The sequence below is a fragment of the Staurois parvus genome, unplaced genomic scaffold, assembly GCF_062004578.1.
Source record: "Staurois parvus isolate SC_StPar_1 unplaced genomic scaffold, SC_StPar_1.0 ptg000070l, whole genome shotgun sequence".
Lineage (NCBI taxonomy): Eukaryota > Metazoa > Chordata > Amphibia > Anura > Ranidae > Staurois > Staurois parvus.
Window position 1 is genome coordinate 848,722 of NW_028317866.1, and position 144,179 is coordinate 992,900.

At 41.1% G+C, this 144,179-nt stretch overlaps 1 protein-coding gene and 1 pseudogene across 1 annotated transcript; one reads left to right on the forward strand and one right to left on the reverse strand.

Moving 5' to 3' along the window:
• Nucleotides 1-4,912: 4,912 nt before the first annotated feature.
• LOC149469440 (uncharacterized) lies at nt 4,913-96,267 on the reverse strand. Its single transcript, XM_089669182.1, has 11 exons — nt 96,134-96,267; nt 47,013-47,141; nt 45,389-45,475; nt 38,658-39,176; nt 36,053-36,163; nt 33,837-34,028; nt 20,723-20,815; nt 19,103-19,150; nt 13,214-13,376; nt 7,485-7,608; nt 4,913-5,191 (listed from the first exon to the last, which is right to left on the reverse strand). The coding sequence occupies exons 2-11, from the start codon at nt 47,031-47,033 to the stop codon at nt 5,056-5,058; spliced, it is 1,494 nt and encodes a 497-aa protein (XP_089525308.1). The 5' UTR covers nt 47,034-47,141; nt 96,134-96,267; the 3' UTR covers nt 4,913-5,055.
• Nucleotides 95,488-95,604, forward strand: LOC149469441 (U2 spliceosomal RNA; annotated as a pseudogene).
• Nucleotides 96,268-144,179: the final 47,912 nt, after the last annotated feature.

The window sequence follows — 144,179 nt, forward strand, 5'->3', positions numbered from 1 at the left end:
GGAGGTGGAGACAAGGAGGTGCTGTGGCTACATGGAGAAGCACAGGATGTGGTGGAGGGGTTCTGTCCTCCTCTCTGCTTCTGACAGGTGAGACAAGGGGGGGGGCATACACGAGGTGGGTACCACAGCTGTGAAGGCCACATGAAATGGCCTGGTGGACCTTGTGTTTGACACGTTCTAGGGAATACCACCTAAACCAAAAACTAGCATGAAAGAAAAAAACCCAAGAAAGTAATAATAAGAGCTGATCTCTTAGAACGTATACCTCCTTAACCACTTGCTAACTGCACTATACTGTAGCCCAATGATGGCTACAGCATGCTTGTCCAGTTCCCCCAGTGGCGCGCATCCAGCGATCTCCATGATTTCTGTGTCCTATGGACACAGCTGATCACGTAATGAGGTAAAATGCCAATCATAACAGCCTTTTATCACGTGATCAGCTGTGTCCAATGACACAGCAAATCACCAAGTAAATACAGTTGCTGGTTATTGGCTGAACTTTCCAAAAGCTGTAATAGTGTGAGGAAAGTACTGCTGATAACTGGCAACTGTCACAGAGCAGATCAGCACTGATGATCAGTGCCCTGATGAACAGTGTCCAGCAGTGCCACCCACCAGTACCCAGCAGTACATCCCATCAGTGCTACCCAGCAGTGCCGCCTATCAGTGCCCATCATTGCTGCATATCAGTGCAGCATCATCAGTGCCTCCTCAGTAACCACCAGTGCCTCCTCATCAGTGCCACCTATCAGTGCCTCATCAATGCACATTAGTGAAGGAGAAAATTTCTTATTAATACCCCAATATGCAAAAAATGTATTAACATACACATAAATTGTGAACAATTAAATACCAATATTAAATAATAATATCAAAATTGTGAACAGTTATCAAAAATTCCAATAATCAAATGAGTCACTAGTGTCCAAAAATAAAGTAATTCCAATCTCTGATTCCAATGTGAAAATCTCCAGTTCTTTAATAGCGAGTCCTCCTATTGGCTCCCAAAGGAAATAAGAACCTCAGAAAAAGAAAACTCATATAGTGCATTACCTTTTATGTTGTAAAGCACTGCGTAAACTGTTGGTGCTATGTAAATCCTGTATAATAATAATAATAATAACTGTTTTTCCTTCTAGTTAATTTCACAAGAAATTACAAACACACTGCATTTTTTGGCAAGATCCGAAGGTATTTCTGTACTTGTTAAAAGTGTTCTATAAAAAGACAACTAATGCAACCACCACAATTAAGACTTGTTAAGCTGCAATATTTAAAATTTTTGTTTTTGGGTATAGATACAGTTTAAATAAAAAAGGTAGGGTGGGTGCATACCATCCCCGTCAACATTGTATTCATTTTTGTAAGGAACTGACATAAGCAGCCCTGTCAAAATGTGTCCTTACAATATATCTGGTATATTTAAATACTTCTTAAGTACATGATGTAAGTAGGTTCATTTTAGCTTTCTTTCTTGTTAATGAAAATGTGGTCATCCATTAGCTTCTATATATGTACAGTATATAATGTTTATAATGCTTATTGTAAAACTATTCAAGTATGTTTGCTTTACTTTCAATCATTGTCATACTTACATGCATCAATATTGTCTGACTGATTAACCAACATAGGAGCTTCACACTAATAAAACATGATAAGGCAGCATCATATAAAACTATTTAAACTAATTAGAAATGAAGGTACTTTCCATTGAAAATTTAAATTTACTTGGGACAGCAGCAAACCATATTAGGGGATGTTGAGGCCTGGTTATAAAAAAAACAGTGTTGTTAAGGGCTCATGTACACGGGGAGTTTGGAAAACGCTTCTGAACAATGGAAACAGACTGCTGGAAAACGTAGGTTAAAAAACGTCCATTTAGCCACATTTGCATACCGTGTTTATGTGTGTTTGAGTTTAGAAGCGTTTTTTAAAAGATAACCTCAGGAGACCTTCCCAAATGCTCAGAATGCACTGAAACATAGAGAGAGCAGTATGTGTTGAGATGACCTGTCTTTTCTGGTTGTATTCACTATGGATCCCATCATGAGCATAATGCGGCACGTTCTGCCATTTTTTCCTTCACACGAAAACTGGAACTGACTGCGCTGGTGTGCTAGGTCCATTTGAATACATGGAAAATGCTTTGCATGCATTTCTGATTATGAAAAAAAAGGATCTGGACATAGAACAGTTAAAAAACGCTTCTAAACGCAAATGCTTCTAAATACGGTTAACCGCGTTTACGCTCACTTAGAAGCATTTGGCATTTGAAACGTCGGTAAAATATACTTCTGAACGCAAGTTTGGTGCGTTCAAAAAAATGAAAGTAAACTCAACTGCCTATAAATTATTGTAAACAACGATGTGTACATGGACACATAGGAAAACATTAGGGAGAGTTCAGGGGCTGCTGAAAAAAACGCTGAACAGTTCCTGAACGTCAGTTTATCAGCTGCAGTGTACATGAGCCCTAATAGGTACAATATTGTCTTGCAGTGTTAGTTGAAAGGGTACCTTCCTAAACACTCATGCCTATTGGTTATAAATCTCTGAATTTTTAGGAAAATGTACAAATTTTACGGTGAAGGGTTCACCAAAAACTGATATTTTAGTGTTGGTAAATGATGAAGAGTTCTTATACCTCTCAGAGACTGACTGGGACAGTGAGCTATATGTGCTTGGAATCCTGGATCTGCACACCTTTTCTTGGCTGTTATAAGGGGTCCTCTCTTTGTAAGCAGGATTTTGCTACTTATTTTACAGTATGGAGAATGCAGAACATTAGAGGCTGGGACCATGGAAAGGTGGGTGGGAATACAACATTTTCAAGTAGGCAGGAACACAGTTGAGAATTATGACAGTGAGCTTTTGCTGTTTGAGTGTCCAAGACAGATACGAAGTTAGAGGTGTACAACAATATAACAAAATCGAGTTTGGGTAGACTCTATCTTTAAGCTTTGCTTAAAACATTATTTGGTTTAAAGCCTAAGTTTACTTAGGCACAGGGGATATTACTTACCTTCAATGTGCTGTGTCCCTTGGACTGCTGTGTCCTTGTTTAACAGAAATCTTCCTCCTCCAATGCCACCCACCTCCACCACTGTAATCTAGTGTGGCAAGGGTTAATTGAACTGAGGGAGCTTTGATGGGCACTCATCAAAAGTTCCTGTATTTGCTGCCCTTTCTGTCCACCTCCTCAGTTCATAGATGCTGGTGATACAGCCATGAATGGAACACAATCTATGAGTGGAAATGAGGGACCTTTCAGTCATCCACCCTTCTTCCATTCATAGAAGCTGTGGTACTGGTTCCTGTGAATAAAGAAGCTGAGTGGAAAGGGTGGACATAGTTGGGCATGCTTGATGAGTGCCTGTCAGAGCTCCTCCAGTTCTATTAACCCACATCACACCAGAAAATGTAAAGTGGCAAGGGTGGGGGCAGCAGGGGAGGACGATTTCTGATAAAACAAGACACAGCAGCACATGGAACATTTCACATTGAGTGCCAGTTCACATATATGTCGATTGAATGAACTGAATTCAATCTGTATGACAAATGAAATAACATTGCTTCCTATGGTGTCTGTTCACATATGTCTGGTGCACTGGTGGTGCGGATTCAGTGCGGATTGAAAAAGAGTCCTATCCGATTTCTGAGCAGTGAGGTCCGGATCAGGTGCGGATTACACACTATTGCTTTCTATGGGAACTGTTTCTAAACCACACGTCATCAGTTGTGAACAGGGTAACCTCCTGACCTGAACCTGATCTAAACCTGTCCTGAACCTGATCTAAACCTGCCCTGAACCGCTGAACAATTACTGTACCAATTAGCTGTGAAACCTGAGCTTCAGTCCGCTCTGCACATGTGTGAATCAGCTCTGAGGGAAAGTATTATCCCTTTTACTAATTTTTTATTACTTTCTTTTTAGTTAAACTTAGGTTTGAAAAAGGTAAAAACAATTCCTTTTAAAAGTGGAAAAATTGAGATTGTTGCATTGATCGGACCAGAAATATATAATTTTAAAGCCTGAAGTTGCTAAATTTGTTGATGTAAATGATTAACAACAAAGTCACTGAGACTATCTTTACCATACGATTGTAAACTTGGCTGAGGTCTAAATTTATCCAGCCAGAAACTACATGAAAATATTTTTTTATGTATCAGTGGGAATGGATCACTACATGTATATGATGCCTGAAAACCATTTTGTCAATTGCCATATACTGTATTAGATCTGTATGCAATAAAAATAAGTCCAAGCAGTTTAGATTATTTGAATTATAGGTGGACACTAACGGGTTGAATTTCCTACTGGCGTTTCATTATGGTATTGGGAGATGTTAAAGTATAAGTAAATGCAAAACCTTTTCTTAGTTTTGAATAGAGCAGAGAGGGATTAGAATACCTGTCAGTTTTTACTGTTGTCTGTGCCCCGTTAAGGAGATTCACCCTCTCTAATTGTCCTGTATACTGTCATCATTGAAAGTAAAAGAAAATCCCAAATTTTGAGTTGTCCCCATAACAGTAATAGAGGGTAAATCTGCCAATAGGGTCACTAGTTCTGGTGACCTGGGGGTCCCCAAAGAATTCCCTTAATTTTCAAGGATTTCCTCTCACTTCCTGTTTGGCTATGGAAAAGGAAGTGAAGGGAAATCTCAGCAATGGGACACAGATGGCTAAAACAAATATGACAGGGTTTATAACCCTCCCTATCCAAAATGAAAAGAAAAAAAGTTTTGCCTATAGTTCTGCTCAAGGACATCTTACACGTATCTGCCATTATGAGGGCTCCACAAAATTTTTCTAACAAAATTCAGTTGATATAAGAATAGGAAACTTGAAAATACTGTTCACAATAGTGCAAAATGTAGCATTACAATCAAATCTAATGTAAATGTCAGAGTTCCTGGAAAACACAAAACAATGTCCATTTAATTTGATTAACAAGTATACATCTTGACTTTGAACCTGGTGTCAGAAATGCAGCATGGGGCCATTGTATGTCATCGTACATATGTGTAGTTCTCTAGCTAAATACCAAGTTGTCTATAAATTTGGATTAGATGCCAAGGCTCCACATTTCCTAAGGGCTCTTCTGACGTGTGGGATGGCTTCATCCACAAACCATCTTCTCTCATACATAATCACCATGACATCAAGCAGCAGGTTCCTCTCTCGCTTCCTGCAGGAATGAAATCAGGATATCAGCTGTAAGGAACTAGGACCCTTTCACTGACAAGGATAGGAATAAAACAAAGCAATATTTGATGATATTTTCCAGCCTGCCTTCTCTAAGTTCTGACTTTCAAGGACCACATTTTATAATTTTGCTGTATTATGCAAGTTCTTCGTTAGGCTTTGGTGTCTGTAGGGGTCTTATGAAAAGTCACAGATACAACCTTCTAAAAAGAGGAATGGGGTAACTTTTGATCCCCCTTCCCCTCTGGGGCCATTACAGCCTGGAGGTGCTTCAGATTCTGACATTGAATGGAGCAAGAATTTCAGTCAATGTCCCATGGTGGTCATTATATGTTCCCTGTTCAGATGTGTAATCACAGCTTCTGGCAAAGGAATTCTTCCAGCACAGACTCCCTTTACATGTCATATGACCAAATACCAAGGGCCACAAAGAATGCTGATACAGTAAGATGTGAATGTTTTGTCACAATAAACTATATCTTTAGGAAGCTTTCACCATGCCCAACAATCAGTTTGGCATCATAGCACACTTTATTAGACATGTGCAATTCGTTTAGTTACAAATCGAAATTTGGACAAACGTTTTCATTATTCGGATATATTCCGAATTTCGAACACGATGGTAATGAATTTCAACAAATTCGAAATAAATTATAAACTAAATAACAAATTAATTTGTATTGATTCATTAATTAATTTGCAACTTCAGAGGGTTTTGTAAGTTCAATAAAATGTGTAATTCTCTCTATTGTTATGATTGGCTCAAGCCAAAGTCCCAAAACATCAAAGTTGCAAGCAAGTCTCATCAAAGTAATAATTGACTTAACCACTTCCTCTCCGGCCCATGTACATAAACGGCCTCCGCATTCACTGCCTGTGTGCGCTCCCTGGTAGTGTGCAGCACTGCAATCCGGTGCCCACTGTGTCCGGAGAACACCGATCGCTGTACGGGACCTCTGGGTGAGGTTCTGATCATGTGATCACATGGATAGTAGTAAGCAAGATGTCACTTCTGACATCATTGCTTACTACTTGTGAAATCTGTGAATGATCACAGAGGTCACATGGTACAAGGCTATTCACAACAGCCTTGTACCATGTGACAAGCTGTGACCAATCACAGCTCTCATAGTATTTCTCAATTTTTCATTTATATAGCAAAAAAATAAAGACCCCAGTGGTGAATAAAGTTTTACCTGTCTCAAAAAATGCTAAAAAATTCATATGGGTATAGTGTTGCATGACCGTGCAATTGTCATTCAAAGTGTGATAGCACTGAAAGCTGAAAATTGGCCTGGACGGGAAGGGTGTGAAAGTGTCCGGACTTGAAGTGGTTAATGACTGAATGCAAAACGATACAATTTTTTTCTCTACACTTTATGTACTGTACATTCTTTAGCATACAGAAATCTATCCCTACCATGAAAGGACACCCTTCCTACCCTTTATACTCATCATCTTCACACCTTTATCACATCTCAAAAGAAAAAAAGTACATATATTAGTTAGCTCAGGCAGATAGGGAAAAGTGAACTGCTGTATTGGTGCTAATACTCTGATATTTGAATTCTATCATTTAAATTGCTGATCTGTTTTTCACTATTTTTCATAATGAAGCAAGTTTTCACCACTGAATAAAACTGTGTTTTTTTACGCACATTCTTTAAAAGCCAAAAAGTGCAGTAACTTTGAACCTCAAACCCCACTTCTGATTTCTCCCTAAATCTATACAGTATCTTTCAATTTGAAAATTGTAGAATTGATAAAAACTATAATAAATACACAGAAAAAGTTTCTACACTTTGTAGCATTTTGTATTGAGATATGTTCAATGACTACAAGCCCTGGTTCACATGAGTGTGATTTGGCATTTGATTTGACAGTTCCAAATCGCATGACAAGTAGCAACCCATTGCTGGCAATGGAACCATTTAAATTTGCACGACTCATGTTGCAGCGACTTTGAAAAAGGTTCCTGCACTACTTTTTTCCAATTTCATTGTGACTTGCATACACTTCTGTTAAATGAAATGAAATCAGAGGTACAAATCACACTGATCTGTGGCTTTGAAATCGTACCGAAGTAGCGTGATTTCAAAGCTGCACTGGTGTGAACCAGGGCTAAATGTCTTGTAATATTGACTAGTAGAAATACTGCATCATTATGCAAACTGATGACAGATTTGTAATTAGCATTTAGAATTATTTGTGAGAATCTATTCCTTGAATATAGCGAACCAGCATGTGGTACAGATGAAAAAAAAAATAATTCTTACATTTGCCTGTGGATCTCTCTCTTTGAGGTATCTTCCTCCATATGTGTCATAGCACTTTTATGGGATGACAAACTTAAATTCTGAAATGTTCGACCACAGCTACAAATCTCCTGGAATTTATAATCTGAAAGAGATCAATTCACAGATTAATAAATGTTTTCACAAAGTGAATGTGATGCAATATGAGGGGCTATCAAAGGGTTAACTGTGTGCTGGGAGTGTTATACTAGGGGGCGGGAGGTGTGTTCTTCACTGTAAGCACACTGATTGGGATGGCTGTACTGTGCACACAGGGAGGAAGATTTTTTGTAAACAAAACAATCTTCCTCCCTGTCAGCAATGCTCAGTAATCACCGGGCGCCGGTGGGAGTGTGTTTTGGCAGGGATGAGGGAGTGCTTAGGTAGTGAAGGGGTTCCTTAGCGCAACTGCCTCCATATTTACTGGTGCACCATACCTGGGACCAGAACTGCGGCACTGACCCTTTATGTATCTAGCCTGTATGTTAAAGCGGACAATATGAGATAGGATCCTCAGAAGTACAGAACCTCAGCTAGTCTATGTGTAAAGCTAATGTAGAGTCCTAAGCAGGGGCGGACTGACCATTCGGACACTCGGGCACTGCCCGAGGGCCCGGGGTCAGTTGGGGACCCCATGACATGCCCTTGGTACCTTTCATTGGCTTTTTTGGGAGTGATTTGAGTGTGGGTGAGGACACAGGGGCCCCACTGAGTTGTTAGTCCACAGGGGCCCCACTAAGTATGTCAAAAGAAGAGAGGTGACATCAAAGCTGGGCTGGAGTGTGAGATACATGCTCTGCGGTATCCCCGCGAAAGTAAGTAAGCCTGAGTACACCATGTACGTAAGCCTGAGTACACCATGTAAGTAAGCCTGAGTACACCATGTAAGTAAGCCTGAGTACACCATGTACGTAAGCCTGAGTACACCATGTAAGTAAGCCTGAGTACACCATGTAAGTAAGCCTGAGTACAGTTAGTCAAGTGTAACCTTGCTATAAAGTGGATGAGACAGAAAGAGATAATTGTGCCACAAAGTTGTGCTTGCTTCTAATTTGGAGTGCCGCCTTAATACAGATTTCTCATGACCACGGCCTCTGCATGCATGGTTGGGCATTAGCAAGTGAAGTTTACAGAGCTCCCCTTTAGGGTGTTTTGGCCCCACCCCATCACTGTTCGGCTTAGAATTTTCCATCTGGCTCCTCTGACAAAACTGACTTTTGTGGAGCCCGGTGAGTCCAACAGGTCCACCCAGAGAACTCATTTTGATTTGTCTCTGGCCAGGTTTTAGACTTTTAGTTCAAATTTATCTCATCAAAGGGCCCACAAATACACAGAAAAACCATTGCACAGACTTGGCTAAAGCAGCCTGATTTGCATCTAAATGTGTCACTAATGATCTTGATAAATATCCTCTATGTGCACATAATCACACATGCATGTGCCTTCACATCAAATTTCAAAGTCAAATTTCAAAAGTTAAACTGAAAAGGCATTTTGCAGCATTGCCAGGGACTACCAATATACCAAGGAAATATTTCATTTGTAAATGAGGCCCAGAGGCTGCCTAATATTACTTGTGATTAAAGAGACTGTTTATTTGAAATGTAAAATCCTGAACTATTAAGGTGCATTCTCACATGACTAATGTGACAACCATTACCTTGCACTTCTTTAATTAAAAACACATTTGAAAGGCTTAGAAAGGCATTAGTTTGACAAATAGTTATTTATAGAAAGTGTAGATCCCAGCGCATAAGCTTTGTTCAGCTAATGGAGCTTACATGACCTTTCATTGTATTTGGTAGGGGAAAAGATCACAAGAAAGGAAAACTAATTTGCTAAGGCATTTCAGTAGTTGGATACGCATGACTGACTGCAATGTTTCCAGCACAAATATGCTAAAATATTGTAAAAAAAAAAACGATCGATCTAGTTTGGAAGACACACTGGACTTTCTATAAGTAAAACGATTTGAAAAAATAGGTCTGTCATCTACAGTATAGCAACAAAAATTATCTTTGAATCTAGTATTTGTACTTTGAACACAAGACATATAGTCAGATTCATATCCAGTCAGTGGTAATAGTATAATAAAAATTTTTCCCTTTGGAAGAAGTCACAGGAAGTGACGAAACTCGTCAGAGTTATGCTCGTCAGCTATCAAGCTACAAGGAAGGAGTCCACACATAGATACGAGGGCTTGGTGATACTGCTAGCTTATTCTTAAAGGGGATATCACACTATTTTACAGTAATCTGCTTCTTAAAGTGGTGCACTACTGTTTATTAGTGCACTTGCTTTGTGAGTGTATCTTATATTGGTCTAATAAATGTTTATGCTGTTTTTAAATGGTAAAACACTATGTGCAGTTTTTGTTTTATCTTGAGTTGATTGTGGTGGAGAGAAAATCTGGGCGATCTGATGTTATGATTGGACCTACAAAAAGCTACTGAAGGAAGGACAAGGAAAATCTCATTTAACCAGTTAGACCCTGTGACGGACCGCTTGTCACTCCGATTGGGTGATTCCGTCAGAGAACTGCTTCCTCACCGCTGGGACACAAGGAACAAGGTATTATAGTTAGGTATCACACCCAAGACTGGGAGATACTAGCGTAGATTCAAAAACTGGAGCTCTTTATTAAACAGAAATGCAGCTTTTTATACACTTCAGAAATGGGGGCATTCCCCACATGAACAATAAAAACAAATAGTACACATTGGGGTAAACATCTCACACTGATTAGGTAAGAGCTTGATCACATTATCCTAAACAATGCAAACAGTAAACAGTACAGTCAACAGCGAACAGTGATCTACTTAACAGTAAGCTAATCAACAACGAATCACACAGACAAGCCAGGGAGCCCACCCCAGACAGCCCAGCACCTCCAATCCTGAATACATAAAGTACATTACATGTGCTATCTTTCAGATGATTGCTTTCACTTATATAATCCCATCATAAAACAAAACTCATACAATATTCCAACAGTCTGAAAAAGTGGAATTCATCTATCTTCACAGATTTCCTAAGTGGAGGAGCTGGTCAAACCCAGTCTGCAGGAGGACCCTATATATTCTCTGACCATTAACATGTATACAATTAACATTACACCTTTCCATCCAAACCAGGAGGTCAGCTGTTCTGTCTTTACTCAAATAATTATATATATATACACACACACAACTTTTGAATATTGCCGTATTTAATTCTATATTTTTAATAATTTCTTGCAACATCAATGTAGTGGTGGTACCATCTTTCTTTGTTATGTTTTATTACTGTGGTTATAGGATATACTGTATATGAGTTATAGGACTGATTTAAACACAGGTTGGTCATTTTTATCATATTATTACCACTGACTGGATATGATTTCAGCTTTTCACAAAATATGAATTATTACTGTAGCGCAGCACTTGGTTTTTCATTTTTGTTTGCGGGTTTGTTGGTGGGGTCACATTCAGTGCATTGCAGCAACATTAAAATACAGTAAGGTTACTAAATAATTTGATTGATCTTTCCCACTGGGTCACCTTATACCTTCTGGCCTGAGATGCTGGCTCAGAGGTACCTATACATAGTCATGTAAATCCCGGTGCCTGTGCAGTTCTTGGCTATGTTCACAAGTGCTCTACACAGATCAACCCCTTCTGTTGCCTATTACCTTGTGAGTAGGGATGAGCTTGGCATGTTTGGATCCTAGTCAGAATGCACCTTAGCAAGCCTGCCAGGATACTGTCACTGTAACGGGCCCATCATAAGTGGCCAAGGCATTCCCCGCCACCCAGCACTTCTATATACACCTCTTGTATACATGTGGCTGCATGTGAGCAGGGCCTGGTGCCTGAGTCACGGGGACCCCAGAGTGAGTTCTCACCAGTGTCCAAAGTGGCAGGCAGAGGCTGTGTTCATGTGAAATCAGTGTTAAGGCAGCACTTTAGATTAAAAACGAGACTCCTCCGAGAGCACACATGTTGACTCTTTGTAATCCGTGGGCAAATTTCTACATTGTTGACACATATGCACTATGGACACACTTCTGTTGGACTTCACCTCTCCCCTTGTGTGCAGCATTTCTGAGCCAGTACCGCAGAGTCTGTACTGGTTTCCACCAACCCTGCAGTCCCATCACCTCACTGCAAGTGACTATGATACGTATGTTGCTGTTGCATACAGGAGTCACACTTCTCTCAATCCCATGCTTGGTCTTCTGCCAGGGCCTCACTACATCTTTTGTGACTCCCAAGTTAGGTCCCTAGGTGCTCCGTGCTGCGAGGAGGGTCTAAGTATTTGGAGAACCAGTCACTAGTAAAGGAACCAAGCACCACACTCCTTCACTACCAGAGTCTCTGTCATCCTTGCCACATCATCCGCTTCCTGGGTGGTTGGCTGATTAAGCACCTAACACAAGTACAGTAGTCATTAGCTATGGCAATATAGCCTCCTTAGGCAGCTTCTCTGCTCGTTAGACCTCTCTGCTGTATCTTCTCTAACTTCTCTTGTCCCCTGGAATAAGCCCTGTTCTTTTGATAAGCCAAACATGCACCCCTTTAATAACTTCAGACCAGGCAGTTGAACTGAACAATAAAGTTCTTTAACTAAAGTAGTTAGAAGTAACACAGAAGCAATTTTCCTAAACATCTCACACACACATTCCTGAAAAGTTCTTCAAGTGCTTGTTGCCACTATGATTGTGCCCTGTTGCAGTACCTCGTGAGGTAGGCATTCCTTATTTAGGTAGTACAGTCCCTTAAAGACCTTTGCAAGGTAAGAACCCATTATTTGCAGTAGGTCCACAATTTGGTAGTAATAACCCACAACTGGCTGTAAATCCATAACTGGCAGCATAAGTCCCTATAGATCCATACCCCTTGGAACCCTGACTGGGCTCCCACAAGGGTTGGTAATCAGAGTGGCAGCTTACATCTTAGCAGTTCAGTCCCCAGAGAGATCCTGACCTAGCTTCAGTTTCCTTATATGTTTTGCCTAGCAGAAAGCCCCAGAAAAGATGGCCAATAGTCAATCCTTACCTACCAAACACAGCAAAAAATAAATGTAACCACAAAAGGACTGAAGATAACCAACTCAGAAATACATCAGTAAGCACCTGCTTACATAGGGGATGAGGAATGCCCTGGCTGTAGATGGTGATTCCTGGCTGGCTTGCTTTGGGGGGTTCAGACTAGGATCTGAACATACCCAAGCTCATAAGTTGCTACAAGTTACAATGTTGAAGTCTTGTCACAGAGGGACAGGACACCGAGGTAACACTTCCTTCTACTTATCTCAGACATCATATCAGCCTAGGCAAAGTCAAAGTAAGGCGTTTCTGAAAAAATGATACTGTTGCTTGATATTGTGACATATTTGTGGAGACATGTAAAATTACTGAAAAGTCCACATAAAAGTGGATCTTTGATAACATTTATGCCTGCATGAATAAAGTTCTGACATATCACAATAAAAAAAAATCACTTCAGTTTATTAAAAGCAGTCTTTGAGTTCAAGGGTAATTTTGCCAAATTGCAGAAGTGATGATGTCACCTCCACCCACCTTTCACCAATCAAGAAACAACAAGCCGGGAGTGAGTTTATGGCTATGTATTATTTGAGCAACAGACAATCTTATGTCTCCTTAGTAATGCACTCATTGCTACACAATGGTTCTGATGGAGAAAATATAACAACCTTTTCATATCAATCACCTGTTACAGCTGCACAGCCATTTTCTTGAGCGGCTCTATGAGAAATGAGCAGAACCTCTGCGCCAGCTGGGTAAACCTGGGAACTAAAACTAGAAGATGTCTTGTCCAGTTCCTGCTGAAGAGTCCTGATTGTGTCTGACAAAGACATGTTCTCCACTTTCATCTGCAACACAGTTCAAGAGCTATAGTTCAGTATTGCATAAGGATTTCTTAAACTAAGACTTCTGCTTAGTAGCATGACATGAGAACGACAAGCCCTTAAAGTGTGTGATAGCCTAAATATTTATTTTTTTCTATATGTGTGTTCACATATGTATACTGTATAAATCATAGTCACTGTCATTTTCATGTACTTTCCCCATCTGAAGCACCTGGCTGATCCTGCTAGTCACTCTTCTTCCTTGTCCTAAACTGACCACGCAAAGCACAGAAGCTGATCTGTGTTGGTGTGGTCAGTTTTCATCCTTGGGCTGACCATTCAAAGGTACAGGACACCATGCAGACAGACAGCATGTCTGTACTGGGTAGTTTGTTCAGCCACCACACCCCCCTAAGCAACCACAACCAGCCTTTGTCACACACCCCCTCCGAATGACAGCCCCTGAACACCCCCCCCCAAATGACAGCCCCTGAACACACCCCCTGATCACGTGCAGTCTGCATCTTACCTCAGGCTGAACACACTATGGAATACAGGCACACTGTATACCCTCACCTCTTATTCTAACGGTAAAATTAGGGATATTCTTAAAAAACAAACACACGCTTTCAAGTTCAGTAAAATTATACTATAACATTAATGTTAAAGTACAGGTGTACCTCGGTTTACGAACGCCTCGGTTAATGTAATTTTTGGTTTACAAATGAAAATCCATTGAAAATAATTCCTCAGTTTACAAATTTTTTGCGCAATACAAAGTGTATGTTGGTGCCGATTTTTAAATGCAATTGCTTGCTTTTTTTTCTTCACTATAGCTCACAGAATTAGCTGTCACTTTCCCCAGAGCTAAAGGATACTTTGTTTCTTTTATCTCGGGAAACAAACTAAAAGGAAACATTGCTTCTTTTAACTCCGGGAAATAAACTAAAAGGAAACTTTCTTTCTTTTAGCTGGGGGGAAAGTGACAGCTGATTCTCTGAGCTATAGTGAAGAATAAAAAAAGCCGGTAATTACATTAAAAAACCGGCACTGACCTATAACGACAGCGCCTTTTTTAATTACTTTTTTCTGACCTCCGGAACGGATTAATTTGTTTTCAATGCATTCCTATGGGAAACCGCGTTTCGGTTTATGAATTTTTCGCAATACGAAACGTCCCGGAGAACGCATTAAATTTGTAAACCGAGGTACACCTGTATAACTAAAGGCAAACCTTTTTTAGTTTTGGATAGCATGGAGAGGGATTAGAACACCCACCAGGTATTTATTACTGTCTGCACCCCCATTAGGGAGATTCCCCCTCTCAATTTCTTATGTTTACCATTATCATCGAAAGAGGAAGCAAAAGAAAATCCCAAATTTTGGATTGTTCCTGAAACAGTAATAGAGGAGAAATCTTCCAATGGGGACATGAGTTCTGGTGACCCTTTTGAGAACCAGGGATTCCCTCAGTTTGAAGGGTTTTCTGGGACAGACAGGGTATGGAATACCCATCCCTTAGGGCTCGTTTACATGTGTGTCAATTAAATGTGTTTATGCAGCATTTATTTGGCATTTCTAAAGCCTCATAACTGCCCATCAACACCTGCCATGAATATCTCAATGGTACCACACAGTGCTTTTCGCCATCATGAGACATCAACACTTGTCTCCTGTGTCCATTAATTTCAATGGTGATGCTCTATAACTGCATCTTTATAACGCCTAGAGCATTTATGGTGTGTAAGTGAAGCATTTATGAAATGTTCACTGGGCTTTGGGGAGAGACGGTGGAGACTCCGGTATCCCAGATTGCAATGGGAAATAATAGAAAACTAGGACAGAGCAGCTCCAGTCATTTGGTGGTTCTACAGAACCGCTGCCTGATAATTCCATTTGTGTCTGTGTGCAGGGGAAAGCATCAAGCCAGCCAGCAATCCTGGCAGTGCCAGGTAGGAGCAGATTCATTGGGCATTATTGCCAGTGGCAAAGCTTTTTGTGTCAGCAAAAGACATCAGCAAGTGTTGGTCATGGAAGAGATGGTGTCAGCAAATGTCATGAAAACTGACATTACTATATACTCCCTTTTTGGCAGACTCAGTCACCGGTCACCACATCTGTCCTGGTATCCATCATTCCGCTGGTCCGGGTTGTCTTTGCCGGCCATTCCTCATGATGTTATTTATTTATTTAAGTCTTTTAAAGCCAAATGTCTCAGCAATGAAAATACAAGTTATGTACATGTGACTATTCATGTTTCTTGTTCTCATCTATTTAGAATACTAGTATCAAGCTCCTGAAGAAGCGATCCTCTTCTTGAAACATGTAGAGCTTATTATTGATTGACCTTCAGGGAGCTGACTGGGTGTAGAAAGTCTATGACAAAAGTCCCCTCTCCCATTGGGGGTTGTATCTTCTTAGGTAAATGTACCTCCCACTGGACCTGATTGTCTGTTAATGCTTAAAGTGTTACTAAACCCACAACAGTAAAATCAGTCTGTATATGCAGTAAAGCATGTTTGTTATCCTCACTGTGGAACCTAAGGGGCTAATCCTCTGCATTGTCTAAAAAGGCTGTTTGGTCCTGTCTTCTCTGATCCTCCCCTTCTTCTAATGTCCCCCTCTTATCTTCTGATAAGATATATCATTTGAAGTCACTCTGCACATGCTCAGTTTGGTGTGTATTGCTAGAGAGGTTTTTTTTTTTTTCTTGGGAGAGTGGATGTGATCAGCACAGGGCCAATCAGCGCTGTCCAGACAGAGGTCAGGGATTCTGTATCCTCCTAGAGCAAAATGAAAACTCCTCCTACAAGCTTTAACTGCTTCCCGTACACCCTAAAGCAGAAATTCTGCTACAGGGTGGCAGGGGTGTGCAAAATCACGTATATATACCTGATTTTGCATTTCCAGGTAGGGGGAGCGCTCCCTACCTGCACTGCCATTTAAGGCCGCAGCTGTCAATCACTGGGTCCTGGCCAGTGATTACTCGCCAGTGCCCGGTTATCGCCGAGGATCTCCGACAAGGAAGGAAAACTTTTTGTAAACAAAACAGTTCTCTTTCCTGTCAGCTCTTGCACACTGCTTTGCATGGCTGTGAAGCACAAATACGCAGCACATAGTAAAACTGGCACACAGTTAACCCTTTGATCACCCCTCATGTTAACCCCTTGCTACCTAGTGCCGTTAATACAGTGTCAGTGTTTTTTTATTTTGCACTGATCACTGTATTGGTGTTACTGGGGATGTCAGTGGCACCAAGACAGTTCCCCCCCACTGTCAGAATGCCCACCACAGTCCAGCTATGAGTCGCTGATCACCGCCATTACTAGTAAAAATAAAAAACTATTTTAAAAAGCCCAGTATATACACCGCCATTTGTAATCGCCATAACTTTCACATAAACCAATTACTTTACACGTATTGGGATTTGTTTTAGCAAAATACATTTTGGCCTAAATATATGATGAAATTTGATTTTTAAATTTTTTTACTGGACATGTTTAATAGCAAAAAGTCAAAAATATTGTTCTTTTTCCTCAAAATTGTCAGTCTTTTTTTTTGTAGCGTCAAAAATAAAAAACACACAGGCGATCAAATACCACTGAATGAAAGCTCAATTCGTTGGAAAAAAAGGACGTAAATTTCATTTGGGTGCAGCGCGCAATTGTCAGTTAAAGTAACACAGCGCCGTAACGCAAGAAATGGCCTGGTCAGGAAGGGGTTTAAATCCTCTGGAGGGCAAGTGGTTATCCAGGGCTCTGCAGAACACTGATAGAAGTCACAAGACTTCTCTAACTGCTGATGAGAAAAGGTAATTAGCAGTTTATATTTACTAAAATAATTGCATTTCCATGTTGTGTGTACTGTGGGAGACCAGATATAGTGAATGCAGGGTCCTGGGTTTAGTAACACTTTAAGCATTTTATATGTTCTCAGCATTTTACGTTTTTCTGTATAACAATAAAATATGTTTTGTATTTTATCCTCTGTGCATGGTGCCTAAAAAGTCCAAGTGATCTTATTGTTGTATAGGGGTACTAGCAAATTAAGACGTGGCACAGGTGTACCTATAACCACACCCTTAGTGACCGCCCTATGTTGGTGTGTCTATCTACATAGTAGCATCCAGAATGATACAACCCAAGTGTCCCGAGCTACTGTGATGCATACAAAAAAAAAATATCTGGCAACAAGTCACCAAGCAGGCTTTATCAATAGACTGGGAAAAACTGTCCTTCAGGGAGCATGAGAGCAATAGTATAGGCTACTGGTCTTCATTTTATATAATTATTGTAATATATCCTACATCAATATATAAAATTAGATCATTTCCTGCTAGAGATGTGCATAATGGAAAAATTTGGTTTGTTTTGGATTCGTTTGTTAAGTTAATAATTTCATTTCCTCATATTCGTTGTTAGAATCATTCATTTTCGGAATTTGTTTGGATTTGTTTCGTATATTGTTTATTTTCAGATTGATTAGAATTTGAAAAAACAGCAATATTCTTCTGTTTTATTCTATTATATTTGCATTTCAGAAGACGGCTATATTTTTTCTATTTTTTTCGATCTATTCAAATTTAAAATTTCAGAAGATGGCTATCTTCTATCATATTCTATTCTATTCAAATTTCGGAAGACTGCTATATTCTGTTTTATTCTATTCTATTTTATTTCATTTTAAATTGGAATTTCGAAATAGGAATTTTGGAAGATGGCTGTATTCCTTCTATTCTATTTGAAATTCCAATTTCAAAAGATGGCTATATTCATTCTATTCTATTTTTTTATTTTCTGTTATATTCTATTCTTCTATTCTCTATTCTTTTCTATCATATTCTTTTATATTCTAATCCTTTATTTTCTATTCTATTCTGTTTTGTTTTGTTCTATTGTATTCCTTTCTGTCCTTTTATTTTCCATTCTATACTATTCTAGTCTGTTCTGTTCTAGTCTATTCTAGTCAATTCTTTCCATTCTATTCTATTTGATTAGATTTTATCCTTTTCTATTATATTCTGTTTTATTCTATTTCATTTTATTATATTCTTTTATTTTCTATTCTATTCTATATAGCAGCCTAAGTAGGAGTCATCATCTTATTTAACTTTTATACCTTACTTATTGCAATATGTTTCCATTTCGAATTCAAATTAATTTTCAAAATTGGTTTTCATTTTAAAATTCAGATAACTTCTTTTGGTTTCGTTATAATTTATTTTGGATTCATTGAAATGTGTTACTATTGTGGTTTTTAAATTCAGATACATTTGAATCTCCGAATAATGAACATTTTCTCAGAATTTCAATTTGTAACAAAACAAATTGCATGTGTCTACTTTCCTCTACATCACCTTCCCTTTAAGGACTTTCCACTAGGAAAGCAGCACTTCCATGGGCATTAATTGAGAATTCTTAAAGCGTTTTCAACACTTCGACGATGAAAACACGTCATAACCTCATCATAAATGCCTTAGGTGCGTTAATGAGCATTGCTTTGTTCTTTATAATCAACACACATGTGAACGAGCCCTTACTCTATACATAGTTAAAAATTAGTTTTACTTTAACTCAAATATTTAGAATTTATAGGAGAACATTTTTTATTGAAAATTGGCACACATATTTTATTATATATATATCAGTCATCTTTTCAGTTTCAACATTTCAAGATTTCTCCCAATGTGTGCAAACCTTTGAGCACAACTGTACCTGGAAAGAACACATAACAGCTACCACATACTGTACCTTCTCAGTGTAAGCTCTGAGTTTTTCGGTCTCCTGTGAACAGCATTCCTGCAGAAAAACACAAAGTATAACTAGATTATGATGGGACACCTGGGACCTCTGTGGCAGAGGCGAAAGGAACCAATGCACCACCCTGGCCCATAGTTGAAAGATTCATGTATGACACAAGTTTAAACTGGTTTTAAAGCCTCAATACTTACTTGAGCCCCAACGCGATCCAGCGCTGTGCATGAGAGCTGTAGCTCTCCAGGCTTTGTCCCTCCTCACTGGGCAGATTGATACCAGCAGGAGCCATTGGCTCCCTCTCCTGTCAATGAACTCCAGTGATGAGTGAGTATGGGGCAGGACCAAGTCTCGCTTGTCTGTGTCAATGGATGCAGCAGTGGGACTCTGGAGCGAGCCAGCACGAAGGGCTCCATGGGAATTGGTTTCCTATTTGGGCAACCAGCAAGAGGGGAGGAGCCAGGCAAGCCGGTGGGGGAGGGGGCAAAAAGAGGAGGATCAGGGCTGCTCTATGTAATTCTATTGCGCAGAGCAGGTAAGTATAGACATGTTTGTTATTTTATTTTATATGTTTCCTTTACAACCACTTTAAAGATCCTTAAAGTGGTAATAAAGCCAAAAACAAAAGTGTATTGTATTACAGCTTATCAATGCTTCATTGTGGTGGCTGCATTAGTTTTCTTTTGACTCTTTTTTCCTTTATTTTCACCTGGTGATCCTACCAGTAACTCTATTATTTTTTCTCCCTTCCTTTAACAGACCAGGGTGTCCATAAAAAGTGACAGAGGGTTGAGAAAATTTACCATTACAGGGGTACTTACAATGTTCAGCTTTTATTAATTTATCTAAAACCTTCATCCAAAAAGGAAAAACTGTTGCAACTGCTTAAAAAGTGCTAGCTGGTGTTCAGCTTTAATTTGTTGGTCAAGTCCATCTAAATCTGCTACTGCATCTAACATTAATTACTGGCCAGATCACCAGGTAAAAATATGGAAAAACCCTAAAAAACTAATGTAACTCACAATTTAAGGACTGGTAAGCTGTAATATATACAATTTGTGTTTTGGGGTTTAAAGTGACTCTAAATGCTCAAGGTTTTCACCTTCATGCATTGTATGCATAAGGGTAAAAAAAACCTTCCATGTGCAGCATTCCCCCCAGCCCCCCCCCCCATACTCTCCTAAGCCCCCTCTCGATCCAGTGATGTGCACTGGAGTCTCGGCTATCCCGGAACTCACTCTCCTCATTGGCTGAGACAGAAGCGGGAGCCATTGCCTCCCACTGCTGTCAATCACAGCCATTCAGCCAATGAGAAGAGAGTGGGGACGGGGCTGAGCCATGGCTCTGTGTGTGAATGGACACATGGAGCCGCAGGTGTCCCCATAGCAAGCTGCTTGCTGTGGGGGCACCCAACAGGAGAGAGGAGCCAGGAGCGCTGCCAGGGAACCCGAGAAAAAGAGGATCCGAGCTGCTTTGTGCAAATCCACTACACAGCAGGTAAGTATAGACATTGTTGTTATTTAAGAAAAAAGCCTTTAGAATCACTTTAGGCTTTAAAACCTAAACAAAATATTATTAAGAATACATAAAATAATCCTGGGATTTTCTCTTACACACCTTTTCCTTGGCCAGCTCAGCTACAGCAACACGTTTTTGCTTCAACTTCTCCAGTTCAGCATTTTTATTATCTAGCTGTGATAGGACCTCTGCCTGTGAGGAAATAACAGTAAAAGGTTTATTATGCTGTAGGAATACAGATGTGTGTCAAATCCTAAAATAAATGTGCTAGGACCCTAGATTTCTGGAACACTTTGGGGGCATTTAGGGGCGGAATATGTAGGGACTTGTATAATGGCTTCTTTTTATCTTGATATTTTCACTTTTTACCTACAAAGGCTCATGTACACGGGGCGTTTAGAAAACTCTTCTGAACGATGGAAACTGATTGCTGGAAAACGTAGGTTAAAAACCGTCAGTTTAGCCGTGTTTATGCACATTTGCATTTAGAAGTGTTTTTGAAAGATAACCCCAGGAGACCTTCCCAAATGCCCGGAATGCACTGAAAAACAGTAAAAAATTAACTATTTCAGACATTTTGAGAGGAGTAGAGAGAGTAGAAGCACAGAGAGCCGTATGTGTTGAGATGACCTGTCTTTTCTAGTTGTATTCACTATGGATCCCATCATGAGCATAATGCGGCGCGTTCTACAATTTTTTCCTTAACGCGAAATCTGGAACTGACTGCGCTGGTGTGCTAGGTCCATTTGAATACATGGAAAACGCTTTCTGAAGATGAAATAAGGCTCTGGACAACATCTGGATATGGAACAGTTAAAAAACGCTTCTAAAAGCAAACCCTTATAAACGCGGTTAACCGTGTTTACACGCATTTACAAACATTTGGCGCTTGAAACGCCGGTAAAATCTACTCCTGAGTGACTGTAAACTCAACTGCCTGTAAATGACTGTAAATGACTGTGTGTACATGGACACATAAGAAACATTAGGGAGAGTTCAGGGGCTGCTGAATATAACGCTGATCAACTCCTGGACATCGGTTTAGCAGCTGCAGTGTACATGAGCCATAAAGGTATGTCAGATTTATTATCCAACTCTGTTTTGGAGAGTGTAGGGAAGTTTAAGACCCTTGACCAAGTTGCTGTTGCTGTCTGTGTCCCCGTTAGGGAATTTCACCCATCTACAAGTCCTGGTGACCATTGTCACTATGACAGAAGGTAAGGGAAATCCTAAATCTCAGCGTTATCATGAAAGTAAGAGGTGAGGGGAAATCTTCCAATGGTGACAAATGTTCTGGTTTAGAATAGGAATTACCTTTACTTTGGGAAGGTTCCCCCTTACCTTTCATTGTGACTACAAAACATGAAGAAAAGGGCAATCTCTCCAGCAGGACACTGGCTGGAAAAATAACCTGATGGGGGTTTTAACTCTCCCCTGCTCAATCAAAAAAGTGCTATATATAGACTTCAAAGTTGAACTCCAGGAATTTAGACACTGTTCTGGCTTACAAAGCATGCTGCTTTGCTGATCCCTTCTCTCCACTGTCCATGTATATAAATGAGATGAGTCCATGAGGTGGCATACACCTCATGGACTTAACCCATAGTAAACCAGCACATTTTAAAACATGTGAGTTCTGCTTTACATTTTTCGTTCTCATTAGCACAACAAAATGCTTTTAGGCTATATTTTGATGTTACTTTTTTAAAATTCTGCATTGTGTATATTTTATATATATTACATCTACTGTGGGTTTAGTCAAATATTCTTACTTCCTCAATAGTAAAAATGTCTCCTTTTATCATCTGTTGAAGCATTTCAAACAGAATTTCTGAATCTAGAAAAGTAATCCTATAGTGATAAAAGAAATTGCTTTCTGATGTGTATTTTTTTGAAGAGAAAGTAAAGATAATACATGTGCCTTGACAGAGATAAGACAAATATACAACCTTGATACCACAATATAAGGTCATCTTGCTAATCCTCGTCTCCATCTACATAACCAATGTTGGGAAGTTACAGTACATTGTCTGTAGATAAAACAGCTCTCAAAGAAGATCATACAGCACAAATTCTTTTTAAGTAACACTAAAAATGGTTTGAATAAAAAAAGAGCTGAACAAATTTAAAGAAAAATATGTAATAACTTAAGGAATTGATCAGAACTAAAACTATTTGACCATGTCCACCATATGACAAAATAAGGCAGTAAAAAGCACTGTACCAAGCCCTAATCATTTTGGATGGTTGATTTATAAGGCATGGGATACACAGAAAAAAGTGTGCAGATGGCCATTGGGTTTCTCCCTACCACAGCCACCACCCCTAAAGACCAATATATTGCATTTTCTGTTTTGAGATTTAGGTATCTTTTAAGCATGGGCTGTGTTTTAGCCCTATAGTACAGCTACCTACATTTTGTTGACAGGTATCTTAAAATTATTTTTCTAGCCCTTGCCTACAGGGGTTTTTTACTTGTTTCAAAGAATCTAAATCCAACAATGTGAGTTTCTTTTTTTTTTTCAATTCTTCTACACATAATCAGACCTTTAAAAAGGAACATACAGCAACTAGATCAAGAGAAAACAAATTGTTTTATCACCCTTTTATTGGTTGCATATCTATTATTACTGGTGTAGCCAGGGGCTTGGCTAACAAACAAAGCAACTATGAGGACACTGTTTTGCAGCTGCTCTATACTTCTACTGGACTTTTATGTCGCTTCGGTCAACGTTGTCCAGTCAGCAAAGGAGGCCAGCCGGTGTGAAGAACTTATAATATATGTGAATTTTACGGTATCCCTTAAATAATTCAATACAATAAGGCTATAAATAGCATAAAGATACACTTTCCCCCCCAAAAGTGTAAAAAAAACCTGTGAATATAAATATGCGAATGCCAATATTCCCAAACGTATATATCACACAAATGTATTAAAAAAAAAAAAGTCCAAAAATAGATAAGAAATAAGATTAAAATAAATATAATATAAAAAGTCACTCTGTGCCAACTTCAATCCTCAATCTTCATATTCAGCCTTTCAATGGCTCACAAAGAAACCTCAACATAAAAAGAAAAATCACATAGTGCATTATCTTAAATAAAACATAAATGAAACAGATGTGATAAACACAAACAACCATGCGTGATCACAAATAGTGAAAAAAGTGAAAGTGTCAAAACAATGCCAGTGAATCAATGGAGTGAAAAATATACATCCAAAAACAGCATGTAAAACATTGTGTCCACATCTATGGTGTAAGGACTAAATACCCTTACCAAAAATATGTAAATATTATGCCTTTACACCTCCCAGCGAGGGTATTATCACAAATTCCGCTTCAACCAAAGGATCATCACAGCCTCATGGATCAGATCAAGATGTCATCCAGATATAGCAGCTTTCAAGTATAATCATCAATCTCCACCAATCCACCGATGCCCACCATATATAGAATAAATCATAATGTAAACAATTTAAATACTTTATTGAATATGCTTACATCATGATTCCTCTTTAAAATAGCCTTTATCAGAATATCCAAACCTCTCAGAGTTCCCTGGTTCCTCCACATGTGATAATACCCTCGCCGGGAGGTGTAAAGGCATATTATTTACATATTTTTGGTAAGAGTATTCACTCCTTACACCATAGATGTTGACACAGTGTTTTACATGCTGTTTTTGGATGTATATTTTTCATTCCATTGATTCACTGGCACTGTTTTGACACTTTCACTTTTTTCACTATTTGTGATCACGCATGGTTGTTTGGGTTTATCACATCTGTTTCATTTATATTTAATTTAAGATAATGCACTATGTGATTTTTCTTTTTATGTTGAGGTTTCTTTGTGAGCCATTGAAAGGCTGAATATGAAGATTGAGGATTGAAGTTGGCACAGAGTGACTTTTTATATGATATTTATTTTAATCTTATTTCTTATCTATTTTTGGACTTTTTTTTTTTTTAATACATTTGTGTGATATATACTTTTGGGAATATTTGTATTAGCATATTTATATTCACGGTGTGAAGAACTTGAGAGGTTTCAATACAGGACGTACTGAACTATGGGAGATGTAGTTTGGAAGAAGGACCTCACTATTGGAATGAGTAGGGTGGTGGACTGCATTCCCTAGGGAGAAAGTTTTCAAATGAAGGGACAGTGAACAGTTTCCTGGTTGTGCAGTGGGGAATCACTCTTTTGTGGTGAGCGGACTGGAGGGTGCACATCTATGCTACACTGTATGCGCTAGCTAGCCACAACCTGAGGCCAGAGACTGTGAAATGGACAGCTTGGAGCTGGAATCACCAAGAAGAGAATCTGGCCTGAATGCAGGGTCTGAGAAATTACTAGAAACAAATTCTCCTGCGCTCTAGGACCCAGGCGGGTGGCGGATGGATGGAACCAGAACTGGAAAACTCGACCACCAGTGCATATAGAGTTGTGCAGCTCCAAACAAGGCTGGGGAAGCCCGACCAATACTGCAAAGCAAAACAAAAACGAGAAGAGCACCAACCTTACGCATTACTTCAGTAACCAAAATGTATTAGATACAAAATGATACTCACAAACAGCGAATAAAATCAGGCATGTGAGTCCTCAGAGGGGCTTGAAAGATAAGGAGCCAGCGTGAGTCCCATCATGGGGGTAGACACTCAGTACAGCTAACGTGTTTCGAAGGGCATCCCTGCTTGAGCTCTGATGAAGAAGGGAAGTGGGAGCGGGTACCTGTTAAATTCAGGTACTCACTCCCCCCGCTCGCCAAAGGTGCCAATCCTTACTGGGGAGTGGGGGACAAAGCATTAACCACTTGCCTACAGGGCACTTATACCCCCTTCCTGCCCAGGCCAATTTATAGCTTTCAGCTCTATCACACTTTGAATAACAATTGCGCGGTCATGCAACATTGTACCCATATGAAATTTTTACCATTTTTTTTAGACAGATAGAGCTTTATTTTGGTGATATTTAATCACCTCTGGGTTTTTTATTTTTTCTTAAACAAACCAAAAACCACTGAAAATTTTGAAAAAAAAAGGTTTTTCTTAGGTTTTTGTTATAAAATTTTGTAAATAAGTGATTTTTCTCCTTCACTGATGTGCGCTAATGAGGCTGCACTGATGGGCACTGATAGGTGGCACTGATGGGCACTGATGAGGAGGCACTGGTAGGTGTCACTGATGGGCATTGACAGGCATCACTGATGGGCACTGAAAGGCAGCATTCATATATGGCACTGGTAGGTGACACTGATAGGTGGCACTGATAGACGGCACTGACTGTCACTGATAGGCTGCACTGGCTGGCACTGTTAGGTGGCACTGACTGGCACTGTTAGGCGGCACTGATAAGCAGCACTGACGGGCACTGATAGGCGACACTGATAGGCGGCACTGACTGGCACTGATAGGTGGCACTGATTGGCAGCACTGATAGGTGGCACTGACTGGCATTGATAGGTGGCACTGATTGGCACTGATGGGTGATACTGAAAGGCAGCTCAGATGGGCACTGATATGTGGCATTGATGTGCACTGGTAGGCACTGATATGTGGCATTGATGTGGCACTGATGCGCACTGGCAGGTGGCATGGGTGAGCACTGACAGCTGGCACTGATGGACACTGACAGGTGGCACTGCTGGGGCTACACAAATCATCAGGGCACACTGATCATCAGTGCCCTGATGATCAGTGCACATGTCCCCTCTGAGGGATGCCGATTACCGGCTCTCCTCTCCTCTCCTCTCCTCTCGAGCTGTCAGTGTGACAGCTCATGGGGAGAGAAATGCAGATAACCAACATTTCTCTATTTATATGTGATCAGCTGTGATTGGACACAGCTGATCACATGACCGAGCCGACATCTTCGGCTCTTTTCATTGATCGGTGATCCGCTGTGTCCCAGGGACACAGCGCACCACCGATCACCGCGCTGAGCGCCTCCGGGGGCGCGCACACGTGGTTAGAATGGGACGTCATATGACGTCCTCCCAGAACGAGAGAACCACCTTGCGCCCGTCATTGTACTATATGGTGGGCAGGAGGTGGTTAAAGTGGAACTTCCCCTTTTGGGTGGAACTCCACTTTAAGCAGTTTGGTGTTTATTTCTTGATGCTGTATCATAGCTGTGTGCCAGGTACTGGTATTTTTTCTTATCTAGGTATTTGCAGCAATGCCTTTTACTCAACAAGGTGTGTCAGAGGGGATGAGGCTGTTCACAGAGTCATGGCAGAACAGCAGAAAACCCAATGATACCAAGCGACTCCTCCAGGGTTAAGCACTACATGGGTAATGATATTTCCTGACGGCTCCAGGGCAGCATAGCTGGGTGGGGTCCAGCCCACCCCCTGCCTGATCAGGATGTAACTCAATACATTTTTGGCCCACCTCAGCCTAGGTGTTCTTTTTTCTTCCTCCTGCAATCAGGACAGGTGGCATCTCCCCTCCTAGCTGGGCTAGTGGCTGGCTGTCCATCCAGAATCGCTCTCAAGGTTGGACACAGTCCCTGTACTCCTTTGCTAACAGCAGTTTGACCAGGGAGTCCCGCTGCTGGTCCTCAGGGCAGCATCAGGCCGTGGTAAAGTACTGCCGACTATGGGGTGTTACACCAGTGGGGGTTCCTTGGCAGCTGCTGGCTGATGGATAAAATCCTTCCATAGCGGATGCTGGGGATGATGGCAGTGGATAGAGCTGTGGACACTGTTAAGGGGAGTGGCACTGGCCTCCCCGCTTCTTACCAGCTCCACTAGGTCAGTGTGTGTGGGCCAGCGTGGAGCGCACAGTGCGGCTCGCACTGAGCACGTGCAGGACCACTCGGCCAATCAGGAGAAGGGAAGCGAGGTCAAGCTTAAGGGAGCCAAAATTTAAAGATGCTTCTGGCTGAAGCATCTGTCTCCTACAGTTGCAAGAAAAAGTATGTGAACCCCTTGGGATTACGTGGAGTTTTGCATGAATTGGGAAATGAGCTCTGAATGTCATCTAAGTCACAACAATAGAAGAACACAGTCTGCTGAACATAATACTACACAAACATTAGATGTTGCCATGGTTTAATTGCACATAACATGTAAACATTCACAGTGCAGGGAGGAAAAAGTATGTGAGGCCCTAGCTTAATGACTTCTCCCAGAGCTAATTGGAGCCAGGAGTGAGCCAACCTTGACTCCAATCAGTGTGATGATATTGGATGTGTTGCTGACAGCTGTCCTGCCCTTCAAAAACACACACCTGTTTTAGGTTTACTGGTTTCAAGAAGCACTGTCTGATGTGAACCATGCCTCGCAGAAAAGAGATCTCAGAAGACCTACGATCAAGAATTGTTGACTTGCATGAAGCTGGAAAGGGTTACAAAAGTATCTCCAAAAGCCTTGATGTTCATGTGTCCACGGTAAGACAGACTGTCTACAAATGGAGAAAGTTTAGCACTGTTGCTACTCTTCCTCGGCGTGGTTGTCCTATAAAAATGACTGCAAGAGCACAGCGCAGAATACTGCATGAGGTAAAGAAGAATCCCAGAGTGTCAGCTAAAGACTTACAGAAATCTCTGGCACATGCTAACATTTTTGTTGACACATCTACAATAAGGAAAACATTAAACAAGAATGGAGTACATAGGAGGACACCACGGAGGAAGCCATTGCTGTCCAATAAGAATATTGCAGCATGTTTAAAGTTTGCAAAAGAGCACCTGGATGTTCCTCAGCACTACTGGCAAAATATACTGTGGACAGATGAAACCAAGATTGAGTTGTTTGGGAAGAACACACAACACTATGTGTGGAGAAAAAAAGGCACAGCACACCAACATCAAAACCTCATCCCCACTGTAAAACATGGCGGAGGGAGCATCATGGTTTGTGGCTGCTTTGCTGCCTCAGGGCCTGGACGGATTGTTGTCATTAATGGGAAAATGAATTCCAGAGTTTATTAAGACATTTTGCAGGAAAACGTACGACCATCTGTCCGCCAACTGAAGCTCCGCAGAGGATGGGTGATGCAACAGGACAATGACCCAAAGCATACAAGTAATTCAACAAAACAATGGCTGCAACAGCACAGAATACGCCTTCTGGAGTGTCCCATTCAGAGTCCTGACCTCAACCCGATTGAAATGCTGTGGCATGACCTTAAGAGAGCGATTCACACCAGACATCCCAAGAATATTGCTACACTGAAACAGTTTTGTGAAGAGGAGTGGTCCAAAATTACTCCAGATTGTTGTGCAGGTCTGATCTGCAACTACAGGAAACGTTTGGTTGAGGTTATTGCTGCCAAAGGAGGGTCAACCAGTTATTAAGTCCAAAGGCTCACATACTTTTTCCTCCCTGCACTGTGAATGTTTACATGTTATGTGCAATTAAACCATGGCAACATCTAATGTTTGTGTAGTATTATGTTCAGCAGACTGTGTTCTTCTATTGTTGTGACTTAGATGACGTTCAGAGCACATTTTATGCCCAATTCATGCAAAACTCCACGTAATCCAAAGGGGTTCACATACTTTTTCTTGCAACTGTATGTGACTGTGTGCTCCTGCAGCCTGCCTGTGCTTGCTATTCCCTCTCTCTCCTCCAGGTATGCATTGCACCTGCAAGGCTGTACCATTGTGGTTCTATCTGCTCAATTGCTCTGCCTCATGCTCTTGGTTTTGTTTTTTTACAGCAGTGATAACATGCCTACCCCCTCTAAAGACCAGCATTCTCAGACAAGGTAGGGGAGACGTTGCCAAATGTGCATATTCTTTTAGTTGTTTTTCAAGTCAATGACTAATTTTCTCTTGTTTTTCTGTGCTGCCCCAGCTCCTCGGGTCTTGGTCATGGTCCTTCCTGGCGATCAGAAAGAAGAAGCTCAGAAAGGAGTAGGAGATGGTCATCTGCAAGGGAGGACCGACAGTCCCAGAGAAGGACAGAGGCCTTGCGTTCCCATTCAGCCTCTAGAAGTCAGTGCTCTTGTAAAGATGAGAAACAAAATGGAGTCAGATCATCATATCATTCTTATATTGAGAGTTCCTCTTGTACTGTTTTTCTGCACTTGTTTTTCTGTTCTTGAATTGTTTTAGTATTTTATAACCTTTGTAACGTTTATAACCATCACGATACGGCAGAGATTCACATCATGGCCAACCCAGACCAGGAGGATGCTGAGTATGCCCTAGAAGAGGCATGCTAGGCAAGAAGGCTTGTGAAACTTGCTTCAAAGAAGCAACCAAACACCAAGAACCCGATAAGGTGGAGATGGTATCGCTAATGAAGCAGGCATTTGAGGAGACGCTAAAGGCGTCTGCATCGCAGTCGCAGCCTTCAGCTGCCACAGTTCCATCCACCTCGTGCTCCTTGTCTCCGCAGATGCTGCCAGCTGGCCAGGTGATTCCAGAGTCCCAGGAACCTTCAGCCTCAGATGCTGTTTCCTCGGAGGAGGATGTGGACCGTTATGACAGTTTTCATTTTGCTTTGGTCCAGCCTTTTGTGAATTAGATTAGGCAGGCTCTGCTTTGGGAAAATGCCAGGGAAGAACCGCAGAAGTAAAGGACGTTTTTCACGAACATGACAAAAAGAGGGGGTGAATTTCCTATTCATGGAAGAAATTCAGGACATAATTACTGATGAGTGGAACCAAGCGGATAAGAGAATCACTTTTAAGAATCGGTTTGCAAAGCTATACCCCTTCAAGTCAGAGTATTAAGAGTTTGGAGGAGCCTCTAGTGGTGGACTCAGCACTTATGCGCCTCGCTAGACACATAACCCTTCTGCTAGATAACACAGTGACATTCAGGGACGTGTTGGATAGAAGAGTGGATGTGGATCTGAAAAAGATTTACACACTTGCTGGTGGGGCGTGTAGACCTTCTATGGCTTTGGCGGCTATTTCGAAGGCCATGGAGTCCTGGGTTCAGAAATCAGAAGTGGCAGTGGGAAGCGGCCTGAACAAAGCCGGGGTCCTGGCCTCCTTTGCCAATTTGAAGCTAACAGCTTCTTTTATGGCAGAGGCATCCATTGACCTAATTAAGATGTTGGCCAGGATCATGCTTAATGCAGTAACAGCCAGAAGAACCCTATGGCTGAGGCCCTGGGTGACAACCCAGCCTCCAAACAAGGATGGTGTAAGATACCATTTGAAGGGCAGTCGCTGTTTGGAAATAAATTAGACACTGCCATCACAAAAGCCGCAGGGGGGAAGTCAGGGTTTATTCCCCAGGATCAGAGGCTGCTTTGCAGAAGAGGTGCAGCATACAGAAATTTGCCAAGGACAAGAGGTAGAGATACTAAGTCTTACAGGCCAGGGAAAGAATTTTGTTGTCAATGGACTAACACGGCTGCGAACCGCAAGTCGAAGAGATCAACTTCGTCTGTAGGACAGGAGTCCCAGAAGTCTTTTTGACTATCTGCCGACTCACACTTGTTGTGTAGGAGCCAGATTATACAAGTTCCGTCAGGTGAGGGCACAAGAGGTAAAGGAGCCTTGGGTAACGTCCACCTTCCAGTTCGCCCATGCTTGGAAGTTCTTGAGGCATCCTCGCAGAATCTTTGTCCTGACAAAATTATCTTAGCAAGGTAAAAGCAGGATGTTTTATGGGAATACATAGAAATCCTCTTCAAACAGGAAGTGATAGTTGCAGTACCCCAGCAAATACGCTTTTCTGGAATCTACTCGCCTCTATTTCTAGTGCAGGAAAAGTTGGGAATGTGGATATTCAAAATAGAATCTCTCCAGACAATTCGGAAAATCATTCAGCCAGGGGATTGGCTTCTATCAGAGGACCTCAGGGACGTGTATTTCCATGTACCGGTAGCCCCAGTCTGCCAGAAATTTCTACGGCAGCTCCACTTCCAGTTTGTATGCCTACCCTTTGGGCTGACCACATCACCCAGAGTATTCACGAAGATTCTTCTGGCCCTAGTGGCATACCTGAGGTCATATGCAGTGTGAAAATATCACTACTTGGACAACATTTTGCTAGTGGGTACTCTGAAGGCTCACATTTCTGCCCTCTTGGCTTTTGCAGGTACCCTATAGGCATCAGACTCTTTAGTGGTTCAGTTTTTTAAGGCAGCTATCCGCCAAAGACCACCCAAGTCTCTGATTTTCCCGAAATGGGACTTGCAGCTAGTGTTGGACTTCCTCTCATCAGACACCTTCAGTCATCCTGTCTCACTATGGCATCTTACTCTGAAAACAGTGTTTCTCTAGGTGATAACATCAGCCAGAAGAGCCTCTGAACTAGCAGCCTTAGGGTTTAAAGAACCCTTTCTTTCATTCTTTCTGGATAGGGTCCTGCTTAGACCAATGCTAGGATTCGTACCCAAAGTTGCCTCCAGGTTTCACATAATGCAAGATATTACACTCTCGACGCTCCTTTTGGAATATTCCCAGGACCCAAGTCCATTGGATGTTGGGCACTCATTGAGAGACTATGTGTATGCTACTTCCTAGCTCAGGAAATCAGATCATCTTTTCATAATCCCTAACGGTGCACGGAAAGGCTCAAGAGCTTCTAGTAGAGTAATTGCTATATGGCTGGTCAAGACCTTCTCTTTAGCTTACAGAACAAGAGGGTTGCCTGTGTCTGAGGGGGTCACAGCGCATTCCACTAGAGGGGTCTCAACCTTATGGGCTGAAGTGGGCCGAGTTTCCCCAGAAACAATCTGCAAAGTGGCTACATGGTCTCCTGTTAATACCTTCATTATTGTATAGAACCTGCGACTTTGATTCCTGCTGATTTTTGGGGTGTCTTGGCCTCTGCTTCCAGTCAAAACTAAATTGGTTTTGCATTACCCTCCCGTGTGTGGCTAGTTAAATCCCAGCTGTGCTGACATGGAGCTGTCAGGAAAACAGAAAATTGAATTCAAACACTTACCATAATTTTCCTTTCCCGACGAGCTCCATGGCAGCACAAATCCCACCCAGTTTAGTAGTGTGAGTTATGGAATGCCTAGGCTGAGGTGGGTCAAAAATGTATTGAGTTATGTCCTGATCAGACAGGGGGTGGGTGGGGCCTCACCCAGCTGAGCTGCAATGGAGCTTGTCAGGAAAGGAAAATTACAGTAAGTATTTGAATTAAATTTTCCGTTTTCTCTGCACACAACAAACCACGACTGGAGAAAAAAAAACAGTATTGGAGAACTGGTCTATAGTAAGCAACCAGAGTCATTCTTTAATTTCCACATAGAGGAAATGTGATTGTATTACTATTGGAGGTTCACCCATGTCCACATTTTTCTCTTCTCTGCAGCCAGTCTAGCCTAAAATGACCAATAATGTACATCAATAAGCTGACATTAGATAGGCAGCAAAAGTTAATACAAGTCAAGTTCTATAAAGCTATTAACAAAGTATTACAATTTGCTGTCTATCTAATGACAGCTTATTGATTAGCTTATTAGCTTATTTTTTTTCAGTTTTTCTCTCATTCTTCCTTTTTTTTCCTTTCATTGATGGAAAATTGATAGTAAATCCTACATAATTGTACAATGGTTTAATTGAAGGACAAGATTGTATGTTGTCATTATTTATTTCCTGGTGGTTATACCCCACCCATGTAAATATCAGTAAGTGTCATTTTTACTGTCACAGTGCCACATTTTCAATACATTTTTTTTAAGCAACAAGTCAAGATCTATAAAGCTATGTAGATTTTAAGCATATAACTATGATTTTATTTTCTTATGTCACCATTTATTTAAAGTGGTAGTAAAGTCGTTTTATTCACTTTTACCTACAGGTAAGCATATAATAAGGCTTACCTGTTGGTACTCCTTATCTCCTAAATGTGCACTGTGTGGGAAATATTTACTTGTAGAGGAGCACTGGCGCATGCGCTATGAAGGAATGGCATGCCCGTGTGTGCCGTAAAAAGTAGCTCATCACAGCTCGGCTATTTATTCAAGCTGCCGGAGCCCACGAACCCAGAAGAAGGACCGGGTGAAACTGGAAGACCTGTCAGCGGTGACAGCGCACTACTGGAGGGCTTCGTTTTAGGGTAAGTTTCACATAATGTGCTAGTATGCAATGCATAGTAGCACATTATGCCATTGTCTTTGCAGGGTTTGTTTTGTTTTTTGTTTTTTAAACAAGGTTGCGGTTTACTACTGCTTTAAAATGACTTCTGTTTTAGCACTATTTAAGTCACATGCAATGTAGTGAGCAGTACTCCAGAATATAAAATCGACAGTAGCCCTTTTAGTTTTAGTTTTTTGTGATTTTTACCTTTTCTTTCTCCAAACAGGAGACCTTCAGTTTTTCACGCTCTTTCACCCTCTCAAGCTGTGATTTCAAGTCTTCCATGTCAGAGAACAATTTGCTTTGCTTACTTTTGAACAACTGCTCCTGGTCTCTTTCGCCATGGCGTATTGCACTGAGCTGACAATTTAGTTCTTCAATTTCTACCAACAAGCAATCCTATTGCAGGAAACATGAATAGGGAAGACAAACACATATAGATTAAAGTTGTGTAATAAGAAACTCCAAGGAAACTATTTTATAAGTGTAAAACAGCACTAAGCCCAATACATTCCAAAATGTATAAATAAATGCAAGAAAATTTTGCTTTAATAACTAGGTGTAATACCAAGTACAAATGTGAATGCATGAAAAGCAGCGCTAATCTTGCCCAAAAAATGTAAGTGAACTGTGATGCACTTTAGCTAATTTGTTAAAGTGCATCACAGTGTCCATTCCACCATTTATCCATACGTGTAATTCAATAGATAATCCAATGAAAAGTTCATAAATGTGTTCCTTTAAAATTCTCCACTTCACAATTGTGACAAATTCCACCACATCAATCATGAACACTGCTCTGGACAGCCCTAAAATCACCAAAATGGATGGACCTTTGTTAAACAAGAATACGGTATAGTATCTTGTTTCCTTTCACTTTTCCTGTCACTTACCTTTTTGAGGCAAGATTAGCACTGCTTTTCAAGGATTCTTACCAAGGAAACAGTATCTAAGATATTCTAAAAATAATCACTTTAATGCATACTGTTAAAAAGAAAAGTTTAATTTTAGGTCACTCCTTTAAATAACTGCAAGTCATTTAGAAAATTGTTTGCAGTCCGAAATTGGAATCCTAACAACTGCAGTGGCTGTTCCGAAACATGCACAGCGGTTCTTCAGTGTGGAAGCTGGTTCTGTTTTTTATAGCATAAAGACCACCATTATGAGCAGATTATCACTTGGACAACGAATGACTGTCCTGCAGTTTCGTGACCCATGCTGCAGGGCCATTGAGCTTCAGTATTTCGAACCTGTGCGGCAAACTTCCCACCCTTATATCTACACTTACTTAACACAAATTTTGACAGATAGTGAAGTACCTGTCAAATAATCCATAGTTTTGGAGTAAAATGGTTCTGGGTAAGCTCGGAGTGCAGGGAAACCTTTCCATGTAACTCCTTCATGTGATTATTTTAGTGCTTCATGTGGTGTATTTAAGTCGTAAATATGTACATACTGTGCTGTTATTCCAGCATCTATGCTAGCAGAAAAGGAAGGAGGAGCTTATTGGAGAGGGCTTATTTTGGGTAGGTATGGGCTACAACTTGCAGTGGAAAAAGGGTGAAGGCATATTTGGCGCATTGTGACACAAGCATGCTCTTCATAGCTTTAAATAGCACCATACAGAAGGTACACACAGCACATGGGATACTATTAATATTATACAGTATTTATATAGCACCAGAAAGGTTTGCTCAGCGCTGTACATTATAGTGGGGGACAGAACATGAGACAATACAGTAACAAAACAATACATTAGGGGTTCGAGGGCCCTGCTCTTTCGAGCTTACAATCTAGGAGGCAGTTTACTTGCAGTCTAGTGCACTTTGCAAGTACATCACAACACCTCGTGGTGACAAAGTTTGACATCTCTGGAAAATGCATTTGAAAAAACAAATGTAAAATGCAGTCTTATAATGCATGTGGTTGTACAATAGACAAAAAATATGTATGAAATTCAGTATATACAGAGGAAAGTACAAGAGTCACTTAACAGTCCCAGCAGCACTTACACACTTTTCCTTAGACCCCAACCACTGATTTCAAAAAGCAAAGTAAAACATGCAGTACTTCCGGATATATGTGAGCATGTGAATCATTCCTCATTTCCCATTTACAGTGCTAGGTGCCTTCTAATTGGCACAGTGCTGTCAGTGCTGGGATCAGGAAAGCAGCCCTCTGTAAGCTTTGCTAAGCCAGTTTGGAGTTCACATGGGGCTTTATTTTCCTGGCCATGGCAGATTAACAGAGAATCTGGGAGTGAGGAAATGTGAGCACTGTATAATTTGATGGGAAGAGGGAAGCTTCCCATCAAAGGTCTGTCAAAATGGTACATCACAATTCAGTTCTATAATTGTATGCATTACAGATGTATACTTTAATAAATAAGGTAAAAAATGTAATTCAATTTGCAAGCTACTCACAATTTGACCCTGCTTATGTTTATTACTCTTTTCCAGTTTTCTGTATTCTTCCCAGTCATGATTCTTATTTTTATTTTTAAAACAATCCAGGAAGAGACGGTCTTCACTTGTCTATAGCAGAAAGAACAAAGCCAAGCAATGAATAAAAACATACAGATGTCTATACCTTACTTTCCTTACTAACCTAATACTGGTAGCTTGATGAGTACTGAGTAAATATATAATATAGTATATGTATATACTACACACATACATATACACGTTACCATAATGCACCCATTGACCAATGCCTAGGGTGGGAGTCACCAAACTTTCTAAACAAAAGACCAGTTTACTGTTCTTCAGATTTTAGGGGTGTGGACTATGGCCAGTGGGAGTGGAAAATGCCTCAGTATTAGTGGGAGTAAACAATGTCTCAGGCATGGTGGTCAGTGGGAGTAAAATAAATACAAAGTACCTGTGGTCAATAGGAGGAAGACTGGTGCCCAACTAACGGTTTACTGGGAGGAATATTATTATTATTATACAGGATTTATATAGCGCCAACAGTTTGCTAGGCGCTTTACAATATAACGGGAGACAATACAGCAACAACACAGTTCAATACAAGAGGATTAGGAGGGCCCTGCTCCTTGGAGCTTTCAATAGTGCTCTATCATTAGTGGCTGTGGAAGAAATGATGTCAGTGGGAGGAATAGTGCCCCATCGTTGATATCAGTGGGAGGAATAGTGTTCTGACACTGCTGTTAGTGGGAGGAATAGTGTCTTATCTATGATGTCTAATGGGAGGAATTAAATCCTCTTGGTGAAAATAATGTCCCATTGTTAGTGTCAGTAGAAGGAATTGTGCCCCACCATTGATATCAGTGGAAGGAATGGTGCCTTATTTTTGTCGTCATTGGGAGGATTAGTGCCTTTAGGGACCCCGTAAAGGCAATCAAAGGGCCACATCTGGCCCTCAGGCTGCAGTTTGGAGAGCCCTGGCCTAAGGCATCAGTGTGAGAGGATAACATTTACAATTTTGGTCTACTGTTTTTGCCTCATCTGTTATTTTCTTAGTACTTGTGGGTAAATCCAGTAGCAAAACTAAAGAACAAGGGTAGGTTAAAGCCTGTTGGGAAGAGTCACAAAATTCCATTCTTGTAACATGCAAACATCTACTGTACCTCTGGGTGTTGGCCATTAATCAGTTCATTGGTAGCTCCTAATATACAGCAGGCAGCGTGCTACATCCAGTATAGCGCAATTACTGCTTTTAGATTGAACATGAGTAATAATATAACAGCTGCCACAAGAGAGTAAATCCAGTACAAAAGTGTACTATTGTTCACATAAAGCAGAATAATCTTAAAATCTGTTCATTTGTGGCTAGTTTAAACACAAGTCCTGTCAGAACAGCATTTAGATTGTTATGAATTTTGCAGTCATCCCTGCCGTGCTCAATATTTTATCATTTTAGCAGCCAGTACCACAGGTTGAATTTCAGGCATTACACATTTCACATTTCAACAATAACTCTTTTTTCCTGGATTTGTAGGAGTTTCCTCCCGTAGTCCTGGGAGGGCTCACCCAGACCCAGATGTGTGACTATTGTGTGGACTTTGTATAATACTTTGAGGAAGGCAAGCTGTAGAAGCATATGTGTGTATATTATACAATTTTTTACATTTTCCTTGAACTTTTTAATGTGAAATTCGTACAGTTTATATAAAAATGGTTTTATATCAAAGCACCTTCCTATAAGGTTTGGTTTATGTCTACAGAATTTTTAATAGTGGTCAACAGTGTTTGAGGTTAATGGGAAATACCTCTAGGAAGGTTTTAAGTCAAATTAATTGTAGAAAATCTGTGTGTATGTGAAGTAAACAAAGATTCAGTAGTGAACCATTAAGAGTTGTAACGGCTGGAGTTGATGTCAACCCTCTTCTGTGAAGTTTCCAATCTACAAAAGCTGCTGTCAGACCATTGTATAACCTTTGGGATTGTGGTGTCACTAGTTACAGCTCTTCCTTGTTTGCCTTCTCTCTATCTGTAAGCAGATGTATTGCCTTTAAGAGCTTCTGGTCATCTTTGCCAGCTCTCTGAAAATAACCTTTTTTTTAATGCTGCCTTCTTGAGGCTGTAGAAAAATATCATTCTTTCTTCAGCATAAAACTGATAGAAGTTAAGGTTTGTAGTTCTACATTAAAAAAAAAGCCAAGGAAGTCCATATTAAAGCAACAGAGTAGTTGTATGCTGGAACACTAACAGTTACGTAATATAAAATATAAAAAGTAAAATACTTTTTTTTTATTTTACTGGAAGTCTAGCGCTGGACATTGGGTTATAAGCTAACATATATTTTAAAAGATCAAATGATGCTGAAAACAGCTGTAAACAACAGAGGACAGCATAGTTAGCTGGAGAATTCATGCATGTATTGTCAATGTTGATGCTAACCCATACCACAGCAAAAGTTCACTGAAGATTTTGCTATGGAGCCCCATGATCTGTAGTTACAGCTCAGGTTTTCAAGATCACAGTTAAAAAAATAAAATGACAAGAAATTTTTTTTTTTTAAAGTCTATTTAAAAGAAACAGCAAGTTTGATATAAATTCCACTCACCTCTCCGTGGGCTTCCTCAGTTTTCTTACTGGTATCTCCTTGCTTTTTAAGTTCAGCCTCTAATTCATTAATCCTCAACTGTAAAGCCTCCTTTTCTCTCTTGGATTGTAAAAGAATCTTGTCATATTCGTATTTCATTCTCTTTTCATTCTTGCATGACTGACATTCTGCAGTCTTGATTATTTCAGGAGACAAGCGGTCGGAGGTTGTCTTGGGAGAAGAAACCTCCAGCCAAGTTTGCTTCTCCTGTCTGGAGTCTTTTGGTCCTTCAAATAAAAATGTAGGTGTGCTTGCCAAATTACTAATGCTGCATCCAAAATCTCTGGAATATTTGGATTTGTCAGGGAATGCCTTAGTAGGTTTGGGGGTTGATGCTTTTTCCACTTGAGGCAAATTGATTTTTTCCCCTCGAGCCTCTTTGGAAAGATCAGAATTTGATGCATAATCCTTGAGTTTTTTATCCAATGGTTTTGAGTTGGAGATAAGACTGAGGTGAATAGGAGGGAAAGATGTCTGTAGCTGTAAGATAAATTAATATTTATAAACTTAGCATATACAGTGCCTTGAAAAAGTATTCATACCCCTTGATGTTTTCCACATTTCGTCATGTTACAATCAAAAACGTAAATGTTTATTGGGATTTTATGTGATAGACCAGCACAAAGTGGCACATAATTGTGAATAGTGATAGGCTGAACACCCCCCTGTTCAGTTCGCAGTCGAACATTCGAACCTACTGAAAATTTGACGCAAATTTTGAACAGGGACACTTTACTGAGAGGTATCTTACCGCATCTGAGTATGTAGTAAGATAACACTCAGTTACTAAAATTCAGTATGAGTTATATTATTAGGTCATGCAGTATTTTAGTAGTGAAACATTCATTCATGTTTCAGCTGTCAGCGGGGTTCCCCACTGACAGCTGAATGTCAAAAGAATTGTTGGCATTGCCCAACAATTACATTTTTTTTTAAAAAAACGGCATAGAGTCCCAACTCCTTTCTATACCAAGCACTTCGGGTCTGATATGGATTTTAAGGGGAGCCCCCCACGCCAAAATGTTTTTAAAAACAGCGTGGGGGTCTCCCCCAAAATTTATACCAGACTCTTATCCGACCATGCAGCCCAGTATGTCAGGAAAGGGGAGGGACGAGCGAGCGCCCCCCCCCTTCTTCTGAACCATACCAGGCCATATACCCTCAACATGGGGGGGTGCTTAGGGGCAGGGGGGCTTCCCCCCCAAAGCACCTTGTTCCCATGTTGATGGGGACAAAGGCCTCTTCCCCACAACCCTGGCCGATAATTGTGGGGGTCTGCAGGCAGGGGACTTATCGGAATCTGGAATCTCCCTTTAACAAGGGGGCTCCCAGATCCTGCCCAATCCCCCCCCCCCATGTGAATGAGTATATGGTACCACTACCCATTTGCCAAAAAAAAAAAAGTGTAGTGTAAAAAAAAGACAGTTGACAGTCCTTTATTAAAAATAAAAATTAAAAAAATGTCCTCCACAGTAGGCCTAATGTCAATTGTGATGCCCGCCTCCACCACCAACCTGAAAAAATAAAAATCTGCTCCACCCTCAATGCTGGCTCCCACTGTCTGACAGCTGCACCGTGCTGACAGTTCTTAAATAGAGTATTGACATCACAAGGAGGCGAGATCACCCCTTGTGATGTCATCGTGCCCTGTGATTGGACACAGCATTGCACCTGACCTGCGGTCAGGTGCAATGCTTTGGTCAATCACAATGTACTGTCAGGGTGCAGTGCATTGTGGGGCATGGCGGGCGAATAGCCCGCTGAATGCCCGTACCATTCGTGTGTTCAACGAACACATGAACGGCCCATGTTCGAGTCGAAATTACATTTGACTCAAACATGCAGCCTATCACTAATTACAGCTGCAAGTCTTTTTGGGGATGTCTCTACCAGCTTTGCACATTTAGAGAATGACATTTTGCCCATTCTTCTTTGCAAAATAGCTCATACTCTGTCAGATTAGATGGAGAGCATCTGTGAACAGCAATTTTCAAGTCTTGCCACAGATTCTCAGTTGGATTTTGGTCTGGACTTTAACTAGGCCATTCCTACACATGAATATTCTTTGATCTAAACCATTCCATTGTAGCTCTTGGTGTATGTTTAGGGTCATTGTCCTACTGGAAGGTGAACCAGTCTCAAGTCTTTTGCATACTCTAACAGGTTTTCTTCTAAGATTGCCCTGTATTTGGCTCCATTCATCTTCCCATCAACTCTGACCAGCTTCCCTGTCCTTGCTGAAGAGAAGTATCCCCACAACATGATGCTACCACCAACATGTTTCACGGTGGGGATAGTGTGTTTAGGGTGATATGCAGTGTTAGTCTTCCTCCAAGCATAACGTTTTGCTTTTAGGCCAAAAAATAAAATTTTGGTCTCATCTGACCAAAGCACCTTCTTCCACATGTTTGCTGTGTCCCCCACATGGCTTCTCGCAAACTGCAAACGGGACTTCTTATGGCTTTCTTTCAACAATGGCTTTCTTCTTGCCACTCCTCCATAAAGGTGAGATTTATGCAGTGCATGACTAATAGTTGTCCTGTGGACAGAGTCTCCCACCTGAGCTGTGGATCTCTACAGCTCCTCCAAAGTTACCATGAGCCTCTTGTCTGCTTCTCTGATTAATGCTGTCCTTGCCCGGCCTGTCAGTTTAGGTGGACGGCCATGTCTTGGTAGGTTTGCAGTTGTGCCACACTCTTTCAATTTTCAGATGGTGGAATGAACAGTGCTCCGTGAGATGTTCAAAACTTTGGATTTTTTTTATAACCTAACCCTGCTTTAAACTTTTCCACAACTTTATCCCTGACCTGCCTGGTGTGTTCCTTGGCCTTCATGATGCTGTTTGTTCCCTAATGTTCTCTAATAAACCTCTGAGGGCTTCACAGAACATTATTTATTTATTATCAGTATTTATACTGAGATTAAATTACACACAGTTGGATTTTATTTACTAATTAGGTGACTTCTGAAGGCAGTTAGTTCCACTAGATTTTAGTTAGAGGTATCAGAGTAAAGGGGGCTGAATACAAATTCATGCCACACTTTTCAGATATTTGTAAAAAGGTTTGAAAACCATTTATAATTTTCCTTAGACTTCACAATTATGTGCCACTTTGTGTTGGTCTATCACATAAGACCCCAATAAAATACATTTAAATTTTTGGTTGTAACATGACAAAATGTGGAAAATTTCAAGAGGTATGAATAATTTTTTAAGGCACTGTAATGTATATGTATACTTTTTCTTACAGTGAAGTCAAACAACAAAAATATTAAAACAATAGTGAAAAATACAATGATATGAGAGAGAAGAGAAAATAATAAATGTTACACTGTACAGCTCCAAAGTCAACAAAAATGTGGAGCCTTGAGTGTGGTACCTTAACCTCATACAAATTATAGCAGATTATTTGTATTCAACTTGGCATTTTTGTACTGGTATTTATGTGTGCAGGATTTCAGGATCTGGATCACCTGCTAGTGGCACTGTGGTTCCCAGAGCTGAAAAGAGTGCTTCCAGGTGACCACCCGCGAGTGTCTCTCAGCAGCCAGCAGATTCCATGATTGGGATCCCCCTGACGCTGGCTGCTGGAAAGGTATGTAACCCCTCCCTTGATTTGCATCAGTGCTTTAGTGTTTTGCCCTGTTAGCCATATACCTGCTCACTGATTATCTGATCACTACCTTATCCTGTATCTTGCATCTAGTACCCTGTATTCTGTTACCCCATCTCTACTCCCATTGTTTCCAGTCCCAGTCCTGGTCATGTCCTGTTTATGTAAGTTTTCCTCTATTTTTTTATACTGTATTATTATCAGGTTGTTGGTTTGGTTTTGCTTCACTGTCATGTTTATTTTTCACTTTATTTTTTGCTTACGGTTTGTTGGTCTTGGATAGGTGTTTAATTTTAAGGTTTGTGTTCACTAAAAGTTTTTCTAAGAAGCAGGATGGAAAATTGTTCACAAACAAATTAATTTTTAACAGTGTATGTTGTTTTTATGTGATAAAGTTCATTCATTCCAAATCAAATGTTAACAACAATCAAAATTTTGAAGTACTTTCGAAAAACATTCATCAATGTACTGACAATTTTTGTACAAATTTTCGTTCAAAAATCTACAAGTGCATACCCAGTTTTAGGCATTAATTTATGGATAAGGATAGCTCAGTCTTAGAGTCAAGGGTTTTCATTTATTTGTTAAGGTTAAAGTAATGTTTCAAGGTTATTACATTTTGAGGTATGTTTTAGCTGTAAGCTAAATGGAAACAATTTTGGTTTTGGCTCAATTTAATTTTACATTATTTATGTCTTGAACTGATGTTTATATCTTTGGGTTTTTTTATCTGTCTCTGTCTTAAGTATTTAGTCTTTTTTACTAAAGTCTTTGTTTTATACATAATCTCAAAAAAAGAGAAGCAGAATCTGATTGCTTTCAGAATCTCCACCTAATTTAAACTGCTGGTTCAACAGACGGGAGGAGGGAAATTCATATGACTGATTAATTTGTGTGTGTAAACTTCATCTTAAATGATTGAGTTTAGAAGAAACAAAAGATCATTATGCAATATTTCATATTCAATATAAAAAATAGCAGACTACCACAACTACGTTAATACACTAACTTGAACACTGACTCACCTATATCAATTACACTAGGTTGGTGTTCTCAGAACCTATAGACAGTTATAAATATGACCAGGGAGTTCAACATCAAAAGAGGTTCCAAAAGAGAACTACTGCGGTATTTGTACAAAAAGAGCATATGCTTTATTGATTACAGATAGAATAAAATCTATTTATATATTAGCAAAAAACTTCCACCATTTCCCATTAAAACACAAGTGACAAAGTTGTCAAATGCAAAAAAACATAGCCTTGGCTCTCATGCACACAACACCATGCACTCTAATGCAGTCAGCAATAACAGTATAATTGGATAATTAGCTAGGTAGAGACCAGCAGTAACTTATGTTGGATAGAAGAGTACGCTAGGAGTGATAATCAGTGGTACGTCCTCAAGCAAGATAATAGTTGTAAGCACTCCAAGTATTCCATCCACTGGATGGATGGCTGTACTCACACATAAACATGTATTCATAACATAAACATGGATCTCAGTACCATAAATGGCTGGTAACACTCAAATCCATCCATATACTTCACATAAAGTGCAAATTTGCCAGACTGCCCCTATAATGTTGTCAGGTAAATAAGGGATTGGTTTGCCTTTAAGCTCCACTGGGAACCTCAGAAGCACAGCCAGCCATTGAAATCAATTATCAGCAGTAGTTGGGAAAGGCAGCAGTAAATGGCAAAGCATCAGCCAGAAAGAGCAATGACAGTGTATCAGAAATAAGTAGCAGGAGTCAGCAAGCACTCTCCCAATCTCTACTAGGCACCCACAATAGTGTAGATAATTCCACTGAGTAAAGTCTAACCCTCCAAAAGTGGTTCCGTTTAGGTCTCTCAATGTGAATCACCACAGTCCTGAGAGTGTACCTCTACAGCTCACCACTCCTGTCAGTCCTCATACTGCATAGCCTGCTGTAACTCCCATGGATGCTGTTCCGACATCAAGGCCGCCTAAATGCTTGTTGGTCATGCTACCAGGCTGTAGTAGTCTTCATGGAGTGGCATGATAGTGAACTGCCAAGCATGGCCTGGAGCGAGGGGCAGGATGACATAAGGAGGTCAACGCGTTTCACTCACACGGTTATGTGAGCTTCTTCAGGACATGCTCTTTCTGGTTGACACTTTGCCATTTACTGCTGTCTTTCCCATCTACTGCTGAACATTGATTTTAATGACTGGCTGTGCTTGTGAGGTTACCAGCATATGTAAAACCGGTTCACTTAAAGAAGAACTCCAGGATGGGCAAAAACATCACCCACTAGTACACCCCTACACAAAACACTAAACAGTTAATACAATTTTGAAAATCCTAACCATTTAGAAGAAAAGTCTTATTGAATTTCCATGACCTCATCTCTGTAATTCAAATAATAACAGCATCTACTCTGCCAAGGAGGAGGTGTAATAGCAGGGAGTACATCATATCCTATCCTCTCTCTCTGCAGTAAAAGGAAACTACATTTCCCATCAACCACAGGGAATTGCAGTGAATGCGGGCAGTACACTAGGCCTGTACATATTGAATGTGTTTGAGTGTATCGGTCTGCCCACCACTGCAAGTGGGGCTGAATTACATCACTGCTTCCTGGAGGAAGAACGTCAAAAGGGATGTGCCAAGACCAGTGGCTGGGGGAATAGGAGGCATAGCCGCCACCCTCCTTACAAACAGGAAACCAAAGAGAATTAATGTTTTGATTTAAAAATGAATATGCTATAGATGAGATATTCCGTGAAGGTAGAAAAACAGCAAAAATGAACATGTAAAGAAGTTTTTGCCTGGAGTTCTGCTTTAAAGACATAACCTAAGCCTAACATTAAACTTACTGCCTCATAGAAGACTGAATATTTGAAAATTAAAATATTTCCATATGCAACAAAGAGTACCTTTGACCCTTCAGAACTCAGAAGCATGACTTACTAATATTGCCGTTTTTGATCACCTTAAACCTGGTGGTAAATAGATGAGTGATTACAATTTATATAAATACACAGTATCTTTATATGAACCACACTGTAATTTCATGAAAACTATTTTATAATTCATAAAAAATAAGTTTACCTTAATTTTCCTTGTAGTTATATTTTCATCAGAAGACTCACTCCCTTTTCGCCTGTGATTCTTCTGGGAGGAGAACCCACCTGCTCTCTTAAAAGAAAACATTACATACTGTAGCTAGAATACATAACCAATAACATTTGTTCAATAAAGACTAGGCAACTATTTAGCTATGCCTTTGAAAATAATGATGCAGAATGAAATCTCTGTGTGAATGAAAGTGAACTTGAGCTTTGCCTATAACCAGTCCCAATAACAGCGTATACTTACCTTCTACTACTAATTCTTACTTATCAACATTTTTCTCCCAGAGCAAGGAGAAAAACCTGTGTACGCTCCAATACAATCCAAGTCAGTGCTTACACGGAGTAAAGACTCCCTCCCCATGTGTTTCTGCCTGAGAACCATTTGAAAAGCACCAGGGCTGTCATGTGAGATTAAGAAGAGTAAGTAATATGCTCACCTAAATCCAGAAGTACTTTTCACTCCTGACAGCGAAAAAAAGTAACAGAGGTGCCAAGAAAGGTGAGTTTAAACTGGTGCATGGGCCAACATTACAGCAAACCTATTGCTTTGCCGTGCATGGGTGAAGCACATGTTCTCTTTAAGTGCACCTACCAGATTGGTCCTGTTATATTTGATCCCAAGTTTTGATCCCTTAAGTGTACAAGTAACCAGGCACAAGGTATTTCAGTCTAGGGGTATCAAATCTCACTCAATCTTCAGACAGTAGCCAGGCATGGATTGTTCTTTTGTTGTTGCTTCATTTGTTTTAGTAGAACTGGAATAGGGATTGGGAAAAGCTTTGGGATGGCTGGAACTAGGCAACTTGCTGAAGACACTATCATGAAATAAAAGAACAATACAACGCAGAGTTTTCCTCCTTGAAAGGGTCGCACAGCTTTCAGAACAGGGGGGGATTCCTCTACAGTGCAGCCCTGGCACCTGGGTCTGGAACGGTCCCTTTATCCAGAAAGGGTATACAAGCAACAGTCACTGTCTCAGGATTCTCTGTGGCCTACTCACTGTGATCTGTGTCACAAGGTATCCCAAAAAGATCCACTGCAGGCTCTGCTTCGAGATTCCTGCAACTTCAAAAAGGATGACTCTTCTGTTCCTAGGTGAGCTAGAGACATCTGGGGGTTCTTTAGGTCTCTCCTAAGCCTAGGAAGGTTTGAAAGCATTTATAGGCTTGGTCACCCTCCTACTAGTGAAGGAACCTGCTACTCTCTGATCTTACCCTTATATACCACTCTCAGTCCTCTAGTGGTCACTTGTCTTGACCAGGAATTGGCTGAGTGTGTATACAGAGCCAGCTCAGACTCTGTCCTCTCCCTCACTATGTTTCCAGAAGATTCTGGAAAGACAGGGGTAGACAGGTAAGTCTGCAGCTGCAGAACTCAATGTAAGCAAAACACAATTATGTCTCTACTTCAAACAGCCGAGCCAAAAAAATGAACTTTGCCTCACTTTTAGCACCTAATCAAGGAGGGTGCTACAAGATCATTAAAACATACTCTTAGCACACAGATGTAAATTAATCCTCATGAATATACATATTTAAGCAACACTCGTTCTAAATTCCCACCCATGAAAAATGTATATGTTTTCAGATATCATATAGTACCTGTTCAGTAATGTCTTGCATCAAGCTTGCTGTCTTCCTGTTGTCAGTTATAATCTGTGATGTCCAATACACGTCATCTGATTAAAAGCCATACTTCTTCAATTCACACTCAGATTTGCAATGTTTGCCCTAGAGAAGACGCATAATTTTTAGGGTGATCCATAACTTTCCACAGTTGTATTTTATAAATAATGTACCCCTGTTGAGTAACATTGTATAGCCAAGACAGAGCAAACCATTCAGATTCCTTCTGAAACCCTATCTTCTAAAATGGCCAAGTGCACAGATTAAATACCATCAGACACCTGCTCACATCTTCAATGTATGTTCAGAGAACCCAAGTATCTCCAACACCCATTGGCTCTCTTATAAAAATATAGATCACTGCTTCCCTAGTCAATCCCTTCCTCTGCTCCTTCCTATTGGCCACTGCTGGACAAAAAATTGTAGTTTCAAGAAAACATTATTATAAACTAACTAGTTGTATATACATATTTTGTTGACATCACATGAACTATGTTTTGGACTAGCATTCCTAGAATATAAAGACCACCAGACTCTGTTATAGTCATAATACAGTACACTGTATATTTGTATATGTAGCACTACCCTCGTGAGGGCCACTGTCTTGTAGGTATCCCTAAATTTCCCTTTGCACAGCCAAGCAACAGGTATTTTTCACACAGACTTGCATCCAAAGACAGTGACCAGTCCATGAACTTGATTTTATTGTTTTATTAGGGGAATGCAACTTGGATAGGGAAATAGGGATTATTGGATACCCAATTTGACCTGAAACAATGGAAGGGGACATTTATTTCCTACCATATGTACAAGGCAGAATCTTAACTGTTCTTTTCCTGAAAGCTGTCAGTCATTGCGGATCAGTAGCAGCTGCTCCTTATGGGCGAGGAACTAGCAGTCCTTCAAAAATCACTTTACTTCTTGTAGCTACATGCAGAGATGTCTTCCTTCCCCCTACAGAGCTGCTCCCAGCTCCCCAGCCTGCAGGAACTACCAGCCCTCCTGACTTCTCGGGATCTCCTGGATCAAGGATAAATAATTTAGCTCAATGCTGTTCTTGGAAAGCTTGCTACATGTGGCAGTCTTTCCCCTTGTAGATCCCAAAGTTTGCTTCTGTACTCACACTGTCTTCTCTGCTCCCTGCTGCTCTAGGCCTGATCCCATCCCCGTCTCTCCACAGAATGTATCCTCCTGAGCCAGCCCGAGCCAGCCGAAGCCCAGCCTAGAAGCTGCCCCCCCCCAGACCTAGGGGACCCCTCCCAGACCCTGACAGTCTCCTCAGCACTGCATCTTCCACCGGACTCCCCTGTCAGCCCAACTCCCCCAAATTTATAGACCAGTCCACTACTCTAGCAGGGCTTTCAAACTTGGGATTGGCCGGACTCCCCATGAATACACAGATTAGGCCTCTACCCCTTACTTCTAACCAACTACCGGAAGGTTCTATGGTCCTCTAGAGTCAGGAGGAGGCGGTAGAGCCACAATTTGTTAAGTTCTCCAGCTGACCTGCAATAACCCAACCTTAATCACATGACTCACACAACTACCATGAGTCATACACAATGATTTTACCTGTAATACTCTACACTATTCTAGTAGAACACTAGAGGGTGCTACATATATATAACTATATTTTGTTAAAATATTTAGCTCTAGAGAAAAACTAGCACTAGCCCTTCTGTCAATTGCAGGGAGTTCCAAATAACCACTCCAGGCCTATGTGAACCTTTTCTAACAGTACCTATACATTAATTCTATCTTGTCTCAAAAATATAGCTCTAAAACACTGGAGATTCTTTTCTGAGTCCCCTATTTTTGGAGTTTATAACACAGAGATGAGCTTGTCTAATATATGCTTTACAGTGGATGTCAATGTTAAGAGGATTTTTCAGGAGTATGCATGCAAATGAACAGAAAACCTTTTGTATTCCCAACATAAATGGCATATTCATCAATTAGCAATCATTTGTTTTTGCAACACTAACAATGGAGGTTACCACAGTATACTATTTTCCTCTACCCCAATGATCACATATTCCTTAAATGTGTAACTGGGAATACAAAACATGCCAGCCAACATCTGTCCTAAGACATCTGTCCTAAGACCTAAGACTGCTAGTAGCATTTCTGAATTGATGATGCTCAATAAGTGTCAGTGGACAAGTGCAGGATTGCTATAGCAATACACTGTACATAGATAGTGTATGTGTAGACATCATGCAGCTAGATTTTCCATCCAGTTCAAATGAAATCCATTCAGATCAAAGGAAATGTAATCACGCACAACTTTTATATAGGATGAATTACTGTAGGTCTACTACTTCTACACTATGTATCATATTTTTTCTCTTATAACCTTGTATTTCTTTTGTATCCCTTTTAGCCTTTAATATCCCAAACTGTTTTAGAACAAGCCTTATATTTTGGTGCACAAATATACATTTACAGTATTGCATATGGCATCTTACATACTGCAGGAATAAATCACAATTTCTTTGCAGGATATATTCTTTCACACTGCTTTACAGCATAGCCAGAAAATACACAGAAAAAGAGCATCAGTTTATGGTGCAATTAATTAATTAATTAATTAATTAATTAATTAAATAAATAATACAAAATTCTGCAGCACTCTGCCCTGCTGTTAATTACAGGAGGCATACTTAAAAAGACTCCATTGCCAACTTGAAAAAGGCAGAAAAATATTTTAAATGCTTATTTGTAGCATTTTGTTTAATCACAAGGTCAAGTACAGGAAAGCACTATAAAGATAACAGTTCAGGTAGTAAAAACCCTGTAAAGTAGGGGTACAGAGTATATTATCACTTTAGGAGATTGCACACTCAAAATTAGCCTATACCCATATAGACCGATAATGTACTGTGATCTAGTCCATGCAGAATTGAAGAAAATTGTATAGTGTACTTCTTGATAGGCCTCCAGTCTTCTTAGTTTAATCTTGTTTTATTCAAGTTTCTATAAACGAAAGTTACAGATACAAAGCATAGAAGAAGTATAAAGATAGTATGATTCAAATTTTCCAGCAGTAATAGATTATACAAATTAAAAGTTTTATATAGACACTTTGTTGAGATTCAAGAAGACAAAAGGCACCAGTAGTTGAACATTACTATCTCAGGTCATCCAGGAGGTAACCAGGGGAGGTAATGACCCAACTAGATTAGTCAGACGACACTCTCCTTGTGAAGCATAATGGTAGGTAATATTGTTCAACTGTGTCTGCTAAAAGAGAGAAGATAATTGAACAGATAAGACTAGTGTCCAATGTTAGGTAAGATGGTAACAGAGAAGGATGCGATTGAGAAGGAAAGTGGAGAAGAAAGAGGAAAATAATTGGGGGTATGAAGGGGGGAGGAGGGAGTGTAATTACTTCATCATGGCTAATTGGATATTGGAGAGATACATTCCCTGATCCAATCCTGTAATGCCGATGAGTAACGGAACATAGACCATGATGTTCAAATGTTGAACTGTTCTTCCCTGTCATTTTCTCACGATAGCAGACATTCTAGGTCTCTGATGGAGTCAAGTTTGGTTGCCCATTTCACAAGGGGAGGTGTGGTATTTGTTTTCCAGTACGAGGGTATGACTGACCAGGCCACTGCTAGAATATGTCTAAGAACATCTTTTTTTGTGGACTTGAGGTGTGTCGGAATCATGGACAGGAGTGCTACCATAAGTAAAGTGGAATTTGTGTCGTCTAAGCTTACAGTAGAGATTAAAGATTCGCGACCATAATGTCCGAATGGGGGGGGGGTGCAATCCCACCATATATGAAGCATGGTACCTTTGGAGCTGTGGCTCTGCTAGCAAGTTTCTGAGACTGTACAGTCAAATTGGTGGAGAACAGAAGGGCCTCTGTACCACCTAGTTATGAGTTTGAACCCTTTTTCCTGCGTTTTGGTTGCTAGTGATAATTTTTGGGTCAAAATAAAGCACTTTTTCCAGTCTGAGGGGTTAATGGCAATCTAAAGTTCTTTTTCCCAACTTGGCCTCCAGTCTTTTTAATTAAGAGATTGTGAAATACAATACAGCACACCTGGGAGAAAATAAAAGGAAAGGTAAAAAAATGTCAGATGATGTTCAGGGGGAATAGGGATTTGTTAAAGATAGGGAGGAAGGGAAGCAAAAAAGGGAGGGATGGGGGAAGGTAGTTTTCACCGCCATCCTCTAGTCATTTTGCCCACACAGCCCCAAGGTTACAGTCCTAGTTATTACTAGCCACAACCAGGGGTGGACTGACAACTCATGGGGCCCCCGGGCAATAGGGGATCATGGGGCCCCTGTGTCCTTGCCCAAACTCAAAAAAGCCTATGAAAAAGAAACCAGGGGCATCTCATGGGGCCCCCTACTGACCCTGGGCCCTCGGGCAGTGCCCGAGTTTCCAAATGGTCAGTCCGCCCCTGGCCACAACTAGTTGGAGTGCAGTTATTAGTTTTAGGTGTGCAAGTTGTCCATCAAAGGTCTTCAACTTCAGGCCAGATGAGATATGTACAGTGTCTAAACTCTAATCAGTAATACCAAGTATTTCATAGTATAAGTAAGTAATGTAATTTCTCTTCTCTGAAGTGAAGGGATGTGTCAGATGTTCCATAAGCATGGTATCATTGATTTTCTGGAATAATAATGAATCATAATGAAGCAGATGGTGATGAAGCTTGTTTCCAGAGTAGAGGAATGCATGCTTTGGTCACATTTAGGAGGTGTATCAATAGTCAAAGTTTTGTAGAGCTTTACAGGCATTGGTTATAAGACCTCATCCAAATGGACAGCTGCCAGAAAGAGCCTGTGATTCTTGTGGATGGAGGAGCTACTACCTTGCACACTCTGTGTTTGTACAACCACAACCAACTGTGGGCAGCATTTAGCCACATATGAACACAACAGCCTTTTTGCCTTAATTTGCCCATCTGAATAAGACCTTGGTGTAGTAGGAAAGATAATGGGTCTCTATCCAGGTACACATCTATGAGGTTTTTTTTTTAATGAACTCATGTCCCAGAACTCATGCATGGCATTGATGGTTTTCTCAAACTGGTTTCCTGCTTGCAACACCAACACAAAGCGGAGGTTATAGGCTAACATTTTTGAACCACCCTGTGATTAGGTTGCGTATATCCCCCTGCTTGATATTTATTGGAAATGTAAGATTTGTGGGAAAGTAGAAATAACGTGTCTTTCTGCTCTAGGCTTTACCAAGATCCCATGGGATGTCCCATTGGGATAGATAACCAGGTTCTGGCTGTTCAGGGTGAGAAGAAACAGAATTATATATGTAAGATAGAGCATGGCAAAGAGGATTTGTGTCCACGCAGATCTGTTCAAACTGAGTAAGACCTCTAAAGAAACACAAGGCTTGGTAGAGGGATAAAAGAACAAATCTTATTCGAAGTATTCTCCAGTCATCTAAAGACAGCTGCAAATGTCTGTTTAAGGCTAGAACTGTCTAGAAAATGGCTCTGAAGCAGCCCTTTAATTGAGAGTTAAATAAGTTTGGGGTTTCCGAGAATCAAGAATATGGGTTGGGGGGGAGGAGGGATATAGCTATGTGTATTAATATAGTTGTAGCTTAGTACAAATGAGGGAATGTTGCCTCAAAACCTCTGGGATTTCTTTGTGCAACCATAAAAATCCCCGATATAGGGAATGGGGATTGATCCTGTTCCAAGTGAATCCATCTACTGGAGTCTCTATTAAAGCACCAGTTAATAATTCTGTTTGAGTGCCACAAAATAAAGCTGAGGGTCCGGAAAACCCACACCCCACTGAGTTTAGGACAGAAAAGAAAATGTTTGAGTCTTGGCTTTCTCCCACCTGAAATAAAATCCAAGATCATTTTCATGCATTTTTGGAACCCAGATGATAAACATATAGGGTTTGTTGTAAATACAAATAAAAATAAAAAAACTGTTGCCACCAAGCCATGTGACTGTTCATCCCATCTGGTCAGGTCTTGTTTTATAATCTATAGTAACAGTGGGAAATTAAAGTCATTTACATGGGCAAAGTTCCTAATAATGTTAACAAGATTTATTTGGCCCATCAAAAAAGAAATAGTTAAATGGCTAAAACCATTTTTGTAAACCTATATAATGATTTCTGTTCCAGACTTTTTCATACATCTGCAGGTATTATTCAGCAAGCACTACAGCTCATGAAACTTAATATCTTGTTAGGCTGATAAGTTGGACCATTGATAGTTATCACACCCTGTAAAGCACACACTTCTTTTTGAGGTTGACAAAACTACATACAAACCACATCTCCTTACTCTCTGGAAAAGAAGTACTTTTCTTGTCACTTTCTGGAGTTCAAGCCGCACAAGCTCAGTCTGACAGGATGGGAGATGTTTAAACCATATGTTTGTTATCAGCCACATTCACAAACCCACAATTCTTGGTTTACCTATTTCATTCCTGGAATATTGTAAATAGATAGGCCTTACCATATGTTTCAGGGTGCAGAACACAGATGCTCTGTTTCAATTGCTGTGTAAGGGACTTTTCATCATGTTTGCACATTTTCGTCTGTACGTGCATCATTTATATTACTAATTTGGTAGATATATCAGCCTGTAAAAATGTTGTGCAAGAGCCTCTCAGCATAGGGTTATATAGCATTTTATTCTCAATTCCATTAACTCTTAATGCTGGTCATACCCATAGATGTGGCAGCACACTGGTGGGCTTTAACACCATGCTGTCACATAAACAGTATGTGTAAAGATGGCATTGCTGTTTTATGTTGGGAGCATGTAAAAAGGAGTTACATCCTTTTTGAGAATGGGTGCAGCAAAACCTAGGTAATTGTGAAAAGAGAGTGGTATAGAGGGATAATCAAAAATAGAAGGAGATGTAGAGGTGTAATGACAGGGAGCACATCTCGTTGGAAAAATCCTCGTAACAGGACTCAAACCCTATGCACACTGCTGTAGCAATGGCTGGGATATGAGCAATTACCCTTCTCCAAACCCCTAGACACTCATCATTGGGAGCAAAATGCACATGAACTGTCAGCCTAAAAATCTTGTCTGGATAATTACCCTTTGCAGGGAATGCACATAGATCCTGAAGCAGCATATACTCACCTTCCTTCGCTCCTATACTTTTGCTGCCTGGAAGTAAGGGACATTCTTGGTACTTACAGGTATGGGGAGCACCCACACCATAATATGTGGGTAGAGAGAGAGAAAAAGGTAAGGCCTCCTGCTAAAGTGTTTCAAAGGGAGGGGAGCAGTGGTTTATCTAAAGATAAAGTTCTGCTTTGAAATGAGTGTCAAGCCCCAAAAATGTTTTCTTAGTTTTGGACTGAGTGGGGAAGGTTTAGGACACGTGGAGATTTTACTGGGAACCATTAAAGGGATTTCCCCTTACTTCCTGTCCTGCTGACTATATTTTACCAGACAGGAAATAAGAGAAAATCTTTAACAGCAACACAGGCAGAAATAAAAATTATTTTCTTTAGTAGAGTAGGGGTAAGCTAAGACCTTGTCATATTTTTTTCTCTCTGTGTTCTGTTGCAGATTTTCCATCACTTTGTCACAGGGGTTAGGGGTCAAGCTTGGAGTCCAGTAGCTTTAGCAGGAGAGAGGTCCATACTGACCAGCAGGGTATGTACAAGAGCAGGTCACCCAAGCGGATGACATGGACTCGCCAGGGGTCTAAGCACAAACTGGTCATCACAAGAGCTCCTGATGGTGGGGATGAGTTTCGCAGTCCTCAGGATTGCCCTACCAGGAGGTGAGCAAGTCAGGGTCCAGTAACAGATGTAGCAGGTAAAGATTAAGCAGAAGCATAGTCAATAAATAAGCCAAAAGTCGGTAACAAGTGGTAGGGATCAAATGGAAGCGTAGTTGAGGAAAAAGCCAAAGGTCGGTAACAAATGGTAGCAAAGATATGGACAGCTGCATGTATGCAAGGAGCAAGATATTGGCTGGAGAGAGCACAATAATCTGGCAAACACGAAGTGCAGAGACATAGCTTAAATCAGGAAATTCATAGGAGGAACAAAGAGTTCAAGGTTCACCAGAAACAAGATACAAGGCAAGATTGACTGAGGAATCAGACAGGGAGCTGTCCAGCATCTCAAGTCCCAGGTTCAGATCCGGACCATGACACACTTCCTGTCTGATGAAAACTTTATTGGAAGAACATGAAGTGTGAGAAAATCTCTTGGAATACAGAAACAGAGAAATGAGATGGGGGTTCTAAACCTTCCCCACTCTATCCAAAAGTGTTTTTGGTTTGGTGTAGTGAAGAATGACCCTCTAAGTAGTGTTGCAGACTAACATTTCAACCTTAGGGTCTGGTGTATGGTGGGGTGAAAAATAAGTTGGAGTCTTTTTACCTTTTATTGCTGAACTCAATTCTAGGAGAGAAGGTTTAGAGTGCAGGATACCCAAAAAATAGCACAAACATAGGATAGGTATTCTAAAGTAGTAGAAGTAGTAATGAGACCCTTTACAAGAAAGCAGCCTCTTGTTTATTGCTTGCCCAGGACAGGAGCCAGAAAGATCTATGACCCTGTAAGAGCAGTCACAGCCTTTCTTGAATAGTAGTGGATATTTCTCTAATAAATCTGCCTCTTGATCCTTCTACCCAGCTCCTCTGCAACCAGGGGCAGACTGACAACTCATGGGGCCCCCGGGCAATAGGGGATCATGGGGCCCCAGTGTCCTTGCCCAAACTCAAAAAAGCCTATGAAAAAAGGTACCAGGGGCATCTCATGGGGCCCCCTACTGACCCCAGGCCCTCGGGCAGTGCCCGAGTTTCCAAATGGTCAGTCCGCCCCTGTCTGCAACACTCTTCAGCAAGAAAACCATTTTTCACCCCAACTACCTCAAGATATCCACTCCAGCAGGGAGCCTAACTCCTTAGGCCACTGGGACATGTCCCTGGCTGAGGCAAGGCCCAAGTGGAGGGACACTCTAAGGATACATCCGCTCCAGACAAAAGCCCAAGAGGTAAAGAGGACACTCTGGAAAAGTGAGCCATATATTTATCATCTCCAAAACCAAACTTCTGAACAAGAATCTCAAGAATTGGTTGGGTCAAATACATATTCATAACTCAGTGTTTACCCTTCCTAATCAAAATATTGAAATAAAATGCATCGTTAAATGCTGATACAGAAACCATTGTGTTAAATTGAGTACGGCAGCGCATAGCCATTTACTTGCAAGGGCAGCTGTAGCTGGCACTTGTAGCATGCCCAGGACTTTACGCTAGTGGAATTTTCAGCTTCTAGAAGTCCATGTGCATGAGTCCTTAAAAATCATTTAAAATGTATTGTGGACTATTGTGTTGTGTATAACTTTAAAGTGGTGAAGCTTAAAGGATGTTTAGTGACTTGGTTTACATATTAGGTAAATAGTTCATGGCCTTTCTTTTATAAAAGAAAAAGTAAATAAGGAGTAACACAACCTTGGTCAAGAATACAGTTCCTCTGTACAAGTTTTTTAGGGTTCCTGTGTTCTAGTTAACCTCAGCAACATCTCACAGACAATATTGTAACCACCGAGTGGCACACTTCCTACATACATTTTTATTTTCTCTTTCAGAATAAAGTCTGCCTTATGCTTCCAGTTATAGTTACAATAAGGCTATAACAGTTACATCACACATAGCACAATCATAGCAGCTAGAAAAGTCACAGAACATAAAACATTTGCATCTCCATTCTGACAATGTGTCTCCATTCTGACTGTGAAAGAGAAACTATACACACGTTTTGGGTCATTTTTTTTTTTACTTTATAGGCTATAAACTTTTATTGATAAAAAATATTTATTTTACATATAAGCATGTACAGTAAACTAGGTTCACCTTTGACATAGGGTTCACGTAGCAATATGGGCTTTCTAAAGAAAAGAAACAGCAGAAGCTGTTCCCTTTCAGATGTTCTCTGCCTGATTAAATCTTTAGATGTAGCAATTTCAACAGGGAAGTGGGATGGATCACTGGTAATTTATCCTATGTGTAGAATTCAGCTTTAACTGTTGAGCTCTGCAACAACTCCCCAGCAGGACTTAAAATATTTTTTCAATTCATACAGCATACCTCAGATGTGTTTAAAGAACAGGGCTCAGAGCTGACTGCAAACATTTCTGAACAAGGTCAGTTAGTCTGTCTCGATAGAAAGGGTCAGAACAGAAAATCTCCACTTTTTAACAATGTAATAAATCCAGATTCTAATCTTGAGCCTGTTGTTAGGACAGACAGAAAAGCAGATAGACTAGCAGGAGCACCAGGGACTTCACACAAAGGAAGCAATACAAAGCGAACAGGATAACTTTTCAAGTATATGATACAGCAGGCACACATCGAGAATATGAAATGTTGGGTCTGCATATTCTTTAAGGAAAATACATTGTACTGCCTCTATTTAATAGAAAGTTATGGCGAAAAGTGGATAAAGGCCTATAATATCATCTAGGGCTACAAATAGAACAATTTAAAAAGAACAATTTTGTTTTGGACATCAGGGCTAAAATTGGGCAAAGATAAGTGGATTTAGGAATCATCCTTGCAGAGGATTGCAGGTTCAAATCTCAGCTGTTTTGCTAGTTTTGCTCAGAGTAGAGAAGGGTTTGAACGTAATAATTTTTTTCTATCATTCCTCAGGAGAATGGGAATCATTGAGATAAGGAGACATAGGTAGTGATAAATACCTCAGAGGTTGTAAACATTTTCTTCATAACTAGAAAATAGTGTATTTATTGCTTTCTGTGTCTTCAATGGAGAGATTTCCTTTCACTTCCTTTCTTTTTTTATTGAGACAAGACATCTATAATTTGCATTTTACATTTTCTTGATATAGAACAGTAGAGAACTTGGAGTTTGTGGCCTGGGAAGCAAACTCAATAAACTGGCTGTGAAGGGCGCGGCATCAGACCCCTGACCTTCTCACCAAACTCGTGACCGAAAGACTAGCCAATCTAACACCGCGATGTCCCGGGCGTAATAATGCCACGCCCAGCTGCACCCTGCACACCGATTTTCCAGCTAGTTGGACCACAATTGACGTACCTGCAGCCTGGGAGCATTTGCTACTGCGTCAGGTTAATTCCGCAATTAAGCCTTCACACTGCCACCACCTCCTTTTTGTACAGAGAAACAGGAAACTCAGCAATACGCTAGGATGATTGGTTACTCGTCGGTATACCGCTATCTCCACAGACAGGTTATACAGAGGGTCAAACACTCATAGTAGCGCTCTTCAGCGGCAGGGATTCGTAAGTCACATTAAAGGGCTATAGAAACAGTTCAACACTTTCAGAAAGTAAGTTTTATTACTAAAAGGTTAAAAGGGTGCAGTAGAAATATTTACAGAAAAAAGATGTAGCCAATATATATATATAAACATACAGAGCACAACAGCACAGCAAACAGATAACAGAAAGAAGTTTAAAAGGTTAAAGTACTTGCCAATCAGCCTTGGGTTAAGCAGTTTCAAGTCTTATGAGCTCCAGGATGATTTGCTTTCTTGTCTCTACTGCTAGTTTCGTTGGGACATGGCAGGAGATTCTGCTTTCTCTCGGTTTGCTAGATGTTAAAACGCAGACAGTCCTCACTTCTCTGTCTACGCACAAAGCAGAACAGCTTCTTTTTCTACACAAAATCAACTGGTATCTTCCTACCATGGACAAGCCAATACCTTATTTGGCAAGAGGATTGCATAGACAGCCCCTTAGCAAGGTACGCAGAACGCATTCCTGAGGGAGGGGAGAAATCGGAGGAGGGAGACTGATTTGTTTTGGGGAGAGATACCAAAATGTAGATGTTTGGAGCAGAATGGATGATCGCACCCATCTCTGTGTGCATGATTGTGACACTGGCCCTTTCATATAACAACAGTTTCCTTTAAGCTAAGGAAAGTTAGTGGTGTCTATGGGAAAAGGTAGGTGTTGCTTTACAAACATGGTTTATTTAACACATCTTTTTGATACATTTCTTTAAATTTAAATATCTTAACATAAAGTATGTCTAAATTGAGGACAGGTAGCAAAAGAACTGTCAGCATATTTAGTACATTACTAGGGATCACGAACGTGGAAAGCAGTCATCGGGGAAAGGCAGGAAGTGAGGGTAAATCTATCTAACAGAGACCCAGAAAGCAGTAAAAACCCAAAATGAGTTCTAATCTCTCCTTCTCTATTCAAACATTTTTGACTTGACATACACTATAAACTGTTGAACATGTTAATGTCCATTCTCCATTTGTTCAGACTGAAAGACGGAAATAGCATTCATTCATACTGGCAGTTCTGTATTTGATGTCCAAGTCACAAGTAGGATAGGACAGCCAAGCATATCAAAATCACAAATTCGTATTATCTATTGTGGTTTTACAGATATGCAGGGCTTTGCGTGTGGGTTTAGCAGCTGGAAATAAGAGACGGGAACAATTCACAGGTTTGTATTTTTACAGATTTATCAAAACTCAAGTCAGGAGACAGACATGGCAGTCTGACTGAGATCAAGGTTTGGAATGTTGAGCTGATTCAGCAGCAATAGCTTTGAATTTGTTAAACCAATCTAAAAGAACATTAAATTAATTAGTGTTTATTTCAAATACGATATTATCTAATTGAATGTACCATGAATGTTTTATATAATAAAGAAGACAAGTATCAAAAGTCATAAAAGCTTTTAATCTATCTTAATTAGTTGAGTATATTGTAATCTATCCTAATAATACTTTATAGAATAGAATTGTTTGGTCTCTAAGAAGCGGAAATTCCTGCTCCATTACAATCTTTACCAGTGGTGGTCAACTTTCTTGTTTTAGGGGCCGCAAGTGGGGCCTTTGAAATGACCAAAGGCCAGCAAATAATATTCAGTGTAATGCTACATAAAGCTGTCTGATTCTGCAGGCATGCGCCAGGGGATGGGTAAAGAGTACAAGCTTGTTACAAGAGATGGTCAGAGATTGCAGACATGCTGTAGATGATTATAGACTGGACACATGTTTGGAAGCCAAGGATATGCTTCAGGAAACAGACTGTTGGAACATTACACAAGACCACTAAAAATCACTTCTGTTGTAGGGCAATAAGGAAACACAGACTACTGCCTGGAAAGGCCTGACGGCTGCACTAAAAGTGTCAAAAGGCCTCAGGTTGGGCAGCAGGGATCTACACGCTAGAGGCAATTTTTACCCTCCTCCATTACCTACAGGTGTTTGCATACCCTACTTAAATATTAATATATATAATAATTCCACCTTCTGCTGAATTAGGTAGGCTGTCTTGAGAGAAAGAAATGTTGCTCTCAATTTAGTGGAGAAGGCATGTGCCCAAGAGCCCTCTAAATGTGTATATTGTTTGTTTCTCCATGCCATTATACCTGCCATGCCTGTTGACAGCATTAATCCAGTAAGAGTATCAATGGAAATTCCATCTCAATTGTTTGTTCTCCACATCTATACACAATTAGTTAGAAAATTAACTTCACTGAGCAATGTTCACAGCATTATGAACATTTAAAGTGTATGTAAAACCAAAATGTTTTGGTTTTAGTTTTGGATAGGGTAGGGGATTGATGTCAGTTTTTTTACTTCAGTTCCTGCTCCAAAGACACAATTGGAGGTAGAAGGAAATATCTAAAAAGCAAGGGGTAATCCCCTCTTAGACAGTATTCAATGGAATAAATGTTATCGTTGGTAGATTTTCTACCACCTCCTGTTCCCTTGACAACTCTAAAAGTTGGGATTACCCACCACTTTCTGTAGCAGGGACAATAGCCACCATGGACAGAGTGTGTTAATCTCCCCAGTGGAAACATGGATCACAATAAAAATCCAAAGGTTTTAACAATTCTGGACTCTATCCAAAACCAGAGAAAAAAGTTGGCTTTACAAACTCTTACACTTGTTCCTGGTAGTGGCTCAAGGGTGCCCACATGGGTGGATAACTGCTCTCTTAGTACAGGAATACCAATCTTTACCATATTTAGTCTTTAAAGTATATGTAAACAACTGTTGAATGGTATTGCCATGAGCTGGATACTAGGTAGAGAGGAAAACACAAGGATCAGAAGTGCATATAAAGTTTCAAGTTATACTGCAGAACTATAACTAAATGCTCCTGTATGACAGTCTAAACTGGTATCAGATCCAGTTACTATATCATACATGGGCCTCATAAAATAACCAAAAAATTACTTTGCCTTCTACGTTGATCCAAATATGTTGCTGGCAAGGCTAAGCATGGCCAGGTGCTTATTGACAAACAGTGACAATGCAGAAAGCCCCTACAACATTTTCATCTCACTGTAGTAAAAACAGGCATAGCCTACATGAGAGTGGCAACTCTGCTTGGAATTCAAGAGCATCTCATCATTGCTGCCACATCATCACACAAAGCTGTATTAGGTGGAGTTTAGGTGACAAGCTCAACAGGTATTTGTGGGGCTTTGCTGGGGAGCTAAGAGAAAACTGTAGGTGCAAATACACTTATTATTCAGTGTGGCAGCACATTTTTTTTAAAGGCCATGGTTCCACTGCACATGGAGTAACATTAATTCCATTTGGTTGCACCACACATAGCTGAATTTAGCAGCTATGTAAAGGCTAGAAAAGCAGATAACCACATTAAAGATCACTTGTAATGGGTAAGCCATTATGGTGAACAACCAAGGATAATGCTTTTTGAGGTTACAACACTCAATAAAACATGAAGTTCCTAAGGGGAGAATATCTTCAAATGATATGTGTTTTCACAAAAGAGCAGTTAAAAGTTCTCAATAGGCTTGGCTTTTCCAACCAGCATGCTGAACCTTCATTTGATTTAGCCACCAGTTGTTTAGCCACTTGGGAGGTCCATGCAATAAGTACTCATAGTATGGCTTCTTTCACATGCAGTCCTCACCGAATGCAGCTGCTGGCACTTCAGCCCTCATATACACACTGCAAAAACTTGTTTGCAGGATCAATACTGCCCTACTTGAGTCACCCCATGTCTAATGTCCCGGATCTCAGCAGCTAAAGACATTTTCAGCCACAAAAGAAAGTCTGAAGGTGGTGCGGGCCACTAGGGAGCAATCTGGAAACAGGTAAGTATGCCTTTCATTTATATAAGGTATAAGTGAAGGGGAGGTTCAGAAACAAACAACTTTCTGCTGACTGAATACAACCCCTCAACATATTTGGAGAAGTTACTACACCTACAAATCTTCGGCACTACAAGAAACCAAGTACAAACTTCATATTGACAGTCAAAGGTTCTACTATTCTTTCCAAGAAAGCTATGGAAGTTGTGATGAACACTTTTATTTGTTAACAGTGATCTTTAGAATTTTTATTAACAACAGATTGTTAACTCTCCTGTTCTATATTTATTTTAATACTGTAGCAATGCCTAATGGGTAGAAAGGCGTGAGCTACAGTCTGCTGGATCAGCTTGGAGACCACAGACATACTCTCTGTAGATGAGTGAAAAATTGCATACCCACACATTGCAGAACATGCACTTTTATAACAGATTGTTGACAGCACTCATTTCCTTCACATAGTCAAACGGCGGTGTTTGATTTGGAATTCTACTTCGTGTATCTCAAATATAACAACGTTGGAAATATTAAGCTGAAACAAAAAGAAAGACAAGTATTTTTCAATAGTTTTTTTTTCATTCTATGGTCTGATTTCCATCTCTATTCCTTAAAAAATGTATTACACTAACAGTTTCAACCAAAGTGAGCATAGTCAGCATATACATGTTTTTATTTTTCTGTGAGAAGAGGCTACTAACCTAAAAATAGGGGCAAGAGTCAGAGCCTATTTGCCATCTAAATATGAAATGTCTAAATGTGGTAACTTCATTACATTATTGATGAGGTGTTAAGGTAGAACTATAAATGCTTTTGAAATAGAGGTAAGTTCAATTCAAAAACTAAGCATTGAAATGCACATAGGGGACACAGTATACCTGCTTAACACCTCAATTTTTCTATTCCAGCGAAAAAAGGGTCATCTAGGAAATCTATTTTGCTTTCCATTTTTTAAAGAGGGAAGGTAGCTAGTGGACCCTAGTCAGTTTCAAACATGCCTTGAAAGTTTGAAACTAATTGGTGAATAGTGACAGTGGAAGCTGCACAAAACAGAGTTTAGGAAGTAGACCCATTTACAAACCAATTGAACAGTCTGCAGTGGATTACATAGGACTCTACATGTTGGAAGTCATCAGTGGCTCATACAGCTAAAGAATGGCTATTGAAGGTACAAGAGATACAATGTGTAGAGAAATGGAGGCATCAATGTTTTGATAGTTACCAAAGGTTATATACTACTTGGGCACTGTGGCTTGATTTCAGTACTGCTGACATGTATAAAAAGTTAATAATATGGTTTTAGGAAGCTAAGGTTGGATTGTATGGCAGAACAGTTGTTTGATTTTTCTGGTCATTTTGTTCTTCCGCCTGAGGAGGTGACCAACCTACCCTTGGATTCTTTCCATTCCCTCTTCTGTTTTTTTTACTCCTCCCTTTTGGATGTTTTTGGGGTTACCGCAGATGAGGAACACTAGGCCTGAGTTATGGCTAATTGCTCTCAATGTACTAGTTTGTCTGTTTATCCCTGTCTGCTGTTGGTGGAATGCCCCTATCTTGCTTGCCGGTGTCAGCCAGCAATGTGTTCACATGTATCTTTACTTTTTAAGCTCTGTGTGTACTTTTCTTTAATCTTTGAATATATGGAAAATAAAGATTTCACAAAAAGAACTCTACAGGTTGTAAACACTGTAAAGCCCCCTTTCCCTTCTTGACACTAGAGATGTGCATGATGGAAAAATTTGTTCCATTTCAGATTAGTTCACTAAGTTAATAACTTTGTTTCATCATATGCATTATGTTAGAATGACTCGTTTGTTTAATTTGTTTAGATTCATTGTGAATGTTGATTATTTTCATAATAATACAAAATTCAAATTCGAATTTCAGAAGACAGCTATATTGGTTCTTTTCTATTCTATTTTTTTCTATTCTATTATTTTATTTTCTATTCTATTCTATTTTATTCCATTCCATTCTATTCTATTCTTTTATTTTCTATTCTGGTTTATTATATTCTTTTATCTATTCTATTCAATTTTTTCATTATCTATTCTATTTTGTTGTATTCTATTCCATTCTATAAAGCAGCCTAAGTAGGAATCATCATCTTATTTCACTTTTATACCTTACTGTATTTATTGAAATATGATTCCATTTTGAATTCCCGCTGATGAAGCCATGTGACACAGTGGCATAACCCTTAGGGGAGGGGCCCTGATGTCACGACGCTTAAAGCAATATACAGCAAGTATTCAGCAACATTGAAAAACTTTACTGTGGATTCAAATTTTAATAATTTTATGTGGTTTTAACTTGTAACACATGTGAGTACACCACTTTATTTAATAAATAAATTTTAAAGAGGATAAGGCACTATATATTTTTTATCACATTTTATGGTTATTACATCTATGGAGAGAAATCCCTAAGGAAGCAAGGAGACCCTTTAGTGGGAAGAAGGATATTTCTGTCCATCAATTCGGCTCCAGGAAAATCCATAAGGAAGCGAGGAGACCACCGGCTGGAAAAAGGGAACACGCCGTCTATCCATCCATCTCAAGAAAAAGAGGACTAATCCTATCCATTTACCACTAAATCCAAATAAAGGGACACAAGCTTTGTATGACCTTACTTAACGGTTTGGTCATATACACCAGGTCAGAGCACAACCGGTGAAGGTGATTTTTCATGATTGGTGGACTGCACTGTTATTATTTCATATCACAGAAGTTCCAAAGACTTAGTAAGGACAGTTTGGCAGCAGTAATATAATTGCAGTGATATATATATATATATTTTGATGCTGGACTATTATTTATTTTATTTCATTTCTATTTAATATTAATTTATTCTAATTAGTAGTAGAGCGAGACACTATATTTGACAGTATTTTCTATAACACAGTGGTGTGAGTTTTTCTAGAGTGTAAGCGAACCACATTTTTTCACAGTTTTTACACTTTAATGTTTTATTTTCACCATGGTATTGGTTTCACAACAATTTTAGTATCGCTCAACATTTAATATTTAATTATTCACTAGCACTTTGTATACACCATAGTAGCTCACAAAAAATGACTCCAGTATTCACCTCTAGATAGCTGCTCAACAGTCATGATATCAGTTTAGTGAGTTTAATTTCAAGAAAATTATACCTTTTTAAATGCACTTAAAAAGGTAGCTTCTGTTGGAGGACAAAGCTAATATATCAATGCTATCAGCCGTAACAATTTCTATAATTGCATGATTGGCAATTCAGGTATCGATTTGGTTGAACTGATGCCACCAGCAAATACCACTATCTGCTTCTGTATAATTTTATGTACCAAAACAAATATCTATAGCATTTAAGGGTGCAAATGTTGAGGGCATGTGGCCTGGTGTGATTCAGAAGGGGAGTTCCCCTCAAAATCCTTACCAGACCAAAGGGTCTGGTATGGATTTGGGGAGGGACCCTACACCATTTTTTTTGGTGTAGGTTTCCTCTTCAAATCCATACTAGACCTGAAGGACCTGGAATGGATTGAGGGGAGAGGGTACCCCCACACTGTCTTTTTTTTCTTAAATTTTAATTGCTGGCAATTCTTTTGTTTACATTCAGCTGTCAGTGGAGAGTCATCAGTTAAGGATGCAGTGGCTGGCTTGCTGACTCGTTCCTTAACAACCAGCTAAACGCTGGCAAACAAAAGGGAAAAACACAGGAAAAATGCTCATATTACGAGCATTTTTTATACAGCGTTTTTGCAGCTTTTTTTCAGCTCCTAGTGTGCATGGAGCCTAAAGCTAATCTCTGAGAACCATGACTACACTTAACCCACACCTCCTTTTGACTAATAGCTGAGTTTTGTAATTAAAAAAAAGATTGAAATGTGTGGTTATTGTGATGAACACGGTGTCAGACCCCCAGCCCTTCTCACCAACTCGTGACCGAAGGACTAGCCAATCTAAAACCGCGCTGTCACGTGCGTAACAATGCCACGCTCAGCTGCACCCTGCACAAAGATTTTCCAGCTAATGGACCACAATCTATGTACCTGCAGCCTGAGAGCAATTGTTACTGGGTCAGGTTAATTACGCAATTAACCCTTCACACTGCCACCACCGCTTTTTTGTACAGAGAAGGAGGAAACTCGCCAATATCAGCAATAACACTATGATGTTTGAATAATCATCTGTATACACACTGTCACCACAGACAGATGTATATAGAGGTTTAAAAACACACAGTAGCGCTCTTCAGAGACAGGGATTCTTAGTTTGCATTAAAGAGCTTTAGAAACAGTTGAACACTTTTCAGATAATAGGATTTATTACTAAAAAGGTCAAAGGGTGCAATAGAAATATTTACAGACAAAGATGTAGCCAATATATATATATAAATGCAGAGAGCAATACCACAACAGAGAAATAACAGAATAAATTTAGAGAGGTAGAATACTTAGCCTTGGTTTAAGCAGCTTCAAGGGTCCTGAGCAAAAGGGTGCCTTTTCTCCCAAAGTTGGTTCCTGATGTTAAAAGAGAGATCTCTTCATCTTCCTGCTCCAAGCATTACAGTCTTTTTCTAGGAACCCAGCAGGGTGTCTCCTTAAAGCAGAGAACCAATCGTCTCATTTGGGGAGAGGTGTTTTAGGCGGGGAACTCAGGCTATGACCAAATCCTTCACAAGTTATACCATGGTCAATAACCTTCCCTAGGTACATGTAGCAACCTAGCACTAGTAGATTAATATGCAGAATGATATCCTGAACGTCTAGACATCAAATATGCCATATCTTACTATTTCAGCTAGAACTATATGGCTTTCTGCTCTCCTGTAGACTTTAACTAGGAGTGTAAGATATCAGGTTATTCGCATTAAACTGAGCTATCTGCATATATGCTTTGTTTCATTGTAATTGTTTCCTATCTTAAGATATGAAATTATATGGAAAAGTGGATTTTAAATGTGATGTCTGTTTTACGGCTATCTCGGAATGTCTTTCATGTTCAGTGAAGGACTGGTTTATAGCTTTATGATCACCTCCAAGCAAGAGGCTCACAGATATACTGGGCCCAGGCTAATTGGGGTTTATAACCATGAAGCTATCCCGCTGTGCCTGATGCTCTGTGATCTCAGCATACATACAGACCACATTCCTGAGGAAGGGGGATTGGAGGGAGAGAGAATAATAAAAGATGGAGGGTCTTGAGCAAGATGGATGACCGCGTCCATATCTGTGTGCACAATTGCTACAGTTATGTGTTGTGCAAGGTCCCGAGTCTTCTCCCTTCCTTTCTGTATAGTATGAGGGTCCTTCCTTAGCAGGTGAAGTGGACACTTTCCATTTGCTGTCCAGCAGCAGGATCTTTTTGGGCTCCAAGAGACTGCACTGAGCTGGTGATGTCAAAACGAGGGGTGTAAACATGCTGGTCAGCAGTGGGCCCAGACTGCAGAGCTTGATTACCAGTCTTCATTCCATGAAGGACCCTCACATAAAGTAACGTTATACCCGACAGAGGTGAATTGTAGTTTTTAAGGTTTTTTTAAATGTGTGAATGGCAGGGAGGGAGGCTTGAGTAAAGTCTTTACTTGCTCTGTGATGGGCTTTAACCTCCCTGGAGATATTCCCGAGTGTAGCTCGGGGTAAAGTTTCAGCACCACAAGCGGTAACCCAAAGCTACACTCGGGAATACCTTGCAGCGTTGCTCCAGGATCTCTTCTTCACTTACCTTGTCCTTCGGTCCTGCGATGTCCCTCCTGCAGTGTCCCCGGCAATGTCCTCCGGCCGATGCCGGCATCCGTCTTCCGGGTTCCATTCCCTGTGACGTCAGGATGTATGGGGACAGAATGGCGGGAAATTTAAAATGTGAAAAAGTGACATTCACTAACTACACTAAAATCACATAGTAAAACATTACTGTATCAAACCATTTCACATACATTTTGTCCCGAGTGCTTTGTCCTGTGCCCTGCCTGCATTTTTACCGTTCTTTCTGCCTGGAAACTGAGAAATGTCCATGGCGTACAAAAAGCGTCCCTTTAGGTCAAAAGCAGTTTTAGACCAGCTAGAGAACAGCGATAGTAAATTAGAACTACTTGCAGAACAGAGTGATAATAATTCATGGGGGAAATTCGTCATCAGACACTGAAAACAATTTTACGACTTTGCTCAGTGATGTGCGAACTTGGCGCTATAATTCAAATTTCAGTGTTTTTGGTTTGATTATATTATTGAATTAAATTTATTATTATATTATTATTTTTTATGATTATTTATTAAATTATAATTTATGATTTCGTGTTTCAAACTTTAACATACCCGGGATGTTTACTAGACTCTGCATATTTCCATGCAAAAAAATGTACCGCTTTGAGCACAGAAATACTGACATAATCAGACCGCTAGGGAGGCAACTGCCCAACTCCAGACAAAGCATTTTATTTCATTTTTGGATGGCGCGGGGAAGTATTACACCCTCTGTTGGGTTTCTATGGCTATTTGGGTCTTTGTTGGGGAGATTTACCCTTACTTCCTTTGAGGACAGGAAGTGAGGGAATATCTATTCCAGCAAGGATACAAACAAAAATAAATAGCATTTTTCGTAGAGTGGGGAAGGATTAGAAGTCATGATAATGTTTTTTGCTATATGTGCATGCTTTTCCCAATCTACCAAACCCCGAATTTCTACTTCTTTCTATGGTATCACAGGGACAGGTAATAAGGGAAAATCATTCCAAATAGGTCACAAACAAAAAAAACAGGCCAATAATTTAAACTATTCCTCACTTTACCAAAAACTAAAAAAAAGCTGGTGTTAGGCCTTCAAGTAGACTGTTATTATAGTGACTATGAGTAATCTCCACTTTAATTTGCTAATCAGGTTAGTTCCCAGAGCTTACACTGCTTTTTCTGCCTTTGGTGTATTTCTAACGTTACAGTTCATTATTTTCTAAGTCACCTTCCACTGAAGTTGCCATGGTAAACATCAAACACTGCTCAGCTTATATTGTTAGCTGGTAAAACAGAAGCTACTCTCATGCTTGTCACTGTGAGTCAGGAATGTCTTCCTCTTTTGTAGTTACACAACCCTGATGTAGGTTACTATTATTTTTAGCAATTACCTATTATATTCCTTTTGGTGAACATGCAAAGCCTGTTGAAACACTAAGCCTCATTTATAAAATTGTCTGGAGGGAGTTTTTCCAGTGCTTATGTGGGCATTTTATAAGGAAAAGTGAATAGAATCAAATATGGGCAGCACAGTGGCTAAAAGGGTAGCACTTCCGCCTGGCAGTACTAGGGTCACTGGTTCATATCCCAACCCTGGCACCACCTGCCTGGAGTTTGCATGTTCTCCCTGTGACTCCGTGGATTTCTTCCAGGTACTCCGGTTTCCTCCAACACTCCAAAGACATGCTGGTAGGTTAATTGGCTCCTGTTTAAATTGGCCCTAGTATGTGTATGTATGAATGTGAGTTAGGGACTGATGTGGTATGGTTAGGTATGCTCCTTGAGGGTTAGGGACTGATGTGAATGTACAATATATGTATGTAAAGCGCTGCGTAAATTGATGGCGCTATATAAGTACCTGAAATAAATAAATACAGTACATTGTGGTTCATATAGTATTCTAAAATGTATCATCTTTATGAATTACTGTGATCTACCGGCCCCCTGGACCAGTATTGAAGAGGTTATTATATAAATATCAACTGGCGGATACGTGGAGAGTGAAACATCCAAGAGAAAGAGATTATACCTTCTTCTTTCATGTGCATGGTTTCTATTCAAGACTGAATTATATAATGATAGAGCATAGACAGTTGGAGTCATTGGTTAGTTCCAACAGAGAGATCATGTCCATTTCTGATCATGCTCCTGTCACGATGAGAGGCCAAGATAAAAGAACTATATGGAGACTAAATGAAATACTCATACAGGATCCTGAAGTTGAAAAAAGGTTAAGGCAAGAAATTTAACAATTTTTTGAGCTCAATGAGACTGATGAGGTCTCAGTGGCCACAGTCTGGGAGACACATAAAGCTTATATTAGGCGAATACTGATTTCGGTAGGAACAGAAAAAAAGAAGGAACAAGGAAAAAAATAAAGATGGCGACAGAAGAGCTTTATAAGTTGGAACAGCTACACATAAAAAAAGAAAAGAGGAACAGATGTATATCAGAAGATAATACTTAAAATAGATGAGTTAAAAGATCTTATGGAACAAGAGTCTTTTGTGTCTCAAGTTTAGTGATCCAAAGCTCCTGTGTCTCCATTTTCCCCTCTATCTGCCAGCAATACTCCTATCGATCGATGCCGAAAAGGCTTTTGATAGGGTTAATTGGGGATTTATGTTTGATACACTAGAGGCATTAGGAATAGGGCCTAAAATGCTAAAATGGATAAAAAGGATTGTATAATATCCCATCAGCGATGGTTAAGGTTAATGGATCGCTTTCTCCGTTTTTTAGAATGCATAACGGCACTAGGCAAGGATGCCCCCTCTCTCCCTTGTTGTTTGTACGGTCTTTGGAACCTGTTCTGGCGAGGGTAAGTGTTACGGAGCTGGTCCTTCCTTCCCCATCCTCCAGGTTTGCTGGCTGCCACCCCCCACCCCTCAGCAGCCCCTCACTCTTCTGTCCCGTCCATGCTGGGACTTCTAATCCTCCGTGTCCCTGACACAGGCTGCCCTCAGCAGCCCCTCACCCCCATGGCTTGCAGTTTGGCCTCCTGCTGAAGGAATCCACAAACAGGCCCCCTCCTCCCTTCCCCCTCATGCACAAATTCCTGAGCTCCCTGGGCAGGTCTGGAGACCTGGGAGACAGGGCACGTTGCCATGGTAACCCGACAGGCAGTATCCGGTTACCAGATCTATACTTAAGGGTGAGCAGGAAAACCCTTGTGTGTTCTCCTGGCTGTGTGTGTGAGAGAAGGCTTCTCTCATCCGACCATCCCCCGTCCTCCTCCTCATCTCCCTCACTGACCAGACTGTCCGTGCTGCTGGATCCTCTCTGGTGTGGGGTGAACTCTCTGCTGCCTGGAACCCATTCCCTGCCTGGACTTACCTCTTGTTCCCTGTGAGCCTGCGGGCTGGACATTTTCCCTGTCTGGATTTAACTCTTTGTTGCCCATGAGCCGAACGAACCTAACCCTTCCCTGCCTGGAGCTGCCTGTGTGGACTGTAACCCTCCGTGTCCAGCTCCCCGCATCCAGTAATTGGACTAACCCCGTGCTGCCCAAAAGACTGAACCCTGTGGATTACCATACCTCTGTGGTTCCATATTTCCTTCCAAAGAACTTTACTGCGTTACTGTGTCTGGTGTGGATCTGTGGACTAATTACCTGTTGTCTGTGCCCCAAAAACCTCCCCAATAAACGCCACACATTGGGTTCTGTACAATCTGTCTCTGTGTGCTCTCTGGCTCTCGTGACAGTAAGGAAGTGTGTAGATATAGCAGGAATAAAGATAGGTGAAGTGGAGCATAAAGTATCCGCATATGCAGATGATATGTTGTTTTATATTGTTAAACCTAGAATAACATTGCCTAACCTAATGAGAGTATTAAAACAGTATGGTGACCTATCAAACTTGAAAATAAACCCAGTAAATCAGAAAATATTAAATATCAACCTCCCAATGTCAGAGAAGTTGAGTCTACAAAAAGAATTTCCATTTATCTGGAGGGAATGGGATATAGGTTACCTGGAGTATAATTAACCCCCTCAACAAAAAGTATATATCAGGCAAACTATATCAACTTGAAAAATGAAATTAAGGAAGAGCTAAGGAGACTTTCAAAGGGAGGAGCCTCTTGGATAGGATGTATAAATCTGGTAAAGATGGTGATAATGCCAAAGATTCTGTATAAGTTTCACATGCTCCTGATTCACCTTCCAGGGTCTTTTTTCGGGATAATAAAGAAGATGATTACTAAGTTTATATGGGCAAATAAGAAACCGAGAATTACGAGGTCCAGAGTGAAAGGGAATTGGGTTTACCCAATGTATGGAATTACTATGTAGCAGTGATTTTATCACGAATAGTAGATTGGATATTTAAATCACAAGGGAAAGGATGGTTAAAGATGGAAGGGATTTTAAGTAAGGCACAGTTAGAGAAGATTGTATGGATACCACACAAGTTTTGCACATTGGATGTTAACATTAGTTCACTGACAAGGAAAGTTTTGAGTATATGGGATAGATTGTATAGCCAAAAAGGATGGGAATATAATTCAATATTGACTCCCTTGGTGGAAACGGAGTATTTTCCCCCCGGGGAAGGGTAATATTTTTGGGAAATGGATAAAGGATAAGAACGCACGTAGGGAATTAGAGGAGAGCACTAGCACGTACACTCTTAATGTTTTAAAAGAATGGGATTTATTACACAGACAAAAGGGGTAGGTTTTTAATTCACAATTAATACCACTTAGGAACACAAAATATTTCATCCCGGGTAAGGATAGCATAGCAGGGAAATGGATTATAAAACAGGAGGCGCAATTGAGAGATATAATGGTAGGAGAGGAAATCGGGTCATACAAGGATATGGAGGAAAGAAAGGGAGAAGTCTTTAATAAGATGGATAGACTAAGATATTACCAACTGAAGTACTTTTTTGAGAGCCTTCCAAACCCTATAAGAACTAGAAAAGACTGGAATCCATTTGAGAGAATATTTGAGTCACGGGGAAATGGTAGACACAGAACGGCAAAAATACACAAGATACTAATGGAACTTGACACCGACACAAAATTAATGCACATAGAGAAATGGGAAAGAGATATGGGAAGAAAAATAGAGGAGGAGCAGAGGAAAATGCTCACATTAATTCATGAAAATATTAGTATGAGGGAAGTAGAAATAAATTATAAGTGTTTGAATAGATGGCACATTACCCCCAATGTGGAGCACAAGATGAATATGGAAATTTCACGGATGTGTTGGAGAGGTTGTGGAGAGGTGGGCACATGGTATCATATGTGGTGGGAGTGTCCAGAAATACAGGTGTTCTGGTGGAGGATAGTTTATTTGATAGGGAAAATTACCAAAATCAATATAGGATTAGATCCAGAACTATGTCTCCTCCATATCTCAGAACTCTCAGTGAAAGCATAGAAGAGTTTGGGGATATGGCATTACTTAACCGCAGCAAAGAGCCTGATACCCAGGTTCTGGAAGAAAAGAGAGGTGCCAACTGAGGAAGATTGGATGGGTAGAGTAAATCAGATTTCAGGGACAGAAAGATTGTACTATACGCATGAGGACAAGTTGGAGATGTATAATAAAAAATGGAAAGGCTGGGAAGAATATAGAGAAAAGGTGAAATATATGAAGAGATAATATCCCTGGAAGTGGGTTTAGAATTGGGTTCAGGAACAACAGAATAATATGGACTTAATCAGAGAAGAGAAAATGTGGAGCGTGGGAGGGAGGGGGGAGGAGGGGAGGGGATAGGGGGATAGAGGTAGGGGGTATGGGTGGGGGGGTGGTAAGAAAAGGAAGTTATATATAAATAAATTATATAAGGAGAAAACTATTTTAATAGAAATGTTGAAATGATTTGTATATGATTTGAAAAATTAATAAATATTTATAAAAAAAAAAAAAAAGAACGCACGTTTGAAGGATATACTGAATGAAAGACTTTCACTTTTCAAAATTTAAAGAAGAAAAAAGATTTCTTTATCACATTTGATAAGTGGCAGTATTATCAATTAAACCATGTTGTTTAAAGTCTCCCACAACCACTGAGGATGTTGGAGGACATGTATCCATTTGAAAAATTGTTAAATGAAAAAATAACCCCAAAATGTGTCACTTCTAGGATTTATAAGATCCTTATGGCTGTGGAAGGAACTGATCCTCCTGGGTTTTTGGAAAAATGGGAAAAGGAGCTTGGAACAGAATTGAATGCACAGCAATGGAATAAAATTTTCAAATTAACACATGAGATGACAAATATGAACACAGTGGAGATAAATATAAATGTTTAACTAGATGGTATATTACACCAAACGTAGCTTGCAGACAACAAGTAGATACTTCACCTCTGTGCTGGAGAGGATGTGGAGAAGTGGAGAAAGGGGTACAATGGCACATATATAGTGGGGTTGTCCAAAAATACAGGATTACTGGAGAAAAATAATCCAATATATTCAAGAACTATGTGGAATAACTAATAACTGTACAGAGAGATTCGTGGAGGTGTTTATTTTATAACTTCAGTGAAACTAGATAAAAATAGGGTACTTTATCACTTAATTAGTGTGGCTAAGTGTTTGATTTCCAAGTTCTGGCAGGTTCCTGAAGCACCAAGAATTGACGAATGGATAAATAGAGTTGAAAATATTTATAGGATAGAGGAGATATGTCGCATGGAGGAGGATAAAATAGAAAAATTCAGGAAAACATGGTGTAGTTTAAAACCTCTGAAAGATATATGGAACTGGTCGGAATTGAGGGGGAAGTTTAGAAGTCAGGAGAGAGCCTTAATTGAGAATCTGAGAGAGAGAAGTATCAGAGATAGATAGATAATATGAGAGAAGATATAGTTCAAGAAAGAGGATGTGGATGGGGAAAATGGATTGGGGGGGGGGATATTGGGGTAAATTGAATATGTATGCGTGAAATATTTTTTCGAATGTGTCGTTCTTTTTGTACTGGAAAATCAAAAAAATCAAACGTAACCTGTGGTGCAGCACTAGGTCTCAGAAAGATTTCAACCAATATAGATCTGCCCTTCAAAAATACTGCTCCTGCCTCCACACTGCCAAGGAGACCTATTTTATCACTCTCATTAACATCTTCTCATTCAGTCCCCGTCAACTCTTCTCTACCTTCAACTCTCTACTTTGTCCTCCACTGCCTCCACCCACTACCTCAATCACTGCCCAGGAGATCACCAATTACTTTAAAAATAAGATTGACACAATTTGTGATGACATGCTCTATAGATATCTCCCCCTTATCACTCCATGTCTACAGGTACACTCAATACTTCCCTCATTCAACCCCGCTACTATAGATGAGATTGCTAAACTTTTTTTCTAATGCCCATTTAACCACTTGTCCCCTGGATCCTGTTCCATCGCAAATGCTACGATCACCCTCTCGCTCTATCCTACAATCTTTAACTCACATCTTCAACCTCTCCCTCTCTTCTGGCATCTTCCTCAACTCTCTAAAACATGCACTAGTCACCCCCATACCTAAAAAGCCCTCACTGGACCCCACCAACCTTAGCAACCTATGCCCCATCTCCTTGCTGCCCTTTTCCTCCAAACTCCTGACCACATGACCATCTTACTGAAAATAACCTTCTTGATCCTTTTCAGTCTGCATTTCTCTCCTAAAACTCCACAGAATCTGTTATCCTAAAACTCACAAATGACCTACTAACAGCTAAAACCATTGGACACTATTCTGTACTCCTACTCCTGGATCTCTCTGCTGCCTATGACACAGTGGACCTGCCCTTCCTCCTTTAAAAACCTCCACTCCATTGGTCTCCGTGACTGTACTCTTCACTTGTTCTCTTCATACCTATCTCACCCCACCTTCAGCGTCAATTACAATCTCACTTCCTACTCTCTTCTTACTCTCTCTGTCAGGCTCCTCCAAGGTTCTGTTCTTGGACCTCTCCTATTCTTGATCTACTCCTCCTCCCTAGGTCAGTTGATAGCCCCCCAATACCATTTTTACACTGACGACACCCAAATCTATCTCTCTACCCCACAGCTCATTCCATCAGTCTCCACACGCATCACTTATTGACTAACGGACATATCAGCCTGGATGTCACACCACTTTCTCAAATTCAATCAATCCAAAACCGACCTTATAATATTTCCTCCCCCACGTGTCCCTTCCCCTGACTTCTCTGTCAAGATTGAAGACCAACAACTATCAATGCGTCCTGCATGCCAAGATGCTAGGTGTTATCCTGGACTCTGAACTATCCTTTCAGCCCCATATACAATCACTGTCCAAAGCTTGCCGCCTTAACCTATGTGACATCTCCAAAATACGACCCTTTCTAACCAATGACACAGCAAAGCTTCTAATTCACTCCCTGGTCATCTCTCACCTTGACTGAAGCAACTCCCTCCTCATTATATTACCTTTACATTGGCTATCACTTTTTCAGTCCATCGTGAATGCTGCTGCCAGACTCATCCACCTTATCAACTGTTGACCATCTGCTACTTCTCTCTGCCAAACCTTCCACTGGCTTCCGCTCTCCCAACGAATGCAATTCAAAATACTAACAACCTACAAAGCCATCCACAACTCGGCCATGAGCTACATCATAATAATAATAAACTTTATTTTATATAGCGCCTTTAATGGTAGCTTCTCAAAGCGCTTTACAAAGTAAAGAAACAAGAAATATACAGGATAAAACAAAGGGGAAAAAAAGGATCATTAAGTGAAAGCTTGTCTAAAGAAAAAATTATTTAGATTTTATTTGAATGAGTTTAGAGAAGATGACTCTCTGATATTTCTTGGAAGAGAACTCCAGAATAGCAGGAGAAGGCTTTGTCTCCAATTGAGTGTAGGTGAGTAGGGGGGGGACATACAGAAGACCAGAATTAGAAGAGCGGAGGTTACGTGGGGGGGAGTAATTGATAAAAGTTCAGGCAGATAAAGGGGTGCCAAGCCGTGAAAAGCCTTATCAGCCAGCAAAAGGATCTAAAAGTCCATGCGAAACCTGATGGATAGCCAGTGCAAGAACCCCAGGATAGGGGTAATATGGTAATTTGTATCAGAACTAGTGAGGATTCTGACTGCAAAATTTTGTACATATTGTAGTTGATTATTAGTGGATTTAGGTACACCAGCGAGTAGAGCACTGAAATAGTCAAATCGGGGGAACACAAATGTATGGATCAGCTTTTCAGCTACAGTGTATAGCATAAAACACAGCCGAGCTATGTTTCTCAAGTGGAAAAAAGCTGTTCTGACAACATTTTGTACATGTGGATCAAAGGTTAAGTTAGCATCAAATATCACCCCTAGATTTTTCAATTTAGGCCGAAGCTGAAGTACAGTGCAGTCTTGTCACAGTTTAATTGAACAAAATTGGAGGCCAAACAGGAATTAAATCAGAAAAACAGCTAGATAGGAAAGAAGCAGCCAAAGTAGAATCTGGTTTAGTGTGGATGTATATATGAGTGTTGTCAGCATAAAAATGATCATTGAGCCCATGTGATGTAACCAGTTGGCCAAGTGGAAACATGTAAATGCTAAAAAAAGTAAGGGACTCGAGATTGAGCCCTGAGGAACATCATACTTGACTGGACCGACTTCAGACTGAAATCCGCCAAGAGAAACAAAGTGACAGCAATCAGTAAGATATGACTTAATCCACTTCAGAGCCAATTCTGAGACACCAAATATGGTTTCAAGGTGAGTAAAATATTGTGGTCTACAGTATCAAAGGCAGAACTAAGATCCAGTAGAATAAGAATATTTAGTGAGCCAGAATCAGAAGGTAACAAAGTAGTTAGTGACTTTGACCAAGGCGTTTTCTGTGCTGTGCCATTGATGAAAAACAGACCGGAGGGGTTCAAATAGGCTATTTAAAGCCAGATGGTTATGTAACTGAGATATCACAACTCGCTCGAGGATCTTGGCAAGGAAGGGTAAGTTAGATAAGGGGCGAAAGTTGTTTAAATTGTTCAGAGCCATGTTGGGTTTTTTGGTACCTGGGTGATAGCGGTAGTTTTAAGGATTGTTAGTACAGAACCGGTTCTAAGGGAGTCATTTATGATATTGAGAATAATGGACATAGAGAACTAAAACAGGATTTAAATGAATGGGTGGGAATAGGATCAAGTATGCAGGTGGAAGATTTCATATTAGTGACCAATTTAATCAGAGATGCAGAGTCAAGTACAGAGAAGTGGGAGAGAGAAGAACCAGTAAAACTGGGTGGGTCAGGAAGTGATATGGAAGAAACTTGTGGTGAAGTAAAAATTTGATGTGTTACAGAGCTGTGTTGAGGATGGTAATGTGGAGGGACTGCGAGGTTTTAATAATCTATCAATGGTGTTGTCTAGGGTTGCTAAGATTTTTTTCTATAGCATGGGAGAAATTGTTTGATCTAGCCATCTCAATTTGACCCTTATAGATGCACAAATGATCTTTCCAAACCTGATAGTGAACAGTCAGGCAAGAACAGCACCACCTACGCTCAAGTTTCCGAAGACTAATTTCATTGAACGTAAGTGAGAATTATACCATGGAGCCCGGCAGGATAATAATAAGGTTCGAGTTTTTAATGGGGCAAAGGTGTCAAGGAAAGAAGAAAGTGCCTGGTTAAGGGCTTCTATTTTGTCAACAGGGGTATCAGAGGAGGATATGCCAGCTAGAGAGGAAGTAACATAATTCACAAATTTGGACAGGTCAATATTAGCCCAGTTGTGATAATGAACAGATAGAGACTAGGAGGTGTTAGAAACTGCTAATTCCTAATTGAAAAGATATCTAGGTGGTCAGACAGTCCTAAGTCAAGGGAAGAGTTTTCAGAGAGAAAAGAGCCATTAGCAATGATAAGGTCCAGGGCGTGTTCTTGGATATGCGTGGGGGTGCAAACAAATTGGGTTAGGTCATAACATTAAAGAAAAGCCAAAAAGTCTTCTATTCTAGTCTCAAAATACCAACCAAATCATTCTCTTCATTCCTCCCAAGACCTCCAGCTCTCTAGCACCTTTGTCTCTTCCTCCCTTGCTTGCCTCCAAGACTTCTCCTGAATCTCTCCCATCCTATGGAATTCCCTACCCCAATTTGTCCAACTGTCTCCTACTCTACATTTAGACGATCCCTGAAAACCAGTCACTTCAGACAAGCTTTGCCTGCCCCCACCTAATATCTGTACTTTATTTTCTCCATTAGCTCATCCCCTACAATTATGACCGTTTGTACCAGTTGACCCTCCCTTTTAGATTGTAGGCTCTAACAAGCAGGGCCCTCTGTTTCATAGTGTATTAAATTGTATTGTAATTGTACTGTCTGCCCTCACATTGTAAAGTCCCATTCGACAGAAGTTGATATACAGATTAACTTCTGTCTAACAGGAAGGGTCACACACAGATCAAAACTCATGTGATCCCTGATGAACTGGCTGAATTTTGATCTGTGTGTGCCCAGCTTAACTCTTCCTGCTTCATAATGGTCTTTTAAAGAATGGCTTCATTGGCCCAAAAGGTGGAAGAAATCAAATTAGCTGAAGGAAAAGTCAAGATTTGCACTTAAATTCCAGCTGTCATTTATTCTGGTTCTACTTATTTTGGCTTGTATTTTTTTTTTTTAGCGAAGGTAACCTCTACTGATGTATTATTTTAACATTTGATCATTTGAATTTCCCATGTTTGTGACCTTAATGACATGATGATGGCATGGAGAGGCTTTCTATGATCTTCATTTCCAGAGATTTCAGCTTGGAACCTGCTGCATAAAAAACTCTAAACGTGACTGATAAATCTTTTTTTTTTCTTGCTGTTCAAAGTTTTTCTATACATTCTTGGTTATTCTCATATAAAACTGTTGGATTAAAGTGATTGTAAACCTCAGTCATGAAATCTGAACAAAACACATCACTCTCCAAAGCTTCTTTCCTCTGTTATCAGCATATGTCACTTTTGACAAGTTGTCCAAACACCAGAGATAAAATCATGATGAGGAGGAGAGTTCAGGGTGTGTCCCTTTCACCCAATCAGCTCTAACTGCAGCTCCCTACCCCCTCTTCTGTGCTACTGACAGATGCAAAAGGATTGTTTCTACAGTAAATTCAGCACTTTTGATGGGATGTGGAAAAGAGAAGACTACAGGTAGACAAGTAAAATATTTATAGGAGGATTTGTTTCATCTCTGTGTATCATCTGAGGCTATTCACTTTGCTGGGTATATGAGGGGGATTACAACCACTTTAAAGTGCAGGCTAACATTAGACCAAAATAAAAATATCCACAGCCCACCTCCCTAGACCCCTTCATGGATTGTAAGTTAACACCCCCCCCCCCCCCCCCATACACACATACACCTATTTACCTCTTCCTGATGGAGGTGGCCTCTCATTGTGTTTACAGCCTAGATGTAGAAACCTTGTCAGCCACTGTCTAACACTCACAGTAACTTCCCATTCTCTTGAATTGGCTGTAGCCTTACCAATGAAGGCCAATAGAAGGAGCTAGATACTCCGAGCGAGTAGCCTGACTGTCCCACGTCTGTGCTCTTATTCCCCACTGACCCTCCGCCTTTTCCTGTGATGTCACATCCTACCGGTGTGTTACTGGTTCCTAGGCTCCTTCCTGCACAAACGCCATTAGATCGGCTCTACAACACTACCACTCTGCAGGACTGGCCACCACAGCAGGGGCGGACTGACCACTTGGAAACTCAGGCAATGCATGAGAGCATAAGGCATTCCGATTTTAACTAACCATTCTTAAGTCTTCTTAAGTATTATTGCCTGTGAGCTAAAAATTTAAAAAATGGTAATAAATAAATAAAACTGAGCAAAAATAATAAATCCGACATCATAAATGGAGATTTTTGCATTTCCAAGATACTCATCAAAAATCAACAACCTGTTGATTTGCATAAGCTGCTGAGATGCACTCTGCTTATTAAAAATAATGTAATTTGCTTTTTTGCTGAACTGAGATACTGGCCTTTGCATATTGCTTGAACAAGAAAATACTTGTAGAAATAATAGGGTAAACTTATCAGTCTGAATACACATACTGATTTCTAGGACATCATTTGCCGATATGAAATACTGCATAAAAATATTTAATATATGCCACTTGCTTTCAGCAGGTGGAGCCAGAGGTGTAACTAGAACCTTCAGGGCCCTGGTGCAAGAAACCATGAAGGGCCCCCCTGACCCCCCCACCCTTACATCATGGTCCACAGCATTCCCCTTTATATCATGGTCCACAGTGTTCCCCTTTATATCACAGTCTGCAGCATTCCCCTTTACATCAGAGTTCTCCCTTTCACCATGGTCTGTAGAATTCCCAATTACATCAGAGTTCCCTTTTACATCAGGGTCTGCAGAGTTCCCCTTTTCATCAGAGTTCTCCTTTACATCATAGTCTAGAAAGTTTTCCTTTACATCAGCGTCCACAGAGTTCCCCTTTACATTAGACTCTGCATACCCTGATGTAAAGGGGAACTCTGGTGTAAAGAGGAATGTTGTGGACCCTGATGTAATGTGGAATGTTGTGGACCATGATGTATAGGGGAACACTGATTCTGATGCAAGGGGGAAGGGGGGGTTCTAGTGATCAGAGTCCACCTCACATCAAAGTTCCCCTTTACACCAGAATCTGCAGCATTTTCCCTTACAGAATAGAGTTCCCATTTAAATCAGAGTCTGCGGGGTTCCCTTTACAGTGTAAGGGAGAACTCTGCAGACCCTGATATAAAAGGGGACTGTGATGTAAAGATGAATGTTGTGGACCATGATGTGTGGGGGAGCACTGTAGATTCTGATGTAAAAGGGGGGGGGGCTCTAGTGACCAGAATCACCCTTACATCAGAGTTCCCCTTTACAGAGTCTGCCACATTCCCTCTTACATCAGCATCCACAGAGTTCCCCTTTAAATCAGAGTCTACTGGGTTCCCCCTTACAGTTTAAGGGAGAACTCTGTGGACCCTGATGTAAAGGGGAACTCTGATGTAAATGGGAACTCTGATGTAAAGGGGAATGTTGTGGACCATGATGTAAGGGGGAACTCTGATAGAAGCTGGACTGTGGTCACCAGAGCCTCCCCCCATATCAGAGTCTACAACATTCCCCCTTACATTAGAGTTCCCCTTTGCATCAGGGTTCAGAGAGTTCCTCCTTACACTGTAAGAGGGAATGCTGCAGACTTTGATGTAAAGGGGATGTTGTGGAGGGGGGACTCTGGTGACCACAGTGGCCCGCCTTAGACTCCGTTGGCCTGGCTGAAGCTATCACACTGACCTGACCTCCTCCATTGCTCGGGTGCAGGGAAGGCTCAGTCACCATCCTCTTCTCTTTTACTCCCGGCACTCCCTCTGCCGCTCTTTATATCACCCGCCCATTCAGTGTAATTTGTCATCTTTAGCACAAGTGGGTTTGGGTGCCATATTGTTGAAGACCATATCCGGCTCCTCAGATATGAGAGAAGTGCAACTGTGTGCTGACTTACCCTCCTCCTCTGTACAGATGTCACTGCTCCCGAGCCTCCCAGGACCCGAGCACCATTTGGCCATCTTGAGGCCCCCCACAGTGGCAGAACACCAGGGCCCAGTTGTAGTTGTGACCTTTGCGACCCTAGTAGTTCCTCCACTGGGTGGAGCTCTTAGCATGTGAACATAGCAGTTAAAAATAAGTCTTAGATAGCAGTTGAAGTCTCAGGTAGCAGTTGTTGTGTTGAACAGAGACCTCGATGACCCCAAAACACACCTTTCTCACTAGCATTATATTTGCTAAAGCACTAAGTGTCATATACAATTGGTTGGGTGGGCGGGTTTCCTGTTGGTGACAACAGTGGTCCATGTCTACATAATGTGTTTTAACCATTTGCCGCCCGCCCAATGGCCGTTTGGCGGCTGCAAAAATGCACTAGATTTCCGGGGTGGACGCCATTTGGCGTCCTCCCGCATATGCACAGTTTTCACGCTTGCAGAGCCGCGCAGTGGCGCGATCTGTCACCGGCCGTGTACCTCGGACACGGCCGATGACAGATCTGAGTACCGGCCCCCATTGCCGGTACCATGTGACCTGCTGTGACCAATCACAGCAGGTCACATGACAGTGACAGCTTCATTCATTATTAGCTGTGGCCATATCACAGCTAAGCACAAAAAAAAAAAAAAACCCTGAATGAATCGGTGTCATTCAGGTAAATGCTTGCTTATAGCAAAGTAATTCTTTGCTACAGGCAAATTGTGTAAAAAAAAAAAAAATACTGATCACTTCCCCAAAGTAGTACAATGTAACATTGTACTACTTTGGTCATAGTGAAATATGAAAAAAAAATCTTAAAAAAAAATAAAAACAAATATAATAAAAAAATTAAAAATAATAATTAAAAAAAAAAATATATATATATATTTTTTTTTCATACTGTCACCCGTCAGTGTCCCTGATCACCGCCATGCCAGTTATATGTTGATGCTGTACTGCACTGGTGACAGTATGTAAAAAAAAAATAGTGAAAATATTTTTTTTATATTTTTTCATTTTCTGAAAAATTATGACAAAAAAAAATACAACTTCAAAAAACTTGCCATTCCTCTTATGAAGTACGTCGGACTGTCTACTTTACAAAAAGGGGTCATTTGGGGGATATCTGTACTGTTCTGACATTCTTGGACCTCAAGAAATTAGATTGGCTGTCAGTACTTCAGGATTGATCAATATTCAGATCTATAACATAGTTTGTGGGGAGCTTTCCTACAAACTAAAAAATACATCCTAATTTGGGTTATCTTCACCAAAGACATGTAGCAGAATACATCTTGGCCTAAATTTATGAAGAACAATTATTTATTTGTAAACTTTTATAACAGAAACAAAGAAAAACGTGTTTTTTCTTCCAAATTTTTGGTCTTTTTTTGTTAATTTAGCAAAAAATAAAAACCCCTGGCGATGATTAAATACCACCAAAAGAAAGCTTTAGTTGTGTGAAGAAAATGATAAAATTTTAGTTTGGGTACAATGTTGTATGACCGCGCAATTGTCATTCAAAATGTGAGAGCGCTGAAACCTGAAAAATGGCCTGGGCAGGAAGGTGTAAAATTGCACGGTATTGAAATGGTTATTTGGCCATCTTTAGACTCCATCAGTAGCCCATATAAAAGAGTTACAACAGAGAAGCTTAACTGAGAGACAGGGACAGAACTTTATCATTATATAACTGGAAATGCCTTAACCAAGACCTTCCTAGATATAATTTAAATGAAAGCTACACATTTAGTGCCCGGTCATACTGATGCAACTTGCCATGTGATTTGATAGTTTCAAATCGCATGACAAATCGCACTGTATTGTCAGCAATTGAAGCAGTCGTATTGGTGCAATTCCGACTTGGTCAGAGTTGCACCAATTTTGAAAGTAGAGCATGCACTACTTTATGCAAGTTCAGGTGCGACTTGCATAGATATCTTTGCACAGATGTCTTGCAAATCGCACCTGAAGTTGCACTGACATTCTACTTTGAAATTGTGCAACTTCAGGTGAAGTGGCGCAATTTCAAAGTCGGATTGGTGTGACCAAGGTCTTAAAAAAATAAATTACTTTTGAAATTACATTTTCATGCTAAAGTATATGTGAGGCTTTAATAATTGGGTTCACATAGACTTTAATTATTTGTTAGAAAAACAGAAAGACGCTGCTGGAATCTCTTTTTAAAAAGTCACAATGAGATCGATACTGGAGGAAACTTTGCACTACCCTGCACTCCAAGACCATATACAGTATTTCCTCATTATCATGGATAGAGTTCTTGTATAGCACTTTTTTCTTTGTATTGAACTTTTAGGCCTCTGATGTACTTGTTCCTTTTATAAAAGTTTTTGTTGCATTTTTCTACAAGTCGGTGATAAATGTCCATGTTCCACTTAAGGAAATAACAATTAGAAAATGAGGCAAAAAATAGCCTATACCATTAAAGCTAAGAGGGATCATGCTGTGCTTTGCTTTGGTGTAGTCACAAAAGAAATTATGTGAATGGCCCCTTCCTTAATAAGCCCTTTTCACTTTCACTGTGCTTAGCAACGTTAGGCAATAAACATTCCACACAACTCATGGACTGACACAATAGCTTGTAAAAATACTACAAATAGAAGTACATGTACAGAAAAAAAAAGTATTTGAAAAAAAATTAATAAACAAACTCTGTACTCTATTTCATTTAAGTAAAAAAAAACAATTTTTTTAATCAATCTCTAGCATAGTAACCTGCAATTTCTTTACTACACTGGTATTTCCCAAAGTAGGATTATAAGCAATAAAAATGCATATCTCTGCTGTATACAAGGAAACAACAATGGAAAAATATTCCCTACCTAAAAAAGCCTTGACTACAGGAAATCTGGAACCTATAAAATATATGCATTAAAAGGCAATTACAGGTGAGTCAGAGGAGTTGCTACCTGGCAGTGCAGAGAATGCGAGGAGTACAGTGCAGAAAAATTGCGTGTTCTCAGTTGGAACACTCAATGCTATGTTTTGAGGAAGAAGAACTTGACTTGTCTTCACAGAGCTATGACCTCAACACAACTGAACACCTTCAGGATGATTTAGAATGACCTGACATGATTGCCAAGCATTAGTACCCAATTTAATCCTCTTATGGTTAAATGGAGGCAAGCTTCAACAACATATAGGGAAAAGACGAGTAGAGGCTGTTATAGAAGCAGAGAGAAAACCACCTTTATTGTACTAGCCTTGCTTTCAGACTGAAAAAAAAGGTCACATCTAGAAACTCTATAGTTTCCATGAAATAGCTAAACTCCTTCAAAATAAAGTCTGCAAATGTTAGCCTAAGGCTGGCCATAAACTGTTCGAATCGTGGCCGGTTTAGTAGGAACTGGCTGAGATTCGAACCATGTATTAGCAGGCTGAATGTACCCAAGTTGATCGGTTATGATTACATACAATAATTGCTGTCTTCTCCCCGCGGGGAGGACTTCTACTGCACCCCCAACGGGAGAATACAGTACGTGGTTGTAGGAAAGAAATTTGCTCCGTGTATGGCCTGCCTAAATCTGTGGCTAAAGATTAATGGATAAGATCATACAATCCCTATGATAGAAAGACATACACAGAACTGGATTTCTGGATTGCCAACATAGATTGTGATCTGTAGACTAACATGTGCAGCACACGGTCACCTTCACATCATGTTGCTTACTGGTAATAACACATTCCCATGTACCTGTATAATGTAAGGTTGCAGAGTGCTGCTGGCAGGGCCTTGGTTTTTGGTTTTCCTGAACAGTTTGTGCTTTTTGATGGGGGAAAAGTCTACATTTTTGTATCTGCACCTCTGGGATTGAACTTCTAGAAGAGTGAAGTATAGGCTTGTTTGTAGTAACATGCAGTAAAATGCACGTTACTACATTTTGGTGCCATTCATTTTAAATGGCACCCTAACACACCTCTGCTCTGCAGTGCAGCACAACCTATGATGTGCAGCAGAAGACAGCATGACCCAAATTTTCAATTTAACAGTGCATTATAATCCATTTATTTATTGGGCTAACACAGCAACTTTACTTTTACATTACTTTTTACAACCAGTGTGCTTTATGCTTCTCTGAGGTCTGGTCTTAATAGTTTGAGCCTGTCAATTGTATTATGATAAGGTGGGTGGTACAAGACATTTGGCCTTGGGGGGCCTAAGTATGAACCTGGCTTTGGAAGCATTGGGTTAATTCAGCCATCACGCTTTTTAAAATATATATATACGTCAAGGGGTTGTCCTAGGAAGTTTACCAAAGTTTGGAACATTTCGCTTAGCTCAGCCTCCACCAATTCCTCACTAAATCTAAGCTAGACCCATGTTATTGAAAGTGCCTTGAAGGACTAAGTAGGGAGGCAATCAGGTGCTTCAGTGTGATCACCCCCATAAACCCCAAAAGATGCAACTAGATGATTTCCTACCTGACTTTGCACCTGTATACTTTCTGGTCTTGAACCTGGATGTTTAAGTTCCAGGGTTTTTTTTATTGTTGTGTTTAATAAACTATGTAAGCTTGCTGTGTTTAGCAAGCCATGATATGCCCAGTTGGCTCTGTTTTGTACACTTTTGATAGACAAAATCAATAAAAGAGGATTTAGAAAAAAAAAGTATGAAAATGGCTGTGGGCATATAGGAGAGTAGATTTTTACAGTCTTTCTAGGTTTTGGATGAGAAAAGATGAGGTAGGGACCTAAACTTTTAACATTATCTTGTCATTATAACAAAGCAAATGCAGACAATTTAAAATGTGCCAGTAGTTCAGATAGGTAGCTCAGATAATTACCACTCATTTTACTTGCATATGCCACTGATGTACTTGGATCAGGACTGAAAATACTAAGACTTGCCTCTTTTTGCAATTGTATAAATAGTGTCTATTAGGCTCTTTCTAAATTAATGTTTTTCTCAGTTATCTAATGTTTTATTGCAATTTGCAGAACAGCAGTCACAATTACACTGCATGATTAATTATTTCTGTGGATATTGTAGTCATGGAATCCAAATACATTTCTGCAGAGTTCTCTACTGGAATCTCTGCATCAACCCTTCTTTAAGCACAGACTAACCAGAGCCACGGGTGCTATTTCTGAGACTCTGATAAGGGAAAAAAATGGGGTAAACTGTTCCATGTATGAAGGGCTGAAGCTAATGCTAAGTGAACTAGGCAGCTGCCTAGGGCGCACTGCCACCGAGGGTGCAGCCATGGCCGCTGGTTTCCTTAGGGCCGGGACAAGGGGGAGGTATAAACAGGGACAGACTGAGCCAGGTGGGAAAGTGGCAATTGCCCCCTGGGCTGCTCTGATGCCCCCCAAAAAAGGCCGCCACAGCGCCTCTTCACTCACAGTATTAGTGTACTATTCCACTTGTTCCATGCTGGCTGCTACTGCCCACTGCCTTAATGCTAGAACCACCTGGTGTCTAGCAACCAGTAACGTCACATAATGCAGGCCCCAGCATTCAAAGCGGAGGCCAGAGGAGGCTGTAACTGCTGAGAGGGAAGGGAACAGCATATGAGAGTCTCAGTTTACTCAGACTGAGGTGAGGCCGGTGCTGGGGATAGAACCATATGTCATGAGGGAGCTGGGCAGAGACCCATTCAGAAAGGATAGCAGCTGACCTTTTTTAATATGATACTGTTTTTAAAAATGTTGAAGTTTTTTTTTTTTTAAATGTGAAGTTTTATTTTTTTTTTGAGGGGGGAGGTGCAAGTAGCTGGTCTTGCCTAGGGTGAAACATAGTTTAGCACTGGCCCTGCATGTATGTAGTGAGGGCTTCTATAGAAGCCAACATATACCTACATCAGCCTCCTAAACCTCCCTATCAGGGCCAAATGGCGGACTGTTCTGACATGCATAGTTCCAAGTGTTGGAGCTGGTCACTAAGTCCAACCCCCCACATTACTATTGAAGGTTTAGGAGGCTACTGTAGGTATGTACAGGCAACTCTAGGTGTTTGTACTTAATACTTGCAGCAGTTTGCCCCCCCCCCATCCCCATGCCAGAGTCTCTTTAGGGAGCTAAAAGACATCAAAGAACATTCTCTAGGTTTGTCAATTTATGGCTGGATTGGGAAAGCTCATATGTAAACCCTACCCAACCATAGCAGACATTCCCTGCCTGAGCATTCTTGGAAGGAGATTCTGTTGGTTGTAGTAGTCTTCCAGATCAATTACTATATTTTCACCTGTGAAAATCTGCAAAGTACTCTCCCTAACCTGTCCTTAAGTAGAATAGTTCACTTGAAGGATCACTCAGTAATCTAACTATGGATGAAATGGCTACCTGATCATGAATGTCTATAAGTAGGGTATGAACTCAGAATATGCATACCATGTATTAAGTAAGATACTCTCACACATTTCAATACATAACCTTTGTAGTTTAGTTACATATACTGAACACCTGTGAATATAGTTTGGTGCACAGTTTGCAGTAATTTTTTCAACAATACATTTGTCAAAAGCATCAGGGCACAGTCACATGGGTTTGCAATGCGTTTCCTTGACTTTCCAATAGGTGGGATCATATGGCCATGAAAACAGCCAGATTAAGTGCATTTTTGTAAATATTTTTTGAAGCGAAGCATTGCAAAGCCATCAGAGATCAGGTACATAGCATTTCACAGTAATCTCAACAGTATGCATGATGCCAAATGACTTCATACAAAGTATTGTACAGAAGATTTTTGCCTCCTTCAATGATGTCACCAACTACGTTCTCTTTTATACTCCTTTTGTGAGGAATGTTAGATTTTTTTTTCTGTTGGGTGGGAACAATATTATCATAACAGAACAAGTAATTAGCTTTTAAAAGAGAGGGAGGGAATGTAAACCAAAATCTCCTTCTGTAGCCTTTGTACATCTCAGAGATCTGTAGAGTACGGAGGGAGATCTTTTTGCCACCCTCTACAACTGCAATTACAACTTTACACTAAAAAAGTGAGGCAACATGTATCACATTCAAAACACCAAGACAGATGTGAATTGCAATCAGTGACTGGGCACATTTCTATTTTCATAACCAAACTTTCCATATGGCTACTATGGAAAACTGAAATAACCTAAACAATAAGACTGATACAATAACACACGTTTCTCTACATCCAACATCTGGAACCATTTTCATTTAACCTGTGTTTTTCTTAGTTATCAGAGTGGGAGAAGGCAGACAGAAATGGTGTAACAAGCTCAATTCAAGCATTGTTTTGGCCACAGAGACACAGTCAGCCCAAGGCTATCATTTCATGATTGTGGCTAAGTATTTATTACCTATAAATTCATAGATCAAAATTCTGATGGATTAGGACAGTGTTGGGATATTATTATAGCATGCCGAAGCCAATCAGACCTATGTACGAGCCAGCAGACAGACTTTTTACACAGACGTGGAACATATGCTTTCATTAATAGCTCTAGAAAAGATGTCAGCTGAAGGGAACTACTGGTCATCATATCAGGGAAATATGTAGTTCAAAAGTTTAGGAATCTCCTGAATGCTCATTTGCAGATCTGTTTGATCCACAAAGAACAACATCAAATTCAGAAATGCATGGAACTGTGATTTACAAGTCATAAGATTCTTCTGAGACTGGATAAACCTGCAATATTGTCTTTAATCAACAGACTGGTGCTAGTAGCTATGAGTTTAGAACAGGGGTGCTCAACCATTTGAAGAACGAAGGCCGCTTAAGTGATTTGATAATCAGTCACAATGAAATGAAATGGTTCTGAATGTTACATTTTTATTTTGAATAGCATAAAAACATTTTCCACCTGCAGCTGCTGAATGCCAGCAGGAGGTAGAGGAGGAGAAGCTGGCTTTCGGTGGTTGCAGGTGGAAAATGGAGAGTTTTGGTTCCTGTATATGCTGTCCCCCACCACCCCTCTTTTCCAAGTGTAAAACAAAATGTGACAAGGAGGCTGCATAGGCCCTCTGGAGCATGGGGCAGAGTCGTCATTGCGACCCAACGCTACACCAGTGGTTAGGGAGGTAAATGAGCTTTTACTTTCCTGAGCCCCCTCATAGGACTGCCTTCACATGGATGCACTGCAGTTTACCCACACTGTGAGTGCAGTGCAGTGCACCTGAGGTTTTCCGTCAAGGTAGCTGCACTTTGCCATTGACTTTTATTATATCCTGTGGGTGTGCTGCACTTTCTGTGCACCAAATTTCCTGCATTCAACCCACAGGATAAATTAAAATGTTATGGCTCAGTGCAGCTAACCTGAAGGAAAGCTACAGGTGCACTGCGCTGTACCCATGGATTAGTGTGAAAGCAGCCTAATAGTTGTTAACTCTTTTATAGGTGCTAATATGCCCACTGCAATAGTGCAGTATATGTGTTGTTTAATACACTTTTCCTCTTCGAGCTTCTGCTGGCATCGCTCTCCAAGCTGCTAGAAAGGTGAAATGCACATGGTATCTTGGGATAGAAGCCAGGGCTACAGAGGAAAAATCCGCTTATGCGGCTCCTGCTAACCCCATGGCTGCCTGCTTCCTCTGCAGCTGGTGCCAGCTTGATGCATTCTGATGCTCTGGGATGGGGGGTCTGCAAGCCCAGATCAAAATCAACGGGTTGCCAACTCCTGAGCATGCACTTCCCTGGTTTGAAGTTGAGGGCAACATAAGAGGGCTCTGTGGGCCATGAATTGAGCACCCTTGGTTTAGAATATCTGGTGTTGAGAGTGATGCCTTGTTAGACTGATACTAACCATCCCTGAAACTCTCTCACTAATCCTTCCAAAAACCCTCTTAAAGACACTTTTTTTAACCTTCTCACTAAGCCTCCCTGTAACCCTCACACTAGCTCTTCTGTAACCCTAACACTAACCCTCCCTTTAATCCTCATGATAGCTCTCCCTATAACCCTCACACTAACCCTCTTTTACCTTCCCTGCAACCCTCATGCTAGCTCTTCCTGAAACCCTTACACCAACCAGAAACAAAAAGCAGCGCTTCGACCTCCTTAATTAAACATCCACGGCTGAATAGCTGGTGCTCAGGCACAGACTGTGGTCTACTATAGAACTGAAGAAAGGAAGATCAAGTAAGATCTACTAGTAGTAGTCACTGCTCAGGACTACTACTAGTCATGAGTAAGGCCGTTATGGCAGAAACACGTTGACTATTTGTGCTGTATACACTGATGTCTTTGCATCAGTGCTGTATACACTGATGTGACCTTCCTTCCTAACACCAACCCTCCCTAGAAGTCTCTCAGTGACCTGCCATAGAACTCTCATACAAACCTTCCATGTAACCCAAACAGGAATCCTCCCTGTAACTCTCCCAGAACATTCCTTAATTTAAACATAATCCCTTGTTTGCATACTCATTACTTTGGAGCCAAGATACGACCACTGGAATCTACTGTTCCAAAAGAATAAATCTGCATGCCTATATTTAGTCAAATAAAGAACAGCCAAATATCCAAATCAGCAGCTTAAAATGAGCCTGTAGATGGGGTTACAAAATACCAATAGGGTAGCGGATTGTAGTAATAGCACTGTAAATGTGAATATTACCAGTCATGTGCAACAATGTAGTATGCACATGTTGATGCTTTGTGGTTCCATTAAAATTGAATGGCATCCCAACACACCACCAGAATGGAAACCCATTCCAATGCACAATAGCACATGCTGTGCATTGTGGTTGGGATGTGTCACACCCTAAAACTTTTTGTTTTGAGATGCATTATGGCCTGCTCAGTTTGAATGGACTAATTAACATAGAGCAATAGAAAGCCTCATTGTTCAAAATCAGTTGCACTGCAGTTCACTGTGATCAGGTGTGAATGGCTTCTAACTGTAGTTAGAAGGCAAGTAATGTAGGCTGGCTGTTTTTAATGGATTGCTAAGCATTAAGCCGGTCATAAATGGTTCAGCAGGGATCAGCTGAGATTCAAACTATGTATGAGCAGACTGATTGTACCCAAATCAATCCATCCATCAAGTCAATGCATCCCGTGTTTGCAGGAAATAAAATTGTACCATCTATGATCTGCCATACTCTGCAGCCCATCTATTAGTTTATTGGTTAATTTTTAAATTAATACATGTACAACATAGTAGACTATATATAGCATTTTAGAAACACTCGGTTATCTTTCTTTTGCTTTAGGAAGAGTGTAATTGATTAAATTACAATTTCACACAAAAATTACACTTTTATTTTGGTTAGATGCTTTTGGATAATAGTCACATTTTCCAAAAACAGAGCATTAGGCCTCTTGCACATTGTTGCCTAAAAACTTAGGGGTTGATTTACTAAAGGCAAATAGACTGTGCACTTTGCAAAGTGCAGTTGTGCCAGAGCTTAGTAAATGGGGTAAAGCTTCCCTTTGCCAAGAATACCCAATCACATGCAAGGAAAATTAAAAAAAAAAAACAGCATTTTTGCTTGCACATGATTGGATGGTGGAAGTCAGAAGAGCTTCTGCTCATTTACTAAGCTCTGGAGCAACTGACCTTGCAGAATGCAATTGCACTTTGCAAAGTGCACAGTCTAATTGCCTTTAGTAAATCAATTATTTAATGTTTGGAGGCATACAGGCTTTGTAAAAAAAAAAGATCTTTATGCAGACGATTGTTTCCAATGTGCCAATACACACAACTGCGTTCTAAGATTTTAGTTTAAAGAGGTTAAAATTCCATTTGGAGAGCTAGATTTTATTTTACTTATGTACGTGTGCACCCACAAATGCACATACATATATGGTAAAATACGCACAAAAATAATGCAAGAAATTTTGTCTAGGAATACTGATGTTCAAACATCAATACCATGTACAAGTACCCGTACCCTAAGAATTAGCTTGTTTTAGCTAATATATCATCCTAAGAGCAATAATAGCTTAAATCAATTACTCTGGGTCACTTATCACAAGTGCTGAATTCCAGAAGTGACCGAGATAAATGGCCTTGTTTGCCCAAATCCAAAGAGACTAACAATGCACCGGATCTACTTCGATGAAGAGTCAAAGGATGTATAGCTGTGCGGCATTCTTTCAATGGTATTTACATAGGGAAGGTTTTAAACAGTGTATGAAACAGGGAGAAATGTTAATGCATCTCTGTTAGTGTGATTGAGCTATTCGTACAGAATATACAATTTTTCTTATTAATGTATACAAAAATGATGACAATAAAAAGTCCGGATTATTTAAACTAAGGGAATGAAAAGTGTATTTGTTGTGCATTGCAACCAACCCAATTCTGTAATATTTTAAGTAGGGAACAAAAATTAATTAGGCTACATAAAGTCAGCCATACATAGAAGGAAATTCAACCAGTTCAGCAGGGACCAGACAAATTTTGATCCATGTATGGGCAGTGTGGTTGTACAGAAGTCGATTTACTGATCAACTTCCATACAACCGCCATGTCTGATTTTTGTCGCTCAATCCGTGCAGCCAGCTGTAGCTGGCAGTGCTGATCAGTGTACTGTATACTGATGACAGTGAAGTCTCTCTGCTGTCAGAATACAATAGGTCAGTGAGGAAGATTCCCCAATCGACATCAAATGTGTAGATGGGGGAACTGAGTAATTAGTTTTTTTTTAAACCCGCAATAAATGAGTTCCTTAAAATTGAGCTCTGGGAGAAGCAAATGATGTCTAAATACAAGAGGCATGTACTATATATTCCTACTTGGACCTTGATGTGTTTTGTGTATTTCTTCTAGATCTGTGCAGTAATCCAGTGTGAAATGTTGTCCTTGTTTAGCAGCTTCTTGTAATAAAGACCAGTCAGTGCTGCCCTTTCCCCTTGTGCAGCGTGACTGGTCTTTTCTCCTCCCCCTCCTCTAGTACTCTGCAAGCAGTCAGTAGTGGATGTGATTACTTGGTCCCTCCCATAGCACTGCTGTCTGCACAGAATATGTACAACATAGTGATGATGTCACTGCTGCTTTTACAAGGTATTATCTGGGTTTGTAAAGACATTTGATGTACACAAAGTGAATTTATAACCTTTGTGACTATCAAGGAATATATTTAAATGAAAGTTTTTGTGCCCAGAGTTCAGCTTTAACCACTTTCTGTCCGGCCCGTGTATATAAACGGCCAGACGGGAGCAGTGCAGGGGTGGGTGGCTGTTTATAAATGTCCTCCCCGCTCCCTGCTTGTGCGCGCTCCCTGGGAGCGTGCAGCACCGTAATCCGATGCACCGATTGTTGTACCTCTGTGTGAGGTCCCGATCATGTGATCACTAATTGGCCAATCAGTGATCACATGAAGAGTAGTAATCAAGATGTCACTTCTGACATCATTGCCTACTACATGTGAAATCTGTGAATGATCATAGAGGTCACATGGTACAAGGCTATTCACAACAGCCTTGTACCATGCGACAAGTTGTGACCAATCACAGCTCTCACAGCATTTCTCAATGGCTGCAAGAATGCAGCCAGAGAGAAGGAGAAATTATTGCTTTTACAGCCTTTATGGGTGTAAAAGCAATCAATGTAAAAAAAAAAAAAATCTTCATCACTCCCCACAAGTAGTATTGTGTCACTATGGTGACACTGTACTGCTAGGGTGACAATATGTTAAAAAAAAACATAATATAAAAAAATAAAAATGTAAAAAAAAAAAGATTTTTAAATTATAATTTTTGGTTATAAACTAATTTGGGTTATTTTTTTTACTAAAAAGATAACTGAATACATTTTGGCCAAGATTTATGAAGAAAGATTATTTATTTGCAAAATTCTATAAGAAAAACACTTTTTTCAAAAATTTTGTACATTTAATTTATATAGCAAAAAAAAAATAAAAATCCCAGTGGTGAATAAATACCACCAAAATAAAGTTTTATCTGTCTCAAAAAAATGCTAAAAAATTCATATGGTTACAGTATTGCATGACCGCACAATGGTCATTCAAAGTGTGATAGCACTGAAAGCTGAAAATGGGTCTGGACAGGAAGGGGGTAAAAGTGTCCAGACTAGAAGTGGTTAACAACTCCCAAATAGGACAAAGGTGCTGTAAATTTTGCCTGCTGAGTCTCCCCTTGGAAACAATGGCTAAATGGCTGGCAGTGGAAGGCAGACTTTACCAAATTATCTGTATTTTACAGATACAGACTGGCACTTTATGCAGGCCAGGTAGTGCACTGCTCCAGACTGGATAAGGTACCCATTTACTGTTTGAACAGTAGCCCCCATCTCCAAAAAGCTAAGTGCATTTTTAAATGGATTTTTAGAACAAGGAGATGGAAGAAGAGCTGGCTCTGTCCACTCCATGCATCGACTAGGTATTGCAGTATCTCCAGGACTGTTGCACCCTTCTCTTTTGTGGTTTAGCAAAAGCAGAAAAGAAAAACAAGGAAAAGTAGAAGAGATGACCACCGCTACAGTGTCAAACTCTTTTCCCTCCCGGCTCTGATGCACCTGCGTTGTGCTAAATAAAAAAAAAAAAAAGGACATTTCTAACTTTTTAAACTAGATGTGTTTTAACACCACCCAAAAGAATACTTGCGCCAAACACTGTACATCATCTTTTTTGAAATGAACGACAACTATGTCCCCTAAAATGTGAGTAACGATATAGAAAATAATGTGCTGCTGTTTGCATGCACTTTCTTATGCAGCAGAATACTGCAAACAACACAAATACTTTTTTTCACAAATTTTAATAATCATTCTCATAGTTTATACGAAGATCCTATTGCTAATTACTGATATGGTACCCTTATAAAGCACTTTAGCCAATTTATGGAGTTTTTTTTTTGTGACTGTCACTCTGAATATATTATGTCCCAGTGCATTATAGCCTTACAATTTTAAACATAAATTTTAGTACATGACCTCAACTTACCTGGTGGAAGAAATGTGTCTGGTCACATAACCTGATAGCAGAATGGCATCCATTTTGTCATGCCACAAGGCTCAGCACCTGGGGAAAAACTGGAAGGGTGACAGGATCAGCTCAATGTGCATGCCTCTACTGGCTCCTAGTCACTTCTCTTTGCTTGGGATTTCTGTTCATGTTAATGAGAGGTGGTTTGGGGGAAAGACAGGGGAGGAAGGCGTCAGGGGGTGGGCTGGGGAAGGAGGAGGGTGAAGGATTTTTTTTTTTTATTTGGCAGTTTCATCTTCCAGCAACATTGCACTATTACCACAAGCCTCCCCTCTCCTAGCCTCTCTCCCACTCACAGGTTTATGGAACTGCCAAACCTGAGAGCTTAGCGGACTGTATTACATGGAGTTAACCAGTTCAGGGATAGCTCTGTATATAGTATCATTTTTAACTAAAACAGTTCTGCTATTTAAATGTGGATATATTATTTTTGTTAGCGCTTATTATAGATATAAACAAAATATTTTAGTAAGGAGAAATCGCAGAGCAGCAGAATATGGTATAATCATTAGTAAAATACTATAAACTTATACATGGAATGTTCAGAGAGTGCAACATTAAAATTGTTAGAAACTAAAATTAGATGCCATTATAGCTGGCCATATACAATTCAACTTTCAGCTGAATCTAACCGAATTGGCCAAAATTAGAGCCATAAATAGCTCTGTTGGCACCCCCTGGCTAGACAAACTTCAATTAAAAAAATCGAAGGAGCCAGGTGAAAAACTGGCCGAAATTCTAGCTATGGGTAGCCCTATCTGCACCCCCTGGCAAGACAAACTTCAATTAAAAACTCAAAGGTGCCGGGTGAAAAACTGGCCAAAATTCAAGCCATGGGTAGCCCTATCTGCACCCCCTGGCTGGAAAAATGCCAATTAAAAAGTTGAAGGAGCCGAGGGGAAAACTGGCCGAAATTCAAGCCATAGGTAGCCCTATCTGTACCCCCTGGCTAGACACACTTCAATTAAAAAATTGAAGGAGGTGAAAAACTGGCTGAAATTCAAGCCATGGGTAGCCCTATCTGCACCCCCTGGCTAGACAAATGCCAATTAAAAAATTGAAGGAGCCGAGGGGAAAACTGGACGAAATTCAAGCCATGGGTAGTCCTAGCTGCACCCCCTGGCTAGACAAATGTCAATTAAAAAAATTCAAACAAGGCACAGTGCCTACATTGAATTAAATTAAGTCACTGGTTATTCAGATATCCACAGATGCTGCGAATGTCTGAATACAACAGCCGGCAGGGTAGATTCCCCCATCCACAAACGAAACAAAGGAACTCTTGATGGATAGCCTTAGATCAAAGGTCTTCAAGAGCAAGGGTCACTTAAGTGATTTGGTAACTGGTTGCAGGCCACAATGAAATGAAAGGGGTCAGAATTTAAAATTTTGTATATTGAATAGCATAATGAACATTTTCCACCTGCAGCCACTGAATACAACCCTCCTGGCATGAGGAGAGGAGCTCAGGAGGAGAAGCCAGCTTTTAGCAGTTGCAGGAGGAAAATAGAGAGAATCAGTTCCTGTATATGACCCCAACCATCCTGACCAAGTGTAAAACAGAATGTGAAAAGGAGGCTGAACAGGCCCCCTGGAGCATGGGGTGGGGTCACCAATTCAACCCCTGACCCTAGGGGAAAAACATGCCATTTTACTGCCTCCCCAAACACAAATGTAATTGAGCTCTTATGCAAGCCATAGACGGGTCATTTATCGGCCGAATTTTCGTCTGCATGAAAAATCGGCCGATAAATCACACCATAAGTGGGGCCAGCCCGTCGGCCGTTTTTTGCGGATCTCCTCATTTATTTTTATGCTGGAAAATCCGCAAAAAACGGACGTTTTTTTGTGGACATGGGTGGCAGCATCAGCAACGGTGCCGACTGATTTTTCGTTTACCAGCCGATAAACGGCCCGTCTATGGCCTGCCTTACTGTTCTGAGCCCCCTATAAGGCTGCTTTCACACTTATGCACTGAGTTTCCTGTATGATAGCTGCACTATGCAGCCCTCGCCACCCCTCCTGTCCAAGTTTAAAACAATAAGAAGGCCGCACAGGCCCCATGGAGCAAGGGGCAGGGTTGCCATTGTGACCCCTGATGCTACACCAGTGGTTGAGTGGGGTTTTACCGCCTCCCAAACCGGAAATGTATATGAGCCCTTACTATCCTAAGGCTGCATTCACACTGATGTGGTGCGCTTTTTGAAAGTGCACCAAAATGCTTACATTCAGGAGATTTGGTGCGCTTTCTGAAAGTGCACCAAACCCACAGGATATAATAGAAGTCTATGGTTCAGTGCAGATATCCCGCTGGAAAGCACTGCACTGCACATCAGTGTGAAAGCAGCCTAATAGTTGTTAACCTTTTTATAGGTGCTAATATGCCTATTGCAAAAGCACAGTGTATATGACTTTTAATACACCAACCTTTTTCTCTTCCAGCTTCTGTTGGCATTGCTCTCCAGACTGCTACAAAGGTCCCAGACGAAGTGTACTTGGTATACTGGGACAGGAGGTGGCGCTACAGAGAAAGCATCGGCTTATGCAGCTCCTGCTCTATCCTCAGCCACCTCCTTCTACGCCAGCGAATCATCTCCACATTCCTTCATGGAGCCCCCCCTCCACAGTATGTTATGCATTTTTAAAAACAATTTCAAGTCTTTAGGCTAGCCATGGATATTTTCTGTTCTTCAATCTTCTCCTGAAAATAGGCAGGCCCCAAGATGCAGAAATCAACACTGACATCATTACATCAGAGCTGCTTTATTTATTTATTTATGGTACTTATATAGTGCTGTCAATTTATACAGTGCTTTACATATATATATTGTACATTCACATCAGTCCCTAACCCTCAAGGGGTGTACAATCTAAGGTCCCTAACTCACATTCATACATACACATATTAGGGTCAATTTAGTCAGGATCCAATTAACCTACCAGCATGTCTTTGGAGTGTGGGAGGAAACCCAGAGCACCCAGTACAGAGTGAGCAAACTCACGCAGGCACAGGGAGAACATGCCAACTCCAGGCAGGTGATGCCGTGGTTGGCATTTGAACCAATGACCCTAGTACAGTTCCACCTGCCAGGTGGAAGTGCTAACCGTTTAGCCACTGTGCTGCCCCTGCTTTCTACATGAATATACTTTAGCCACTTGCCAGCCGCACTATAGCCAAATGACAGCTACAGCACGGTTGCCCAGTTCTGGAAGGGTGTCATATGACATCCTCCCAGAACGCACCCTCCCGCATGCCCCCAGCGACGCACACCTCCTACGGACACAGCTGATCATGTGATGAGGTAAAAGGCCAATCACAGTGGCCTTTTAGCACGTGATCAGCTGTGGTCAATGACACAGCAGATCACCGAGTAAATACAGTTGCCGGTTATCGACTGCACTTTCCTCATGCTGTCACAGCATGAAGAAAGTACTTCCGCTAATCGGCAATTGTCACAAAGCAGATTAGCCCTGATGATCAGTGCCCTGCAGTGCTGCCCAGCAGTGCCACTCATCAATGCTGCCCATCAGTGCTGTCAGTCAGTAACGCAAGTCAGCGCTGCCCATCAGTGCTGCCTATCAGTGCCCATCATTGCTGCATATCAGTGCAGCAACATCAGTGCCTCCTCATCAATGCCCACCAATGCTGCCTCATCAGTGCTGCCTCATCAGTGCAGCCTATCCGTGCCACCTCATCAGTGCTGCCTATCAGTGCCCATCACTGCTGCATATCAGTGCAGCCTCATCAACACACACCAGTGAAGGAGAAAAATTACCTGTTTGCAAAATTGTACTATATAAACAGGCAAAAACTTTTTTTTTCAACATTTTTGCTGTTTTTTGTTTACAGTACAAAAAATAAAACATCCAGTGGCAATTAAATACCACCGAAAGAAAGCTCTATTTGTGTGAAAAAAATGATAAAAATTTCATATGGGTACAATGTTGCATGACTGTGCAATTGTCATTCAAAGTGTGAGAGTGCTGAAAGCTGAAAAATCGGCCTGGGCAGGGTAAAAGTGCCCAATAGGCAAGTGGTTAAATAAAGGGCACGGTCCTGTAAGGACACTTTTCAGTGCACCTGCATATACTGTATACCAACATGCCAAAAAACTTCAAAGACATGTTGTTCACATAGGAAAAAATCACACCTATTGTGACAACTTGTCTGGTAGACATTTCACTAGGCATTGAGGGCACCATAAGGCTTCATTCAGACGCACTGGCACCCGGCCTGCATGCAGGCTGCCTTTATTTTCGCACCTGAATTCTTCCTGAGATGCATGTAGGCAACCTATAGAGATGGATGCAGATCCAGCAGCTGCACGGACACAGCTGCATGTCAACATTTGACAGTGGTGCATGAACGGCTGCACAGCCTCTAATGTACACTCTCTACATTCCAGACTATTCAGCAGCTCCTGCACAATTGTCAGGCATTTACATGCAGCTGTGACCATGCAGCTGAGGCATCTGCATCAACCTCTATAGGCTGCCTGCATGCAGCTTGGGGCAAATGCAGATGCATTTGGAGGCCTAAAATGTTTTCCTCCATTCATTTTACACCAAAACTGTAAAACTGCTATGGTGGTTCCCAGGGGCAGACTGACAATTCATGGGGCCCCCGGGCAATAGGGGATCATGGGGCCCCTGTATCCTCGCCCACACTTAAACCACACCCAAAAAAGCCTATGAAAGGTACCAGGGGCATCTCATGGGGCCCCCTACTGACCCCGGGCCCTCGGGCAGTGCCCGAGTTCCCAAATGGTCAGTCCGCCCCTGGTTGTTCCACAAACATTTGAAAAAAATACTTATTGGGCTTTTAATAGTGAATAATTCACAATGTACAGCAGAAGACAATGAAGCAACCAGTATTTGACCAGTGTTTTCTGGTTGTCTTGCCTCAACTCTCCAAGCATTGTGTAAAAATTAGAACTTTGCAAAAAACATGATGAAATTATGTGTCTGTTTCTGACCAGTCTTTACTAGATTCATGTTTGTCCTGATAGCAGCCAAGAATGTGTTCTTGACTATGAGTGAAATGTCTTTCATTCTGCAAGTTTTACAGAAAAGTAAATGTAAGATTGATTTACAAAGCAAACAGACAAGTTTCCAGATTTCACCTGTACGGTCCCAGCTGTGCTTGCTCATTTCAGATCACTCTTTTTACACTCACTGCTGGCTATAATTGTCTTGGGGCATTTTGTGTTTAGTCTGAGATAAATTGTTCCATTTCACCACAAAGATGAAATGAAACAAATACCCTCAAGAAAAAACAGAGCAAGTCTAAAACATCAAATAAATGAACTCAATATGGACTTCAAGATTTTGTGATGAATGTAAAACCCAACATGTGGTAAAAATGTATTCATTAGCTTTATATACAAACTGGAGAATGTGATTAGGTAATATTCCATTTTCACAATGTTGTCGCCTGAAATTGAATTGTATCTAAAACTGACTGATAAATCTGTGGTCATGAAAATTTGCTAAATAGGAATGAAATGCTCTTTTCAGATTCATAGAGAAAATGTTCTATAAAGGACAAGGCACCTCAAGATTTATTGCAAGGGTAATGGAAACCAAATCATAACATAAAGTAGGATGTTATTGGGTATAATAATTTAAAATGACTGATAAAAAAAATATCACTTTATTTAAACAGAAGTAAAAAAGTAGAGTACAAATCTGCTATTCGTTAAAGCGGTATTAAACCCAAAACCAAATATGTACTATATTGCAGCTCACCAATCATTATATGTGGTAGCCGCATTTGTTTTCTTTGTTTTGACGTTTTCCTTCTGTTTTTATCTGGTGCACTAGCCCTTAACACACCTCCTGTATTAAAATGCAATGTACAATGTATCTAAGCCTAGCTATGAAAATATACACACCCTTGTTTCAGTGGTGTAGTTAGGTTTTTTGCTGCCGTAGGCAACACAAAAATCAGGCGCCCCGCCCCGGCAGAGAGAGCCTGACACCGACCAACACCAGACCCCCTACCCCCCAATCACCCAGAGAGAGCCTGACAGTGACCAACAATACCCCTGCCCCCCCAACCGAGAGAGCCTTCCACTAACACCCCCCCCCCCCGGCAACAGAGAGGCACTTGCCTTAACAGCTCCGGACATTCCTGAAAACGGGAGTCGGGCTCTGCATACACCATCAAGCAGCCTCTTTCTTCCTGGGGGGTCATGCCCCCCTTGAAAATGTTGCCCTAGGCAAATGCTTGTTTGCCTTGTGGTAAATACGCCCCTGCCTAGTTCAATATCATACCATATCCATGAACCCAAGCAGGTGGGGCATTACACTACAGACATCCTACCCTAGTGTAGTCAGACTCTTCTTCTCCTGCTTTATTTACTATCCCATTTTTCTCTTACTTTTCTGTGCTATCCATCCTACTCTTCTGGATCCCAATGAAGATAAAAAAACAACCAATATTACGCAATATATCATGCAGTAATTTATGCCTCTGTGTATACATAATGTTTATAGAGATGTAATGATTAGACATTTCCAGTGCAAATAAGATACAAAGTTATTTATGTCAATGCTGTTACATAACAGCCATGTACACCTAGGTATTCTAAGAATCTGCATCATATATGACAAATGATTTCATTATACCCTTACATTTTTTTTTAACAAAATAAAAATACTGAAACAGAAAAACATACATGTTTCTACAAAGCTGTAGAAATAGGACATAACTCATTATTCACAATTGTGCAGATAAGTTACATTTTATTTGAATTTTATCTTTAGATGATGTCAACCAGCTGGTCAATACTGAACGGTTTTGTTAACACCATACCATATGGTCACTAAGTAACCAACCATTATGAGTGTATCAAAAAGACCAGAACAAAGTTGTTTTAGTAGAGTTTCCATGGACTAAATGTTCTGTCTAGAAAAGTACCAATAAAATTTGTTTGGCTTGTGGTGATATTAACATGTAACAGTGGGAAAGTGGGAAAGAATCTCTTAAATACTAAAATTCCGGAAAACATGCATACCTTTCCTTTCCTGTAAGTCAGGCATTTAGACAGTCTTGTTGTATTTACACATACCTAGTAAACACAATGGGGCACAGTTATAAAAGTGATTTCAAGGAAAGAATGTACTGAGAGTTTTCTAGTAGAAAATATGCTTGCTACTTGGTGACATATGCCAGAATAAAGGCCACTTTTAGACTTAAGTGGGCAAAGGGCATGCTCTTTTAAGTGGATCGCCATCGATTTTACATACAGTATATCATAATAATGAGAATTAACTGTTAAAAATAAAACAATTTGTACCTTGTTTAGGTAGGTTAGAATTTTTTCTTGACACAAGCATGAAATATACACATGGGTATGCCTATGCCCCCTACTTACTCACAGGGCCAATTGTACTGTAAATGAAATTAAACAAGTCTGTCTTTTTTTCCTTACTGCTCAAGCCAGTTATGCTGTTGCTAAACAACTTCTTTTACCTTGACCTTGCTGGTTTCATCTTGCCTGCTGGAGGTTCAAGCCACTCCTGAGTGAAGTTCTCTCTGTTCAAGCTGCTAAATGTGTACTATGAGGGAAGCCTTCCCTATACGAGTAAATTTTGGGGTACAGGAATCAGGTCTATTGGGGTTCTAGTTCTCTCTCACCATTTATCTGCTTTCATCATAGCCATAAACATAAACTATCCAGCACTCTTGATATAGCATTGGGACCCATTCATGGGATTGTAGTGGTGAAATGATGGATGGCGCTTCTAAAATGTAATTCCAATACAAGATAACACCAGCGCACCATTTATCTAAACATGGTGTGCTGGTGACATCTTAGATTGGGATCTCCATTATGGAAATGCATTAAGGACACAAGTCCAACTTCCAACTTGCTTCCTGGTCATGTAATGATAACACGGCTGTGCTGTGATTGGACCACGTCATTAGGGGATTCTGCCACACCCAATGACATCACACACTAGGATGTAATGACATGGTGTCATCTTGTTTCCAGGCAGTGTTCCATGCCTCCCTCCTATTTTTCCTCTTGTATAATGTAAACTGTGATAGCAGGCTTCTCAAGATATTATACCTCAGGAGGCAAAAAGGTGACCTGCTCTCACTGCCATAAGAGGACCTCTTCAAGCCCTGAAGAAGCTGCTATACATTCCAGGACCTGCTATCTTGAATAAAGATAAAGCCTTATGTCGCAGGGATTGTCCAGACCTGTGAACAGTGTTGGACTTGTGGTCATCTGGGTTTACCTGGAATGATGTTGTGCCAGGTTTGCCTGTAAAAATCAGCAATGGATAAGGAGATAGACAAAGTGGAGGTCTAGACCAGGGGTGGGCAAACTTTTTGACTTGAGGGCCGCAATGGGTTCATATATTGGACCCGGGGGCCGGACCAAGAGTAGATGAATGATGTGTATGTGTCATCCATAGTAAGTATAGTAATATTCCCCCATAGTAAGCATAGTAATTAATCCCCCATATAGTAATTATCCCCCATAGTAATTCATCCCCCATATAGTAATTCATCCCCCATAGTAATTCATCCCCCATATAGTAATTCATCCCCCATAGTAATTCATCCCCCATATAGTAATTCATCCCCCATATAGTAATTCATCCCCCATATAGTAATTCATCCCCCATAGTAATTCATCCCCCATATAGTAATTCATCCCCCATATAGTAATTCATCCCCCATAGTAATTCATCCCCCATATAGTAATTCATCCCCCATAGTAATTCCTCCCCCATATAGTAATTCATCCCCCATAGTAATTCATCCCCCATAGTAATTCATCCCCAATATAGTAATTCATCCCCCATATAGTAATTCATCCCCCATAGTAATTCATCCCCCATATAGTAATTCATCCCCCATATAGTAATTCATCCCCCATAGTAATTCATCCCCCATATAGTAATTCATCCCCCATAGTAATTCATCCCCCATAGTAATTCATCCCCCATATAGTAATTCATCCCCCATATAGTAATTCATCCCCCATAGTAATTCATCCCCCATATAGTAATTCATCCCCCATATAGTAATTCATCCCCCATAGTAATTCCTCCCCCATATAGTAATTCATCCCCCATATAGTAATTCATCCCCCATAGTAATTCATCCCCCATATAGTAATTCATCCCCCATATAGTAATTCATCCCCCATAGTAATTCATCCCCCATAGTAATTAATCCCCCATATAGTAATTCATCCCCCATAGTAATTCATCCCCCATATAGTAATTCATCCCCCATAGTAATTCATCCCCCATATAGTAATTCATCCCCCATATAGTAATTCATCCCCCCTATAGTAATTCATTCCCCATATTAATTCATCCCCCATATTAAGTCCCCAAGTCCCCCCTGTGTCAATTCACTTACCTTTGCTCCGCGCGTTCCTCTCGCCGTGTTCCCGCGCAGTTCCGGGGTAGCATGAAAATCTGTCTCCTATGAGGATCTGTCCCCCTCGACGTATCTGCGCATGTGCCAGTTTCAGGCATTAGCAGCCGATCGGCGATCTCCGGCACATGCGCAGATACGTCGAGGGGGACAGATCCTCATAGGAGACAGATTTTCATGCTACACCGGTCTTCAGGGCGGACTGTGAGAGGAGCCTAGCGGGAGCCTAGCTCCGCGGGCCGGATTAAAAGGTCCGCCGGGCCGTAGTTTGCCCATTGCTGGTCTAGACCCTTGTTAAACAAACCTTGAAGGACTCAATTCATGAGTTGTCAGAAACCAAATCTAGTCAAGCAGCTACATCTGTCTCAAGTCCTTCTCTAGCCCAGAGCAGTCAGTTAAAGAATATTCAGTAGCATCACTTTCGAACCCCTTGCCATAGGCTTTGACTTCACCTCTGTTCAAAATTTAGTCAGGATAATTAAGGAGGCTTTTAAATGCTATCAAATAGACAGAAGGTACGGTAATGATTTATAGAAGCTAAATTATACAGGCAGGGGAAGGATTACAGAAAAGTATAGAAGATATCACAGTTTTTTTCTCTGTTTGAATGAACTTACCAGCTCTCACTGAGGTGCAGCCATAGGTTTGGGTGGATCATGTTCAGTATCCTTGTGTTCTGGCCGTAGTTTTTGGAGGATATTTTAGCGCTTCTCTTCTCCCTCTCTTACCCATTTCTTTCCAACTAGGGTACCTAGTAACTAGGGTGCGTCAGAGGCGTAACTTGAACCTTCAGGGCCCCAGTGCAAGAAATATGGTGACATATGGGCAATGAAAGGTTACATTGGGGTGATGAATGGTGACATGGGGCAATGAGCGGTGACATAGGGGTGATGAGTCGGGACATAGGGGCGATGTCCCGACTCATCACCTCAATGTCACCTCCTATTGCCCCCATGTCACCGCTAATCACCCCTATGTCACCGCTCATTGCCCCATGTCACCATTCATCACCCCAATGTAACCTTTCATTGTCCATATGTCACCACTCATCACCCCTATGTATCCCCTTATTGTTCCTATGTATTCCATCATCATCCCTATGTCACCTCTCATCACCCCTATGTCACCTCTCATCACTTCTATGTCACCACTCATCGCACCTATGTCACCTCCCATCACCCTATGTCACCCCTCATCGCCCCTGTGTCACCGCTCATCACCCATATGTCGCCTCTCATCACCCCTATGTCACCCCTCATCACTCCTATGTCACCCCTCATAAACCCTCATATCCCCTATGTCACCCCTCATCACCCCTATGTAACCGCTCCTCACCCCTATGTCAACTCTCCTCACCCCTAAGTCACCGCTTATTGCCCCTATGTTTCTCTTTATTGCCCCTAGGTCACCACACATCACCCCTATGCCACTTCTCATCACACCTATGTCACCACTGACCACCCCTATGTCACCGCTTATTGCCCCTAAGTATCCCCTAATCACCCCCTATGTCACCTTTCATCACCCCTATGTCACCTCTCATCAACCCTACATCACCCTCATAACCGTTATGTCATCGCTCATCACATCTATGTCAACTCTGATCACCCCTAAGTCACCTCTCATCATCTCTATGTCACCTTTCATCACTCCTATGTCACCTCTCACCACCCCTATGCCATCTCTCATCATACCTATGTCACCCCTTATCACCCCTATGTCACTGCTAATCACCCCTATGTGACTTCTCATGAACTCTGTCACCTCTGATCACCCCCTTGTCACCGCTTATCGCCCATATGTATCCCCTCATCACCCCTATGTCACCCCTTATCACCCCAATGTCACCTCTCATCACCCCTATGCTAGCCTGAGATCAGGCTCAGGTGAGTATTGGGGCCTCTGTGTCACCTCTCATCACCCCTATGTCACCCCTCATCACCCCTGTGTCACCTCTGATCACCCCTCATGGCCCCTTTTGTCACCGCTCATCACCCTTATGTCACCACTTATTACCCCTATGTTTCCCTTCATCGCCCCTATGTCCCGACTCATCACCCCATTGTCACCTCCTATTGCCCCCATGTCACCGTTCATCACCCCTATGTCACCTCCCATCTTACCTATGTCACCGCTCATCACCCCTATGTCACCGCTCATCACCCCTATGTCACCGCTCATTGCCCCATGTCACCATTCATCACCCCAATGTAACCTTTCATTGCCCATATGTCACCACTCATCACCCCTATGTATTCCCTCATTGTTCCTATGTATTCCATCATCATCCCTATGTCACCTCTCATCACCCCTATGTCACCTCTCATCACTTCTATGCCACCACTCATCGCACCTATGTCACCTCTCATCACCCTATGTCACCCCTCATCGCCCCTGTGTCACCACTCATCGCACCTGTGTCACCACTCATCACCCATACTGTATGTCGCCTCTCATCACCCCTATGTCACCCCTCATCACTCCTATGTTACCCCTCATAACCCCTATGTCACCCCTCATAAACCCTCAGAGCCCCTGTCACCCCTCATTACCCCTATGTAACCGCTCCTCACCCCTATGTCAACGTTCCTCACCTCTAAGTCACCGCTTATTGCCCCTATGTTTCCTTTCATTGCCCCTAGGTCACCACACATCACCCCTATGCCACTTCTCATCACACCTATGTCACCACTGACCACCCCTATGTCACCGCTTAACGCCGCTATGTATCCCCTAATTCACCCCCTATGTCACCTTTCATCACCCCTATGTCACCTCTCATCAACCCTACGTCACCCTCATCACCGTTATGTCATCACTCATCACATCTATGTGAACTCTGATCACCCCTATGTCACCTCTCATCACCTCTATGTCACCTTTCATCATTCCTATGTCACCTCTCACCACCCCTATGCCATCTCTCATCATACCTATGTTACCCCTTATCACCCCTATGACACCCCTTATCACCCCCAGGGGTGGACTGACCATTTGGAAACTCGGGCACTGCCCGAGGGCCCGGGGTCAGTAGGGGGCCCCATGAGATGCCCCTGGTACCTTTTTCATAGGCTTTTTTGAGTTTGGGCAAGGACACAGGGGCCCCATGATCCCCTTTGCCCGGGGGCCCCATGAGTTGTCAGTCCGCCCCTGATCACCCCCATGTCACCGCTCATCACCCCTATGTGACTTCTCATCAACTCTATGTCACCTCTGATCACCCCCATGTCACTGCTTATCGCCCATATGTATCTCCTTATCACCCCATGCCACCCCTCATCACCCCTATGTCACCTCTCATCACCCCTATGCTAGACTGAGATCAGGCTCAGGTGAGTATTGGGGGGGATGGGGGGGTGGGGGGGAGGGGGGCGCTGCACACAGAAGGTTTTTTTACCTTCAAGCATACCTTCCCAATACAAAAGCTGTTGCCTGAAAATATCTCTCCAGCACAGATATCATATTATTCCTCCACAGAGATCTATGACCTGCTGTGGCTCATTCCCGGGAGATGTTCATCCTCACATGATCCTCAGTGCTTTAAGGGCAACATTAAAAGTTCTAAATTCCTTTAAATAGCACGCAGGTGGTGCCCCTTACCTGCTTGCAAATTGGCGCATGTATGCAATATATACAACGTACTACAGACATTTAAAAAAATAAAAACTTGTTTAAAGTACTAGCAAATGCATCCACGTACATATTTGGGTCAGTACTGATGACACCAATGCATCAGTGGTCCTAGAAGCCACTTACCTTGGCTCATATGAAGCTCGTAGGAACCTGCTGTATCGTGGCCCTAAAGTCACATTTCATTGCCTCACTTTCTCCATGAAGGCTGTAATCAAGGCCTGGAAACTTGTTGTCCCTACAGCCTCTCCATCCTCTGCCTCCTGCTCTCTGTATACTCTCCTATGGTTCAATCCATAGCTCCCTGAATTCTTAACCATCCCAGACCCCTTTCTTTGGGCTTCCAGCAGGGTTATATACATTAAAAATATTTGTGACAGGGGCAGAATCATTACTTCTGATAAACTAAAACAGCCCCATGATCTCCCAAATTCTTTGTTTTCCAGTTCCTGCAGCTCGGCCATGCCTACACCTCGCAATTTGGTCCTGACCCGCTCCATTTACTTCCAGATGACTTAGACACCCTATTACACGCAGATGACATAACCAAACCTCTGTCCATGCTCTATAAAGCTATACTGCCCTCTGTCCACACTGGTTTCGAGTTCCTTCAGCAGAGGTGGCTGGTGGAGATGCTGGAGCTGGATGGGGAGGATTGGGAGGAGGACATCTAGGAACACCCCTTTACTAATTTGGTAGCTACTAGGGATAAGCTGATCCATCTTAAAATACTTTATATGGCATATTTCACCCCACAGCGCCTCCATAGAATTTACCCTTCTTTTGAGCTGAACTGCTGGAGGTGTGAAGACACCCCAGAGAGCTTTTTCCACATTTTCTGGTCCTGTCCCCGTATACAAGCCAGGGGTGGACTGACCATTTGGAAACTCGGGCACTGCCCGAGGGCCCGGGGTCAGTAGGGGGCCCCATGAGATGCCCCTGGTACCTTTTTCATAGGCTTTTTTGAGTTTGGGCAAGGACACAGGGGCCCCATGATCCCCTATTGCCCGGCGGCCCCATGAGTTGTCAGTCTGCCCCTGATACAAGCATTGTGGATGGAAGTCCTGCATTGCATTTGCTCGGTTACCACGATTTCTGTCCCCTCAGTGGTGGCAGCCTGCCTATTAAGTCTGGTCAATCAGTTGGCTTTATTTAAGGCTTCCAAAATATTGCTAAGTCTACTCCTCTTTTACACTAGAAAGGCCATTGTGTTGACCTGGAAATCTGACCGCCCTCCTACCTTAGGCCATTGGAAGAATTTGGTCAACACAGTGATCCCCCTATACAAAATTACATATCTTTCTCGAGGTTGTCCAAATAAATTTCATAAAGTGTGCGACATCTGGCTGGAATCCTCCTCTACTGCTAATAATGAAGAGAATAATGTCTCTGTTTAATCTCCTGCTAAACCCTCCATAAATATCCCTATATGATGGGAGATTAGTGAAGGCTTGTTGTTTGTGGTCTTCTCTACATATCCCCCTCCTGCCTGGCCCAACTCCCTATTATTTGGGAGGGGAAAAGCACAGAACTTATTCTTGGTGTTCTCTGAGATAGGGTTCAATATACTGTACTTATTGTGTACCTGATCTTTCTAAATGTTATTACTAATGCTTCAAAATGCTGTCTCTGACCGTTCTAATTCCTACTGGGTTTACTCCTATCCTTGTCACTGAGAATTGTTCAGGTTGATCTGGACTGAGGGTGTTAATGTAGTTGTGTTTCTGCTGTTTTTTTTTTGTTTTGAGGCAGAGAATGCCCCAAGGCTATGTTTTGTAACCTTTTTGCTTATTTTTTAAACACCATGCACTCACCAGAAGGCTACTTGTTAAATACCCTGTAGTTCACCCAGTAGGGAACCTCAGCTTCTCCCTCCTCCCAGCCGCTCTCGGTACAACCAGGGGCGTGAAAGGAAATGCTCACCACATGGAGCCAGGGGGATAGTATATAGTATAGTATTTAATTATAAAATCCTCAGATTAAAAACATCATAGACAATCTTCCAGGTGGAAGAACAAACAATCACGGCCGGACATACCAAGATGGCCACCAATCCGGGTCTTGGAAATGGTGGCAGGTACGCTCCACAAAATGCGTTTCATGCACACACACGTCCTCAGGGATGTGCCCAGTGCTGACGTCAAGTTAATTTAGTTTAAATAGCCATGGGCGCGCCATCAAATATTAAGCATCATTTTGTTGTAGTTCACTGAACATTCTAATAATACAAATAATACAAAAGCTTGTATTATTAGAATGTCCAGCGGACTACAACAAAATAGTACTTAATATTTGGTGGCGCCCGCAGGCTATTTAATCAACTGACGTCACCATTGGGAGCATCCCTGAGGACGTGCGTGTGCACGAAATGCATTGGGTGGAGCCTACGTGCTGACGTCACACCACTGTTTATGAGGCCCAGATTGGCAGCCATCTTGGTATGTCCGGCCATGATTGTTGCTTTTCCACGTGGAAAATTGTCTAAGATGTTTTTAATCTGAGGATTTTATAATTGCCCTGACCTGGCCACTGCTGTCTAGAACAGTTCACTTTCATCCACATTAGACTCACTTGCTCCTCTAACCACACGAAGCATCAGGCCCCGACCATTACAACCAGGGCAGACTGACGACAACAGAAATCTTAAGAGACATAGTCGTGCGCTGGAGCGAATGTGGTGTAAAACCAAATCCCACCAAGCTTTCACCCTATATAAATCTGCTTTCTTAACATACAATTCCTCCCTCCATGCTGCCAAACAAGCCTACTTTATCACTCTCATCAATAGCTTGTCATCCAGTCCTCTTCTCTACTTTTAACTCTCTACTTTCTTCACCTCCACCCAGCACCTCACTCACTGCTTACGAGATTGCAAATCATTTCAAAAACAAGATTGATGCAATTCATAGGGGCATCTCTACTGCACAGACATCCATCCCACTTGGCATACCTTATACTAAACCTCCCTCAACACTTTCCTCTTTTGACCTTGCTACTACTGAAGAGGTCACTAAGGTTTTCTCAGAAGCCCGTCTCACTACCTGCCCCCTGGATCCTGTGCCCTCACAACTACTATGGTCACCCTCTTCTTCTATCCTATGCTCCCTCACTCACATCTTCAATCTCTCCCTCTCTAACGGTGCCTTCCCCACCCCTCTAAAGCATGCACACATCAATCCCATACTTAAAAAGCCCTCCCTGGACCCCACCAACCTGAACAACTTAAGACTCATCTCCCTGCTGCCATTTACCTCCAAACTCTTAGAATGCTTAGTCTACAATCGCCTCAGCTCCTACCTCACTGACAACAACCTTCTTGACCCTTTAAAGTCTGGCTTTCGCTCACTACACTGAAATTGCCCTACTAAAACTCACTAATGATCTACTAACTGCTAAAACCAATGGCCACTACTCCGTACTCTCACTACTTGACCTCTCTGCGGCTTTTGATACTGTTGACCATCCCCTCCTCCTCAAAAAACTTCACTCTCTTGGCCTGCGAAACTCTGCTCTCTCCTTTTTTTCCTCCTACCCATCGCAGCGCTCCTTCAGCGTTACCTATAACTCTGGCTCCTCCTCTCCACTTCCTCTTTCTGTAGGGGTCCCTCAAGGTTCTGTCCTTGTGCCCATTCTCTAAGTACCATCTCTATGCTGATGATACACAAATCTATCTTTCTACTCCTCACCTCACCCCTTCAGTTTCCTCTCGCATTACTAACTTACTAAGTGACATATCGGTATGGATGTCACTCCACTTCCTCAAACGCAATCTTTCCAAAACTGAGCTCTTAGTATTCCCTCCAGCCTGTGCCCCCTCCCCTGACTTCTCCATCAAGACCAATAATACAACCATCAGTCCCTCCCCTCATGCCAGGGTACTAGGTGTAATCTTAGACTCCCATCTGTCCTTTCAGCCCCAAATCCAATCGCTGTCCAAATCATGTAGACTTCACCTCCACAACATCTCCAAGATACGCCCATTCTTAACCTCGGAAACTACTAAGCAACTTAATTACTCCCTTGTTATCTCTCGCCTTGACTATTTTAATTCCCTCCTCATTGACCTACCTCATCGCAGGCTATCCCCTCTTCAGTCTATCATGAATGCTTCTGCCAGACTCATCCACCTTACTAACCGTTCCATATCTGCCACCCCTCTCTGCCAATCTCTCCACTGTGCTTCCCATTGCCCAACGGATAAAACATTAACAATACCATATAAAGCCATTTATAACTCTGCCCCAAATTACATCACCCATTTGTCTCCAAATATCACCCAAACCATACTCTCCGCTCCTCGCACGACCTCCTGATCTCTAGCTCCCTTGTCTCCTCCTCCCATGCTCATCTCCAGGACTTCTCCAGAGCTTCCCCCATCCTCTGGAACGCTCTACCCCAATTTATCAGACTATCGCCTACTCTGCTCACTTTTAGGCAATCTCTAAAAACTTATCTCTTCAGGGAAGCTATCCTGCCCTCCGCTAATAATGGAATCTTCTACTCCTCTTACCAGTCCATCCCCCACATTTACTACCTTTCGTACCACTAGCCCCTCCCTCTTAGATTGTAAGCTCTAAAGAGCAGGGCCCTCCTAACCTTCTTGCATTGAACTGTATTGTTGCTGTATCGTCTCCCGTTATATTGTAAAGCGCTGAGCAACTGTTGGCGCTATATAAATCCTGAATAATAATAATAATTAAATACTATACAATATACTATCCTCCTGGCTCTATGTGGTGAGTGTTTCCTTTCAGGCCCCTGGTTGTACCGAGAGTGGCTGGGAGGAGGGAGAAGTGGAGGCTCCCTACTGGGTGAACTACAGGCTATTTAAGTAGCCTTCTGGTGAGTGCATGGTGATGGAGGACCTTGCACAGGAGAGGAGTACTTTTTATTAGATACAACACTTTTGGGAATTGTCTTCACTGGAAGAAGTTTTAAAGGACTGTCACCTGGAAGGACTTTGATATATTATTGCACTTGTCACTTTAAGAAATATGACATATGGGGTAAAATTGTTGGGTTGACACTGGAAGGATCATGTTATATTACTACACTGAGCACTTTAAACTTTTGATGCATTGATTTATGACATTTTATTTATTGATTTTGGATTGTCACACATTTATGTGGATTATTTTGATATATTATTTATGCGATGCACTGTTTTGATACATTTATCAAATGGATATTACTCTAAAAAATGTAAATGGTTGAGGTACCTCTAAATTCTTACAGGACCCCTATGTTTTTGAATCCTTACTCCTTAGAATGTTACTAAACCCACAACAGTAAAATCAGTCTGCATATGCACTAAAGCATGCTTGTTATAATTACTGTGGAACATAAGGGGTTAATCCTGCGCATTGTGTAAAAAAAGATGTTTGATTCTGTCTTCTCTGATCCTCCCCTTCTTCCACAGCCCACATTCTATCTGCTGATAGAACAGAGCCTTTGGGGCAAGCTGCACAAGATCTCTTTGGTGTGTATTGCTAGAGAATGTTTTTTTCCCCTGCTGGACACTGATAGAAGTCACAATACTGTAATTTACTGCTGATAAGAAAAGGTATTTAGCAGTTTATATTCACTAAAATAATTGCATTTCCATGTTCTGTGTACTGTGGGAGACCAGCTACAGTGAATGCAGGGTCCGGGGTTTAGTAACACTTTAATGACTCGTTCACACCATGGTGCAGAGACGCCAGTCTTTCTGCACGCATTCTGCATGTGCACAAAATTGTTCTGTGTGCCCTGTTCAAAAAACAAAACTAGTATTATGTGCAGATTTCTTCTGCGCAAGAATCTGTAGTGTGTATAAAACTCATTGAAGTGCTCATGAAAACTGATGTAAACTCGTGTCTCTGCAAGTGAAATCTGCTCATCAGTTTTTCTGCATGTAAGGAGGTGAAAAAAAATCTAATGGGGATAAAGAGCAATAATAAAAGAAGGTCAGGGATCATAGCCCTTTCCCTACTCTAAAACAACAAAAGAGTTTTGACTGGAGTTCCACTGCAAAGAGGAACTATAGTCTTTTATAGCCTATTTACATGTGTCTGTTTTCCTGCAATAAAACACATACATTTTACTGAATTAAAATGAATTTCAAGTAAAAATCCCATCCTTTTTTATGTGGCTGGTCCACATCTCTGTGCTGTAGTTTATTGTACTTTATGTAGTTTAATGTACTAAATGGAATGTACAGTTGTGTTCAAAATAATAGCAGTGTGTTCAAAAAAGTGAATACAGCTCAATATCCTTCTAATAGCTTTTATTTCCATACACACAAATGCATTGGGAACACTACACATTCTATTCCAAATCAAAACATGAAGAAAAATATATCAAATGTGTGTTGTTCCTCTAAAAAAATTGAAGAAAAGTGAATATTAGACTGTTCAAAAAAATAGCAGTGTTTGTATTCTTCTTTACAAACTCAAACATTCACTATATAAACTGAAAAATGTTTGAAGATTTTGCTTTCCTTTGAATCACTTAATATTTAATTGTATTAGCACTGTTTCTGAGAACTGCTGTACATCTGTGTTGCATGGAGTCAACCAACTTCTGGCACCTGTGAACAGGTATTCCAGCCCAGGATGATTGGACTACATTCCACAGTTCTTCTCTATTTCTTGGTTTTGCCTCAGAAACTGCATTTTTGATGTCACCCCACAAGTTTTCTATTGGATTAAGATCCGGGGATTGGGCTGGCCACTCCATAACGTCAATCTTGTTGGTCTGGAACCAAGATGTTGCACGTTTACTGGTGTGTTTGGGGTCGTTGTCTTGTTGGAACACCTATTTCAAGAGCATTTCCTCTTCAGCATAAGGCAGCATGACCTCTTCAAGTATTCTGATGTATTCAAACTGATCCATGATCCCTGGTATGCGATAAATAGGCCCAACACCGTAGTATGAGAAACATCCCCATATCATAATACTTGCGCAACCATGCTTCACTGTCTTCACAGTGTACTGTGGCTTGAATTCAGTGTTTGGGGGTCGTCTGCCAAACTGTCTCTGGCCACTAGACCCAAAAAGAACAAGCTTACTTTCATCAGTCCACAAAATGTTGCGCCATTTCTCCTTAGGCCAGTCAGTGTGCTCTTTGGCAAATTGTAACCTCTTCAGCACGTCTTTTTTTCAACAGTGGGACTTTGCGGGGGCTTCTTGCAGATAGCTTGGCTTCACATAGGCATCTTCTAATTGTAACAGTGGTCACAGGTAACTTTAGACCTTCTTTGATCTTCCTGGAGCTGATTGTTGGCTGAGTCCTTGCCATTTTGGCTATTCTTCTATCCATTCGAATGGTAGTTTTTTGCTTTCTTCCACGTCTTTCAGGTTTTGGTTGCCATTTTAAAGCATTTGCAATCATTTTAGCTGAGCAGCCTATCATTTTCTGCACTTCTTTATATGTTTTCCCCTCTCCAATCAACTTTTTAATCAAGGTACGCTGTTCTTCTGAACAATGTCTGGAACGACCCATTTTCCTCAGAATTTCAGAGAGAAATGCACTGTAACCAGCATGTACAACATTTGCTGCCTTCCTTCCTTAAATAAGGGCAATAATTGCCACCTGTTTTTCAAAGAATGAATGACCTCACTAATAGAACTCCACACTGCTATTATTTTGAACATGCCCCTTTCAATTAGTGATTCAATTACACAGAATCAGCAGCCTGCATGTCATGACTGTTGGGCCTGTTGGATTTCTATTACTTTACTACACCTGCTAGTACATTATTTGCCATGTAGAGTTATCATTTCTACCAAAAACAGTGATTGATCTGGTTAGTGATGTCTGACTGCTATTATTTTGAACACAACTGTATGAGAACCCATTTATACCTGCAGATGCCCATAGATGTAATAGGCTCTTATTATTATTATTATTATTATTATTATAATACAGGATTTATATAGCGCCAACAGTTTGCTCAGCGCTTTAGGCTTTTAAAAAGTTTGTTCAGTATGCATGTGAAAAAGATTAGCTAAATGTGTCTGAACTCTCCTCTCTCAGTGCTGACATCAACAGGTTCAGTTACCTCAAAAAACAAGGTGTGGCGCTCCACTATCAATAATGATATATAAACATTCACTAATAAAAATATATATATATATATGGATTAAATTAAATACATTGAATAAATCAGATTAAATTAAATAAATAAAAATGAGTGAATAAGTCCAACATTAATTCAGCAGCGTGATATTACAATCACGCTAGTTCTGCATGCATGTTTTGAATAATCCTTGATTTTGAAGTGTCTTCTAATGGTGTAATACAAAGTAAATAATGTATAGTCCACTAATCTTAAATAATGTGCTCCTTCACCAGTTGTGCTCTCACTTTTAAGTGTCGTGACATCAGAGTCCCTCCCCTACGCGTTACACCACCAGGTCACGTGGCTTCATCAGGGGGAATTGATTGGACAGAATGGCGCTCATTGACTTATATAGGAACTCCGGGTGCCATTTTCTAGTGGTCCGCATGGCAGCGGCCATGTTTTTGGGGCAAGCCACTAGAAAATGACCCGGTGGCGTAACACGTAGGGGAGGGGCTCTGACGTCATGACACTTAAAGGCAACTACACAGCAAGTATATGGGAGTGTGGCAAATACATTAAGGATCCTGCAAATTTGTACAAAAAGCGATTTTAACTTATATTTTATGTGAGTGCACTACATTTGTTTGATAAATATTTAAAAAATAAAATATTCTATTTTTAATTACATGGTGAAGAGACCCCCTAGTGGGAAGAGGGATAACTCCATCTATCCATCCGCCTCCAGGGAAAAGGTCTGTAGGAAGCAGCGAGACCCCCTGCTGGGAAAAGGGAAAAACTCCATTCATTCATCCATCCATCTGGGAAACAGAAAATGGCACCCGGAGTTCCTATATAAGTCAATGAGCGCCATTCTGTCCAATCAATTCCCCCTGATGAAGCCACGTGACCTGGTGGTGTAACGCGTAGGGGAAGGACTCTGATGTCACGACAATTAAAAGTGAGAGCACAACTGGTGAAGGTGCACATTATTTAAGATTGGTGGACTATACGTTATTTACTTTTTATTACACCATTAGAAGACACTTCAAAATCACGGATTATTCAAAGATATGCATGCAGCACCAGCGTGATTGTAATATCACACTGCTGAATTAATGTTGAATTTATTCACTCATTTTTATTTATTTAATCTCATTTAATTGTATCCATATATATATATATTTATTTATTTATTTCAGGTACTTATATAGCGCCGTCAATTTACGCAGCGCTTTACATATATATATTGTACATTCACATCAGTCCCTAACCCTCAAGGGGTGTACAATCTAAGATCCCTAACTCACATTCATACATACACATACTAGGGACAATTTAGACGGGATCCAATTAACCTACCTGCATGTCTTTGGAGTGTGGGAGGAAACCCACGCAGGCACAGGGAGAACATGCAAACTCCAGGCAGGTGGTGCCGTGGTTGGGATTTGAACCAACGACCCTAGTACTGCCAGGCGGAAGTGCTAACCACTATGCTGCCCCTGTGTAACACTGTGCTGCCCCATATATATATATATATATTTTTTTTTATTAGTGACTGTTTATATATCATTATTGATAGTGGAGTGCGACACCTTGATTTTTTATTTATTTTGACACACTAGTATGAGTATGTGTATAGTGTAGGCAACCCACTCATATATTTAATATTTTATACACCAGCTCATTTGATTTATATTTCATTGTATTTATTTTCATTTTTACCAAACACAAGGTGACAGAACTCTAAAGGGTGTCTATGGCACTTTTTAGGAATTCCCCAGCTTGTTTATACAGTTGCTATAGTTTGTAATTTGTAGAAATGTTAACGAAATTGGCTCATTGCTTCAGGTATAATACTGTTGCACTTTTGCTTGCTGCTGCATTTTTGAATGCTAATTCACTTATTTCACTCTTAAAGGGGAATTAAAGGATAAGTTCACCTTTGGGAACATTTTACATGTTTCACCTGTTGTTCCCACCCCCAGAGACGCTGCCAGCTCTGCTGCATCTAGTGACAGCTAGCGGGGGATCCACCCGGCCACATCATTCATTCACAAAATTCTGTGAATGGAAAACTACAAGTACTGACAGCCTTTGCAGCTGTCAGCTTGTAGTTCTCAAGGAAGTACCATGGTGCTGTTGAGGTAGTTCATTCTTTCTCCCTGTCAGTGTGTATCTGTCTGCCAGTACAAGGTACCAGCTGACAGATATATTAACAAGTCTGCAAGAGTCCTTCATGGCATCCGCAATCTGCTGATCGTGGGTGCAATGCTTTCTAGGCTCCAAGTAAAAAAAAAAATAAATTCAAATTTTCTTTACCTTCAAAAAGATGTGCATTTTTTTTTTTTAAAGGTGAACTTATCCTTTAGGCTGGCCAAACACTATACCATTTTTTGTCCAATTTCAGCCCCATTTCTTTTAGATTTACCTTCAACTATGTAGTGCAAGAGCCTGCCTAATTGGATACAATTGAAAGTGTTGTTAGGTTTGACTTCCTATTATATGGTTTTTGGTAAATCTAAACCAAAAATCTCAAGAATATTGGATAATGTATGGCCAGTCTTAGACTCCATTCTTTTTAACCTCTTGGCGCCCGCCGAACGCAATTGTGCGGCCTCCCGGAGACTGGGCCTAGACGCTGAGTGGTAGCACATCTGCGTTCTATTAAAAAAAACACATACGTGCTGAGAGCGGCCCTGCGTGCTCCCAGCACACATGTCCGGTACTCACGGAAAGGTCTCCTCTTTCGATCGGGACCTTTCCCGATCATGTGGCCACGGTGATGTTGTGTCACTGCGGTCACATGACTCTAAACCCCGCCCCACCTCCCGACTTCTGAAACCATTAAAGGGCCAGGAGGCGCCGGCGCCAAGGAGTAATGGGCTTCCCTCTTCACCTGGTCTTCCTTCCAGAATTTAATGGTCCCGCATAGGAGTCACTTCATCACTGCACAGAACGGGTGCCGTAAAGCATATACGAGACTCAGATTACATTACCACTGACAAGATGGGAGAGGCATTTATGACAGAACACAACAGTAGGGTCTCTTCTGTTATAAAAACCCTGCCTGTTAGCCTTTTTTTTTCAAAATTTGATAGCAATTCCACTTAAAATAAGTAAATTAGCAAAAACCTTCTGTACCAGGTAAGAAAGTGGTCAGTCATAAACTCCACATACTTTGCAGAGGTCATCTTTACACCTTCGGGGACCCTAAAGGGGCCGACCAGCTCTGTTCCCATGATTCCGGCCCAAAACATGACTCCACCACCGCCTTGCTGACGTCACAGCCTTGTTGGAACAGGGTGGCCGTCCACCAACCATCCACTACTCCATCCATCTGGACCATCCAAGGTTGTACGGCACTCATCAGTGGACTGTTTAAAAATTAGTCTTCATGTATTTTTATGCCCAATGCAGCTGTTTCTGCTTGTGAGCATTGGTTAATGGTGGCCGAAAAGAAGGTTTATGCACAGTTACAAGACTCTGGAGGACTCTACACCTTGATGTCCGTGGGACTCCAGAGGCACCAGCAGCTTCAAATATCTGTTTGCTGCTATGTAATGGTATTTTAGCAGCTGCTCTCTTTATGCAATGCATGGATCTGGCAGAAATCTTCCTCAATGTGCCTTTATCTGCACAAACCGTCTGTGCTCTGAATCAGCCACAAATCTCTTAATAGTGCGATGATCACGCTTAAGTTTTCGTGAAATATCTAATGGTTTCATAGCTCGTCCAAGGGATTGAACTATTTCACTCTTTTTGGTAGCAGAGAGATCCTTTTTCTTCCCCATGCTTGAAAATGGTGCTCTGCTTAATAACGTGGAACACCCTCCTTTAGTAGTTTTTCCTTAAATTGGGCTCACCGGCCAATCTAATTATCACAGGTGTCCGAGATTGTTTTCAGTGATCAAAAGAGCCCTGACACACAATGCCATCCATGAGTTACACTGAAAAACAAAATATGTCATCTTTGTGACACTTAAATAGAATTTGCATAATAATTTGGAACAGGGTGTAGAGGGAAGTGGAGGCTATTTCTATTACATGACCAATTGTCTAATGGCTACAAAATCTCTGTCCTTTTCTGTTTTTATGGCTTGGAAAAATACAATTGCAGTCAGTCAAAAATTAATGTTGCAGCGATTTGAAGCTCTACTACGGGGTGATTGTTGTTTTTTTTTTTTTTTACAGTGTTTGAAGCCAGCTATGTAATCTCTAACTTCAGTATCTATTTATGTTACTTAATGCAGCTGATGTCCATAGCACACCAGAGATTTGGAGATGCACAGATAAGCACTGTAAACAACTACAGCAGCAACTTTTTAGCTACCTACAAATAAACAGGGAGCCGCCACATATCTCTATCAAATTCACTAGTGTGACGTGACCATTGAGAATTAAAATACCTGTTTGGTTTTGCTCAAAGGGCTTTGGCTGTGCCATTTAGAAGAAACAGGGCTAAAAATACTTGACCTACTGTATACAGTACAGTACTTTTTATATAGTGTGAATTCCTTCACCCTTCTACCTCTAGATGGCAGTCACCTGCTAGATTTCTTTACTTTGTTCATTAGAGAGTATTCCTCTACTGAGTGTGTAGAGATTAGAGAGACCTTGGAGTACAAGCAGTGGTGATTCTGGGGACAATCTATAGGGGGGAGGGCGCATAAGATACCATAGTAAAAACTGGGGTGCACTAATAATTTTCACCTCTAAATCATTCCACTGAAAAAACGAAATAAGTATATATAAATAAGTTTACAAAATATGAGAGTACTGCAATATGCAATTACACCTTTCTATTGTACCAACCTAACACTTAAAAGACAGGCTTTCAAGAGTTTTACTTTCTTCCTCAGGTATTGCTTCAGACCTGAGAAAGAAAGGAAACTCACAAAAGATTTCTGTGTGTGTGTGTCTAATACTAAGTACCACGCAGGGGCAGACTGACAACTCATGGGGCTCCCGAGCAATAGGGGGATCATGGGGCCCCTGTGTCCTTGCCCAAACTCAAGCCTATGAAAAAGGTGCCAGGGGCATCTCATGGGGCCCCCTACTGACCCTGGGCCCTCGGGGAGTGCCCGAGTTTCCAAATGGTCAGTCCGCCCCTGGTACCACGTACCAATTTTACACAGCCAGCCACTTTCTATCTACTTCAAAATGAATGGGGTCTGTGTCTGGATGAGGAGGGGGGGAAGATACCAGCTGTGATGGTGGTCTCTGTTTTTTTGTTTCGTTTTCGTTTCATTTTGGGGGAGGAGCCATTTCTTCATACCAGTGATGGTCAACTATAGAGATTTTGAGGAAGTGCAGACATACTACAGGAGATGGTCAGAGATGGAAAACACAGTACATGAGATGGTCAGAGAATGAAAACATATTACAGAAGATGATCAGAGACTACAGACATACTACAGGAGATGGTCAGAGACTGAAAACATATTACAGGAGATGGTCAGAGACTGCAGACATGATACAGGGACGGACTGACAACTCACGGGGCCCCCGGGCAATAGGGGATCATTGGGCCTCTGTGTCCTTGCCCAAACTCAAAAAATCCTATGAAAAAGGTACCAGGGGCATCTCATGGGGCCCCCTACTGACCCCGGGCCCTCGAGCAGTGCCCGAGTTTCCAAATGGTCAGTCCGGGATAGTCAGGGACTGCAGACATACTACAGGAGATGGTCAGAGACTGTAGGCATGATACAGGAGATTTGCAGAGACTGAAGACACACTAGAGGAGATGGTCAGAGACTGAAGACACACTACAGGAGATAGTCAGAGACTGCAGGCAGAATACAGGAGATGCTCAGAGAGTGCAGACATAGTACAGGAGATGTTCAGAGACTTCAGACATAATACAGGAGACGGTCAGAGACTGCAAACATACTACAAGAGACAATCAAAGACTGCAGGCATACTACAGGAGATAGTCATAGACTTTTCCGACATAATACAGGAGATGGTCAAAGACTGATACACGAGATTGCCAGAGACCGCATACTACAAGAGATGGTCAGAGACTGCGCACATGATACAGGTAGGGTTGCCAGCTCATCCCTTTAAACCCAAACACATTTATAATTACACAGGTTCTGAGGCTAATTAAATGCAGATAAGACACTAGCTAAGTTTAATTATCAACTTAATTAGCCACAAAACCTGTGTAATTAACCGCTTCCCAACCACGCTATAGCGGAAAGACAGCTACAGCCTGGTTGTCTAGTTCTGGGAGGGCGTCCATGGATGCACACCTGGCGCCGTCGGTGATCGCTGTGTCATACGGACACAGCTGATCACGTGATAAGGTAAAAGGCCAATCACAGCAGCCTTTTACCATGTGATCAGCTGTGTCCAATGACACACCAGATCACAATGTAAATACAGTTGCCGGTTATTGGCTGCACTTTCTTCATGCTGTCACAGCGTGAAGAAAGTACTGCCGATAACCAGCAGATGTGACAGAGGAGATCTGCACTGATTATCAGTGCCACCCAGCAGTGTCACACATCATTGCTGACCAGCAGTGTCGCCCATCAGTGCTGCCCGTCAGTGCTATCAGTCAGTGCCGCCCATCAGTGCTGCCTATCAGTGTATCATCAGTGCCTCCTCCTCAATGCCCACCAGTGCCGCCTCATCAGAGCTGCTTATCAGTGCAGCCTCATCAATGAAGGAGAAAATTTACCTGTTTGCAAAATTTTATAATAGAAACAAAGAAAACCTTTTTTTTTTTCCACATTTTTTCATTTATAGTGCAAAAAAATAAAAGCCCAGTGGCGATTAAATCACCAAAAGAAAGTTCTATTTGTGTGAAAAAAAATAAAAATTTCATATGGTTACAGTGTTGCATGACCGTGTAATTGTCATTCAGAGTGCAGCAGCGCTGAAAGCTGAAAATTGGCCTGGGCAGGAAGGGGGTAGAAGTGCCCAGTAGGCAAGTGGTTAATACGTGTTCGGGTTTAAAAGAGAGGAGGTGGAAACTCTAGATACAGTAGATGGTCAGAGACTGCAGACAGACTACTGTAGATGGTCATAGACTGCAGGCATACTACAGGAGACAGTCAGAGACTGTAGACATAATACAGGGGGTGGTCAGAGGCTGCAGATATAATACAGGGGGTGGTCAGAGACTGCACGCATGGTACAGGAGCTGGTCAGAGACTGTACACGATACAGGTTATGGTCAGAGACTGCACACATGATACTGATGGTCAGAGACTGCACACATGACACAGGAGATGGTCATGCTCCAAAAGTTATCGCTGGCTGAGCAGACAGCCATGGATAGCTGCTCACAGGTGCTGTGATTCACACCATCACTAGTCGCTTATGGGAATGTAGCTCTTATCCAATGACCCCTACTCTTAGTTCCAGCACTGCATGAGCCACTAAGCAGTGGAATGCACAGAGGTAGCCAGTGAAGCTAACAGCAGCACACAGGGCACACAGTGCCCATTGCCTGCCTGTAGTCTCAAACAGCTCTCCTGCGCACTCTCCCCTCTCCGCATCCCCCACCGCATTAAAATCACACAGCGTCCATGTGATCTGTTGCAGGTGTTAATGACACCCTGAAACAGCTTCCAAACGCAATGCAATTTCCAGAATTGGCTTGCATGGGTGTGAATACCCATGCAATGCAATTCAGGTGCAGTCAAATAATAGTGTCCTGCACCATTTTGGTGTGGATACAATGCAATTTGAGCCATATAAAATTAATGACTCAAATCACACCTCAAAGACATCACATGTGAGTTGCACAAGAATGTGGTGCAATTCCCATGAGAATCACATTGGGAATGGCCCCTTCCTGTTCCAACATGACTGTGCACCAGTGCACAAAGCAAGGTCCATAAAGACATGGATGAGCGAGTTCCAATAGAACACCTTTGGGATGAATTAGAGCAAAAACTGTGAGCCAATCCTTCTCAGCCGATATCAGTGCCTGGCCTCACAAATGCGCTTCTGGAAGAATGGTCAACCATTCCCATAGACACACTCCTAAATCTTATGGACAGTCTTCCCAGAAGAGTTGAAGATGTTATAGCTGCAAAAGATGGTCCAACTCAATATTGAACCCTATGGATACAGACTAAGACTGGGTTGCCATTAAAGTTCATGTGAGTGTAAAGGCAGGTGTCCCAATACTTTAGGCAATATAGTGTGTGTGTATGTATATATATATATGTATATATATATATACATATATATATTTTAGTTTTATTTATAGTTTCCTTTTAACAACCCTTAAACATTTTGCTGTTGCCAGTGATAGAACAGCCAATTTCTGTTCCGATTATTTATTGCCCACACAAAAAGCTTATTACACAATAATCCTCCCACCTCATCTGATAGATAGTATTATGATAGTGACACAACTTAATACCTATTAAATATTAAAAAAAAAATAAAGAATATGACATCTTGTGGAAAAAATCCACCAACATACTGTATATACTTCAGAGGATGTGATTTTCTTTTTAAACGTTGCTGTGGCTTATTAACACAATGACTCTGAGCTCACTGCATCAGATAATGTATAAATGGCATATTTTTTATTTATGAACCAACACAGGTTTTGAGCATTTATCTTTATTGTGTCTTTATATTGTAAAAACATACATTATCATGTTTTGTCTTGAAATATATTTACTGTGAGCTTGCTGGTGTGCAGTTGTGCTTAAATTTACACGACAGTCAACCTTAAAATAATGTATTGATATGCACTATAGCTGGAGTGCACTAGGCTACCAGGTCCATATTTGTCAGTAATCTGGTACCCCCATTTACAGTATCTCACAGAAGTGAGTACACCCCTCACATTTTTGAAAATATTTTATCATACTTTTCATGTGACAACACTGAAGAAATGACACTTTGCTACAATGTATCGTAGTAAGTGTACAGCTTGTATAACAGTGTATATTTGCTGTCCCCACAAAATAACTCAACACACAGCCATTAACCGCTTGCCGCCCTGCCACTGTGTATATACGTGTGCAGGGCGGCAGTGGAGCGCAAAACCACGTTTAAAAACGGGTTCCGCGCTCCCGACACTTTCGCCGGCAGGGGGCACGCGCGCGCGCGCTCCCGCCGACCCGCGGGTGACACTATTTGATCCAGGAGGGATCAATCATTAGATTTCAGCCAGTGATTTCTGGCTGAAATCACATGATCGGTCCCTGTCCTATCCTGTCCTGTGTTGACATACACAGGGCAGGATATGATGTCATTCTTCTCTGCCTGGACACATTCCGTTCCAGACAGAGAAGAAGACATCCAAAAAGTGAGTACACAAGCACTACACTACAGTTAGAACACTCTAGGACACATTTAACCCCCTGATCGCCCCCCCCCCCTCCAGTTAACCCTTCACTGCCCTGTCACCAGTGTTACTGATCAGTGAAGCGATTTTTACTGATCAGTGTCGCTGGCGACTTCCGATAGAGTTAGCGCCCCTCCCAGATAGCGCCAGATTGCCCGCCAGTACACCAGTAATCCCGTTTAACCCCTTGATCGCCCCCCCCCCCCTCCAGTTAAACCCTTCACTGCCTGTCACCCAGTGTCACTGATCAGTGAACCAATTTTTACTGATCACTGTATCAGTGTCGCTGGCGACTTCCGATAGAGTTAGCGCCCCTCCCAGATAGCGCCAGTTTGCCCGCCAGTACACCAGTAATCCCGTTTAACCCCTTGATCGCCCCCCCCCCCCTCCAGTTAACCCCTTCACTGCCCTGTCACCCAGTGTCACTGATCAGTGAACCAATTTTTACTGATCACTGTATCAGTGTCGCTGGCGACTTCCGATAGAGTTAGCGCCCCTCCCAAATAGTGCCAGCTTGCCCGCCAGTACACCAGTAATCCCGTTTAACCCCTTGATCGCCCCCCCCAGTTAACCCCTTCACTGCCCTGTCACCAGTGTCACTGATCAGTGAACCAATTTTTACTGATCACTGTATCAGTGTCCCTGGCGACTTCCGATAGTGTTAGCGCCCCTCCCAGATAGGGCCAGTTTGCCCGCCAGTACACCAGTAATCCCGTTTAACCCCTTGATCACCCCCCCCCCAGTTAACCCCTTCACTGCCCTGTCACCTGTGTCACTGATCAGTGAACCAATTTTTACTGATCACTGTATCAGTGTCGCTGGCGACTTCCGATAGTGTTAGCGCCCCTCCCAGATAGCGCCAGATTGCCCGCTAGTACACCAGTAATCCCATTTAACCCCTTAATCCCCCCCCCCCAGTTAACCCATTCACTGCCCTGTCACCAGTGTCACTGATCAGTGAACCGATTTTTACTGATCACTGTATCAGTGTCGCTGGCGACTTCCGATAGAGTTAGCGCCCCTCCCAGATAGCGCCAGATTGCCCGCCAGTACACCAGTAATCCCGTTTAACCCCTTGATCACCCCCCCCTCCAGTTAACCCCTTCACTGCCCTGTCACCAGTGTCACTGATCAGTGAACCAATTTTTACTGATCACTGTATCAGTGTCGCTGGCGACTTCCGATAGTGTTAGCGCCCCTCCCAGATAGCGCCAGTTTGCCCGCTAGTGCACCAGAAATCCCATTTAAACCCTTGATCGCCCCCCAGTTAACCCCTTCACTGCCCTGTCACCAGTGTCATTGATTACAGTGAACAGATTTTTACTGATCACTGTATTAGTGTCACTGGTGACTTCCGATAGCGTCCTTCTAGATAGCGCCAGTTTGCCCGCTAATGCACGGGATTTTTTAAATTTATGACTAACTTTGAGTTTACGATATATTTTTTATAGCTGAAAGTAGAAAATATTGTTTTTTTTCAAAATTTTTGTGGTTTTTTTGTTTATAGCGCAAAAAATAAAAAGCGCACAGGTGAACAAATACCATTAAAAGAAAGCTCTATTTGTGTGAAAAAAAGGACGTAATTTTCGTTTGGGTGCAGCATTGCATGACCGCGCAATTATCATTTGAGTTAGTGCAGCGCTGTATAGCAAAAAAAGGCATAAATTACAGTATCTATACCATAGTTTGTAGACGCTATAACTTTCACACAAAGCAATCAATATACACTTATTGGGATTTTTTTTACCAAAAACATGTAGCAGAATACATTTTGGCTTAAATTTATGACTAACTTTGAGTTTACGATATATTTTTTATAGCTGAAAGTAGAAAATATTGGTTTTTTTCAAAATTTTTGTGGTTTTTTTGTTTATAGCGCAAAAAATAAAAAGTGCACAGGTGATCAAATACCACCAAAAGAAAGCTCTATTTGTGTGAAAAAAAGGACGTAAATTTCGTTTGGGTACAGCATTGCATGACCGTGCAATTATCATTTGAATTAGTGCAGCGCTGTATAGCAAAAAAAGGCATAAATTACAGCATCTATACGATAGTTTGTAGACGCTATAACTTTCACACAAAGCAATCAATATACACTTATTGGGATTTTTTTTACCAAAAACATGTAGCAGAATACATTTTGGCTTAAATTTATGACTAACTTTGAGTTTACGATATATTTTTTATAGCTGAAAGTAGAAAATATTGTTTTTTTTCAAAATTTTCGTGGTTTTTTTGTTTTTAGCGCAAAAAATAAAAAGCACACAGGTGATCAAATACCACCAAAAGAAAGCTCTATTTGTGTGAAAAAAAGGACGTAAATTTTGTTTGGGTATAGCATTGCATGACCGCGCAATTATCATTTGAATTAGTGCAGCGCCAAACAGCAAAAAAAGGCCTGGTCATTAAGGGGGGTAAATCCTCTGGGGCTCAAGTGGTTAATGTCTAAACCACTGGCAACAAAAGTGAGTACACCCCTAAGTGAAAATGCCAAATTGGGCCCAATTAGCCTTTTTCCCTCCCTGGTGTCATGTGACTCTTTAGTGTTACAATGTCTTAGGTGTGAATGGGGCGCATGTGTGTTAAATTTGGTGTTATCTCTCTCCCTCTCTCATACTGATCACTGGCAGTTCAACATGGCACCTCATGGCAAAGAATTCTCTGAGGATCTGAAAAAAAAGAATTGTTGCTCTACATAAAGATGGCCTAAGCTATAAGAAGATTGCCAAGACCCTGAAACTGAGCTGCAGCACGGTGGCCAAGAACATACAGCAGTTTAACAGGACAGGTTCCACTGCGAACAGGCCTCGCCATGGTCGACCAAAGACGTTGAGTGCATGTGCTCAGCCTCATATTCAGAGGTTGTCTTTGGGAAATAGACGTATGAGTGCTGCCAGCATTGCTGGTTGAAGGTTGAAGAGGTGGGAGGTCAGCCTGTCAGTGCTCAGACCATATGCCACACACTGCATCAAATTGGTTTGCATGGCTGTCATCCCAGAAGGAAGTCTCTTCTAAAGATGATGCACAAGAAAGCCTGCAAACAGTTTGCTGAAGACAAGCAGACTAAGGACATGGATTACTGGAACCATGCTCTGTGGTCTAATGAAATGAAGATTCATTTATTTTGTTCAGATGGTGTCAAGCGTGTGTGGCGGCAACCAGGTGAGGAGTACAAAGACAAGTGTGTTTTGCCTACAGTCAAGTATGGTGGTGGGAGTGTCATGGTCTCGGGCTGCATGAGTGCTGTCTGCACTGGGGAGCTACAGTTCATTGAGGGAACCATGAATGCCAACATGTACTGTGACATACTGAAGCAGAGCATGATCCTCTCCCTTCAGAGACTGTGCCGCAGGGCAGTATTCCAACATGATAACGACCCCAAACACACCTCCAAGATATCCACTGCCTTGCTAAGACGCTGAGGGTAAAGGTGATGGACTGGCCAAGCATGTCTCCAGACCTAAACCCTATTGAGCATCTGTGGGGCATCCTCAAATGGAAGGTGGAAAAGCGCAAGGTCTCTAACATCCACCAGCTCCTTGATGTCCTCATGGAGGAGTGGAAGGACTCCAGTGGCAACCTGTGAAGCTCTGGTGAACTCCATGCCCGAGAGGGTAGGGCAGTGCTGGAAAATAATGGTGGCCACATAAAATATTGACACTTTGGGCCCAATTTGGACATTTTCACTTAGGGCTGTACTCACTGTTGCCAGCAGTTTAGACATTAATGGCTGTGTGTTGAGTTAGTTTGAGGGGACAGCACATTTACACTGTTATACAAGCTGTACACTCACTACTTTACATTGTAGCAAAGTGTCAGTTCTTCAGTGTTGTCACATGAAAAAGTATGATAAAATATTTTCAAAAATGTGAGGGGTGTACTCACTTCTGGGAGATACTGTAAATGGGGGTACCAGATTAGAGATACTGTATTTACCTTTTTGTAACTCAGCAAAGGAACTCCCAAACACACTCACTACAGACATTGCCACTTTGTTCACTACACAAAGTTTGATACAGTATATCAAAGTACCAGTTGTATGTTTAATGAAATTACTTCAAGTGGTATTCAACCGCTGTGTGCTGGGTGGCCTTTTGCCATAATTTGCAAGTATGGCTCATTTACCTGTGCTCTTCTCTAACAATGTGCAATACAGACTCTGTCCCCCACCACCGTCATCTGCTTCTGGGTCCCAGGCATCCTCTTCGGCCATTGGGCAGTCACTGGCAACTCTCTCCATGAGCAGAATTATATTTTCCCCCACACCTGACCCATGAGCCAAGAATATACATTGCATGGTGAATGTATTGTGCAGTGTACACAGAAAATAAAAAATTGCTAGGGGGAAAAAGGAAGACTTTTTGAGGGGGCTTTGTATATCTCTTCTGCCAAAAATCCCTACTTCCTAACAATTTTTTATTTTGGCTTTAATTCTGCTTTAAAAACTCCACCAGGTCAAAACTGCCTTAGAAATTTGAACCTTCCTGATAATATATTGTAGAGGACACAATACAGCATATTCACCCTCTGTGTCTATGAAAGCTTCAGGAAAAGGAGAAAAATGTTAACACTAGAGAGAGCACAGTAGCAGAAAGATGAGCTCACCATTGTGGTGCTTCTAATTTCACTGTCCAGTCACATGCTGGGAGAGGTCCAGGATGACCTGGGCTCACAGGAAGTGGGTTGAATGATGCTGACCATCAGCCTGAGGACATCTAGTAGCAACAAAATAATACTGTGTGGAAAATCACAGGTTTAAAAGTGAAAATGAAACAAAACCTGGTTTTGTTATTTAGTTTACCATTCTGACCATGTTTCAAATGTGTAACATGAAATATGGTCAAAGTCCACAGCCCCCATTTAATAAATCTGGGGAGTCTCCTCCCCACAGGCATCTGTCATTTTTTTTTTAATTCAGCACAGCTGTGCATGGCTCCGACCGTACAGCCATGTCATCCATTCACAGAGATCTGTGAACGGAGAGAATACAAATCCCATCTCTCGCCATGGCAGAAGGCTCATGCATTGAGCACAAGTGTAATGATGTTGCAGCACTTCTAGTACATTAAAACTGCCACTATAATCAAAGGTTCTCACCTTGGTACAGACCTGAGTATGGAAGTGATCTGCAAGAGGCAGTGCATTACAGTCACAATCTACTGGGCAGCACAGTGGCTAGATGGTTAGCACGTCTGCCTGGCAGTACTAGGGTCATTGGTTCAAATCCCAGCCATGGCACCACCTGCCTGGAGTTTGCATGTTCTCCCTGTGCCTGCGTGGATTTCCTCCGGGTACTCCGGTTTCTTCCCACACTCCAAAGACTTGCTGGTAGATGAATTGGCTCCTGTCTAAATTGGCCCTAGTATATGTAAGTTAGGGACCTTAGCCTGTACACCCCTTGAGGGTTAGGGACTGATGTGAATGTACACATATATATATATATATTGTAAAGCTCTGCATAAAATTGTCAGTGCTATATAAGTACCTGAAATAACTAAATACTGATTATAGTTGCAGTGCTATGCAGGCTCCAATGCAAAATCTAAAAAAAAAAAAAAAATCACCCACCCCTAACTAATTGCTATATAAAAGAAAAAAACGCCTAATCTAAAAGCCCTTTTTACTTACCTGTAGCCGCAGCCAAGTGATGCTGCAGCCTTGAGTTTTCTCCTCTTCTTTTTACTTGCTGATTTGGATTCTTCTTTGTGTTTCAATGTCAGTTACTGCCTGACGTGGACACCTCCTATTGGATGGGCTACAACAGGGGCCTCTCAGGGTCAAGAAAAGGCAGATAGCAGCAGAGGGAAATAGAGGGGACTGGTGGTCTCAGAGAGGCATCACAGCGTTAATTCAGCATTCTGGCTTCACAAGGAAAGGAGGGAATGGAGAATACTGTACCTAATAGGTGGATGACAGGTAGGGTAAAAAAAAAAGTTTTTGCTTGGAATGGGTAATAATTAATAAACACCATATAAATAATAATAAACACAGTTTTTTTTATCAATGAAGGTGCATTTATTTTATTTTTTTTTTGCAAAAGGTGTAATTAGCCTTATGGCCTCAAACACACTGGACATTTTCTAAACTCTCCTAGAAGTCTTCCTCCTGCCAAAAAAAAAAAAAAGTCTGACACTTTTAAGCTTTCAGCAGCAATTACCCATGTCAAGAGTTTGGGGATCAAATTATTTCATTGAAATTAATGCTGAAAGCACAAAACACGCATAAACGTGGCTAAAAGCATTACATGCGCATTTAGATGTGTTTACAAGCGTCAAGCATTTTTTCAGCCCAAACTCTGCTGCTCCTGAACACACTGGTAGTGGGGGTTTTTTTCCTGCCTCTAAACGCTGCTAAAAGCCTTTGTGTGCGTGGACACAAAGGATAACATCAGGGGTGTGGAAATTTTTAAAAAGCTACTTGTCCAGGGACTAAATTGGTGTCCCAATCTACTTGTCCCTCATGACAATCTACTTGTCCTAATAAAAAAAAAATAGATTTTAACCAAAACCAAATTTAAATCGGGGGCTTTAAAAAACAAAACAGGCTTTATGGCGACTTAAACATTTAATATTTTTAACATTGCACTGTTTATCTCCTCCTCCCCTCCCTGCCTGTCTCCAGCACCGAAATCAGGGACTAGCAGGGTGGAAAGAGACCTTGCAGTGTAATGAGCACCGACATGTCAAACCTTAGATTTGCGAGCGCTTGTGAAATGGCAACAAAGTTTAGAGTATATTTTGTATAGGTGATGCTTTTAAAGCCCCTTATAGGTCATCAGTATAGTGTTACAGGGAGGTCTGGTGCTAGAATTATTGCTCCCATTCTGGCGTGCACAGTGATATGTAACATGTGCATCGCAACTGTTCTTTTCATGTGTAGGCGCCCCAGCATTTTTACGTTTGTAAATGCGTACATATGTGGGGGGCCTTGAAAATTTTTGGGAGTTATATGCTTTGGTGTAACTTTAAATTTTTTAAATGTAAAAAAATTTTTTCTTTTACATAACTTTTTTTTGTCTCACATAAGGGACTAAATATCCCCTATGTGATAATTTTTGGTGACAGGTTCTCTTTTTTTTGAAACATCCAGGGACCCTGCATGTATCCCCTGTGTGTAATGCAGTGCACATCGCCCTGCATTACATTCTTTCCCGGCCTCGATGGCTGGGAATCTGTCAATGGGGACCCAGAAGTGACATCACATCACTTCCAGGTAAGGACAAGGAGAGGGGTGCGGATTCGTCCGCTTTCCTCCCTCCCCTATACCCGCCGGCGGCCACTGACTGGTCCCAGGCCTGCAGATGGGCAAGCGAAGCCCGGGAGACAGTGGGGGGCATTTGCTGACACCATAGTGGGCTGTGCCGCCAGAATGCTTCCACCTGACAGATGAGCGCTGCTGTTTGCCCGCAGCAGGACTAAAGGTGAAAAAAAAATACCTGCCCGATGTCCGGAACTGCATGTCCCGGGCATCGGACGATATAAATTGAACATCCCTGATAACATGGAGGGGCGTTTAGAGGCAGAAACAAACACACACCAGATGCCCCTAGGAGCAACAGTAAAAATATCCAGTGTGTATGAGGCCATAATGGTCTATTTATTTGTATCCATGCCTTTGCTGACCTATTTCTGAAAATTCTACTTTCCTGTTTCTGGTCTCAACATTTGTCAGAGCAATCATGTTAAACAAAATCATGAGTAGATTCAGAATCCCTGCTTTTAATATTTGTTTCAGGTTAGTGAATTAGAATGCAATACAGAAATTGGATCAATATTACAACCATGAAACTAGTATTTTCAGATGCTGAGGTAACAACAGCCTTTGTATTTCCTCTTTCCATTCATTCAGTTTCAATTTCCCAACCAAATGTTTTGTTGTAGCTCTGTAGTACAAAAGGGAAAATAAACATTATGACGTGTTAGCTCTTTTATCAATACATGATTGCAACATCTCAATTGAGAAATAACCTTTAACACTGTTCATTATGTGGCTGTTAAAATCTTAATTTACTCTTGACTTTGTGAACCACAAAAAAAAGATGAAAAGCTTTGAAAAAGCTAAAATATTGATGTTCCCAGAAGATCTATTAGAGAAACAAATCTGCTAGATCTGCAGCGCAGTGTCTAACAAGAAATGTGACCGTCTCCAGCATGTAAATCCCAGGAACTGTGTGCTCTGCACGTTGATCCCAGTAATTATGTGCTAGGCGCGTGAAGGAGAAGGCACTCTCTGTGAAAACAAGGTCGGTCAGCCAAATGTTACTTACATAACTTACATATTTTATAAACACACACTACCTGTAATTCAGGTGATGAACACAAGAAGCAGCTTTTCTCTTGTGCAAGATAATGACAAAATCAATGAAAACTGTTTGCACTTTACAAGAAATGTATTGGGTGTTTATTAAGAATAAAGTGTATCAAAATGAAAAGGATTGACCATCTTCTATTGATCTGATCTTATAACATGCAAGTTCTGTTCATCCAAGTGTGCGGTCAAGTGAATCGAAAAAGAGAGCAGTGAACAGACAGCTCTGGCACCACTTATGTCATAGAAAAACAAAAGACATTGAACCAGGCTTGCTGACTCTTTCCTTCTTTATGCTGCCCTATTTGTCAGCTGGAGGTGCCAGTTGTTCTCCACAGACATGAGATCGATGCGCATTCTTTCCCAACTAGCCAGAGCAGGCATTTCATGTCAATAGCCATTTTTAATTCACTTGACAGTGTAACTGTAACTACAGCAAATCATACAACCGCTTTGGGATTCATAGCACAGGAGCAAGCACTCTCTTCTTGCATAATGATTTATGATGAATCCAGAAAACAGTTCCTTTTGACAAAATATACTGGATTTAATTATTGTATAAACAGATCAAGCACCTTTATCAGACTCACATGAAAGCAATTACAGTATGGTACAATGGTGTAGTTTTAAATATGGCACATAATGTGGTTGTGCTACATATCTTGTGTTTATATAAGTTAATGTCATGGGTGGAACATTTGGAGGTAGTATCTAAACCCAAAAAACAAAGTTAATATACTGTATTGCCTGCTTCCGATTTCTTATATGTGGTGGCTGAATTCTTTTTTTAACCCTTCCCCCCCCCCCCCCCCCTTTATTTTCACCTGGTAATCCTGCCAGCAACATACTTTTTGTTCTAAGGTGACAACAATCACTGTACTGGATCTGTGGAGGATCAGTGTTGTCACCCTAGGACAGAAAGTGTGCGAAGACTACAGGCCACCTACCCTTCTCATCTGTATCTCATAAGGTGGGTTATGCTCTGTACTACAGAGAGAAAACTGGAAACAATGTTAACTAATATGGGTGTAGAACAAGATGTTATCAGGTTGCTAAGATTTCAGGAAGGATCAATATACACTGCTCAAAAAAAAATAAAGGAACAGAGTAAAACATCAAGTCAATTAAACTCCTGGGATATTGATCTGGTCAGTTAAGTAGCAGAGGGGGTTGTTAATCTGTTTCAGCTGCTTTGTTGTTAATTAAATTAACAACAGGTGCATTAGATGGGCAACAATGAGACAACCCCCAAAACAGGAATGCTTTTACAGGTGGAGGCCACTGACATTTTTTTTTTCCCTACTCATCTTCATCTTTTTTCACTAGTTTTGCATTTGGCTAGGGTCAGTGTCACTACTGGTAGCATGAGGCGATACCTGGACCCTACAGAGGTTGCACAGGAAGTCCAACTCCTCCAGGATGGCACATCAATACGTGCAAATTGTCAGAAGGTTTGCTGTGTCTCCCAGCACAGTCTCAAGAGCATGGAGTAGATTCCAAAAGACATGCAGTTACTCTAGGAGAGCTGGACAGGGCCGTAGAAGGTCTTTAAGCCATCAGCAGGACAGATATCTGCTCTTTTGTGCAAGGAGGAACAGGATGTGCACTGCCAGAGCCCTACAAAAGGACCTCCAGCACACCACTGGTGTAAAAAGAAACAAAAAAAAAACTGCACAAATAGTGAAAAAGTGGAAAAATAGCTGATGGTAAGACAATCAGGTCATTTGTATACAAATAATATAAATAAATTGCCGCGCTCAAATGTCACAATGCAGAATCTGTCACAACCATATATGGAATAAAAGAAATGAGTCCAAATGTAGAAATTAATAGTCCCAGTGTTATGAACTATACAGTAGATCACCACGTGTCTTCAATATAATTAGTGCTCCACCACCAGAAAATGGTAGGACTCTTACCAGAACATGTGGACCCTTTTAAAAGAGTCACAAACGCATTAGAATATATCCACTGAATCTCTCAGAATTGGAAGATGTTATATCATGGTATCTGGATGGAAGTATCACCTTCAATTCCTCCCCATTCTTAATCTCACGATAATACCTCTCAGTATGGCCATGCAAAGAAAGACAAAGAGGCGACCATCGCATAAAACACTTTATTATTATAAAGTATTGCACTCACATTCAGGTGGGCAAATCAGCGCTGTGTAGAGTATTCTCCTGTCCCGGGAACAGGTACACTTCCTGGTGTTAGAGAGCAGCGTGTAGACGTCAAACGCACAAGCTCCAACCGTCGCATTTCGTCACATATGGCGTCACAGATGAGAGCAGGTTCACCCTGAGCACATGTGACAGACATGAAAGAGTCTGGAGAAGCCGTGGAGAACGTTATACTGCCTGTAACATCATTCAGCATGACCGCTTTTGTGGTGGGTCAGTGATGGTCCGTGGAGACACCCTGACTGCCAATAGGTATCGGCATGAAATCCTTGGACCCATTGTCAGACCCTACGCTGGCGCGGTGGGTCCAGGGTTCCTCCTAGAGCACTAAAATGCCCAGCCTCATGTGGTGAGAGTATGCAGGCAGTTCCTGGACGATGAAGGATTTGATACCATTGAATGGTCCCCACACTCGTCTGACCTAAATCCAATAGAACACTTCTGGGATATCATGTTTCGGTCCATCTGACACAGTCAGGTTGCACCTCAGATTGTCCAGGAGCTCAGTGATGCCCTGGTCCAGACCAGGGAGGTAATACCCCAGGACACCATCCGTCGTCTCATTAGGAGCATACCCCGAGGTTGCCAGGCATGCATACATCCATGTAGGAGCCATACAAACTACCGAGTACCATTTTGAGTTGCTGCAATGAAATTTCAGTGAAATGGACTAGACTGCTGCATTATTTTTTCACTTTGATCTTCGGAGTGTCTTTGAATGAAGTCCTCTGTAGGCTGATAATTTTAATTTCCATCAAACGATGGGGCATCCTTATGTTACCAACACATAACCCAGTCCATATCAGTATAGAAATCCAGCATATTTTCCCCCATTGAGATCTGATGTGTTTTCAAAGTGTTCCTTACATTTTTTGGGAAGTGTGTAACATAGTTACATAGTTTGTCAGCTTGCAAAACAAATGTAAAGTTCAGGGGAGTCAGGGATCACCAGCACAGGAATATAACAACAGAAAAAGGCTTTAATTTCCAAAAGGCAAACAAAATAATGCTTTCAGCAAGAAAACAGAGAAACAAACAGCAACACAAAGTCAACTTGTATTCAGTACAACAGCAAAAAAGCAGCTCCATTTCTCCAGATAGCTGACATACTGTCAAACACCTACTAACCTACCTGTTTTCTCAGTAGTTTCCTAAATATACTATATACCTATCGTACAGGTAAATTACAGTGTGCTGCCTCTTAAAGGATCATAATCCAAATATGAGAGCGAAATATTGCCCATCAAGAACCCATTCCTCACATCCTGTATACATAGCAAATCTTGACTTTTTGCGTTTAGGTCCACTTCAAGAAAAACAACATTGTCTACTGTGGGATGAACAAATCAACCTGAGAGTAAGACTACAATGCTTTCTGCCCATGGAAAAAGAAAATATCTTTCTACAAGAGACTGGAATGAGCTGCTCGTTGTCCTTCTGCACATTAATGTGGGGCACTTATTTAATGTTGCTGGAAAATTTTTTAGTAGTGAACCTTAAGTTGTTGCACTAAAAAAACCTTAACAACAATCAAGTTTATGGATAATTTCATTTGGTTTTTGGACAGAGACCTTTGGACTGCTTGTCTTTCAAATTTACACACAAGCTTCATGAACGATCTGTGGTAAGCTTCCTAGTGATGGGAAAAGATCATAGGAGGCCATTTCATGTGAGAGTGGTTTAGTCTGTGTTGGAAACTTCTCCATCCAATGCAGAGAAAACTGAAAATATTCTCAGATGCTTAAAGTGATAAAAGAGATAAAAACTTGATGTGGAGGGAGCTCCAGCACACCGCTTGAATGATAGCTTCAGCTCTGTTCCTGTGTGAAAGGATGTATCCCTTCTCACCAATCAGATTTGAGAGTTCTTCTCACTGAAATCTGCAGAATGTAATTTTGTTTTGCTTGGGTATGCCGTTCATTCAGAGTGCACCTGCCAGCTCTCAAAAAGAGCAAATATCTCCTAAATGGTGCACGTTTAGGAGATATTCATTTTACCTACACCTAAGCTTTATTATAAGCTTACCTGTAAGTAAAAGTATATAAAACGAAAAATAAATTAAAAAAATGGAAAAGAATTTGAGCTTCTTACCAGTTTAAGGTTGCTTTGCGGTATAAGCCAAGGAAACAATTAAAACTCTGTAGTGTATTAATATTAGCTTTACTAAACAGAAAAGGCTGCACATACAACTGCAGGAAAAACAATTCATAGCATGCAAAGTATAACAAATATGCCTACAACATGCACAGGCTGACTATCAGAATGTACAATGTATGTGGTGGGCATAAACTAAACAGTAAGGCTTCATGTAGACTGGTAGCTACTAAACTTATGGCTTATTTTTCCAAAGCTCCTAAACCCGACTCCTTAAAAGCCTTTATGTCCTTGTACACATAGACTTTTAGAAGAGTTCAGGAGCTACCACATTTAGGTGAAGTTAAAGCTCCCTCTCTTGAACAGGGAAGAATTGTGTTCAGGATAGGAAAGTGTTGACCGCCAGCCATGGGAAAATGCAAAATGCGGCAAAACAACATATTTTGCCACCTCTTGTTTTTTCCAGTTGATGCGGAAGGCTAGTGTACATGTAGCCTTACTCAGCTTGTATCTTTCTTTATGAAGGAGTCATCTTCTAACATCCAGGATCTTCCAGACAGCTTTCTGCTTCTCTGAAGTCCTCAGAATAACAACAGTCTCCTCTTTGTTCCTGAGCACAAGGCTTCAAAGTCCTCCCACCCCTTCACCCCCCCCCCCCATCACTTCCTGCTACTTCCTACCAGTTTTTGCAGCCTCACTTCCTGTGTTGAGCTCAGAAACCAGTTCCACAGGTTCATTAGCATATCAATGGGGAGATGCCTAGCTTTCAAAACAACAGGTGGCTAAAATGTTACTCCATATCAGTGCTATAAAAATCACTACAAATAGCCATAGCAGCACACACTTCAGCTCTCCTTCTCATCCTTTCTAAAAGCTCAGACAATTTGTATAAATTATCCACTTTAAACAGCTGTAGAGAAGAGAGGGCTCTTTAAAATATAAAAGATTATGTTACACCGAGTAAATAAATATCAAACATGTCATGCTTTAAAATTGCATACACCCATGGAACGGCACCAAACTCCTGTACCTAAAAAACTCCATAGGCAACACTTTAAAAACCTGTACAAGTTACCAATTTAGAGTTACACAGGAGGTCTGGCACTAAAATGATTGCTCTCACTCTAATGTTTGTGGCGATACTACATGTGTGGTGCAATCACTGTTTACATATGCATGTGGGAAGACAAGAGAGTTGGCATTTGTGTGCAAGCACAGGGGGATGGGGGTGCTTTAAATCTTTTTTTTAATTTTTATTTTATTTAATAGAAAAATTAAACACGGACTCTATCTATTTTGATCACTTTTATTGCTATCCCAAATAATTAACAAACATCCCTTGTGATAACATGGGCCATAACAGGTCCTCTTTATGGAGTGATCTTGGGTCTGTTTGATCTGATGCTTTCACAAGCTGGTAATGGTTTGTCAACAAAGAACTGAAACCAGAAGTGATAAAATCCTGATTGCTTCCAGTTTCTGACATCACACAGTGGGAGGAACAACATCAGTTCTTCTCACTGTGTTCCAGGAACTGGATGCTGCCAGTTGCATCTTTACCAGGCTCCCCAATCATTTGGAAGAGCCCGGGGAAGGCAGTGGCAGGAGGGGGAACCCACTTCAGCCCCCTGTAAAAGTATTCCATCAGTTGTATAGCTGCTAGGATTATTTTTACAGTGAAAAGAATCGCCAGCAGAAAAAAAAAATTATATCTTGGTCATCGCTGCAGGGCGATATCACCCTTCCAATCCAATGACGTACCAGTACGTCGCTGGCAGGGAAGGAGTTTAACTTTCTTCTACTGTATCAATTCATTTAGAGGCTTTAAAATGAGGAAAAGTGGTTTCTGAACCTCCAAAACATGGGATTAGATCCCATGCCCTCCTTTTTTTTTACGAGGGGCCAGATTCAGAACTTGCTGATCCACCATTTCCCAAGCTCTGATAGGGTAGGGCAACCAGGTGTCCCCAGTTTCTGGGGGCAGTTCCTGATAGAAGGAGGTTCCCCCTAGAAAAAAAATGTGTCCTTGCTAGCCCATGCTTTTTTTTTTTTTTTTTTTTTTAATGCCTGTAAACGTAGCTCTATGTTGGCTATGTGGCCATGTTCATAAGGCGAGATCTGTATTTAAAAAACAAAAAAACAGGAGCGTCAGCAGGAAACCCAGAAGAAGAGGTAAGTAGAACATGTTTGTTATAAAAAGAAAATAAATTTAGACTTTGCATTCACTTTAAGGTGCACACTAAATTTATATATTTAATTTTGCACACTAAATTTATGTATGCATTTCAATAGCACTAGTCAAGATTCTCTTACAGATAAACAGTACTGTGGAACTCTGATTGTCTTTCCCTATTGTATATAATTGAATGCACGTATCTGTTGCTTACCCTACGTAAGTGTTGTATAAGGGGCATTCAAGTCAAACAGGGACTTTTGAGTTTATATGGGCAGCACAGTGGCTAAATGGTTAGCACTTCCACCTGGCAGTACTAGGGTCGTGGGTCCGAATCCAAACCATGGCGCCACCTGCCTGGAGTTTGCATGTTCTCCCTGTACCTGTGTGGGTTTCCTCCGGGTACTCCGGTTTCCTCCCACATTCCAAAGACATGCTGGTAGGTGAAATGGCTCCTGTCTAAATTGGCCCTAGTATGTGTATGTATGAATGTGAGTTAGGGACCTTAGATTGTACACCCCTTGAGGGTTAGGGACTGATGTGAATGTACAATATATATGTAAAGCGCTGAGTAAATTAACGGCGCTATACAAGTACCTGAAATAAATAATATAAGAAACAATTTCAAGGAGTGGAATCTGCATTCATTTTTCAGCATACTTCCCGGCTACATTCATACTTATCCCAGCAACTAATGCTATGAAAGCTTTGGCATAGAAAGATTTGTCAGTATGTCTGAACCATCCTAGGACAGTCTGCTTCATTTCGTCAATGACTGTGTTCACCGTTCCCACAGAAAGATTTGTCTCAATTTCACAACAGTTTATGCGTCGATTATCCAGGATCAGGTGTTCTACATGCTGAATGTTCACAGAAATGACTGCTGTGGGCTGGGAACCACCTTGGCCAGGATCATCACTGATGGACATATGGTCATCTTTGAAAAGTTTACACCATTCAAATGTCTTACTGTAGTTGAGCGTTTCATCACCGTACTGTGCTTGAAATCTTTTGTAGATATCCACGGGTTTTACACTTTTGTTCACAAGAAACTTTATTACCACACACTGTTCCATGCACACTCTAACCCTGAAGTCCGACATCTTGATTAACATTCTCTGGACTGGCTTGCGACATGTGCGCTGCCTATCAGTAATAGGACACACTTACCACTTACTACCGAATGTACCGTTATTTATACCTGTAAAATGAAAAGTCCCGGTTTGACTTAAATGCCTCTCGTAAGTTCTAAGAAGGTTTGTTCATTCTTGTAATGATTAGTGGGTCATATCAATGTTCGTTTTTGACTGTAGTGATGAGAAAATACGAAGCAGGATGGAAAATGTTTATAACAAACTAATTTCCAACAGTGTATGTAGTTTTCAGAAATCAAACAATAAACTGAATTTTCATATGGAGGTTTTCTTGGGTGGCAGTTTTATTTTTGGGGCCTCTTGGACTTTTTTCAGCCTCCAGCTTGGGCTCTTCCTCTTCCAGCCACTGGAGCGCATATGGTTCCAAAGATGGCCGTTGTGTGTTGCCACTGCACATGCACTTGAAGTCACCACCTGGGCAGGTGTTAGTACGCACCTGTGACAGGGGATCCACTTAAGGGCTTATTCGGCCCCTGTAATGGGAGTACTTTAATGAAGGCTATCTTTCCAGCCCACCACTCTATCATGGTGAGGTGGAGAGGACTGGAACTTCCTCTTCCTGTTTGATCTATATATAAAGGCCCCTATAAGGGGCATGACTGTCTGCAGCTTCCCTGGTTTGGTGCTTGTAACTGGCTATGCTGCTGGATAGACCTACTGCTATCCAAAGAAGGTTAGTCTCTTTTTGGCTATTTTGGAATTTTTTTTTTTTTTTGCTGGTGGTTCTTTGCAGTTTTTAAAGAGTTATCTGTTGTTTTGTATCCATATAGTGCTTCTATGGGATACCTGTGGTTGCTGGGCTCTCCCTTCCGCCTGCCTACTAGACCACTCCGCGCGCATACCATGTGAGTTTAGCTTTTTCCACATAGGCCACTTGTGATCATATGACTTTGGTGAAATATCAGCAATGTACAGTAGTATGTAATTTGATATTACTTTGTTTATTGTGTTCTATTTTCTAAAAGGTCCAAGAAATAGCCTCTGAGGAAGAGTAAGTCTCGAAACACGTTGGGATTTGGGATAATTTGATTCTGTACTGCTAACGGCTTTAAAATAACCCCCTGGGTGGAGGGCAAATACAACCCATGATGAGGGTTATGCACACCAATGTTACAAATATGTTTTTATATATTCAAATATTTTTATTGGGAATTTTAAAACATACAAAACAACTGAAAACAATAGTGTAAAGAGGTTCACAATTAATACAAACAAAGTATGCGTTTAAGAAAAGGAAAAAAGGGTGAAGTGACGATACCCCGCCATTTGGCCGGGGTACATTGCAGAGATTTGCTTTTAGCCACATGAGAGGTATGCAACATTTTGTGAACCAGTTGGTACTTTAGTATATATATTTAAGGGGGGGTTAGAAAGGAAAGGAGGGGGGGGAAGGGGGGAAGTATAGGCACATAATTTATCAGAGTCATGTAGTGTAGAGGAGTATTATTATCATTTTATTGAGCAATTGGGATTTTGTAACCATCAAGTCCAGTGGGTCTCAAATTTGTGATACGAGAAATTATGGAGGGCTGTTCTTCTCTCCATCTCGCATAAGAAGTTAAGGTCGGTCAGTAGTCGGGACAGAGAGGCGATGTTAATAGAACGCCAGAGCCTAGTGATGTTGAGCTTTGCAGCAAACAAGATATGTATGGTAACAATGCGAGAGGATAATGGAATTTTGTCTATGTCA

Coding starts and splice junctions, on each gene's coding strand:
- LOC149469440 (XM_089669182.1), bottom strand. CDS start 47,033: ATGCAAGACATTACTGAACAG. Junction 7,609..13,213: donor TGGCTGTGCAGCTGTAACAG/GTGATTGATATG, acceptor GATCTCTTTCAG/ATTATAAATTCCAGGAGATT. Junction 5,192..7,484: donor AGAGAGATCCACAGGCAAAT/GTAAGAATTATT, acceptor TCATTCCTGCAG/GAAGCGAGAGAGGAACCTGC.